This window comes from Triticum urartu, chromosome 3 (assembly GCF_003073215.2).
Source record: "Triticum urartu cultivar G1812 chromosome 3, Tu2.1, whole genome shotgun sequence".
NCBI classification, from domain to species: Eukaryota; Viridiplantae; Streptophyta; class Magnoliopsida; order Poales; family Poaceae; genus Triticum; species Triticum urartu.
The window spans coordinates 7,273,152-7,393,403 of NC_053024.1; the positions used below are offsets into that span (position 1 = coordinate 7,273,152).

Below are 120,252 nucleotides of genomic sequence, written 5' to 3' on the forward strand. Positions count from 1 at the left end.
TTACATATTGTTTATGATTGTTCTTTAACACTATCCTCTTTATAGCGAATGGCTATAGCACATGATATGAGTCAGGCAAATCTTATTACACCAGGGAAATATCCGGACGTAAGTAAGTGGCCTATCAAGGAGTATGACATACCCCAGCAAGAGGATGGGTGAGTTAATAGGACATCATGCACAATCAAACAACAACACACATGTTCGTATTGCCCACCGCTAATGTTTGCATATGTACCAGGAACTCTTGTGGCCTTTTTGTCACAGAATGTCTAGAACATTGGGACGGGGACCGAATCACCCGCGATTTTACACAGGTATGCTATTATTTACGTTTGTATACTAGCTACTATGGTGGTGTAGCAACTTCGGTTCATGTAACCTTTATGTCATTTTTTGCAGGCCACCGTTGACGCAAGGAGAAGACGTTTCGTCGCAGAGTTGATTATGTCACCTTCGAACTCGATGGAGTGTGTGAAGAATTTTGCGAAATCGCAAGGAAAAGGCGCGCCTGAAGAATTCATGCGGCATGCAAGATTGAAGTTTTAGTGGTTTGGATTTAGTCCGTTCGAAGGTTTCGATGGCATGATTAGCTTAGGGGTTCTATCATTTTTATGTAATAAACAGGGCAGCTCGAATATTGTGACACATGCATGTGTATGTGTCTGTCAGACAATTCACTCGTACAAGACAATTCGGTCATAAAATTCGCTCGGAGAAGACAATTTGGTCGTACCAATAAAGTTTTGGCTTCACTTATCAATTGTTCTTGCTTAATATTTATCTCGTTTCCAATTTTTTATAATTGTATTTTTCACGGCTTCACTTATCAAGTGTTCTTGCTTAATATTTTTCTCGTTCTCCATTTTTTTATAATAGTCTATTTTTCTCTTCAACCGCTCTCGTAAGTTTCATATTAAAATTTTCACAATCTTAACTATTTTTAAAACTCTACCAAGCTTAGCCTTCTGCCTTAGCTATCTGCATGTCATCATCTTGCATAATATCCTAGTAATTCCCCCTCATCACATGATTATGAAAAGTAGTCATGGTAGATAAGTAAATATATCGAGCCAAAATGTAATATTACACTGATCAAAATTAGTCATGTCAGCTCGTTGGCTCTATCGCGTGTTATCAGGCATCATGTTTTTCTATTTTGTTTTACAAACCCGTCGTTTTTTTATTATATGTATAATTAACTTTTTCTGTACTCACCATAATGCCAGGCACGGCCCATCTAACCACGTGAGGGGCCCCAAAGGCGGGCTATCTTCCCGGCAGCGCTACACCAGCCCATTTTGCCAGGTTCACATCAATCTTTCCCCTTTTCTCGTTTCCCTTTCCAAATCCCTAGCCCTCCCTCTCTATTTGCGCCTCCAAATCTCGACGGCGAAAGCATGACAGCGAGCTGGGCGTCGGGCGGCGGCTGCGGTGAGAAGAGCGGTGGCGACCGCAAGTTAGGTCGAACCCTGGGTCTTGCAAGCAGGTGGGCGGATTCAGTGGCACAGGAGGTAGCGGCGGCGGATCTAGTGGAACAGGGGACGGGGGTTTCATGGGCGGCGACGGGCCGGGAGAACCCACTGCTAGGGTTTCTTCAATGCTACACTTTGGTGGCAAAAAGGTAAGTTCTTTACCGTTGTTCTTTACATCCCAGCATTATCGCCCATAATTCATCACATGTGGCCATGACAAGCTCCATCTATGTGGTCATCAGGAAACTCCTAGTGGCCGTGTCTGCGTAGATGCAGACAATTTTAGCAGCGCACTCGGGGGATGTGTGTTTGAGGTTAGTCTACCGAGCATGATCTTCAAACTAGTACTGCTATTGCGGTCAAGCTGCAAAAAAGTTCAGTGTTTAACGCTTGCAGCGACAAGTTCAGTTATAAAATGACTTGAATTGCTCATGATTTATTTAGGATGATATCACTTCTGAGTATGATGAATGGGTTGATGGGGAGTGGGATAGCAAAGCAAAGTCAGTCATTAAGTATCTTGCCATGAAGAACAAGAAACTGGAGACTAAGATTACAGAATATGAAGCTGAAATTAAAAGGAATGAGAAAGAAAAGAGGGCCATGGTTAAGATGCACAAGGAGATATTGCTCTATAGGGATAGGATTTTAGGATTTGGAGGTCTTCTGTATCTTGGCCTGCTTGCCATTATGATTGCTGTCATAGTTAGCAAGTAGATTGTTCATAAAGTTATTGACATCATTGTAATTGACATGATGAAATGCTGCTGAATTATTTGCTATCCAGTTTATGGGAAAAGTGTAACAGAGAATGCAGCATAAATAACATGGGGCCATCATGATTGGTAGACAATGCACTTTTGGCATGTTCTATATTTGGCAGACAATGCACTTTTGGCATGTCCTATATTTGATAGACAATGCACTTTTGGCATGTTCTATATTTGGTATGTGATGCACATGGGCACATCACCTAGCAACACTACTGATTTATGCAGCAGCCCAGTTCATTGTCTTGTTGCAACATAGGAGCAACATCTAGCAGCTTCCATGCAACACTGAAGCAAAGCAACAGTACATATTCAATATTCAGAAATTTAACTGAACTTGGCACTTAGGGTGAGCAGTAGATATTCAGTTCTTCAGCCACAAAGAACCCGATCAAACTGTACCGATTGCATAACTTATATGCTTACATATAAAAGCATACCTAACCAACATCAAACCCAAAATAATGTTAACTTCTATGCTGAAACATATAACAGCATACCTAACTTAAGATAACCAGCAGCTTCCTCCTCCTTCAGCAACTGTGCCCATCTTCACTTCTTCAGAAATTTGAGGCGGCGTCAGCGGCGCACCACACACGGAGAAGCCTTCTTCTTGACCACCGTTCTGTTCGACAGCTGCGCCACCTGATCCTAAGCCACCTCCTCTTCTTCCACCTTCACTATGTCAGGGAGGAGGGGAAGGAGCTCGACGTCGATGGGCATTGTCTTGCCACCCTCGACCACGACCGGTGCTACCATCTGCATAGCGTCCTCCTCGCCCTTCTCATGGTCATCAGGGATGACCAGTACCTCCTCCACGTCGTCCTCCACGACGTCAGAGCCCAACGGCAGCACTGGCTTCGACACGTGGCGGACCTGGTAGTCCGGGCTGACGGGCGCAGGGAGAGCGAGCTCGACGTCGACGCGGTCCACCCTCGACGCGACGCATGCTGAATCTGGCCGCAGCGTCATGGTGGTGGAGCGGTACATCCACCACCTTGCGCGCTGAACAGGGGAGTCGCTCAGCGTGGCCTCTCGCATTGCCCACACGAGTAGGACAGCCGGCGGGACGCCACGGCCGTAGGGGAAGGCGCGCTTCCTCTCGGCGTCGGTGAGAACTTTGACGAGGCCACGCGCGTGGTTGACCAACATCTCCGTGCTAGGGAACCAGCCGCACACCTCCGTCAACTGCGTGCGCCACCCCTCGTCATCGCCGGCGAGGTCCATCATCGCTCTCTGCCAGCCGAGGCTTCTCTCCATGGAGGCGGCTGTAGCGGTCGCCGGCGAGGGTATTCTCGATCTACTATAGGTGGGGGGATAAGAGGGGAGTTCGAACCGGCGCCCGTGGGAGGTGGGTGAGTGTGGGGAGGAGAGTGGTACAGTTACTTATTTAATGGCATTTAGGACGTGGGCAGGGGAAATGTACAATATTCTTTCTACCTCCCGCCCCAGTCATTACACAGAAAAGAATTTTTTGGATTTTTGTTTAGAGGGAAACATCTTACTTTATTTAAACAAAGACTGCGATCTCGTCTGCTAATACACTAAGGATACAATTAGGGGGCGAAAGCCTCCAAACCAAAGAAACACAAGCGCCTACAGCTACCTTAGCCAAAGTATGAGCCGGCCGATTAACACAGTAAATAATTGAAGCAAGTGTTCTACTCTTGTTCCTTCTCCACTTATCTGCACATGATAGAAGACAAGCTAAGTTAATGAATGATACAAAATTTAATAATCCACAATGCATACAAACACTTACTTCTAATTTAGTTTGCATTTCTTGCTATGTCTAGTATGTCCTACCAATTTGCAAGCGCCGCACCGGGTTTTCAACTCATCAAAAGAGAGTGGTCTACCATTTTTCGAGACAGGGCGGCTCTCATCTACCTTTGTTGCACCTTTGCTTGACACTTTCATAGGATCTTTAACCTCAATCATGTTGCCTTCACCATCGTCCACGTATTCAACTGCACACTTACTGATGTCATTTGTTTGCTTCAACAAATTTTCTTGTAGCAGATCATACTCATGATTCTTAGCTATCACAGCCTTCAAACTCTCCTGTAACTGATCCCACAAAGCAGGGTGTTTGCATGCCGCATGCATAGCTTCAGACGCTAACACACTGACCTGGCTATATTTCATTCTTTCCCCGGCCCTAGTCCAACCAAATCCCAACAGATCGCTTGTGCGCCTCGCGGGCAGTCCCAACCTTGCTTCTTTCGTGAACCGAATAAGAACTAAACACTTTGGTATTTCAGATATGTTCAAGTGCTTTAGTACATGGAATATGTGCTTGCAAGGTAGACCCTTTCGAATCATTCTTCTGCAGCTGCATCTTATAGTTTCTGCGGAATTTACTGGTGTATACTCCACCCAAAAACGGCGCTTCCGGTTATTCTTCCAGGCCACGATGTACTGCTGTGATCCGTCTTCCAGCTTAATTTCTACAATCTCCATGCCGTCAATTTTTCTAAGATCATCTTGCAACATATAGAAGTTTGCTGGAGTGAAGACGTGAGAAGCAGCTATCTCAAGTTTCCTCGAGCTAGTAACTGGCACCGGTAAACTCTGTGAGGCCGTGCAGTCATCTCGCGCCTCGTTTTCATGGATACGCACAACGGCGTTCTCATAGTGCAAAATCATATCCACCAAGGTCATTTCACCGTCTAGGTGGAGGTGAAGGCATGAGTTCAGGCTTTCACTCTGCTGGTTGCTTTTCATGCCAAGACAAAACCCCTCTATTAGATATGCCGCGGCCCACAGTCTCCTCTTCTTATACATCCGCCTCAACCATGTTATAGTTTTTTCCGACTGCCATCGTTTGGAAAATGCGTGCCATCTCTCCTCAAACGTTGCCGTGGACGTGATGTAGTACAGAAGAGTTCGGAACTCCTTTAAGGACTTGTGACTGAGGTGAATCTTTATATTTTTCTCTATGTGCCACGTACATATACAGTGCCACACGTCTGGCAAGACTTCGCGAATTGCTTTGATCATCGCAGTGTCGGCGTCTGTGATAACACTCTTAGGCATCTTTTGACACATGGACCTCAAAAAAGTCTGCAGAAGCCACACGTATGTCTCCTCGGCCTCGTCCGAAACTATGGCACAACCAAAAACAGTGGTCTTCCGGTGATTCTTAAGACCAACAAAAGGTATGAATGGCATACCATAGCGGTTCATCTTGTACGTGTTGTCAAATACAAGCAAGTCGCCGAAGTCCTCATAGTCATGACGAGACTGGGAGTCGCACCAGAACATCCTATTCAAATGTCCTTCCTTATCTAGCCTGTACTCGAAAAAGAAGCTAGGATCCCTCTGTTTCCTACTGGCCATGATGCCTATGGCTGTGGCAGCATCACCTTTTGAAAGCAGCTTCCTCTTGTCCTTGGCGCAAAGGTTGTATATTTCACGCCTGGTAAACCAACACCGCCGTACCATACATGTTTGCTGATGAAGCAATCCATCATGTCGTGAATTCTAATCCCTGCAGCTCCCATGGACATTATCTCATGCTTCTGGTACTCTTTGATTTTTCTGTGGGACCAAAGAAAAGGTACCTCATCCGGTCCTGCCAACATATGGCTATGCTTGTCCTCAAAACTTTCAACATACCAAACCCCACGCTTTTGGTCAAGCTTGACGGTCAGGTGCGCTTCGCAAAAGCAGCGTGTCTCGGCTCTGAGCCTACGGCCGTGTCCTTCCTCGGTTAGCAACTTGCTGTCACGTTTCCCTTGTCTTGAACAAACAAACCGCCTATAACACATATGACGTGACTCTGTTTTGCTATACCTGACCTTATTCTTTCTAATGCTGAAACCATTATCTCTAGCATAGCTGTTGTAGAAATCATACGCAGCATCGTGAGACGTAAAGGTCATTTCCATTATCTGCATGAACATATCCCTCTTATCATCTGCACTGGCAGTATCTTGGACATTCTTTGCCCCATCATCTTGTGTCACCTACACAATCAAACCACAGCCATGAAAACAGATTTCTATGGTTTAACATTACTTACTTCCATAGAACATTGATTACACACATACCTCACTCATGATGACCGACGACTTGGACTCCCCAGAAGCAGGTGCATCTAATGATTCGTCGTTAAGGCCTATCTCCGCGTCGGATTCACCGTAATAGTCATATGCATTATGACATTCGGAAATGAACTGAAAAATACAACACAAATACATAATTACTTATCATATAATATTCCAGAAGAAATTCAATTTGCATGCCAACAAATTTTTTCACTTACATACCTGACTAATGTAATCTTCATTCGAGAGCTCCGAGTTGTTTTCCTGATCATCATCAAGATCATCGATCTATAAATTTTCAACACAAAGATTTAATGTTGTCGGATGCCACCAAAAAATTACAACATGACAATGCCACTCACATTAAGATCGTCCCATTCGTTCCCATTCTCTGACCGATCTTCACGATCTGAATTTTCATCATCTGACCAATCTTCTATCCAGTCTTTCATCAGTTCTCCAAACTCCATGTGTACCATGATATCAATTAACTCCTCGTCCGCCATTTCCTACAACCAATAATATGTATCATCACATGTGCAAACATTATCAATGATGAAATATAAAACACATAGGACACGATCACGGATGTTAGGTAAACAACCGCAACCGAGGTCGTTCAGATCTGCCAAACTTAGTAAGGAAGATGGCCACGGCACCCGTCGTGATCACTTTCAATCGCGAGGAACTGCACGATCTCAAAACCTAGCTAGATCTATGATTACCTCTGCCGCCGGATACCTAGGTTAGCCGCCACATCAAATAACGATACTGGTGGTGCGCACAGCCGACGGCAACCGACGCTACGTGAACCCAGATTACGAGGAGCAGCACTACCGGAACAAGATCCACAATCGCATGCGTCGCCGCGTAGCTAGGTTACCCGCTCTGCTAGGTTAACCACTGCCACTGGCGCGGCGGCAGTTCGTTCGATGTTGCCGCGAGCGAGACTAGAGGGGGGACGCGGGATGCGGTACCTGTGCGCGATCGTTGGAGATTCACAACGTTGTCACGCCCGTTGTCCGACGAGATCGCCGGCAACGAGATAGCCGCCGGTGGAGATCTACTACGTGACTTATGGAGTTGCGTCAATGCTCGCGTGGTTGATGGAGCTGCTCGCGTGAATGATTGGATTCGGCAGGTCTTACGTGGACGTGGGTTCGTGTGATGTTTTTTTCGGACCAGGGTACTGTACGTATACGGTCTGGGTTATACAGGGCTAGACAGAGCTTGGATCTGGGCTGCGGCGGGCCAGGAAAAAAACAAATTCACGAGGACAAAAATACCCCTCCGAAATTAGGTTAGGGGGGAGCAGCGGAGCAGGGCTCGCACGCATGGCCCCGCCTTCCTTCTGGGCGATACAGTCAGGTCACCCATGTCGCTCGCGTTAGACCGGTACATGCATCCACTTCTCATTTTCTAATAATTACTACTTTTCTATTATTTTTGTGAAAATGACCAGATCTATTGTGAACATTCACCGGAGGTACAAAGCACCTCAAACATAATAAAAAATACATCGAGGTCCATGGACCATTGAACAACCATTGCCGCCGACGCGCCGCTCCCATACCAGTGACGGCCTGACCTTGTCGATGACAGCTGACAAATCTTCATGCACATGACCTTAAGGACCAGCACCCAGGAGCCATAGTCATCACCATTGAATTCTTGAATCGGTCTGAAGAACCTGACATCAAATATCATCGCATGATGAGAAACCCTAACCTCGCCATCCCAAGGAACCAGCAGGAATCTACGCCAGAGATTCGTCTAATCTGTCCCTACGGATGAACTTGAGGAGGATCTGAGCCCGGAAGACTGTCTCGAAGGAGCGCCGCCATACATCCAAAAACACTGCCCCTGTGAGGACTAAAATCCTACCTATCTACTAGCGGGAGTCGAGTCACTAGGATTCTTCTTCCCGCCACCGGCCACCGGAGCGACAATCAGAGGGGAGGCGAATCCACGGGCTCACAGGCGTAGATCGAGGTTACGAAGGCTTTTCCCAAGTCGCCTTCCGAGAGAGAAAAGAAAAGCCCTGTTTTTCTCTCGATAGTATTTACAAATGTTCTAAATACTACTCCTCCGTCCCAAATTATTTGTCACAGAAATGGATGTACTTAGAACTAAAAATACGTCTAGATACATCAATTTCTCCTAACGTAATTTGGGACGGACGAAGTATTTTTTTTACTAAAAATATTTCTCTTATACTAACTGTATCATAGGTTTCTTGATTTGTATTTTAAAAAGTGTTCCTCATGCCTTCTAAAAAGTGTCCGAGAATACGAAAAATGTTCATGAATTTGAAAATTGTCCATGAACTCAAAATTTGCAAAAACGTTCATGAATTTAAAAAATATTTATGAACACGAAAACTATTCACAAAATAAAAATGTTTACAGATTTGAAAAATTGCTCATGAACACACAAAATGTTCAAACATTTCAATTGTGTTCGATAAATAAAAAAATTCTGAATTTAAAACATAGATACAAATTTTAAACAATGTTTTTGAATTTTAAACAATGTTTTAAAATTTGTAAAATGCTCACAAATTTTACAAAAATATCCACAAGTTTGAAAAAGGTTTACAAACTTTGAAAATATCACGGACTGAAAAAAGCTCATGTATTTAAACAGTGTTCATGGATCCAAAAATTATTGAAAATTTAAAAAAGATAACCACAAGTTTGAAAAATGTTCATGAACCTAAAACATATTTACAAATTAAAAATATGTTCGCAAACTCGAAAGATGTTTAACATGCATTTAAAAAGTTTACCCTATATTGAAAAATACTCACTGCAAATTCAATAATATAGATCACATCACATACATCACATACCCTACTAAGGCTTCAGCATAAGTGGGTTCATTCGCCTGAAATCTGACTTGATCCAGGGAAGCGATTTGACAAGGTTTTGATTCGTTCTTAGCAAAAATCTAACGTCGCAATACCAGAGTTCTTTCTTTACTTTCAAGAACATAGATTCCTTATTCAACCCAGGTCATGACAAATAGTGGATATCTCACTCGCATATCTAGAGTCCAGCATCTCCTACTCAGCCCAATACTGAACTTTAGCATTAAAGACCGTGTCCTTCTTTTCAGTCAACTTCTATTTGGCGCTTCAGGCGCGACTTAGAAGAGGTTTTACAAATGGCGCATACTCTCCGAGATCACCTACGTAGGAAATGGGCCAGCCCATTTAACTTTTCTTCTTCTTGTTCGGACCGCGTGCATAGCGCCCGTGCAGCCTTCGCATGCCGTTTGTGTTCTACTATTTTGGAAGCTTCTAGATCTTTCCTAGACTGCTTTTCATATGTTTTTTTTTGGTTTTTCCATTTCTCTTCTTGTTTTCTTTTGTCATGTGTTTATCCCACTCGTCAAAATTTTCAACTTTTTCATATTTGAAAAACTAATGAACTTTTTCATTTCTCTTCTTGTTTTCTTTTGTCAGATTACGATTGTTAGATCGTTGAACTTTTTTCATATTTGAAAAACAAAATGAAATTCATAATTTATTTTAAATTTCACGAAGTTTTTTTAAAATTGATATTCTTTTTCAATAATTTCAAATTCTTGAATATTTTAGTAATTTATGGACTTTCTCAAATTTTTGATTTTTTGAACAAACTGATGAACTTTTTTGAAATTCGTGAACTCTTTAAAATTTTCCAATATTATTTCAAATTCATAAACTTTTCCTAATGCATGAACGTTTTCAAATTCATGAATTTTTAATGTGACCTTTTCAAATTCTCATGAACAATTCTCAAATCTGATAATTTGTTTGAAACCCATGAATTTTTTCCCAATTCATGTACTTTTCCAAATTTATGAACTTTTTCAAATTCAAAATCTATTACAAATTTATGCACTTGTTTTAAAATTTGCCAAGTTTTTCAAATTATGCAACTTTTTTTCAAATCCTTGAACCCTTTTTGAAATTTGTGAAATTGTTTACTATAATACATCTAGCTATTTTTTTTAACAATAGAGCAACTCCTGAAAAACAATAGGCCGAGCGAACGCACACGTGGTATCTTTTATCAAACCCACTGGAAAACTCTGGCCAATTTTTCTATTAGTGCATGACCGGCTTGAAAAAGAAAAAAAGTAGTACCAAGCGATGGAATGACGAGCGTGTAATCAACGACTATTACAGGACTACGGCCCACCTCTATACCGCGCGAGCACCACTGAGGGAGTCCTGGATTAGGGGGTGTTCGGGTAGCCGGACTATACCTTCAGCCGGACTCCTAGACTGTGAAGATACAAGGTTGAAGACTTCGTCCCGTGTCCGGATGGGACTTTCCTTGGCGTGGAAGGCAAGCTTGGCGGTGCGGATATTCAAGATCTCCTACCATTGTAACTGACTCTATGTAACCATAACCCTATCCGGTGTCTATATAAACCGGAGGGTTGTAGTCCGTAGGGAATCAACTCCATACACAACAATCATACCATAGGCTAGCTTCTAGGGTTTAGCCTCCTCGATCTCGTGGTAGATCTACTCTTGTACTACCCATATCATCAATATTAATCAAGCAGGACGTAGGGTTTTACCTCCATCGAGAGGGCCCGAACCTGGGTAAAACATCGTGTTCCCTGCCTCCTGTTACCATCCGACCTAGACGCACAGTTCGGGACCCCCTACCCGAGATCCGCTGGTTTTGACACCGACATTGGTGCTTTCATTGAGAGTTCCTCTGTGCCGTCGCAATCAGGAAGGATGCCTCCTCCCGTCTTTAAAGACGGCGCCGTTGCTAAGGGAGCCTTGGCTGTCAGCCAAACCCTCCGGTTAGGTGGTTTCCTCATGACCGCGGCTGTTGCACTGACGGTGACCTCTCGGGTCATCAAAAGCAACCTACACGTCAGCTCGGAGCTCGTCGAGCAGCTAGATCCAATGAAGCTCTCTTCCGTAAACGAGCTCTTGGATCGCATCGCCGCACTGGGGGTCGCTATGGATTACGACCAGGTTGGGCTTAAACCCGATCTAAGAGAAATTAACTCTCCCCAAGTCACCCACTGAAGGAAATATGCCCTAGAGGCAATAATAAAGTTATTATTTATTTCCTTATATCATGATAAAGGTTTATTATTCATGCTAGAATTGTATTAACCGGAAACATAATACATGTGTGAATACATAGAACAGAGTGTCACTAGTATGCCTCTACTTGACTAGCTCGTTAATCAAAGATGGTTATGTTTCCTAACCATGGACAAAGAGTTGTCATTTGATTAACGGGATCACATCATTAGTTGAATGATCTGATTGACATGACCCATTCCATTAGCTTAGCACCCGATCGTTTAGTATGTTGCTATTGCTTTCTTCATGACTTATACATGTTCCTATAACTATGAGATTATGTAACTCCCGTGTGCCGGAGGAACACTTTGTGTGCTACCAAACGTCACAACGTAACTGGGTGATTATAAAGGTGCTCTACAGGTGTCTCCAAAGGTACATGTTGGGTTGACGTATTTCGAGATTAGGATTTGTCACTCCGATCGTCGGAGAGGTATCTCTGGGCCCTCTCGGTAATGCACATCACTTAAGCCTTGCAAGCATTGCAACTAATGAGTTAGTTGCGGGATGATGTATTACGGAACGAGTAAAGAGACTTTCCGGTAACAAGATTGAACTAGGTATTGGATACCGACGATCGAATCTCGGGCAAGTAACATACCGATGACAAAGGGAACAACGTATGTTGTTATGCGGTCTGACCGATAAAGATCTTCGCAGAATATGTAGGAGCCAATATGGGCATCCAGGTCCCGCTATTGGTTATTGACCGGAGACGTGTCTCGGTCATGTCTACATTGTTCTCGAACCCGTAGGGTCCGCACGCTTAAGGTTTCGATGACAGTTATATTATGAGTTTATACGTTTTGATGTACCGAAGGTTGTTCTGAGTCCCGGATGTGATCACGGACATGACGAGGAGTCTCGAAATGGTCGAGACATAAAGATTGATATATTGGAAGCCTATGTTTGGATATCAGAAGCGTTCCGGGTGAAATCGGGATTTTACCGGGTACCGGGAGGTTACCGGAACCCCCCGGGAGATATATGGGCCTTAGTGGGCCTTAGTGGAAAAGAGAAGAGGCAGCCAGAGATGGGCCGCGTGCCCCTCCCCTCCCTTGGTCCGAATAGGACAAGGAGAGGGGGCCGGCCCCCTTTCCTCTTTTCCCCCCTCTGCGAATCCTATTCCAACTAGGATTGGGGGGAATCCTACTCCCGGAGGGAGTAGGACTCCTCCTGGCGCGCCTCTCCTAGGCCGGCCGCACCCCCCTTGAGCCTTTATATACGGAGGCAGGGGCACCCCAGAGGAACACAAGTTGATCCACGTGATCATGTTCTTAGCCGTGTGCGGCGCCCCCTGCCACCATAGTCCTCGATAATATTGTAGCGGTGCTTAGGCGAAGCCCTGCGACAGTAGTACATCAAGATCATCACCACGCCGTCGTGCTGACGGAACTCTTCCCCGACACTTTGCTAGATCGGAGTCCGGGGATCGTCATCGAGCTGAACGTGTGCTAGAACTCGGAGGTGCCATAGTTTCGGTGCTTGATCGGTCGGGCCGTGGAGACGTACGACTACATCAACCAAACGCTTCCGTTGTTGATCTACAAGGGTACGTAGATCACACTCTCCCCTCTCGTTGCTATGCATCACCATGATCTTGCGTGTGCGTAGGAAATTTTTTGAAATTACTATGTTCCCCAACACCCACCACGTTGCCGTGGTAGAGGCGCAGTGCGGCGACCCTTCATCTATTTTAAGGACTAGCTACGTCCGAATTCCCGACCCTCCAAGCCGGACACCCGCGGAGGGGCGGATGTAACTCAAGACCTGAGCTTAGGATCAGGCAACGGGCCAGATTCATTGGACAACACCCAAGAATCCGAACTTCAGAGTTCGGAAACTCTTCGGCCTCCGAATCTTGGATTGGGTGAGGTTTCAGATTCAACGACACCCGCCCACCCGATCATAAGCGATCTCTCCCAAATCAAGCAGAGGCCCGAGGAAACAGTACATCATTACTGGGCCAGATTCCTCCTGGTTATGAACAGGATAAAGGATTGCCGCGAGGGAGACGCAATCTCAATTTTCTGCAGTAATTGCACGGACAAGGGAATCCTCAACGCCGTAAGTCGTCGTGATATTACACGCTTCGCTGACTTGGCGTCCATAGTACAAAAATACTGTGCGATGGAAAGCGCCTGGAAAACCGAAATAAAATTTTGGGATAATCCAGCCTTGAATAGTAATCCCGTCCGAACTAAGAGGGTGCATCATCATAGGACACCCGAGATAAACACCAAAAAGCCAAAACCCTCTACAGGGCATGGAACCGTACTGGAAAGATGGCTTGATGGACCCTGTAGAATTCACAGTACAGAGGACGCCACACCAACTCACAGCCTTAGAGCATGTTGGATACTCCGAAAGGTGGCCAAAATCGGCGAGGACCTCTTAATTCCGGAGGCCGCAGAAAGCCAGTCCAAGGACACCAGTACCGTTCTCACAGTTTTTGAGACTTTCGCATCAAACAATGTGCGAAAAAGAACACTCCGCAGCCTCGCCGAAGTCTATCAAGTTGCAACAATAAATCCATGGAGCGACACTGCCATTACCTTCAACGCAAGTGATGAACCTAGATTCCGAACAGCCCGAGCACCAGCCGCATTGGTCCTCAGTCCCATAGTGGACGGCTTTCGCCTCACCAAGGTGCTCATGGATGGAGGCAGCGGACTGAACCTCATTTATGAGGAAACCCTTCAAAAAATGGAAATAGACTGGAACCGCGTCGAGCGAAGCAGCACAACCTTTAGAGGAATAATCCCCAGTCGGGAAGCGCGCTGCACAGGAAAAATCACACTAGATGTGGTGTTCGGCACGCCGGATAATTACAGATCCGAAGAACTCACGTTTCAGGTGGCCCCGTTTAAGAGTGGATATCACGCTTTACTAGGGCGGGAAGCATTCACAATCTTCCAAGCAATACCCCATTACGGGTACATGAAGCTTAAGATGCCCGGGCCGAACGGAATTATCACTCTAGCTAGTGATCCGGACATAGCACTCCGCGCCGAAAACAAGACGGCCGCATTAGCCCTTGAGGCGCTATCCGAAGCCTTAGCGGCCGAGGAACTGACTGCGCTGTGCTCCACGGTTAATAGGGATGATGTGATACTCGATAAGAGATCCAAATCCACATCCTTCAAGCCAGCTGACGAAATAGTCAAATTCCAGGTCCATCCAACGGACCCCAATAAAACAGCTTCCATCGGGGCACGACTGAACCCTGATGCAGACGCCGCACTGCGAGAGTTCCTACGAGAGAACTGGGACATCTTCGCCTGGAACCCTTCAGACATGCCAGGGATCCCACACAGGCTAGCCGAACACAGCTTAAATATCCTAAAAGGATTTAAACCTTTCAAACAAGCCCTTCGGCGTTTTTCCGAGCCCAAGAGACAGGCTATGGGAGAGGAGCTAGCCAAGCTATTGGAGGCCAGATTCATCAGAGACATAAAACATCCGGACTGGCTAGCAAACCTGGTGATGGTACCAAAGAAGGACAAATCCTGGCGCCTGTGTGTCGATTTTAAAGACCTTAACAAGGCTTGCCCAAAGGATCCCTTCCCCCTCCTCCATATCGATCAAATTATCGATGCCACCGCAGGACACGATTTGTTGTGTTTCCTCGACGCATACTCCGGTTACCATCAAATCAAGATGGCAGAATCAGACCAAGCTGCAACAGCATTCATCACACCATACGGCCCATTCTGCTTCAACACAATGCCCTTCGGGCTGAAAAACGCCGGCACAACATATCAGCACATGATCCAGACATGTCTGGCAAACCAGATCGGCAAAACAGTGGAGGCGTATGTGGATGATGTGGTCGTCAAATCAAGACATGCCGAATCCCTAGTAGACGACTTGAGGCTTACATTCGATAACCTCCGAAAATACGACATCAAGCTCAACCCAGAAAAATGCGTCTTCGGCGTTCCAGCCGGAAAGCTCTTGGGCTTCATTGTATCCGGTAGAGGAATTGAAGCAAACCCAGCCAAGATCCGAGCTTTGTCACAATTGGATGTCCCAAAGGACCTTAAACAAATACAAAAATTAACCGGATGCGTGGCGGCTTTAAGCCGCTTCATCTCCCGCTTGGGAGAAAAGGCACTACCCCTTTATCGCCTCCTTCGGCGCACCGAACACTTCGAGTGGACGGATGCCGCCACGGCCGGACTTGATAAAATAAAAGCCATATTGGCAACAAACCCAGTCCTGGCCGCGCCAAACACCGGCGAACCAATGTTATTGTACATTGCAGCAACACACCAAGTTGTCAGCGCAGTGCTCGTTGTCGAGCGGGAAACGGACGGACACAAATTCCCCCTTCAAAGGCCGGTCTACTACGTATCCACTGTCCTCACTCCATGCAAATCACGGTACCCGCATTATCAGAAGATTGCATACGCGGTATTCATGGCATCCCGGAAGCTACGACACTACTTTCAAGAGTGTTCCATAACAGTAGCCTCGGAAGTGCCACTAAACGATATTATCAACAACCGCGATGCAACGGGCCGGATTGCAAAATGGGCCATCGAGCTTCTCCCGTTCGATATAACCTATAAGCCACGGCGAGCTATTAAATCGCAAGTTTTGGCCGACTTCGTCGCAGAATGGACGGAGGCCGAGCTCCCTAAAGAGTACGACACATATTCAAACTGGATTATGCATTTCGACGGCTCCAAAATGTTGGCCGGACTGGGGGCCGGCATCGTCCTGACGTCCCCCATAGGAGACACAGTCCAATATGTGCTCCAGATCATGTACACGGATTCCAACAATGCAGCCGAATATGAGGCCCTCCTACATGGCCTCCGGATAGCAGTATCCATGGGTATCCAGCGCCTAGAGGTACGCGGGGATTCAAACCTCGCGATATCCCAAATAAACGGAGACTTCGACTCCAAGGACCCAAAAATGGCAGCTTACCGCAACGCCATCCTAAAAATGTCAGCTCGGTTCGAAGGGCTGGAGTTTCACCATATAGCCCGAGAAAACAATCAAGCGGCGGACGTCCTAGCACGCATCGGAGCAAAACGCGATGCAGTCCCCCCCCCCCCCAACATCTTTTTGGAAAGATTGTTCAAGCCATCCGTAGCATGGGAGGGGGAACCCGCAAATAACAGCCCGAACCCAGCCGCACCACCCGACGCCGAACAATCTGACACAATTGGAGGCTCTGCCAACGAAATTACACCTTCAGCCCACGTACTAATGGCGGCTATCACCCCGTGGACAGAACCATTCCTAGCCTACCTTACTAGGCAGGAACTCCCGGAGGACCAAAACGAGGCCCGCTGCATCGTGCGGCGATCTAAAGCCTATAGAGTCCATGAGGGAGAGCTTTATAAGAAAAGCACTATCGGAGTCCTTCAAAGGTGCATCTCCGAAGAGGAAGGGCGGAACCTTCTGGCTGAAATTCATGCCGGACTCGGTGGTCACCACGCCGCTGCTCGGTCCCTTGTTAGCAAGGCTTTCCGTACTGGTTTTTATTGGCCGACGGCCCGGGCAGACGCTCAGGACCTAGTCCAACGATGCGCTGGTTGCCAACTTTTTGCCAACCAAAGCCATATGCCACCCACCGCACTCCAAACTATACCCATCACCTGGCCTTTTGCGGTCTGGGGGCTTGACATGGTCGGACCCCTTGAAGGTGGGACCCATAGAAAAAAATACTTACTGGTCATGGTGGATAAGTTCACCAAATGGATAGAAGCCAAGCCTGTTAAAACGGCCGAATCCGGACCTGTGATAGACTTCATATCCGGGGTTGTACACCGTTATGGCGTCCCCCACAGCATCATAACCGACAACGGTACAAACTTTACCGCCGACGAGGTAAAACTCTGGTGCAAAAACATGGGCATCAAGCTCGATTATGCTTCCGTCTATCACCCACAAACCAACGGCCAGGTCGAACGTGCAAATGGTCTTATCATGAGCGGCATTAAACCCAGACTGGTGCGGTCCCTCAAGGAATCTAACACGCACTGGGTAGAGGAGCTCGACTCCGTGCTATGGGGGCTGCGGACCACGCCAAATCGCACCACCGGATACACACCATTTTTTATGGTGTACGGCGCAGAAGCAGTTCTGCCCTGCGACATAATTCATGACTTACCTAGAGTGCGCATGTACGAAGAAAGAGAAGCCGAGCTCGATCGGCAGGACAACTTGGACGCCTTGGAGGAGGAGCGTGACGTGGCAAAAGCCCGTTCCACATTTTATCAACAGCAGGCCCGAAGATATCAAAGCAGAGAAGTACGGGCCAAAAATTACAATGTTGGCGAACTAGTTCTACGCCTGCCGGATAAGAAAAAGGACAAACTCAAGCCCAAGTGGGAAGGTCCATTCATAATCGACCAAGTCCTGACTGGTGGGGCGTACCGCCTGCGAGATGCGTCGAACAACCGACTCGAGCCGAACCCGTGGAACGCCACCCGTCTCCGAAGATTCTATGCCTAGCGCCGGACTCTGTGTTCATCTCCTTCCTCTGTCCATTCTTTTTTGCATTTTTCTGTCTTACATTTCTCTCCTTCCCATTTTTTCTTTTATAGCCCTTAAAGGCTCATATAGTGACGTGCCACTCACGCTCATTAAACCTGGGGGCTTCTTTAACAGAAGCTTATTTATACGGGCTTCACGCCCAACACATGCGTCAAACTTCCGCATGTACCTTTTTCTTCACCATTATATGCATCGATATGACTTAAGTTTTGGCCAAGCTGGGTTGCCTAGCTCCTGTGCTTACCCCTACATTCCCGATTGTTCGGCTAGGCGGTAAAGGGAGCACCTCTGCGATTGTTACTGTCGGGTCAGCCGGATGTGTACCTCAGACTGGGTGAAGCCGAAAGCTAGCGTTCTTAAGGGAATATTCGGTCGGTGAAATAAAAGATGATCTTTTTACTTATTTTATGCGCCCCCAGATGCTTTTTTTTTCTGCGTCTCTTCACGCAGTCCGGACATGCACCTTAGGGCATGCCTCCCAGCGAAAGGAACCCTTAACGAAACTATTCTATCTGGAAGATGTTTCTTACTAACCATGTAATATAACATAACTAGTTGGGCACTTGTCTGATAAAGCACTGATGACCCCTACGCCTGGTCTCCATGCATACCCCGGTTCTTATATAACCGCTAGGGTATTCGGACACACTCCGGACCGTCAGGTCCCGAGGTTGAAGCGAAAAGGTCGGCAACAACAAACGATCTACAATCCGGCTAGAAGGCATTACACATGTCAATTCAAAATTACACAGTCATTCTGACTGATTGTATTCCTCTTCTATACCATCTAACAGGCTGTCTAATTTATAGTCCTGCTGGGAATATTTCGCGGCCAACTCTACTTGGCCGTATACTAAGCTTACAGGGATCTCCTTCCCGTCAGGCCCCACTGGTCCGACCTCGGCCATGTGGTTTGGGTCAGACTTCGTAAAACGGGTCTTCACCATGGCCCAGGCCTCCCTAGCGCCTTGCCGGCAGGCCGATATCTTCCACAGCCGGAAGCGCCGCCGAGCTCCCTTCAGCTTCTCCGCAAGCTCTCCAAGGCCCTCGGGCACGGAGTGGGCAGGCCATAAGGCTTGGGCAATACCTCGCATCGCCTGCCGAATTCGCTCGTGCAGCTACAAGAGTTCGGGAAGAAGGTCGCCCGTTGAACCGGGCATCTCCTCTGCAGGACGACCTGTGAGCATACCTACAGACATTACTCTGTTAGTCGACTTCCTCGCTGAACTTTTTTTTTCAAAGTTCGTTCAAGCACTTCTAAATATGCCGCGTCGAAGCCGTTGATTCTCCTTCGTGGAGTCCGACAGCTGGCCACGAACATCTTTAAGTTCGACGTCCAGCTTGGTGTTGGCATCCTGAAGATCATTCTTCTCCCGCCTCGCCTTTGTCAACACACTCTCACCGGCCTTTAGCCGGCGTAGGAGTTGTTTCTTGTCCGGATCGAGTCCGGCGCCATCTACAATATGATCTGTCAGATTTGCACGCACACCGCACAATACTAATCTTTCGAAGTGTATCTTACCTGAGGGGGTCTCTTTGGGCTCCCCTGCTGCGGCTAGTGCGGCCTCTAGTTGGGCCTTGCACTTTTCCAGCTTGGGACAGTACGGTATTCTTCTCTGTAAGAACCTGCATATTAAATGATCCTTAAATCAGTTACTCTAACTGCTTCAAGTCTCGGGGGCTACTGGCATATATTTATATATTTAACCAAAATTTTCTTACTCGTATGTCTTTTACATACTGCTCCGTGGCTCTGGCTAAACCATTTTGAGCGGCACGGAGGTATGCATCTCCCGAATTAAAGGCATCTAAAGCCTCTTGGGAGAAACAAGCTTCGCGTAGAATTGTCCGGCGACGCCTGTGGTTCATGGCACTCTCCACTTCAGAATTTGTGGCAGACAGCCTGTCCGCATCCTCTGTCGGAGGAGCGTCCGGTGCGCGCCTTGTGCTCGCCTCCGCTTCCTGGCCAGACGTTGGAGCCTGGCTGGTGGAGGCGCGATTGGCAACCTCTCCGGATGTAGTCCGGCGAGGTCTCTTCGTTCTGAAGATAGCACGAACATTAATATGCCCTGACAGAATAACTCCAGGGAAACAAAGGGTGCACTATACCTTTGCACCGGCATCTCAGTCCGGACTTCATTCCTTTTTGCCCCACGAGGCCCGGCGGCCCCTCGTTGGCTAGCCGCCGCAGGTTCGGCCTCCCGCCTCGGAAATCTCCCCTGCAAAACACGTTGTCGTCAGAAACACCGGGATACATGAGGGTGGAATCTCTTTCAAGGGAATAAGACCCCGGTTTCTGTCACCTGGGAGGCCGGGATTAACCCCGGGTAATCCTCGTAATGGCTACCAAGGTATTGTCCTTGCTTAGCTGATGGAACACCCCGTCGATAAGCTCCACCGATATGTCCGGATCCTCTTCGGAGTCCGGATTGAGGGACCGTTCTGGGTCCTCGGGCTGTGGAGGGCGGCTGTTTATATCCTTTACCTCCTGTCGCAGTTCCTGCATTGAAGTCGTTAGACTACCTATCTAACCATGGGAGTATAAAACAAACGGGCAAGCGCAATTGTTCACTTACCCAACTTGGAGGATTGTACATACTGAATCCGGCCCGCGGGTTGACGCGGAGGAATTACTCCTTTTCTCCCTTGTACAAAGAGGATAAGATCTTTACTAAGGCGGCGGCTGAGGCCGGCCCCTTACGACCGTAACGTGTGGCGTCATCCTCCCCGTTGAAATCCCACATGGGGTGGCCTCTATATTGAAGCGGCTGCACCCCCCGCATAATGCATGCGGCCATGACTCCAATCATGGTTAGTCCGGAATGAGCCAACAGTCTTATCCGGCCCATCAGGTAAAGGACGTCTCAGTCGCTTTCTCTCTGAGAGCTCCGTGGACGCCAGCTCAAGCGTTTCTTCAATGGGGCATTGTTGAACTCAGAGAGACCGAACCGGATAGGGTCCGGTAGCGGGACGTCATCTATGTAAAACCATTCCGAAGGCCAGTCCTCGGACGCCTTCTTTGGGGTTCCGGATAGGTATCCGGTCCTGGCGATGCGCCATACTTCGGCTCCGCCCACTTGGTATATAGACCCCTCTTGAGAACGGGGCACCAGGCAGAATAACCTCTTCCACAGCGCGAAATGAGCCTCAACGCCTAAAAATAGCTCGCAAAGGGCGACGAAACCCGCAATATGTAATACGGAGGCGGGCGTGAGATTGTGCAGCTAGAGGCCGTAGAACTCCAGAAGCCCGCGGAGGAATGGATGAATTGGAAATCCCAGTCCCCTTACACCCGCTCTCCTTTAGAAGGATTGGGAGTGCTCTCCGCTTGTTTTCCGCCATTGTAGGTGGCGATACCGGCTCGGACCGGGACCATGTATGCCTGAGGGAGAAATCCCTTGGCCTGAAGCGACACTAACTCGCTATGCGGGATGGTGCAACTCTCCCAGTCCCCGGGTTTGGGACCGGAGGGGCGAGGGGAGGAGATGCGACGGCTGGTCATGTTGGAATGGACCTTTGCTGGAAGCGCTCTGATGATAACTCGCGGAGAGGAGAAGATGTGGTTTGGACCTAAATCCCCATCCCGTTAAATAGGCGGCTCGTTTATACGGCTAGGGGTGTGGATGTAAAAACGCCCCGGCTTTTCGCATTCGTTTGACACGTGGAAGACGGCCATTATTGGGCGTGGAAGCCAAGGAGCATTACATTACAAAAATCGGACATTATTCCTACAGGTACACAGGATTGGGAAAAAAACCCGCCTTGCAATGCCGAACAATCTGCGCGCCGGACTTATCGTCATTGAAGCCTAGTTCGGGGGCTACTGAGCGAGTCCTGGATTAGGGGGTGTTCGGGTAGCCGGACTATACCTTCAGCTGGACTCCTGGACTATGAAGATACAAGGTTGAAGACTTCGTCCCATGTCCAGATGGGACTTTCCTTGGCGTGGAAGGCAAGCTTGGTGGTGCGGATATTCAAGATCTCCTACCATTGTAACCGACTCTATTTAACCCTAACTCTATCCGGTGTCTATATAAACCGGAGGGTTGTAGTCCGTAGGGAATCAACTCCATACACAACAATCATACCATAGGCTAGCTTCTAGGGTTTAGCCTCCTCGATCTCGTGGTAGATCTACTCTTGTACTACCCATATCATCAATATTAATCAAGCAGGACGTAGGGTTTTACCTCCATCGAGAGGGCCCGAACCTGGGTAAAACATCGTGTTCCCTGCCTCCTATTACCATCCGACCTAGACGCACAGTTCGGGACCCCCTACCCGAGATCCGCCGATTTTGACACCGACAACCACCTTCAGTGGGAGCGCGTGAAGCACTGAAGAGGTGTTCTATTCTTTTCATGAATAACCAGGAAGAAGAAAATCTCGAATTTAGAATTGAATGCCGTTCTATTTCCTAAAGAAAGAGATTTCCGATATACGTGAATCACCAAAGAACCAATGGTGGGAAGGCATAAAGAATCATTTACAGGGCTGGCTCCCGTGCAAAATACATGTGGAAGAGCAATGGTATCGATTTTACCTTTTTAGGGGAAATGCTATCCATTTTACTCCCATCTGTTTCTAAGATGGTCGAATGGCGCATCGACGTCGAGGCATGGGCTAGGCCCATTTACTGGATTCAGGCACAGATTTGGTGTGTCTTTTATGATGCTTTTTACGGTATGTGTGTTCTTTTGATTTTTCTTAACTTTTGTTGGGTTTTTTTGGAATCTTTTTAATATTTTTTCTCTGTTCTTTTAAATTCGTGGATAAATTCGGAAACTAGGAACATTTTAAATCCGAATTTTTTTTCGAAGTTTTGTTAACATTTCTAAATTTATGCACATTTTTAAAATTTAGGATTCTTAAAAATACACAAATTCATGGATATTTTTAATGCAATAACATTTTAAAGTTTGTGAATTTGTTGTTTATTTTTAAAATTTCTTATGAATTTCATACAGTTTCTAAATTCGAAGAAACGTTTTTCAAGATATTGATTATTTTTTATAAGAAAATATAAATATATTTTAAAATCATAATGTTTTCCCATTTCTTTAACTTTCTAAAATTCAGTTGATTTTATTATTTTGAGAATTTTTTTAAAAATGTACTTATTTTTAAATATTGTTGTAATTGTAAAACCAATACAAGAAAAGAAAAACACTAGGTAGTGTAACGACCCCAAGATGTCAACGTGGCCAGCGCACTTGCATGCATCATCTGCATTTCCCCTCCAATTTGACGCAGCAAGCGCGTATACATCGTTCAGTGGTGGGAGTTGTTGTGCTTGTCGCCTACAGCACCCCATCATGGGCTGGCAAACGGATCACGGTAATGGGGGCTTTCCATTGTTTGACAGCTCTTCTATTGCTTTGTTGTTTTATCTATTTTTGTTTAACTAGGACAATGCCCGTGCGTTTCAATTGGATATGAATATTTTAGTATGTTAGATTCTAAGTTATCTATCCGTATTAATGCAATTTATATAAATACATGTTTATTAAATTATGCCCATGATTTACCTTAATAGTTTGATGAGAAGCTTGGTAAGTAAATTAAGCTGAAATTGGTTCGAAATGTAAGTACAAAAAAAATTGAGTTGGAATTGTTGCGTGTTTATTAAAAAATGGCAAACTCCGAGGGTACCTTGGAGTCGATATACTTCGGTGGCACCTGGAACCAGGTCTTACGTAGAGATTTTTTTTTCTCCAACTTTCCTTCTTATATATATATATATATATATATATATATATATATATATATATATATATATAGTTTTAAAATATTGCCAGAATGTCAGAAATTTGTTTTTTATAAAAAAATATTTAGGGTTAAAACATAGTTCATACACTCCCTCCATCCCAAAATATAAGGCGTTTTTTTCACACTATGATAGTATGGGAAAACCTCTTAGATTTTGAGACGGAGGGAGTAATTTTTTTAAAAATATTCACAGTGCAATAAAAATGTTCAACATTATTTAAATAAAATGCTTATATAATGAAAAAACAAGGAAAAGGTAAAGAAACAAAAAAAAGAAGGAATGTAAAGTGTGAACGCGCGGTTTGAAAAAGTGTGGCCATATGATCAATGTTTCAGAACAACAAGCATATATTCAGAATCCACAGCAGAGCCACCGAGACGGTAACATTATGGAAGAAAAAGTGTAGTAGAAGGCAACTAGCCAACAGCTGGCATGTTTGGATTGAGCCCAAATTTGTCATACAAAAATATACGCAACCATCCAAACAGTGACCCAATTTTTGGTCATTGCCAACAAAACGTTATCGTATATTTTGGCTGCAACCCAAACTCAGCATAGCTCAACAAGCGAAAATGCCCTGGTAGATCAGAAGCGAGTAAACCACTAAATCCAACAATAAAACTATGTATCGAAGGAAAAGAGACATACATGCACCAAGCACCAGCCCTACAGCCATACAGTAAATTGGCACTAGCTAACAGCAGCGTAAACAGACCTCACCAGCCTGAAACAAATATGCTGAGCACATATGATAAAGATAGCACACCTTGAAACCTATTCCAAGCAAAAAAGAGAATCAAATCCTGGACACACAGCCAAGCTCTTTTCTCAGAAATGGCGAGAACCAATGAGAGTATGAAACAAAGTACTTGCCAACTTTTTTCAACAATAGCTGTATTGAAGTGGTAATCTGACACCCAAGACGTTGGCAGTAATCAAATAACTTGTCAGTTGTCGCTGTAGTACCAATCAGACACTAGACGTTGCAAAGCACCGAATCACAGCTAGCTTCCCAAATGATGCAGAATTAGCATTCAAAACTGAAACCATGGCTTTCGTGCTTTTCAGCAATGCAAAACTGAAAGTAAACGGGGGAGAACAGTAGAACAGTTTTGACTCACAGAAGCTCCATTCTTCATAACATGAACATGGTGTTCAAGATAGCATAACAAGCATAAGCGCTACTTCCGCCATCGAAATTGTTCGGTTTTACTACGAAATAGGAAGAAGAAAGAACAAAAGACATTGCTCATTTGGGTTAGATGTGCAACGAGAGGACATGTGCAGCTCCTCATTTTGAGTAAAACTGACAAAGAACAGCTTAACACCGGAGCCACGCCAGAAGTAAATCGATAAACCCACAGACAATAAAAGGGAAACAAGACAGCCATATTACAGTAAAACAAGACTAGCCAATGGCAGCATAAATAGATAATCACCAGCCTTCCAACAGACCACAGCATGATGGTTAAGATAGCACATCTTGTAACCTATTTCTACAAAAAATACCAAATCCTGGACATAAAAATAGCAGCCAAGCTCTTTTATCCAAAATGGTGAAAGCCAGTGCAACAAAGTTCTTGCTAACTTTTTCAACAATAGCTGTAGTGAAGTAGCAATCAGACACATGACGGTGGTAGTGACCAAATTACTTGTCTCTGTCGTAAACAATCAAACACAAAATTACGCTGAGCACCAAACCACTGATAGCTTCCAGAATTTTGTGCTTTTCGACAATGGAGAAGGAGAACTGAAAGTAAACAGGGGAGGGAATAGTAGAAGTGTAGAACAGTTCATAACATATATACATTATATTGAAGATAGCATAACAAGTACCAAATATTGATAGCACAAGCGCCACTTCCTCAGTCCTAATAGTTCAGTTGTACTACGACATAGTAAGAACAAGTAGCAAAAGACATGGCCCATATATGGGATAAGACACTCCAGCGGCACAGCAAGCAAGGAGTCCAAAGTATTATAGATAGAGCACGGCATCTTATAGAAGTATGGTGAACGGAGGCTCCTCGTTCACAGCATCTTCTTGTCGTTTCTCAAACAATGGAAGTGAAATCATGCTCTCCTGGAGGCGATGCCTAGTGAGTGTCAAACGTTTTGCAAACTGACTCAAACTGTTTTCATGGTCATTGCTTTCCACATTTCCTAAAAACACACCATCAATGCCACAATGCAATAGACGGTAAGGACCATGCTGGATCAACAGCTCACGGCCATTGATCGCAGCCATCATAGGGTCATGCTTCACACTCAAATTAAGCGGCGGTGATGCCTCCATCACCCGCAAGTCAATCCGGTATCGAAATGCCCACGTCTCGGCATCATAGTCCTGCAGCACCCAAAGGTCCAGAGTGACGTATTCAGCGGACGTGCGGCGCAAAGCAAGGTCACCACCAAGATCGAACAATAACACCATGTCACCCGGCAACTGTGCCGGGTGGCTCATCTGCCGGAATGTCTCGGTCACGGTGTCGAACACCGTTATGCCGAGGCCCAGTGCCCAGTGCAGGCCACCACGATGGTGTACTGGTGGGCAATCCGAGGACCAGGTAGCGGGAAAATTCCTTAGATCTATCGGCCATTGCACACATCTCGGCTGGTCAGATCCCACCGGGAGGACGAAGTAAGCAGGCGGCTTGACCGTGGCGCCCCTCGCCATGGGTGCCGAGTATAACGCCCAGAGCACGCGATGCTCTTCGGACAATTGGTGCCGGTAGAAGGCGACGACGGTGGCGGCGCTGAATCCTGGCCGCAGTGGAGGATGTGACAAGGAAGCGCACTTGCGGGTGGCCGGGTTGCAGATGTAGAAGCTGGACCCCCGCGACAGGATGAGGAGGCCATCGCAGGCGGCGTGGTGTATGACGGAGATATCGGAAACAGTATGGCAGGTGTACCGGATGACGGGCCAGATCTTGTGATCCCCGGCGGCGGCGAAACGGGAGAGTCCCGCTTTGTGTCGCTGGATGATGGGGAGCGACGGCTGGCGACGGTGGTTGTCGAGGATGAACTTGTCGGTGGAAGTGACGGCGCGCCACGACTGTTGGACGGCGCGGCAGCGGAGCACGTCCTTGGGCGGCAGCCGGACCAGGATCTCGTCGGCGATGAGACACTCGGGGAGGTCGTCCAGCACGGTGGCGCCGCTGCTGTCTGGCATGCTGGCTGCTCGCTGCGTTGGTAAGAGAATAAAAAAGAAAAAGAAGTATTAGTACGGATTTGGCGCAAGAAGATGAAGCAAAACATTAGCGTCGGCGATAACATAGTAGAAAAAGAAAACGAAAATAGGAGATGGGGCGAGCAGCGACGACGAATTGAGAGCAAGAAAGAATTGCTTGGGCGATCTGCAAATCGAGACAAGAGGATTTACCTTGTGGCGGACGGTCGGCCGGCTGATTTTCCAGCGGGGAAGAAGGGCTCCGGCAAGCTCTTTGCAGGGGGCAAGCGAAGCCGGTAGAGTTGAGCGGCGCCTCGTGTCGTGTTTTGACCCTTTTTATTGAAGTTTATCCAGATCTGACCTTGTTCAATTTTTTTTTAAATCTGACCATTTTTCCTAGTGTCAAAGGGCTCAGCGGTAGGATTACACAGCATACCGCCATGACCTTCGGCGGTAGGAGACTAATCCACATCAGCAGCGTAAACGGCCGCCGTCCCACCCTACCGCCGTTGGTCCTAGCGGTAGCCTGTCTGATCCTCCGCCAAGGACCCTGGCGGTAGGGTGTAGGCAGTTATAAACCGCGGGCTGCCCGCCCACCCCCCCCTCCCCCCCCCAGCCGCCCCCAAGAACAGAGGGTTCTTTCTCTCGCCCCCCCTCTCTCATCTCCTCCACTCCCCTCTTCGGATCTTCTTCGTTTCTTTACCTTTTTTGCGGATCGAGATGGCCTCGAAACAAGAAAAGTAAGCTCCTCCGACCCATCCAATTAGTTTTAGTCAAATAGCTTTCGATTAGTCACATTATTTGATTCAAATCACCCATATTTTTAAACTAGATTTAAATCTTTTGTATCCTAGGATTGTTTTTGGTTGATTCTAGATGCTCTATTGTGTGGACAGTTATAAGCCAAGGGTATGATCCATATACTTGTGTGCCCAACCGAGCACATTATTCACAGTAAAGAATATTGTTCTATACATAGAGTGCATAGATGTTGTGTGGACTGAGCAAATCATAGCAAATGATTAAACTAAAGAACAGATCGATGATGATTTTAAGAATGGCAGACAATAATTTACCAACAAGCGTGGTTTGCCAAGAACACATACAACTTATTAGCAAGAAATGTCTTTGTTATTATCGTTCTTCTCACACAATTAGCCGGTGCACCCTTGTCCATCGTCTGCGTTCACCTCACTGTGTCGGTCTCTGCTCGCGTCCCTCAGCGTGCTATGCTCGCCATTAGGCACCGTGATGCGCTCTGCTCGCGTCCCTCCACGCGCTCGGCTTGTGGATGACTTTTTCCTGCGTGTTCAACTATATGCATATGGTTGCTCGCCATTGAGGCGACCACAGAGCCCTCTGCTCGCGCTCTGCCAACAGTTGGGGCCGGCGCACGATCACATTGGGGGCCCCATATGCATGCGGTTGCGCCACATGCATCGCCTCGATGCGGTTATGTGCGGCAGATGGAGTTACACGCTGCAAAAGCTGCCATCCGGCGTGCCGATATTCCAGGCCGTCCGGCTTCCCCGTTAATTCCTAGGGCCATTATAATCTTAGTCTCTTCAACCTTTCGATTGCGCCTCACAACGCAATAAGCACACCCGCGATGACACATACAGAGAGGATATCTAGCGGCGCTACAATGGAGTTCGGAGTGCATCAAGTGGAGACCCATGCGAGGGAGGCGGATTTCTCAGTGGTGTACACCATCGACCCAACCGTGGTGGAGGACTATATCAACAACCGTGGAGCACTTGCTTGCTCGGGACAAGTACAAAGTGGTCGGCATCGACTCCAGTACACCAGCGGTCCTTCCCGGATATATCAGAAGGTTGTCGTCGCCCAGTTGTGCGTGCGCCATCATGTCCTCATCTACCACTACTGCATGGCCACAAAGCCTTGTGACTGTTTCGCCAGGTTTATCAACAACACCGACTACAAATTCGCTACGATAGAAACCACCAATGATGTAAAAGCGCTCAAGGTTACGGGTTTGGCCTCCAAGAACCTTGTCGAAATTCGTGGACACTACAAGGTCTGGGGTAGCACGAAGAAGGACTCCCTAGTTGAACTCGCCTCGACCATCATCGACCCCTACTACGAAAAGATGAAGGGGGATGCCAAGAGAAATCTCGTATCCTGGCACAGGGCCTGGATGCGGAAACTGGATGAAGCTCATCTCAAGTTCGCGGCAGGTGGATCATTGACATGAGGAAGTGCCTCCTTCCCTTAATCGACGAGGCGTCGAGCCACCAGCTGAGCAGTGGCGGCAAGCGTCACAAGAAGAAGTAGATGATGATCAGACGATCATTTATGCTAATTAATTATGCATGTACTAGTCTACTTTGGTGTGTGCACATGTCATGTGTGTACTAGCCACCTATGTAATTGGAGTTTAATTTGGTTATGTAGTCATGTACTTATAAATATATATGTTGTTGTTCTGTATGCAAACACATTCGCATACGGACCGTACTAGGGAAACCGTCGGTGATGAATTCATCAATCGCTGACAATTGTATACCAGTAAGCGTTCGCCCACAACACACATGGCTTATTAATAGTGATCGTCTTTGTTATTATCGATCTTCACACATATTTATGATTATGGACCTATTTGCCACGTATCACACGCATCTTGTTAAGTTGAACCTTGCGTCAACGCAAATAGTTCATCGAGGTGAATTGTATGCCCTCTATCGCACACATTTAGATCTGGCTGACCATTTTGATCTGTCGTGTTGCCTAATCACAAACAGTTTATCCGAGTAAATTGTATGCCGTATATCGCACACACCTTCATCTGGCCGGCCGTTTCTATTGTCATGCTCATCACAAACAGTTCATTCGAGTGAAATATATGCCACGTATCGCACACGCAACTATAATCTGAATCGTGTTTGATGTCCCCGGCATCGCAGACAGTTTGTATCATTTTTGACGGTTTCTTACAACACCATTTACGATTAATGCATCACACGCAGTTTCGTCGAAAAGTCTCTGATTGTAGTGTGGCGTTTGTACCATCCTATAGTAGTATTTTGTGGCTTCAGAACCTTACGCACGGCCCGATGGCTGCAGCGTGCAGGCCGAGTGCCATCCTACAAGCTGGGCCTATGGCATATGCACATGTGCATGTGGTCTAACTTCTGCTCAAAGAGGAAATAAAGTTTAGACATAAAAATGACGAAAATACAAACAAGAAAGGGGTGGAATAGATCCCAATGCTTGCATGTGGCCGAGATAGCACTCTCTGCTAAGAAACACATTTGCCATGATTTTCCCTATATATATAGAAGTATGACTCATATTTGTAATCATGCATGTAACTTCAACAATGAACATGATCATGTCAAGTGTGATGGTGTCTTAAGGGTGTTTAATTTCAAATCCAAAGTCGTGTTGCCAGTTATCACGTCATATCATGCCATCCTACGTATTCTTATGCTATCCATGTGAACTGTCTAATTACGTAATCATGTTGATGGTTGTCACGTATCAATTTGTACAGATGACATTTACATATATTTTTAAGAATTGGTAAAAAGAAAAGAAGCGAGACTGGCACTATTATACCCCCTCAATCCAATAGTGAATTGTTCTTATCGACCCCTCTTACAAACGAGTCCCCCCCCCAAATTTTTCTCCCACTCCCTCTCCCCTGGCCGCCACCCTCGTCATCCTCCCGATGGCTGCCTCGCCGGATTCGTCATGTACCTCGGATTCTGGAGGTTCCTCGTCGCCATCGCCGATGCGGACATTCCCTCCATCGTCGTTGTGTGATACTGACATGGTAGGCGAGGCGTCGATGTAGAGGCATGCATCACGCGGCGGAGGCACAAATTGAGCTGCGGCTCGCCATCACCGACCTCCTCTTCATGTACCGTGCGGATATGGATTTAGCTAACATCCAACTCACAATGGATTACTCCTTCACGGTATGTGCGAACTCCGGAGGAGGGTGAGGTTGCGTGGCTGCAAGGAATGAGAGGCGGCGGGGATGGGACAGTGGTCGTAGACCCGGATGAGCCAAGATATGGACGAGAGTGCGTATCCGGGCCACCGGGATCGGATCTGGAGGGGTACCGGTGGGCCTAAGGAGTTGGGAGGGGATGTAGCTCCCAGAGCGTGTCGGAGATGAAGATGCACTAGGGTGGACATCCAACCAAGGCACCCATAGTGTGGTGGTTGTGTGAATACGTCGAGGAGCCAATGAGTCAAGGGAGATGGAATGAGCGCAGCTCCTGGGGCTGGCCGGGTCCAAAGCCACACTAGCCGACACTGAATGTAAAAATGGGACGTAGGTCCATGCCCGCCGAGCCATAACCGCCCCTGGGGGGTGGGGGTGGGTGGTATTGAAGGGGTCTCGTGCGCGGCCAAACTACCAACCGGCGCGGTGTAAGAGGTAACCACCGTCGGGTACAACCACAACCAGCCGCCTCTCGAAGAGGCCGACCCAAAGATCGGGCAGAGGGGTGGGGGTCGAGGGGCAGGAGCCGCAGCTAACAAGCCGGACGACCAAAAGTTCCGCAACTAGATGGAAAGGCCATGCAAATCGTGTCCAAGCTGGACGGGAGCCAACGAGGGGTAGTTGCGGCCGAGGCAGGCCACCTGCGCCGCCGACGAGTAGGGGAAGCCAGGGTAGGCCGTTGCTGCCGCCACCAAACTAGACCTGAGGTGGGTTGGGGCGGAAGAAGGAAGAAGGAAACATGGCACTAGTAGAAAACAGGGCTTTGATTCTGGCCAGACCAGAGCAACAGTCCCGATCGACTTACGAACCGGGACTAATGCATGCCTCAGTCCCGTTTCGAGCGGCCAGGACGCCGTCCTGGCCTCAGTAGGCACCAGTCCCAGTTCAGCTGGGACCTTTAGTCCCTGTTCCAGACACCAACTGGGACTAAAGGGCCTCGCTCCTGGCTCAACCCCTTCGGTCCCGGTTGGTGTCTGGAACTGGGACTAAAGGTCGGTCTTCAGTCCCGGTTCTAGACACCAACCTAGACTAAAAAATGCATATATATACCCCGCCCCTGCCCGCCCTCTCCTCTTTTTTTGGTCGGCCAGTGTGTGGGAGGTGTGTGCTACTCTGTTCTCACCTCCTATGCACACGAGGTGTTCGATGAAATGCCCGAGCCACACTTAAGCTTTCTCCTCTTCAAGCTCGACCTCCAAGCTCCATTTTCCCTAAGATTTTTCTAGGTTTCACGGTGCACCAACTATCCAAGTGTTCTAAAAGGTTAGCAACTTCATCCTTTTATCTCTCACTGCTAGTTTAGCTCATTTAAAATACTCTAGAAGTAGAGTGGTTTGTGGGTTTTAGTGGCGGAGTGTATGTGGGAGTTCTTTCGATTTAGATGCACAATTTGAGCTTAAATTAACTTCTTAGAGTTTGCACATGTGTAGGCTGTTGTCCCGTCCCCGTCCTCACCGTCGTCGATTGCCCACGCCGATCTCGTCGCCGACACCACCGTGGTGAGCCTCTTGTTCTTATCTTCTTTTTAAACAAAAAAAAATTCTTACTTGTATGATTTATATAGCTACTTGTATAATTTTCATACTTGTATTATTGTTGGTTATCATATAGTGTCATGGTTTTGGTATCCGCCCCTATCGGCTCTCGTCCGGTCTATGATTCGGATGTGGTATATTATCTTTTATAATTATTTGTTTCATTTGGTGTTTATGACAATTATGCCAACCAAGGTGACATAGATGTTTTTATCTAGGAGGTATGTGAATTGGATATTCCAACCGACCCTCTTGTAGGTGGCGGTCGGCTATGCCTTACCTCATGGACATGATGGAACTTTCCATTGCTCTCCGATTCCAGATGGCTTTGCTGTTGTCGGGTGGATGAAGTTATGAACAGATTTGAGGAGCTGGAGCTTGAGTACCCTACAGGTGAAGGGGAGACTCATTTGAGAGATGCCATAAGGGCAACCATTCTATGGAGAAAGGAACACATCGTGCTTCCACACTGGCCACCATGTCAGCAGACGCAGCCGAAGGAGGCCCCTCAGCAGACTCCTCACAGTCGAGCTCTACCTCCGCTGCCTCAGTTGTCTCCGTTGCGTCAGCACACTCCGCCGCCTCAGATGTCTCTGCCGCGTCAGCGGACTCCGCCGGAGGAGGCCCCTCAGCAGAATCTTCCGCCGCCTCAGCTGCCTTCGCCATGTTAGCGGACTCCGTCAGAGGAGGCCCCTCAGCAGAATCCGCCACGTCAGCTGACTCCGCCTCCTCCGCCGCCTCTGCACCGGCGGAAGAGAGCCGCCGCCGCTCCAGCGGCTAGTAGTACAACAACGAAGAAATCCAGAACAGGTACAAGCGTCAAGAAGGCTCCTGCCAAGTTACCATACAACATGACCGAGAAGGAAAACAATGAGATTGTGGCTGGCAATGTGAAACGCCAGCTTGCACCGAAACATCCAGATCCAAAGGAGAAAATTGATCCGATAAAAGTGAACCGTTGTCTGGATAACCTTACGCGACCACCACCGCCTCCGCCGCTATCACACTATGACCGATGTATTGTAAAGACATTTGATCAAGTGAAGCGGTCGGGAAGTAGCAGTGGTGCAAGAAGTGGGAAAACAATTCCCTAGCTCGATGAACAGGAAAAACAATCATGCCCTCCACTCAAGGTGTTTACCAATATCGCTAATGATCCGGGGATAACGGCCGCTCATCCTGGTTACACTCTTGATGATTACTTAGGCGATGAGATACAGTTCGAAATGGCCGAGTTAGACTTTAGATTCGAGCACGGGAAGCCTCTCGTCAGACCTAAGGAGCTCCCGAATCTAACAACACAAATGCTAAAATTGCATCAGTGGTACATGAAAGCCTGCAAGGATGGGAGCAACAGTATCTTCGTGGGAAATAAATATGAACATTTTTTTTCAATGGAGTCGAGTCGTTGTACATTGAATTTGATGAATTCTTTCAATTATTCAATCAAGACGCCCTCGACAAAACTATCGTCAGTTGCTATTGTCTGTAAGTATTATTTCTGTAATTAAGTATCTAGCTCAGCTCGTTCATTGCATGTATAATTATCCTTACTATATTATTCAGATTGAAAATCCTCAAATGCAAAAGAGGACAAATCTATGACATTGGGTTCATTAACCCAAATACGATAAATGAATATACAGTAAAACACATGGCCGAGGATATAGAGAAATACTTGCTAAAGGCGTTAATTCAACAACAAACCAGAAGGGAAATAATATTTCCTTACAACTTTAGGTGAGTGTTACTGTCTTGTGCACATTCTGTTTTGCTTACTCGAGGTTAACTGTAATTGATGAGTTATGCGTGCGCGGGTTCCACTTTATTCTGCTAGTCATTCAGCTTGACGCTGGACTAGTAATTGTCTTGGACTCGAGACGTAAAGAGTCTAAGGAGTGGGCGGACATGACTGAAATGCGCAATAAGTAAGTTCAATTAATCATTATCGCATCATATTGGCAACTTTCGTTCATTTCCTGATATCAAGTAATCATTTTTTTTTGCCGTGCAGGGTTTGGAAATAGTTCACAAAGAAGCTAGGGGTGAATCGAAAAAGGAGCTGCGATTTTCACACCCCAAAGTAAGTAGTACTAGCTAGTTCCGCGCATCTCTCATTGATTCTAGTTTCAATACCATTATCATGCTTGATTATTATTTTGATTGAACTCTATTCTCGTAAAGTGCTTGAGGCAGGCACCTGGGAACAATTTATGTGGATACTATGTTTGCGAGTTCATTCACCAGATGACCTATGGCCAGGGCAAATCTTTTCGACAACTTGAAGTACGTAAACAATATTCACAATTTTATTTTACTACCATCAATTGTGTTGAGTTTCATTCATATATATATTGACCCCCCCCCCTCCCCAATTCTTTAAATTAGATCCTACAAAAGCAGGACGAACTCCTACCACATGATCGCATACGAGCAATTCAAAAGGAATTGGCGGGATTCTTTGTTGAAGAGGTCATACCTACACACGGAGAATACCATCGGGATATGAAATTCGATTTTGGTAATTAGATATTAGCTAGCTAGGGATCGTAAGAGATGTTATATTGTACTTATGCATGAACGTGTACTATATGTAGTAGCGTCGAAATAGATATATGAAAACTTGTTGTTCGACCAAGCACGAAGAAAGAGAGGTCACTTCTCTCTATATTCATGACGACGTTGGTGTAATGGTTGCTTTATTGCTATGTGTAGTAGCTAGCTAGCGTCAAGTTGAATGGAAAACATAAAATAAAAATGAAAACCCTACATGTAAAAGAATTGAATGGTAAACACAAAAGAATAGAAGGGAACACAAAATGAAACCCCTAAGCCCCTCCTTTCAAAAACAAACCCAGTGCTTTGCAGGTGTTGACGCGTGGCTGCCTTTTTTTCTGGTCAGTGTTACCAAACAGGACTAAAGGTCCTCATGCATGCCTGGGTTCCCCACGGCGACCACGTGAAGCTCATTTAGTCTCGGTTTGTAACACAACCGGGACTAAAAATGGGGGCCTTTAGTCCCGATTGCTTAGTCCCGGTCATTGTTGAAGAAATCGTTAACTGGTAACTGCTCGGTTGGCTGGAGAGTAGGGAATTAATAGGCTAATCGGCAAGTTAGTCGACCATTTAATCAATTAATCAGACGATTTATCAGTTTGTCGGCTACTCGGTGACCCTATGAGTAGGGATTAATCGGCAAATTAACTGGTTAATCGGATGAATTCTTGAACAGGGGTCCCGGTTGCAGAACCTTTCTAGCAGTGGCCACGCGGGGGTAGGCGGAGGGTGGGTGCCGGCGGTGACTATGGTTTCCCCTAGTCACCCAGCTCGGGCGACGCGGTGGTTGGACCTGGCATCTACAACCTGTTCCACCAGAGAACTTAACATAATTCAGTCTTGAGATTTGGTTAGGTGAACCACTCATGTCCTAAGATGAAGAATTATACGCCTTGTCGCGTTTTTCTGCATAAGAAATACATTGGATGTAAAGCTGTTTATTTAAGCATATAGTGATTTTCTTCATTGGGTTTTCGCTCAAAATGACTTGGAAATGAAGCAAGTGTGTGACAGGAAAGACGTCGGCTACCTAACATTCATTCATGCACGCACTAAGACTATTTTCAAAGGTAATGGGACACAGCCTTTAAAATTGTCCATAATTTTCACCTCAAAACATCATCTATAGCTAGCAGGTGTGTTTTTAAACCTCATCGAGCTCCGGGGTAGGTCCTTGTCATGTCGATCGTGGTAAATAATTTTACTACACATACTACCCCACTTCCCATGTTATAGCTTAACATGGTTTTATAGGTAAAAATGTGATGTGGCACCATATTTAATGGGGAAAAAGAACGCAATTGAGACTGCTCATAATTTTTCTCTCACAAAAGACGTTAAATGAGATTGTTTTATATACAACACTAAGATATAGTCCACTGAGACTACTATATCTAAACATCTATTCCATGCCATCAGAATATCATCCTCCCTTACACGTCTCCTTGGAATAGAGAGAGAGTCATCGACATACTGAACGACGATGAAATCAGCTAACAGTGATTGGTTTCTTGATGGCCACTTAATTATTCTCGTTTGGCATCACCAACGTACCTGAGCTTGGAGTATGAAAAGAGCACAACCACTAGCAGCTTAATTGGGCACTATCTTTACAATGCTAGCTAGCGAGTTGCCGATCACATATAACAAAACTTGTCGCCTCTAATGTAGTATCTGATAGACGTTGTGACCCAAGATGCATCATTATACAACAACTATATATCTTGCAAATGGTACCACCAAAGTTGGGCGGCATGTGATAGGGATGTCTAGCAAATATTGTGTTATTCTAGACCAAGTGTGTAGTGGTCTAGTCACGAGGCTTGTTCATCTGAAAAACGATCTATTGAAGGTGAGGCACATCTTCACCGCGCCACTTGTTTTGTAGCGGTATCATATAAGGAGTGAGTATATGTTAGTGCTTTTTTCCTGCGCATGTATGTCCTCAATTTTGCGGTGGGGCTTTGATGACAATATAGTTGACATACAAAATTAGCAAAACATACAATCCATGGTTCTTTACCGTCCATAAGAGAAAAACTGGACATGAGTGTTTTTTCTCCATTGTCTCTTGTGCATAAAAACATCTAAGGAAAGCAATCCAAGGGTCGGGTCAGGTAGGTGGTCGCTTTCATTGTCCTCATCATATATATATATAAGCAAGGTGTGTTTCGCTGATTTTTTTCATCCGTTCATCCATATAATATTTTAAAAAATATATCCGAGGTGGTACTATTTTTGTGAACGAAACAGCCCATATTTTAGAAAAAGAGATGGCCAGTATGTTTTTTTAGCCGCAGCCACGCCAGCACAATGGCGGCCCACTTAAGGGGTATAGGCCGGGGCAAAAATATATTTTGCAAGTGCATGGAGTCGAACTCACAATCTCTAAGTTGTCTAGCTATTGTACTACCAACTAAACTAGCTAAGTGTTTTGCATAGAATGGAAATTTAACTTATAAATAGTCCCACGTCGCTGCCTCACGTCCAAACCTCCCAGTTTATATATGTTTTTTTACTTTTCTGGGTATAAGGAGCAATATCAAAAATCAATAAGTGAAGGGTGAAACCGAGTTTCCAATTTAGAAACGATTTCAACGTTGCAACATGCAACTGACGTGTGGAGAGAGGAATATGGATGGAAAGGAATTGGGACATAGAGGAATATGGATGGAAAGGAATTGGGACATAGAGGAATATGGATGGAAAGGAATTGGGACATGAGAAATATGGAAGGAAAAGGAAATATAAGGAAAAGGGCCTACTAATTTGACGGAATATAGAAGTAAAGGAATTACGACAGGGAAATATAAGGAAAGAAATCCAGGCCTGCTAATTTGACGGAATTTGGAAGGAAATGAATTGTGACAGGGAAATATAAGGAAAGCCGTCTACGGCTTGCTAATTTGATGGAATGTATATATATGGAAGGAAAGGAATTTAAAAAGGGAAAAATAAGGAAAGAAGAAATTTGGGACAAGGAAAAATTAGGAAAGGAATCAACGACTTCTTAATTTAACAAAATATATGAAAGGAAAGGAGACAGGGGAGGGAGGATTGATGCGTGCGGCCCCCGTCTTAAGTCGCCTTTCTTGCCAGCTTCATTCTCCCCATCGGTTCCATCTTCTTAGACACCAACTGCTGTCACGTCACAAAGTGTAGTTCTAGCATCGCTGCCGTCGACGACGAGCACCTCGCGCTACCTACTGTGCTTGCACTCTTCGCGTCTCCATGCTGTTCCTCCAAAATTAGTTCATGTGGTGCGACCAGGGCCCTCAGCATGAAAGTTGTTCGTGCCTGCTGCTCTCCTGCGTGGAGAAGATATGAGTTAAACAACTCCTGTATGTTTTCGAATCGGCTATCTTGATTTTGGATCTGCATGTATCAGCCAGCTGGTAATAAGCACATCTTGTCCAAGTTCCCTTGAATAAGCACACTCCTTTCCGAGCTTCCATGTAATATTGCAGTTACTAATTGTCTATGCACTGTAGCATGGAGCGTATAATATTGACGGTGTACATCGTCAGCATATAATTGTTCTATCGTCATTATCAACATGTGACTACCTTTAAAAGAGATGCAGGTGAAACTTTATACGATTTCTCAACCTGATGGGCAACTAACAACTCATCGTAGCAATGTAATGCATATAGGGTCAGAGCTTCTGAGAAATTTCAACTTAACTAAAAGTAATTACATCCTTTCTATATTTTTTGTCAACTATGTACCTAAAAAGTTAATCTTAAGGATTCATTCATGGCCCGAATTATCACATGTTTTACTAATATACATGTCCCCCAACATTAAGAAGTACATATTGTCTTTGATATAAAATGTTTTCATTGGAATTTGGAGATTGAAATTGTTAGATTTTTTCTGTTTTCAATAATGTTTTCTAACGATTCTATTGCACTATATTGGTATTGGAATAATCCCTTTAATGAAACCTCTTTCAAAGGTAACATACTCTGCATAGTATGTAACATTGAAACCTCTTTCAAAGGTAACGATTCTATTACATACTATGCAGACTATGTTTCATTATACATCAAAGGGTAACCAATAATATTAAACATTGATGGCGTGTCTTTGTACGTAATTAGCCTGCATAGTATGTAAATTCTAATTAGTGACAATATAGATGAGTCCCTAGGGTCATCATAGATGGACCGCCAGGGGCATGCGAGGATTTGTCTTTCCCATTGCAACACACGTGCACAGTGCATACTTACTGTTTTTTAAGAAAAATTAGGAGTGTTGGAGTGCGATGAATGTTTATCCATTTGTAACACATACGACATTGATGTAATTTTCATTACTTCGGCTGTTCATTATACCGCCATGATGTTTGATAAATAGACTGAAAGGTTTTCAATAAAAAATATTGTCAATCAGATTAGTTTACTCAGAATTCGTACCACATGTCCTAACATTCACGCCGTGATCCACCATGATACATCTTTTTTTAGTCATCGGTGACCGTTACACGGACATAGTTCCTCAACTCAGACAATCATACTTCATAAAAACTGGTATTTTCTCCCGTTGCAACGCACGGGCATTTTTTAAGTTATATATATATAAAGCAAGGTACGTTTCGTCAATTTTTTCATCCGTTCATCACCGAAAATATTTGGTTTTCTACCCGAGGTGGTACTAAATTCTTATGCGTTTGTGCTCGAAAAAAATTCATACATGGACCGCGCTCTGTGGCCCAGCGAAGCCAGCCCACTAATTTTTTCTGCCCATGCAGCTGGGAAATTCTATTTTCTGCTCTGGGCGACAAATAGTCAGAGTTTCGTACATGACAACAAGTAATGGGCTGGCCCTTTTCAATTTTTTCCGTGTTTTACCTCTATTTTCATTTTCCTTTTCCTATCTCTTTTTCCCTTCCAAGTTTATTTTTCTTTTAGAATTTATTTTATAAATTAAAAATTCACTTGGAAAATGATAAGAATTCCAAAATTTTGTTGCTATTTTAAATAATATTTGGAACTTGCAGAAAGTTGCCATTTTTTGAAAACATTATTGTTTTTCAAAATTGTTCAGGATTTCTAAAAAATAAAAATCCATTTAAAAATGCTCCAAATTTTTGAAAAATATTCATGTTTTAGCGAAATTTTCTAAATAAAAAATAATGTTCGTGTATAAAAGAAACACATTTTCTAAAAATCTTATGAATTTTGAAAACATGTTCCCGTTTTAAAAAATGTTCACAAATTCAAATAACGTTCATGTTTTTATTAAAAAGTTGGTGTTTTCAGAAAGTGTTTGTGAATTTTAAAACATATTCTCTTTCATATTTTGTTCGCATTTTTTTCCGAATGTGTACATAATTTTAAAAAAAATTCAGGATTTAATAAATTGTTCATATTTCTTAGAATATTCAGAAACTTCATACCTTAAAATCCCCTCCATTGAAAGGATTGAAAGGAAGAGTAGATTGAATAACTCATGGGCCTTCTTTGACGTACGATGACGTAGCAAAACTCTTAAATGCCCTTGATCAATGAATGGAAAAATGCGAATTGATTTCTTCACACGCGTGAAACCGACAAGCTAAATGTTTCTTTTTCATGTGCGGACAAGGTTTTGCTTGCACATATAATTCCCACTAACTTTAAATGCACACTATTTTATCTCTCGTTGCAACGCATGGGCCTATTTGCTAGTTCTATATATATTGAAATAGTTTATCTGTATTCACTATAATTCTCTCATTGTGCAGCTGTCAATTCACCATTGCCACTATACATGGGAAAAGACTCACCTTGACATGCTCCATGCATGCCACTCATATTAATACATAAAATGCAATTATACAATAATAAAATGGAATGAACTATATGTATTTTAGTTCCAGTTCTCATATTCTAAATCGAAATACTAATGTTTCATTCAACCAAATCCCGTTGAAACAATTGCAACCATGTTGCACAGAAAAAGTAGGTGGACCGGCCGACAGCACAGGCGAGTGTGCGCCAAGTTACAAAATGCACTATAACAGGTGCCTGAAGCGGCACATAGAAAATGCCTAATTTGACTGTCATGATGCAAGCCCGTCGACAAGGCAGGGCTAAGAGGTCGCTCACACGGGGCCCACAAAAAGGGCCCCAATTTCACTAGGTAGGTAGATTATGCTAGGAAAAAAATAGAGGCACAGCAAAATAAGCTCATACATACAGTGGTTAAATCATCCATACATCGCTCGATCGCAGACTGCCGGCCTGTTTCGATGTTTCCTATTCGTCATTCTGTACAACAAGTTGCCGCCGCACACGCACATGGGTATTACGACTAGCACCGCACCGCCGAGGCACATCTTGTCGCCGAGCATGCTGACTTTGTGGTTGTCGCCCACCCGCGGGCAGTTGCGGAGCACCGCACTGCCGAGGCGTACACTACTGGAAAAAGGCCTAGCAGTGGCAGGCGCAAAATGGCCTTCAGTGACGGGCTATGGGCCCAGGCAAGCCCCCCCCCCCCCCCCCCCCCCCCCCCCCCCCCCCCCCCCCCCCCCCCCCCCCCCCCCCCCCCAATTGACCTCCTACCACTGCTATAGATTTACATAGGATTGCATACATATCATCAATGTTCTAAATCGACAAGAAAGAAAATAGGAAGAATGCAAGGGCTGAATAGAGTAGACGTTGCACCTCCTATAGTAGCCTTCTGCTCAACCATTCTTTCCGCGATTGGATCTCACCTGCAAAAGAAAAAAATAAGAAGCCACAAATCCATGAATACATGAACTGGAGCAAAAATGAGCATCAATTGGTGAGAATGATGAATATTACATAACATGGGTGGCATGTTTATATCTAACAAAGAATGAATATAACTTGTTTATCTTGTTCATTCTGGAGTAACTTTATAGGAGATGTATACATCTAATTGAAGTATATAAACTATATATATAATTATAAACATGCCAGTAGAGCAAGGGACAATAGTTAAAGCAATAAACTAGAGGGCTATTGATATGACTTAGCAATGTATATGCAAAAGCACCATGAGCAGTACAGGAGATACCAGTACAGGAACTATGAACCCGAGGATTTGGGGAAACCCAAATTTGAAAGCATTACATGACCAGAGCATAACCACAAGTGCCAACAGATCATGGACAACATCAATTCCATCCAGACCAGTCCATAAGCTAATGCTATATTTAGAGTGCCAAACGGTGGCCAAATACCCCAATGGGAACAACAGTGCAATATTTCTAAATCTAGCATCGAACTAACTAAATGAGCACATTCCAAAATGTAGCCATGGCACCATAGCCACAAACCACCTAGCATACCACAAGGAAATCCTCTGAGGAGATGGACCTCACCGAGCACGAGCGGGGTGGTAGTTGAAGCACAATGCAACCACTCGACGGTCTTGTTGTGGTCAACCAAAATGGAGAATGGAGATCCACCTGTCGCCAACTTCTGACTTGCGCACACGCATGTTGTCTCCAATCGGTTGTGTGCGTGCCTTCATTACTTTTCTCTATTCTTTGATATTGAGCCTTCCATCTTTCAATGAAATAGAGTATGCACTTTGGTAAGCCGTCGGTGGAAAGGGTCGTAAGCTAACCATGTACATACTCCCCTCGGTAAGCATCATGTGAGGCACAACCTCGCTTGGGAGCTTCTGTTGAACAACATAGTAACATATATAGTTAGCAATGTAGTTTACTTAAGAAGAATGTATGCAATGAAGTTACCATCATTAACAAAATCATACCAAGTTTTTGGCAACGAAGTTACCATCATGCAACTGATGGACTAGTGGCACATATCCAATATAATTTGGGTTGATAAAGTGATTGGTCTTAAAAGTGTCAAGATCATCTATAAATGAGACAAGATATCCGTTCTCCTCACAATTAAGTTCGGAGCCACAGCTCTAGTACGTCTTGTCCATAGCTTTCTGAATATTTCTTGAAGATAAGAAATAAGCTGACAATTAAAAATAAACAAGTTAGTAGCGATGAACACCAAATATTTTTAAATAAAAAATATAAATTACTTACCAAATTAGTTTGACAAACTTACATTTAGGCAAAACAGGAGGCATATCCACATTGACCCAAATGTCAATATTATCTTCAATATCTTCATCTTCGGGATGAATATCAAAGGTTATTTGGATATTCTCCGCAAATCCATAGGCCTTGCAGAGAGCTTGCAATTTGAGCAACCAAAATGGGAGTGATTAAGCGCATTGTAGAGCTTAACTTGAAAAACATAACTATGTTTAATCCTAAGGTGAGCTCTCCTCGTCACCATATTCTCAAAGTCTTGGAAACCACATAAGGTCTTGCATGCGAGGGGATGTACTACTCGAATTGAAAAAAAAACCCTGGGAATTACATGTTGAAACAAAGAATCACAAGTCATGATTAATTATGAAGAAATACTTGTCGTCGCTGCGTATCGTACAAACATCGAAGGTCTCTTCCAGCTTGATGGTGAAGAACCTACCATTTTGCAGGTGAGGCATCATGTCGCACATACCCCAGTCATTGTAGCAGTATTCGCACTCCGGGATCCTATCATCATCAGACATTTCCTGTGTTCAAAATTCAACGATTATAAATTGACAGCAATTACCAGGGACTCAACACAACAATCACTATTCACCATGGGTTGACTTTCAGTCTGTTGAGACTTTCCTTGAAAACTCTCATCTCACATGATGTATATGGTGGGCACTTCCTCTCTGATGTATTCGACCATCGGTGATGGTCACTCCTCCCTTTGTTCCCGAGTGCATTACACCAAAATGTCTAGCACATGGGAACTAAGGAGAAGCGACCCCCACGACAATAGTTGGGATTCTTCCTCTCTGACACTTGCGAATGTCGGTGATGGTCGCTCCTTCGTTCATTCGAAAGTGCATTACAGCAAAATGTATAGCACCTTCGAATGAAGAAGAAGTGACCCCCACGACAACAGTCGGGATTCTTCCTCTCTCATATTTCGACATTATATGGTGGACACTCCCTCACAGATATTTCGACCATCGATGATGGTCACTTCCCCTCCTCTTGTGCATTACCAAGGTATATCACGAGAAGAAGGAAGAGAAGCGACCCCCACGACAACAGTCGGCATCCTTCCTTCAAGAACAGACTGGAAGTCACACAAGGAGCCCCGACAGAATAACAGTCAACCCATTACATATATCGAGTAATGACATTAAAAAATTTAACTATGGTTTGCTGGAATGTCATTTAATTCCTGTTCCAGCAAATCACGGGCACTCGACATTTCCTACTTTATAGCATAAGTCATGCTAGAATTCACGGAAAAATCCGGCATGACCTTCACTAAAATAGGAAAAATCTGGAATGTCATTTAAAAAATGTTAATGCATTTGTAAATTGTCCATGAACTCAACAAATGTTTGTAAATTTGAACAAACATTCGTGAATTCAAAAAATATTCATGAACCCTAACTTTTTTCATGAAATAATTTTTTTGCAAATTTTGGAAAATGCCTGTGAACTCTCAAGATGTTCAAACGTTTCAAAAATGTTTTCGGATTTTAATAAATATCCACAAGTTTGAGAAATGTTCGTGAACCTAAAAAATACTTATGGATTAACAATATTTTCACAAACTCGAATATGTTCAACATGCATTTAAAAAAATTACCCTGCTCACAGCACATTCAATAATATACATCACAAACATAAAAAAATGTTCATATATTTTAAAAAAGTAACAAAAAGGAAATAAAGAAAAATAGCATCACAAAAGGGAAATAGCAAAAGGGGAAAGTGAGAAAGAGAAAACAGTATAAGAGTGAAATAAGGAAATAAAAAATGTAAATAAGCCGCAAACAGATTTTTTTTAAAAGAATCACAAAAAGGATACAATAATAGAAACAATGAAACAAGGAAGCTGAAAGGAAAAAAAAGGTGATCTAGTCGCTAGACCAGTCCAAGATCAACAGTGCCAAAATGCTAGCTTATGTTCGTTAGGGGACTTCGCTTACGTTTCGTTAGGCGAGAGGGAGGCAAAACCAGCAATCCAGCATGTATGTAAAATGCAAAACTAACCGTTGATTGGTATGTTCAAACAACTCTTCTCACCTTTCCGCCGGCATTTACTAAGGCTTCAGGTTAATCCGCCCCAAATCTGACTCGATCCATGGAGCCTTATCATAACGGGCTTCGACATGGGGTTTGATTCGTTCTTTGAGCAAAAATATCTAAGGTCAGAATACCAAAGTTATTTCTTTGCTTTCAAGACCCCCAGACTTCTTCTTCAACCCAGGTCATGACCAAGGACAGGTATCACACTCGCAGATCTGGAGTCCAGCATCTCTCGTTTGGCCCACTACTAAACTTTAGCATTAAGGCCAGTGTCAAGGAAGAAGAGAATCCCTAAGATAGAATTGGATGCCATCCTATTTCCTAAAGAAAGAGATTTCCAATATACGTGAATCATGAAAGAACCAATATTGGGAGGGAGTAAAAAAATCACTTACAAATTTTAAAAATGTTTTTAAAATTTTAAAATGCTTGCAACTTTCAAAAAATATCCACGAGTTTGAAAAGGGTTTACGAAAATATAAAAAATTTCACAGACTGTAAAATGTTCATGAATATAGAAAGTGTTCACGAATCCGAAAAATGTTGATGGATTTGTAAAACAAATATCCACAAGGTTGAATTTTTTGTGAACCTAAAAATATTTACATATTGAAAATATCACGAAGTCGAATATGTTCAACATGCTTCTAAAAAACTAACCTGGTATAGAAAATAACTCACAACATATTAAAATAATACACATCACATACATAAAAAAATGTTCATGTATTTTAAAAAGAAACCAAAAGGGAAAAGAGGATAGCAGCATTAGAAAAGGGAAATAGAAAAAGGAGGATGGGATAAAGAGAAAGCATGAAAAGGGTGAAATAAGAAAATAAAAAAAGGAACAAAAAAATAAGTAAATAAACCAAAAACAGAAAAAACAGAAGGAAATTAAAAAGAGCCACAAAATGGATAAAAGATAATAAAAACAATGAAAACATGAGACTAAAAGGAAAAAAGGTGATCTAGTCGCTAGACTAGTCGAGGAACAGCAATGGAAGGTAAAACCAGCTTATGTTCGTTTGGCGAACCAGCTTACATTTGTTAGGCGAGAGGGAGGCAAAACCAGCATGTACGTGCTGGAATTTTGTTTATTTTGGGCCTAGCTCAATAGCAGTTTCAGAAATTCCTAATAAATCTTAAAGGCCCACACAGCCCATTTGTGCAAGGCAAGAGGTGGAACAAAAGTTTAGTCTCACATTGCTAGTTTAGAGGGAGTTGGACCTCTTTATAAGGGAGGTTCTTTCCCCACATGTATGAGCATGAGAACAAGAGGGACATCCACGCGCGTTCCTCCTCTGCCGCCCGCCTTGCCACGACGCGCCGCGGGTTGCGGGAATGAGCCGAGCCGGCGCGCCTCTTCGGCCGCTGCCTGTTCGCTTCGTCTCCCTTCGTTGCTTTACCTCCCGCCGCAGCCTCTTCGCGTCCTTCTCCTGTGCCTACATAAGAGAGGTCGCTCCTCTTCCGCATCTTTTTGAGTCCTGTACGGGAGAAGGGTGATAAGATTTTTGGGGAGCGCTCAGCGCGACTACTGGCTGCTTCAAACCGGACGATCCGGTCGCCAACGACTACTTCCCCGACGTCCACAACCTCCTTGACGACATGGCAGGCGAGGACACCGACCCCAAGTCCAGCGCTTCTGCTGCTGCTGTCCCGTACGTGTTCTTGTCTTTCCTGTTAAAGGTTCTGCCGCAGTTCCTTGTTCTAGTCTTTGTCCTACACATGATATGTTCTACTTTATATATGCAACTAGTTCTACTGTCTGCTATAGATATGCTAGGCTACGGTTCATATATGCAGAAACTATTTACCTTCTCTCTGTCAGAACATATGATTTATTTTATCTCTATTATATTACTCATGCTTTATCTAGTATTTCTGTTAATAAAATCATTTGGTAAATTGCTCATATTTCCAACAGTACGTACACCCCACAACTAATCATTGTTTAGTAGGTTCGCTCAGCTCTTCTCACCTTTCCGTCGACATCTACTAATGATTCAGCGTAAGTGGGTTCATCAGTCCGAAATCTGACTCGGTCCAGGAAGCTTATCATAAAGGGAGTCGACAAGTGGTTTGATTCCTTTTTCAAGCAAAAATCTAGGGTCAGAATAACAGAGTTCTTTCTTTGCTTTCAAGAAAATAGATTCATTTCTCAACCCAGGCTGGCCGACGACGGGTATCTCTAGAGTGCAATATTTCTCGCTCGGCCCAGTACTAAACTTTCGCAATAAAACCAGAGTCCTTCTTTTCAGTTAAGTCCTATTTGGCGCTTCAGGCCCCACTTAGAGATGGTTCTACAAATGGCGGGTACCCGCTGACATCACCTACGTAGGAACTGGCCCGGCCCATTTAAATTCTCTTCCTCTTGTTTACATAAGGTGTGTGCAGGTTTAGATGCCGCTGGTGTTTTCTGATCTTGGAAGCTTCTAGATGTTTCCCATACTGGTTTTCTTCTAGGATTTTTGTTTTTTGTTGTCCTTCCGGGTTTTAAAATTTGGAGAATTTTATTAAAAAAACTGGAACATATTTTTAAATCCTGTTGTAGTCGTAAAACCAATAAAAGAAAAGAAAAACTAGGTAGTGTAACCACCCCGATTTGTCAACTTGGTCGGCGCACTTCCACGCACCTTCCGGCTTTCGACTCCAGTTTGATGCAATAAGCTTCAAATAGCCGGTCCCAAGCGTTTAGTGGTGGGAGCTGTTGTGTTTGTCACCTACAGAACCCCGTCATGGGCTGGCGCAAACATCGCGGTAGTGGGGTTTTCCTGTTGTTTATTTTTTTCCAGTTTCCTTTCTTTTATTATATTTTAAAATATTTTCAGAAATTTTTCTATATTTAGGGATAGAAACATAGTTCATATATTTTTAAAAATATTCACCGTGATTAAAAATGATCAACATTATTTGAATAAAATGCTCATATAATAAAAAGGAAAAACAAGATAAAGGTAAAGAAAAAAAAGGAATGGAAAGAGGGGACATATATTTCAGAACAACAAAATATATGAACGGTTACAAAATATATGCACGGTTACAAAAAAGTGTGGGCGTATGTTTCAGAATAACAAGCACAGATTCAGAATCCATGGCAGAGCCACCTAGACGCATTATGGACGAAAAAGTGTAGTAGAAGGCAACTAGCCAACAGCTATAAGCATTCCAGTCACACTGCCCAGGAGAGTTGCCCCTGGCATATTAGGATTGAGCCCAAATTTGTCATACAAAAATATTGCCATCCATCCAAACAGTGACCCAATTTTTGGTCATTGCCAGCAAATCGTTATCGTAAATTTTGGGTGCAACCCAAACACCCAGGCAGCATAGCTCAACAAGCGAAAATGCACTAGTAGATCAGAAGCAAGTAAATCAGTATATCCAACAATAAACCAATAGAAGGAAAAGAGAAATCAAGCACCGGTTCTCCAGCCGTACGGTATAATGGCACTAGCTAACAGCAGCACACTATCACACCTTGAAACATATTCCAACCCAAAAAGAAAAACAAATCCTGGACACAAAAGCAACAGCCAAGCTCTTTCCTCCGAAATTGTTAGAGCCAATGAAACAAAGTACTCCCTCTGTAATCTATATCTATATCTATATCTATATCTATACCTACTAATAAAGTAAGGTGCGTTTCGTCAATTTTTTCATCCGTTCAGCATAAAAAGAATATTTTTTCTATCCGAGGTGATACTAATTTTTTATGCGTTTGTCTGCTAGAAAAAGAATTTTCGTACGTACACCACCCTCTGTGGCCCAGCGAAGCAAGCCCCCTTATTTTTCTGCCCACGCAGCTGGCAAAATTCTATTTTCCGCACTGGGCCATAAATAATCGGAGTTCCGCACAAGACAACCTATAATGGGCTGGCGCATTTTTTGTTATTTTTGCGTTTTACTTCTATTTGTATTCTCCTTTCCCTATCTCTTTTTCCCTTCCAATTTAATTTTATTTTACAAATTATTTTCTAAATAAAAATTTTCAATAAACATTCATAATTAAAGAAAACAAATATTGGAAAATGTTCAGAATTCCCCCAAAATTTACTATTTTGAAAAATATTTGAAACTTGCAAAAAGTTTCTCATTTTTTCAAGAAAATATTATTCGAGATTTCTCAAAAATAAAATGGCATTTCAAAAAATGCTATAGATTCAAAAAATATTCCTGTTTTAGTGAGATTTTCACATTTACAAATAATGTTCCTGCATAATATATACACATTTTCTAAAAATCTTACGAATTTTTGATACATGTTCCGGGTTATAAAAATGTTAACAAATTCAAATAATGATCATGTTTTTATTAAAAAATGGTGTTTTCAGAAAATGTTCGTGAATTTTATAAGATGTTCCCTTTCATAATTTATTCGAATTTTTTCATCCGTTCACCGCCGAAAAGTTTTCCACTATCCGAGATGGTACTAAATTTTTGTGTGTCCATTTGCTAGAAAAGAAAAAAAAATAATTTTCATACATGGGCCATGCATGTTGTGGCCCGTCGAACTAAGTCCACTTATTTCCCTGCGCACACAGCTGGGAAAACCCTATTTACCTAACCATCGCACATGGCTGAAGGCTGTGCCAGCCCATTTTCTTTTTTCTGTGTTTTATTTTTAGTTCCTTCTCCATGTATTTTTTATTTTTTTCCCTACAAACTTTCCAATTTTTTTACCTTTTTATTAAATAAAAAATAAAAAAATCAGAGTTTCGATTTGTGTTTTCAATTTAGAGAAAATAATTTGGAATTCCAAAATTTTGTTCCTGTTTTAAAGAAGTTCGGAACTCGATTTGTTTTCTGATTCCAAATTTTTTCAAACTTTCAAAAATGTATTTTTTTTAATGTTTGTGTTTTCCCAAAAAATTGAGATATTCAAAATAAAATTGCATTTTAGAAAATGTTCCATTTTTTCTAAAAAAGTTGTGTTCTCCAAAAAAAAATTGGGATTTTCAAAGTAGAATTAGATTTTAAAATATGTTCTAGATTCTATGTATTCAATAAATGTTTGTGAATTTTAAGAAATCTCCCTATTTCGAATGTGGTTGTTCTTTTTCCAAAATGAAAGAAATTTTAGAAAAATTTTCAGGATTTCAAAAATTGTTCATGTTTTAAAAATATTTTTCAGTTCATAAATATTAATTTATGTTTGGAAAATTTCAAGAAAAACAAAAAAAGGTTTTGAATATGATGATGCAGCATGTTCTTAAACGTCCGTGCTGGTCATTTGTAAGCAGGACCTGTTTATTCGATTGTCCAGTAGCCCGTGGTCGAGTTTTTAGGTCGTGAGTTCGATACTTCAACTTATCGTTTTATTTATTTATACTCATGCCTTACAAACACAGGTCCTTTTGGTGCCTGTTAGTGGGCTGGCCTAGACGCGAACTATTGTGTGTCCCATGCGCTATTTGACGATAAAAGAGTATGCTTTTTGGCTATAATTGAAAGAAATTATGGGCACAAGTCAATAAAAGAGAATATGCTGAATTGGCTCTAATGAATAGAACTGTAGGCACGTGACCGCTAAAATAATCAAAGAGAATAAACCCTGATAAAGAAGAGACCGCCTGGTGATGCACAGATTATACTAATGAAACTTGATTTATGCACTGCAATTAGTAATCCATCCAGTCACATCATAGTCGGAGAGAGTGGCGAAGCAACCATGCCCTGAAGGTCGCCGCGCAGCCACCAAATGAGGAGGGAGACACAAGCCCGACACGAGGGCGAACCCAAAGGAAAAAAAGGCGCGAGTTGGTTGGTCGTCGCCATGCCGACTAACCTCACCACTATCAAGATCTCGCAAGCCAAACATGATCCGAGAGAAGAACACAGCTCCTCGTGTTGTCGCCCCATTGCAGTGCAGACCATTTTTGATGCACACATCAATTATCTCTCCCGTTGCTTTTCAAAAAAATATTTCTACCATTGCAACGGACGGGCATATGTCCTAGTCTAATATAAGACGTTTTAGATCACCACTTTTAGTGATCTAAAATGACTTATATTAGTTTATAGAGGTAGTACTTGTCAATGTTTTCACCAATAGCTGTATTGAAGTGGTAATCATACACCAAGACATTGGTAGTAATGAAATTACTTGTCACTGTAGTACCAATCAAACATGAAAGTATGTTGAGCACCAAATCAGCTAGCTTCCCAAATGATGCAGAATTAGCATTTCAAACTGAAACCATGTCTTTCGTGCTTTTTAGCAATGCAAAACTGAAAGTAAACAAGGGAGAAAAGTAGAACAGTTCTTAAGCTTAGAAGCTCCATTCTTCATAATATTAACATGGAGTTCAAGATAGCAGAACAAGCATAAGCGCTACTTCCGCAATCGAAATTGTTTGGTTTTACTACCAAATAGGAAGAAGAAAGAACAAAAGACATGGCTCATTTGGGTTTAGATGCTGCAACGATAGGACATGTCCAGCTCCTCATTTTGAGTAAAACTGACAAAGGACAGCTTAACAGCCAAGCGCCAGCAGTAAATCGATAAACCCAGACAATAAAAAGCAAAACAGACAGCCATATTACAATAAAATGACACTAGCTAATGGCAGCATAAATAGACAATCACCAGCCTTCGAACATACTACAGCATGATGGTTAAGTTAGCACATCTTGTGACCTATTCCTACAAAAATCTCCAAATCCTTGACATAAAAGTAGCAGCCAAGCTCTTTTAACTGAAATGGTGAAAGCCAGTGCAACAAAGTTCTTGCCAAAGAAAAGTTATTGCTAACTTTTTCAACAATAGCTGTATTGAAGTACTCCCTCCGTAAACTAATAAAAGAGCGTTTAGATCACTATTTTAGTTATCTAAATACTCTTATATTTCTTTACAAAGGGAGTAGCAATCAGACACACGAGAGTGGTAGTGACTAAATTACTTGCCGCTGTAGCAAACAAACAAACACAACACTACGCTGGGCACCAAATCACAGCTATCTTCCCAGACGATGATAGCAGAATGTCGTGCTTTTGAACAATGGAAAAATGAAAGTAAACAGGGGAGGAAACAACAGAACAGTTCTAAAGCATATAAGCTCCATTTGTTCATAACATAAACATGATGTTCAAGACAACATAACAAGCACCAAATGTTGATAGCACAAGCGCTACTTCCTCCGTCCAAATTGTTCAGTTCTACTAGTAGTAGTGCGAAATGGCAACAAAGAACAAAAGACGCGTCTCATATGGGATAGGATAGTCCAGGGGCACAACATCAATCAAACCAGGAGTCCAAAGCAGTAAGATGGAGCGCCGCATCTTACAGAACTATGGTGAACGGAAGCTCCTTGTTCACGGCATCTTCTTCTTGCATCTCAAACAACGGAAGCGAAATCATGCTCTCTTGGAGGCGATGCATAGTGAGTGACAAACTGTTTGCAAACCGATTCAAGCTGCTTTCATGGTCTTGGCTTTCCACATTTCCTAAAAACAGACCCTCGATGTCACAATGCAACAGGCGGTCAGCGCCATGCTGATCAACAGCTCACGCTCGTTGATCACAGCCATCATAGGGGCGAAATAAGCGTCTGCGAAATCAAGCGGAAGCGGCGGCGACACCTCCATCGCTCGCAGGTCAATCCGGTGTCGAAATGCCCACATCTCGGCGTCATAGTCCTGTAGCACCCAAACGTCCTGAGTGAGGCAGTCACCGGACGTGTGGCGCAAAGCAAGGTCGCCACCAAGATGGAACAGTGAAAAAACGCCGCCGTGCAGCTGTGCTGGGTAGCTCATGTGCCGGAATGTCTCGGTTACGGTGTCCAACACCGTTATGCCGAGGCTCAGTTCCCAGTGCAGGGCACCACGATGGTGGACTGGTGGGAGGTCACAGGAAGCGGGATAACTCTGTAAAACTGTTGGCCACTGGATGCATCTTGGCTGGTCCGATCCCACCGGGAGGATGAAGTAACGAGGCGGCTCGTACGTGGTGCGCCTCGCCATGTGTGCCGAGAAAACCCAGAGCACCCGGTACTCTCGGGGCGATGCGTCGTGCCGGTAGAAGGCGACGACGTTGGGGGCCCTGAATCCTGGCCGCAGCGGAGGACAAGGCAGGAGAGCGCACTTGCGGGTGGCCGGGTTGCAGATGTAGAAGCTGGACTGCCGCGACAGGATGAGGAGGCCATCACAGAAAGCGATGTTGGAAACTGGATCAGGACTGTACCGGACGACGAGCCGTAGTATCTTCTGAGCTCCGGCGGCGGCGAGGCAGTAGATGCCCTCGTCGTGTTCGATGATGGGGAGCAACGGCTGGCGGCGGTGGTGGTCGAGGATGAACCTGTCGGTGGAAGTGGCGACGCGCCACGACTTGCGGACGGCGCGGCAGCGGAGCACGTCCTTGGGCGGCAGCCAGACGAGGATCTCGTCGACGACGAGCCACTCCGGCAGGTCCTCCAGCATGGTGTCCGGCATGCTGGCTGCACCTTGCGCGGAAAAGATGCAGAGAATCAAACATGACTACTACTACAACCGCATGATGATTCAATAATAAAAGAAAAGACAATAGCAGCAGATCGGGCGACTAGCGACGGATTGGGCGCAAGAAAGAAGTGCCTCGGCGATCTATAAACCGGATTAAAAGGAGAGAAATGAATGGATCTGAAAGCGGGGAAGAACTCGGCCGGAGGATTTACCTTGGAGCGGGGCGGACTCCGGAGGAAGGTCCGCTGTCCGGCACCGTCCGGTTGGGATAAAACGGACAAAAAAAGCAGCCCAGCGCGCGACGGCCCGGACCCACCTTGTCCGTTTTGTGTCCGGGCCGAACCATTTCGAGCGCAAACTTGCGCCGGGTTTGGGTCGCGGCGGACATCAAACAGACGCGCGCTCGTCCGCGTCGGGGCCGCGTGGCAGGCGGCCACCTACCTCCCACCCGCCCACATCAATGCGCACGAGCGGGCGGCCCCACCTGTCATCCGCACGTCGAGCGGTCGCCGTCCTTCTTTAAGTGGGAAGCGTGGATGGGTCGTCGTCCACACTGCCTCACGCCACCCCGCGGCCTCCTCGAAACCGACAGCGGCGACCACGTCCCAAAACCCTAGCCTAGACGTCGCCGGCTGACCGCCCGCAGCCATGGGCCTCTGAAACTACGGCCACAAAGGCAAGCACGTCCACGAGGCCGGCTCCTCGTCGGGACGCCGTCGCGGCTCGGTGAAGAAGGAGGAGCCCGCCTCGCCATCGCCACCACGCCGGGCCCCCGCGCCGCCCGCCTTCTCCATCGCGCTCACGTCCGCCGGTGAGCGCAACCGGCATTACGTCCGGGCGTCCGTCTGCCACCGTTATTGGGAGACGAGGACGCCGCTCCCCTGGAGCGACGCCCATCTCCCCAATGACTGGCACCTCTCCGCCGACCGGGTCCCCATCCCGCCGGTCCCGAAGAGCGGCCTTGCGCGCGCCGAGGAGATCGAGCGCCGCCGCCGCCTCCTCCCCGACGACCTTTACTATGACGCCAGGTACGCCCCCGACACCCCGCTGTGGGACACCTGGTTTCTTGACGAGCACAACACCAGGCGCGCCTCCTTCTTCGCCGGCACCTCGACGGGGCCGCGGCGGCCACGGGAGCGCGCCCAGGAGCGCGGGCGTAGGCGGGTCCGCGGCGTCACGCCCACACCATCGCCGTCTCCGTCGCCCCCTCCACCTCCTCGCATGACAGACGAGGAGGAGGCCCGTCTCCTGCAGCGTGTCATGGACGACTCCATGTACACGCACGACGAGCGGCAGTGGGACGGCCTGGAGGAGGCCATGGCCCTCTCTGCCGCCGGGGACGTCGCCTTCCCCGTCGAGGAGGAGAGGAGGGACGACCCGCCGGCCGCGTTCCAGCAGTTGCTGGGCCAGGAGTGGGGCTGGTCCTGCACTGCTCCGGAGATGGCCGCCGGCGTGGGCGTGAACTGGTGCCCCACTCCGCCGCGGTCACCGGAGCGGGAGGCCTCGCCACGGGAGGTGGTGCAGGCACCTCCGGCCGTCCAGCCGGCCCCCGTCCACCACGCACCTCCGGCCCACCTCTGGACGCCGCCGGACTACGTCGACCTCGTCAGCGACGACGACGACACCGGCGGCCAGTGAAGACGGCGACGGCCACGGCACCGACGGGCGCGGCAGGAGTTTTTTTTCTTATTATGTTAATTGTGAATCTGGGCCTTTTATGTGGCCGTTGAAATTGGGCCGTTTTGTGGCCAACCCATATATATGTTTTATGTTTTTTTAAAATGCGTTTATTTGCTTTTTTAGTTATTTAATTTATTATTTTTAATCCCACCCACCCTGGACACGATTTGGGGTGCGGCCGCGCGGTGGACGCACGCACAACCCAATGGACACTGCCAGACACGGGTGTACCCATCGGCGCTCCAAAGGGACAGATTCGGACCAATCCGGACGTTCGTTTGGGGTCGCGCGATGGAGTTGGCCGAAGGGAAGGCGCTCTTGGCGAAGCTGGGAAGAAGGAGCCTTGCAATGGTGGTGTCTCGTCTCTCGCGCGCAGTAAAGGAGGAGGAGGATGGGCGGCACGCTGTGTTGCAGGCTTGCAGCGGTCGATTGGACTGGACGACGAGCTGCGTAGCCTTTTCAGGTGCGCAGCCTAGCTAGGTTGGAACCCATGGAGCTGCACTTTGACTGAACTTAATAAAAACTCTCCCACCTCCATACCAAAATACTAAGTTTAGCCTAAAAAATCCTTACAACATGGTTAATAATATAGCCAGCGGTTGGCTATAAGGCAGTGCTATGTCATCTATAACCCATCTTATAGTCAACGTGTACAATAGTAAATCAAAAGAGTGTACTATTTTTTTGTTATATGGTCCACCTTTCATTCTTATAAAGTGCCTAAGAGCATGTGCTAGAGTTGGCTCTTCACGAAGACTCCGCTTACCTTCTCTCTCCTTTTCTTTTTTCTCCAACTAAACATAAATATACTAGTTTATTCCTTATAGTCCGCTCACTCAGCTCTATTGTACTTGCTCTTATATGTAGACACTCAAGTAGTAGTATGTATTTCTTTTGATCCATACCAAGTGTCTCAGTATTAAACTAAAATTAAACTAATCTTACTTCAACGAGGTCATGCCACAATTTTTTTATAAAGGGCAACTTATTATCTCAAAATGTAACATCAAGCAGATACAAAACATTTATGAGTAACACCTGGTCTCTACATAACTATAACGCACACAGCTAAATCGAGAAGTCTAACAAAAATTCATGAAATAAAAAACAACAAATCAGCAACGGTAGAGTCCTATAGACCGACACTATGCCTATGTCGAAGGGGGTGGTGGATCGATCCGTATGTTATGCTGTCACCCATGTTGAGAGAAAACCTCCGTAGTCACCTGCTCCAATCGCGTACACACCGCCATGAACCATGATCGGTTCTTCGGCCATTGTAGCATAGACCACGTACATAGCGAGTGTGTATATCAAAAAATAACCTGCAGAGGAGAAGCATATTTTTCATTAAAACCAAATCATTTCTACATAACCAAATCGACCAAATTAAGGCATACGCTTCCACTCTTATTAGCGTTTTGAACCTATTTGTAATACCGTCCAACCAATGACCAAAACTATTAACAACACTTGTGGACGGATACAATTTTGATGCTATTTGAATGGCTAGCCACGTAAAACGTGCGAATTTGCATTGAAAAAAGAGGTGTTTGATTGTCTCGTTGTGGGTACAAAAAGAACATTTCTTACTTCCTCGCCAGTTGCGTCGTGTGAGGTTGTCTTTGGTTAACACAACTCCCCTATGAAGATACCACATGAAGATTTTCACTTTTAGTGAAATCTTAGACTTCCAAATTTTCTTATTATTACTCATTCGTATCTCAAAGTGCGTGAATGCACGGTAGATAGAGTCTACCGTCAAAGACCCTAATGTAGTAAGGTTCCAGTGAAACACATCACGGCCTTGTGTCAGGTTAATCGATTCTAGCCGGGATAAAAGGTTATGCCATGACACAAGTCGGGGGGCCAATCAAATCCCGCCTCAACGAAATATTCGGCAGGGAAGAACTGAGCACGTGCATAATAGTATTATTCTTATCGCGAGCAATGTTATATAAGGCTGGATATTGCTCTCTGAGACTGACATTGCCTACCCAGATGTCTTCCGAGAAACGAATCTTTGACCCGTCCTTTATCGCGCAAGACCCAAAGCGAAAGAGATGTTTCTTTGCCGCCATTAGGTCAACCCAAAAGTGTGAGTCACCAGGTTTCCAATATGCTTGAGATACCGCCTTTGGGCCTAGATACTTGTTGCGCAACATGGTTTGCCAAACACCATCCTCGATAAGAAGTTTAAATAATTATTTACTGAGAAGGGCCTCATTCTTGACCTGTAGGTCATGAATTCCAAGGCCACCTTTGCCTTTAGGCCTACAAACCACGCTTCAATTGGCCAACCTGTATTTTTTTCTTTTCACGTCTCCTTGACAAAAGAATCTGGATCTAAAATAGTGCAATCTTTGCAGGACCCCTTTTGGCAGTTGGAAGAAAGAAAGTATATAGAGAATCATGTTTGTCAGGGCGGAGTTAATCAAAACCAGCCAACCTCCAACTGAGAGCAGTTTTCCTTTCCAACTGCTCAACCATTTATCTAGACGCTCCTCCACATGCTTCCACTCTGCAATGGTGAGACGCTGATAATGAACCAGTATTCCTAGATATTTAATCAGGAATTGGACTAGTGCACAACCAAAGAGGCCAACATAATCGGCCGCCGCCTCAACGGCTTCTCCAAAGCAGAATAGTTCGCTTTTATGAAAGTTAATTTTGAGGCCCAACATTTCCTCAAACGCTGAAAGCAAGAGCTTCAAATTTCGAGCTTTGTCCAGGTCATGTTCCATAAAAAGAATTGCGTCATCGGCATGTTGCAAAATAGAGAGGCCACCATCCACCAGTTGTGGCACTACTCCCGCAATCGGTCCATCCTGCTTGGCGCGCTCAATCAGAATATCCAACATGTCAGCAACAATGTTAAATAACATTGGGGACATGGGGTCACCCTGTTGTAGTTCATTTTTTTGTCTGAAAGTAATGACCTACATCGTCATTGATTTTGATGGCCACACTACCTCCAGTTACAAAATTTTGGATCCACTGGCACCATTTATCGGAGAAACCTTTCATCCTTAGGGCCTGTTGGAGAAAAGACCACTTGACCTTGTCATAGGATATTTCAAAGTCAATTTTTGAATACCACTCCACTCATGTTTTTTCGGTGCATCTCGTGGACGGTCTCATGAAGGATTACTACGCCATCTAGCATATTCCTTCCTTGCATGAAGGTCGTTTGAGATGGCCGGACAACATGGTCAGCTATCGAGTTTAACCTATTCGTAGCCACTTTGGTGAAAATCTTCTGAAATTAAGGAGGCATATGGGTCTGAACTGTTGGATCCGTTCAGCCTCCTTAATTTTCGCAACAAAACAATCTCACCAAAATTACCCTGAATAGGTCAAGTCGATCGGCATGAAGACACTTAAACAACTCCAAAAGGTCAGTCTTGATGATACCCCAAAAATTCTGATAGAATTCCGCGGGGAAACCACCAGGGCCTGGAGCTTTGTTGTGTTCCATTTGAAACACCGTCGCTCTCACCTCCTCTTCCGAGAAAGTTCTCGTGAGGATACCGTTCTCTTCCGCCATGATTTTCCGTTCATCTGGCGCCCCGAATAGAGATTTGTAGTAGCTGGTAATATACTTTTTGAGCTCCTGTTGACCTTTGATCTGCCCTTCATCCTATTGGAGACTATGAATACATTTCTTCCTATGTCGACCATTGGCAACCAATTGGAAGTATCTTGTATTACTATCTCCCATTAGGATGAAGTCAGCTTTGGACCTCTGGTAGTATTTGATCTCCTCTTCACGCAATATACGTGCAACCTTCTCATTACATTGATTTTTCAATTCAATCTCTTGTTGAGATAAGGTGCGTGTCTCAACAATTTTATCGAGGTCATCAATGATGGTACAGAGGCGATACTTTTCTTTTTTGTACAATCCGTTGGAGTGTTTCGCACATCCAGAGAGGTGTTGCCTCATGGCCCTTATTTTATAGTTCCATCTCTAGATCGGTGCACGACCAACGATGGGCCTCTCCCAAAGGTTCTTGATTATGTCTACAAAACCATCCCGATGAAGCCATGCCAATTCAAATTTGAAAGGACGACGGGCAGAATGGCTCGTTGAATTAGAATCAAGAATGATTGGCGCATGATCCGATAATGCCTCGATTCGCTCTAGGGCTTGCACGGTTACCATAGGAAATTTTAACTCCCATTCGTATCCATGAGTACACTATCGAGCTCCTCGTATGTCGGCACAGAACAGTTAATATCATGCAATGAATTTGAATATGGTCAAGTGCAGCTATTGCTCAATGGTCACAATGAACAGGTTTACATGACTTTTTAATGTATGGAAAAACAAAGTTGCCTTGTCAAAACATTGGTTAGCTAAAATTTTGGTTAGCCAATGAAAAAATAAATTAGGGTTGACAACCATCCAAACAAAAACCTAATTTTCTGGCCATTGGCCAAAGCTTTAAGGACACCTTGGGATTTAAAATTAGATAAATTACCTAAAGTTCATCATAGTTCATTGTATTTAAAAAATATAGGAAGATAAAAGTCATACAAAGAAATCCAAGAAAAAAATACTACATAATTTAATCGTATGAATCAAACAATTAACATAAGAAAATTCCTAAGGATTCTAATCCTTCAAATTTTGTATATAAATCTTTTGAGTCAAAGGAGCCCTAAACTTTCCTTCATTCGATCCGAAGAGGGCCTAAACTTAATTTGTCTCAGATTGGGGTTGGGTTGAGGAGAAGAAATTTGAGTGATTTACACACAGGGCATTGGCACGATCCTGATGATGACAAACACCTGATACTACAGGTAGTGATTTGAAGAGCCTTGACATTGTGTGTCCTGGATACATATGATAACCTATTTGGATGGGAATTGGAAGAGGCTCGGACTTGGGATACTATGGCCCTGATCTGCCAAGGTCCTTCTGTCGCATTTTCGCCTTGACCGTCAGGAGTAGAACATATGCTTCACTCTGTAGAGGAGAGCCTACTGCTGGAGACAGTGCTGTAACATATATGCTAGAGGCATGATGATGACGAAGTTGGATATGGATGCCCAATCTTGCTTGTTGCAGTTGAATATCAGACGATGAAGCCCATGCTACATCTGAATATATTTGTACATCTGTACCTACAAAAGGAATAGCGTGTTCTAGCATTTCATGTTGTTGTCGGCACAACCGCTGATCGTCAGTTGGCCGCTGGGCCTGCAAGATCGCATCAAGGATCTGAAAATGCTGCAATAAAGCTAAGAAGATAGCAAACACCTTTTTTGGATGTATGTTAGCACGGTCAAAATGAGTATCATCTCTTGCTTTCCAAATGCACCAAAGCATAGTGTAAAGAGTATTAACTGACATGAAGGGATGATTATAATTTAGCAAGAAATTAAGGATGTCAGGTTGTTGTTGTTGTTGTTGTTGTTGTTGTCGTTGTCGTTGTCGTTGTCGTTGTCGTTGTTGTTGTCGTTGTCGTTGTTGTTGTTGTCGTTGTCGTTGTCGTTATCGTTGTCGTTGTCGTTGTCGTTGTCGTTGTCGTTGTCGTTGTCGTTGTTGTTGTTGTTGTTGTTGTTGTTGTTGTTGTCGTCGTTGTTGTTGTCGTTGTTGTTGTTGTCGTTGTTGTCGTCATCGTTGTTGTTGTTGTTGTTGTCGTTGTTGTTGTTGTCGTTGTTGTTGTTGTCGTCGTTGTTGTTGTTGTCGTCGTCGTCGTCGTCGTTGTTGTTGTTGTTGTTGTTGTTGTTGTTGTCGTCGTTGTCGTTGTCGTTGTCGTTGTCGTTGTTTGTTGTTGTTGTTGTTGTTGTTGTTGTTGTTGTTGTCGTTGTCGTTGTTGTTGTTATCCAATTTGGGCCTCAAAGGGAACATAAATGATTTAAGATTTGAAGGATGACTTCAGCTTCCTGCTTTGTTGTTGTACCACACATCAATAGGTCATCTTCAAACATCAAGGAGTGTATAGGAGGGCATTGGGGACTCAAAGAGATACCTGAAAGCCTGTTATTATCTATGGCATCTTGAAGAGCCAAGGATAGTTCATTAACAACCAAGATAGAAAGAGAGTGGGAGAGAGGACACCCTTGTCTTATACCTCTGGAAATCTTAAATTTACCAAAAGACTGCCCATTGATAATAACTGGAGAAGTAGGAGTAGCTCTGCAAGCATGGATCAACTTAATGAAAATGGGCATTTAAACCTTTATGAGCTAAAGCAGCAGAAATAGAATCCCATTCAAGTCTGTCAAAAAGCTTTCGCAAATCAACTTTTAGCATGAAGAACATTTGTTTGAAAGAATTTAAACTAAAAGAGTGAGCAATCTCCTGGTCAACAATGATGTTATCACTAATCCTCCTACCCTCTATGAAAGCCTTTTGAGAAGGATGGATATAATCAGCTAAAAGAGGCTTCAGTCTGTTGGCCAAAGACTTAGGAGATGGTTTCGTAAACAACGTTACATAAACTAATTGGTCTGAAGTCAGAGGGTACGTGGCAAACAAGTTTTTTGTTGGAATAAGTGCTATATGAGTTTCATTAAGCTTTGGTGGCATAGTACCTATTTCATAGAAGGTCCTGGCCAACTGAGTTATACCTTCAGCTATCTAACTCCATGCATTCCTATAGAAACCAACATTAAATCCATCCCCTCCTTGATTGTCCATGAGAGACGAGGCGCAACTACAGAGAACGACGTTGCAAAGGAGGAGCTCAACAGAGCTCGTTTTTCAAAAAAATGAAAGTTTCAAAAAACATAAAAAATCTACAAATATGTATGCATATTCTTCAAGTGTGTATGAAATTTCATCAAGTAATTGATCATTTACACTCTACACAAAAAAGACAAATATCTGACCCAAATACCACAAAGAAAAAGCCCATTCTAATATATGTATTTGTCTTTTTTGTGTACATCACATTTGAATATGTATGTTTTTGAAATTTTATACACATATACTACAAATATATTTCTACATGTATACTTTTTCCAGATTTTTTTAGGTGCGGAAAAAGTATTTCTACTGAGAAAAAGATAAAGAGCTTAATGGAGCTCGGTGTCTACAGACACTTTTCGCACAACTACACTAGAAATAGCCAGAGCTAGAACAAATATATTAAAAGATATTATTCCTTTTTTGGCAGGGAAAAGATAATATCGTTTGCTTGGAGTTATATACTCCCTCCATATCAATTAAATGTTGCACTTGTTTTCCGTGAATAAATTTGATTATCACTTTCATCAATGATATATTAAGTATATGTTATAAAATTATGCAATATTTAGAAACATATGGGGTACATTTTAATATGAATTAAATGGCATTCTCTTTGTCTGGATTTTTAGTTCCCTCATATTTTGGATGAAAATTCGACCATACTTTGAGTAGTCAAATATAAATGATATGCCATAAAAATTATATTGTCGGGTTAATATTAAAAACATTTCAAAACAATATTATTTTCTTTACACATAACTCGTATATTTTGAACAAAATTTACTTTGACTCAAAATACAACGAAGACTAATAAATTTGGATGAAGGAATTATAATTTTATGCATGTAACACACATTTTATTGGTCAATGCTAGACTTTGAAGTAAGTGTATGTCATGTAAATATTGGGTGGGAGTAGCTCAATGATTGACCCAAAATATCTCAAGGTTCTTTGCACTCATCTAAGCGAGATATACCCAGACTAGAAATTTCCTAGTTCACCTTCGTTGTTCCAACTCTTTTGATGGTAAATATCTTCTTGCAGAAAATTATATGGTTCCCTAATCCTATACGAGTAAAGAGGATATATAATATTAAATAGGTATTTGTTTCTTTTTTTGTGTTTTGTTAATCCTGTGAATCAAAGTGGGACTTTGATATAAATTTAGGCAGTTTAAAACCCTAAGGTGATGATTACATGGTTCGGACCCCTAGATTCATGTAGTGTAAGGCCAACTTCAACGTGGACCATCAAAACACATGTATATGTCCGGACAGCGACGTAGTTGTCCGGGCATAACTTGTCATCCAGTGTGATATATGTGGACAAATATGGCTATCCGAAATCCCATCAATTGGATGCAAACCAGGGGCTTTGGCAGGCATCCAAAATACCTGAGATAAGAATGTTGGGGGTTAAACATTAATCCCATATCTTTCATTGTGTCTGGTGAAAGTTGTTTGTTCTAAAAATATGCTCCCGAGTGTTAACAATCATCTAAATGATAGTTGAGTATATGAAGTTCGCCAAACCAGAATTATTACGTAGACTATTTTGAAAAATAAGGATGAACTGTGATTGCTTGATGACTAATAACATAGTTTGTTGGGTTATAATCAGCCTTAACATGTGAGTAGATCATTATATGTAATCAGGCCTTTGTAAGCCTCCAAAATATCTGAGTCCATGGCCAATACCCCTTGTTAATGAGAATTTTTATGCGAGGAAGTTATTGTTTATAATACATAATGATGTTAGTAAATGTGATGTTGTCATATTCGTACTCTTTATTATCAACACCTCTCTCCATAACTTGTGGTCATGTTTATTGAGTTCGGTATTCGTTTAGGGACGAACGGAGTCTACGTTTCGGGGGGCTGGTACATCCATTCAGCATCATTACTTCCTATTATAATTTATCCTATTTCAATGATATATTTCATATTATGATGTAATTTTAATGTATTTTCTCTCTTAAATTGCAAGATAAACGAAGAAAGGAAAATTATCAGACAACTAGAATTTTCCAGAGCACCAAAAGCAGCGGGGATTTTACTGAATTATTTAAAATATGAAGCCATGAGCCAGATGATGGGCCAAAGCATACCCACCAGGGTGCCACGCATCCTAGATACGCGCTACCTGGACGCGTTGGCCCCTACTGGCTCCTCTCCTGACGCCCTTTTGCCATAAATTCCCATAACCTAGAAAAAATCACAAAAAGTTATTGGAACTTTCCGCCGCCACCTGTGAGGCACAGCCTAGGGCGCACTTTTGCTGTCCGGCAAAGCGATTGTCTGGGGGAAACTTCACTCCGGGACGGGCAAATTAAATCCATTGTCCTCACCAATGCTCCGTTCATCGTCATGATCATCACGTTCATCAACACCGTCTCATCTTAAAACCCTAGTTCATCCTATTTGTTCAATCTTTGTATCAAACCTCAGATTGATAATTGGGAGTACTTGTATGTGTCTATTACACTTTGTAGTTGATGCATATGGGATTTATCAGCGAAAGATTGTTGTGTCTAGATTGTTCATCAAATATTTATACCCATTGATCTTAATTCATATGAGTGTTGTGAGTAGATCCATTACTTCTCGAGGACATGATAGAAGTTTTGTTGCTATTAATCATGTGAAGTTGACTACCGTTTAATGCTTTGATGATATATTATGTTGTTCTCCCCCGGGTGGTGTTATATGAATGTTGATTACATGATACTTCATCATCTTTGGGCCTAAGGGAAGACATTGTGAATTTAGTTTGTAAATGATGGGTTGCGGGAGTGATAGAAACCCAAACCCCAGTTTATCAATTGTTCCGTAAGAGGCTTTCCCGGATCATATGGTTTAATGCTATGGTTAAATTTATCTTAATTATTTCTCTTGTATTTGTGGAGGCTTTTATGCTCATAAGTAGGCATTTGTGGAAGTAAGGACAATATCTTAGCTCCGGTCCAACCACACAACACTTATTGAATTAATAAACGGTAACTTAATGAATCGTGGTGAAAGTAACTTGACGAGATTCCGGAGTGTCTTCAAAAGCATTTTAGCTTAGTATATATAAAGATTGGGTCACTTGTTGCACTCTATTACTTAATTATTATTTATCTTGTTACAAATTATCTTGCTATCAAATTATCTATGGAACTATCATCACAGTGAAAACCTAGCTAAAAACTACTTGTCAATTTCTTTTGCTCCTCATTGTGTTCGACACTCTTACTTGTCGAAAATACTATGATAGATCCCATATACTTGCTGGTCACTTGCAAATGGCGGTTGCATCTGTCGGTCCTGGTGGAGGGAGCTGCCTGACCATTACCTCGTTGAAAGCGGTGCAGTTCATCTGGTGCCCCACGCTGGGGCGACGGCACAACCCCTCTGGTGGCGCATCTTCCCCATGGTGCTAGGATCCGAGTCAGAGGTAATCGGCGACATGCATGGTCCTGGCCCATGCGCTAATATGGAGCGGCGTGCCCGCCGTGCTAGGCTGCTACAACTCTCGTGGCCGAAGCCATGGAGGCGAAGCCGCTATGGGTGACTGGCACCCCGGCATCGCATCCAAGTCCATGGAGGTGTCAGGCTCTGCCCACGAGGTGTGTATCGTGGACCTCACCTCGACCGACGACGTCAATGCCACGACCGAGAGACGAGCGGCGCCATGTGTCCCATGTCCTACTCTACTCACCGGCAATTGGGCCTTCACTTTCGCGGGTCTCATGGTCGTCGGACATGGGGCACACGGTAAAGAACAACAAGGACAGATGTTGGCGAAGATTAGACGGTTTAACGTTGCACGTATTTGCATAAATTTAAGAATTTACTAATGAGATATTTGGTTTTGGAATATGACATTTGAGGGTACTTGTCTGTCGCTATGCGCGAACGCGCCATCAACGGATACGACTCTTTGCTGAGCGAAACTGCTCCATGCACGACATAAACGGACGATCTATGCACGATAAATCAATCCAGCGGTGAGTCCAGCTGCAGATGCTTGTAAAGCAAACCAGTATACGAACTCAATCAGTCAAGGCTAGATAAGATGGTTTTGTAAAACAAGAAAAACATTGCCCGCCAAACTGTAAAGATTCAGTCAAAGGAAGGAGTCTCAAAGGAGTGCAGCCTCTCTCTCTCCATCATCAATTCCAGCCCACGCTCCACGGCTGAAAAGGCTACGAACGCAGCAGCAGCTCGTCCAGTCCCATCCCATCGACCCGCCGCAGCAGAGGCAGAGCGTGCACGTCGTCTCAGGCCAACTCCACCGCGCGACCCCAAACGGACGTCCGTTTTGTCCGGTTTTTATTCCTTTGGGTAGGGATTTGGAGTCCTGTCCGGGTCTGTCCTGGGATGTGGCGGCCATGCGCCCAGCGCGCGGACGCATCCTTTTGCCCCATCCTGTCCGCGTCTAGTTTTAAAAAAATGGACGTTTCAAATGCCAAGCCCCAGTTCACGATCCCAGTTCATCACGCCGGCAACAAAACCAGCGGCCTACACGACCATCGCCGGCAACACAGCCAGCGGCCGGCAACACAGCCAGCCTCCAAAATGAATAGTTGTCTTCGCCGGCAACACAGCCAGCGGCCGGCAACACAGCCGGCCTCCAAAATGAATGTTTTTTCGCCGGCACCCATGCGAGCGGCCCAGCGGGCGGGCGGCACCCATGCCAGCCTCTAAAAAGAACGGCCACGCCGATCGGACGACATAGTTCGGGCCTTCGGCGTCGAGCATCTCCTTCTGCTTGGCCTCGAACCAGGCCCTCGTCTTGTCGCTCATCTTCGACAAGTCCACGCTCATGATCGCTAGGGCCACCTCATTTGCTTTGGTGGCGGCATTGGTGGCCTCGATGTCGAGCTGCCTCTGCCTGGTCTTGACGTTGTCGGCATCGATGTCGAGCTGCCTTTGCCGGGCGGCCTCTTCCATGTCGAGCTGCCTTTGCCAGGCGGCCTCTTCCATGTCGAGCTGCCTTTGCCGGGCCGTCTTCTTCATGTCTATCTTCCTTTTCTTGGCCGCCTCCTTCATCTCAAGCTTCTGTCTTTGGAGATCTAGGTATTGCTTCATTTGCTCGTCCTTGCTTTACCGCTTCTTCTCGTCCCTCACATCCTTATGTGACATCATGCCATGCAAAGTCTCATGCAAGGCCATGGATGAGGCGTCATGGATGTCGTCCACCTTGGAGTTGGTCTTGCCCCTCGGCCTCTTCAATGCCTCGCCATCCCCACCTCCGGCGAACTTGGCCGTCTTCTTGCCTCTTTTCCTTTGAAGTTCACGGTATTGATCCTTGAACTTAGGGCAATTGTTGATGATCGTCCAACAATGCGTAAGAGTGAATGGCTTGTCATTGTGCCGGGCCTTGAATGCCTCCAAAGATTGAAATGCCTACCACATGATCAACAACAAGTGAACATGCAAACATATACACGGCCGAAGTCTCATCGCCGTAGCAAGGGCTAGAAAGAGAAGAGCATACCATGTCTCCAACGCCGAGACCACTCACGGGCCGTGCTTCAACGCTCTCAAATGCGGCGCAATATTTGTTGCACTCTTGTTGGATGAACAACCATCTTTTTTGAATCGAACCGATGCCACGGTTGCTTGTAATTTGGTAGGGCTCAAACATCTTCCTTTCATGGAATGTTTTGTGGACTCTCGTCCAAAAAACAATGCCCTTTTGTTGCGCGCCGGTCCTTGGATCTTGGCTAATCTCCATCCAAGATTGGCAAATCAACTTGTCCTCATCTTGTGTATATGACCCGGTGCGAATGCTCTTCCGCTTCTTTTGTGCTTCCGCTCTTTGGGTGAGCTCGTCTATGAACAATGGAGCGCCACTAATATCAACATCATTGGTTTCATCTTCATCTTCACCTTCGACATAGATGTCATCGTCTTCATGCCATGAATCACCATGGTCGTAGTCAGCACGGTCGTCGGCCTCTTCATCGGGCACGTACTGGGCGCGGCCATCCTGACTTTGGGTCTCATCGGGGTCGTAAGCACGTTCATGCCCACCCTGGAAGATCACGTCCTCCATGTACTGGTTGTAGAAGGGGTCGTCCACCGTCGGCGTTGAGGTTGGCATTTCGTCAAACAACACGCGGGGGGCCGGCATGGTGCCCGTGAACGGTGCACGCGCCTGCTTTCTTTGCATCTCGACGGAAGGCCGCCCGCCGCTGCTGGACCCAGGCGTCACGTTGAGGTCGATGACGGCCGCGGGGCGTGGTGTGGACGGCGCGAACAAGCCCACGTCCGGCGACGCCGAGAAACGGGTCTGGCCGTCGTGCCTGGGCGGAGGAAAGCCGGGCGACATGGGCGCGGCGCGCGACGTCGGCGACTGGCAGTGCGTAGGCCGGGCGACCGACGAGCCTGTGCTTGCCGGGCCGACGGCCGCTGCATGGAACCCCGCCGGACGGCCCATGCCAAGCATGAGGATGGCGTGCGCTTTGTTGACGAGGTCCTCCTTCTCGTCGGCAGCGGCCTTGCGCCGCGCGGCCTCCAGCTCCTCGCGCTGGGCGGTGAACTTGGCCGCGGCGGCATTCATCTTGACGGTCGCTCTCCGTTCCCTCCTCTTCGCCGATTTCGCGTCCAACTTGGCGATCTCCTCCGACGTGTACTCCGACCGCGGCTTCTTTGCCGCCTTCTTCCTCACCTTTGCGGTCGGGTCGACGGCCAGGCCGCCGGAACTCGGCCGGGCATCGGCCATGGACGGGGGAGAGGGGGGGCGGGAGGGACGTGGGAAGGTTTGGCGGAAATGGCGCCAAATGGCCGTCGGGGGGTTTTTGGTTTCTCCCACCGACAGGCGGGCCAGGGGAGGACAAGCGCGCGCGTCCCGCCCGTCCGCGCGCTGTCCGTTTCACCCCAAAACCGGCGCAAGTTTGGGCCGGGGATGGGTCAAAAGCGGACACAAAACGGACAAAAGTCCGTTTGCTCCCGCGCGCTGGGCCACCTTTTTTGTCTCTTTTACCCCAAACGGACGGGGCGGACAGGATAGGGTCGCGCGGTGAAGTTGGCCTCACACCGCCCATCCTCCTCCTTTACTGTGCACGACAGACGAGGCAGCAGCTTCGCCAAAGCGTTCTCCCTCGCATCAGTTCTCAACTTCTCAGGCCTCTTTAGGATTTTTTCCTTTAGAGCCCTTTGGTTCATAAGAATGGATTTCTATTCCTACATAGAATCAGTTCCTATCCTTTACATTTCATAGGAAAATAAAAAAAAGCATAGACTCAATGGAAAAATTCTTTGGTGTCAATCAAATGACATCTTGTTTTCTATTTCTACTCATAGGATTTAAGATACATGTCATTTCATTTCCTACAAAATTCCTATTCCTACGATAATCCTATCCTATGAACCAAAAAAAGGCTCATCCGGATTTTCGCTCCCGGGTCCCAAGAATTAGCACGGCCACGGCTCAACCACAACCAGGCGACGCCGCTGGAAATCGCGGCTCTCACTCAGACCATCCTCCGGCGTCCGCTCCGACGTACGTAAATCCTCTCGGCTCTGCCTGTCCATCGTATCCTTCAAGCCGATCTGTGTGTAGATCGCCGAAGCACTTCTTTTCTTGCGCCCAATCCGTCGTACTACTGCTAATGTTTTCTTCTTCCATTTTCTTATACAAGAACAGCACGCCGGACAGCAGCGGCGCGACCGTGCTGGACGACCTGCCGGAGTGGCTCGTCGTCGAAGAGATCCTGGTCCGGCTGCCGACCAAGGACGTGCTCCGCTGCCGCGCCGTCCAAAAGTCGTGGCGCGCTGCCACCTCCACCGACAAGTTCATCCTCGACCACCACCGCCGCCAGCCGTTGCTCCCCATCATAGAACAACTCGACGAGGGCTTATACTGCCTTGCCTCTGCCGGAGACCAGAAGATACGGCCCGTCCTCCGGTACACTCCCGATCCAGTTTCCAGCATCGCCGTCATTGCCGCCTGCGATGGCCTCCTCATCCTGTCGGGGCACTCCAGCTTCTACATCTGCAACCCGGCCACCCGCAAGTGCGCACCCCTGCCGCATCCTCCGCTACGGCCAGGCTTCAGCGGCGCCACCGTCGTCGCCTTCTACCGGCACCACGCATCCGGAGAGCATCGGGTGCTCTGGTCCATATTCTCGGCACCCGTGGCGAGGGTCGCCACGGTCGAGCGGTCTGCTTACTTCGTCCTCCCGGTGGGATCGGACCAGCCAAGATGCGTCCAATGGCCGACAGTTAAACGGTATTTTCCCGCTACCCGGTCCCGGGATTGCCCACCAGTAGACCATCGTGGTGGCCTGCACTGGGCATTGGGCCTCGGCATAACGGTATTCGACACCGTAACTGAGACATTCCGGCAGATGAGCCGCCCAGCACAGTTGCCGCCGGGCGGCTGGGTGTCATTATGCGATATGGGCGGCGGCCGCCGACCGTGTCACTCTAGACGTTTGGATGCTGCAGGACTATGATGCCGAGACGTGGGCCTTTCGGTACCGGATTGACTTGCGGGCGATGGAGGCATCCCCGCCGCTTAATCTGATGGTCACTTATCTCGTCCCTGACATGGCTGTGATCAACGAGGCCGAGCTGTTGATTCAGCATTGCCCTGACCGTCTGTTGCATTGTGACATTGACGGTGTGTTTTTAGGTGATGTGGAAATCGGAGAGCATGGAAGCGTTTCGAGTCCATTTGCAAGCAGTTTGACACTTACTCGGCATCACCTCCAGGAGAGCATGATTTCACTTTCGTTGTTTGAGATGCAACAAGAAGATGCCGTGGACAAGGAGCCTCCGTTCGACATAGTTCTGTAAGATGCCGCGCTAGCTCCATCTGTGATACTTTGGACTCCTTGCTTGCTGTTCTCACTATTTCGTAGTAGAACTGAGGTATTAGGATTTTGGATAGAGGAAGTAGCGATCATATTATCATCATGCGGTGCTCGTTATGCTATCTTGAACACCATGTTAATGTTCTGAACAATAGAATATCCGTGCTACTGAACTGTTGCAGTTTACTTTCAGTTCTATTGTTCTTCCATGTTAACTTTCAGTTTGTAATGTTGAAAAGCATGAAAGGCGGTTGCAGTCTAAAATGCTAATTTATCCATGACAAGTTATGGTGTTTTGGTTGTTGAAATGGTTAGTTCTGATATTCTCTTGTGTAGTGTAGCGCAATATTTTGATGTTTCATGTTCAGTACACACCTTGTTCCTATTGCTGAAATGTAAACTTCTTTCTATCAAAAACTGGCAAACAGTACTTCTTGTTCCATTGGCTTTCACCATGTTGGCCAACAGAGCGTGGCTGAAGGTTTTGTGTCCAGGATTCGAGCCTTTTTTTGGGGGTAGGAATAGGTTACAAGATGTGCAATCTTAATCATCATGTGTTGGTCTGATGGAAGGCTGTTTTTTTTTAGCATCAGTACAGACACAAGCGCTCATATGTACGCGCATACACTCACTCGTCGTCGACGGGAACATCTCCTCCCACTGAAAGCGCATCGCCGGAAATCCTGAAATAAATCCAGGAATAATGCGAGCACCAGGATTTGAACCCTGATGGGTTGGGGATACCACTGTCCACCTAACCAACTCAACCACAGGTTGATTCGCCCGATGAAAGGCTGGTGATAGTCTGTTTACAATTCTGTTAGCTAGTTTTCGTTTACTGCTGGCGCTCAGCTCCGCTGTTAGGTTGTTCTTTGTCAGTTTTACCCAAATCAGTCATGTTGTCCGTTCATTTTTTTTCTTTTTTGAGAAACATGTCATCTGTTCTTTGTTCTTACTACTTTTAGTACTGCATACATCAGTTCATGCTTGTTATGCTGTCCTGAACCTCATGTTGATAATATGAAGAGTGGAGTATCTATGCTACAAATTTTTCCTACTGTTATGCCCGTTGTCAATTTTGCTTAACATTTTTAAGCAGCATGAATTGCATTACCTCGGTTCAATAGAATTTCCTTCCTGAGAAGTTATGGCACATATTAAATGTTGGAGTGCTACAAAGGCACCTAATGAAATTCGTGTCAAGTTAGATGGACCTGGTCAAAATAGTGGTATGGAAGCAAAATATTGATGCAACCCCCGCCTGTTGATGCTCTAATCTCGATTGGCATCATGATCACCGAAGGCAAGTTATGCTGTATCGAGGGAACCGAAGCAACTAGTGATGATCAGCTATGCTGCCTGGATGCTTGGGTGAAGCCAAAATGTACCATAACGATTTGTTGGCCATTACAAAAAATATCAGCCTTTGTTTGAATGGATGTCAATATTTTGGCATTGACAGTGTTTTTTTTATCCACTTTACTGTTTCTAATCACAATCAACATTGGCTAACGCATGTGCAAATAAAATCTTGACCAAAACTTTGGTTAGAAAAATATTTGAAATGCCAGACATTGTATGGAAATTGGACCTCCTGTCAAAATGTTTAGTCCGTTCTTTCAAACATATGAAATGAACTGACATGGCTGCCATGTACACATTCCATAGCTGCGCATGGAATAAAAAATGATTCATTTGTGAAGTAATTTGACTTCATTCGTGAAGTAATTGGACAGCCGAAAATTTAAATCAAACATATAGATGGTACATGAAAATTTCAGACTGGCCGCTTCTTCTGTGCTGTACTGATAGACTAACAGAAAAAAAATGAAGGGACTGCGGATCTTCAACTCGATTTGCTGCCGTTCGCGGGATATGACGAATGACAATCCATCATGGGGATGGCGACGGTTGGACCCACAGAAGCCCCAGTCCGGATACAGGAGTTGGGCATAGTTAAGCTAAACCTTCCCACATCAGAATGAAGAACATGTCGAATTGTATATATGCTAAAATTCATCTCCCAGAAAGAAAATTGCAAGTCTGCAAGTGCGCATACCATATATATGCTAAGGTTGTTCCAAGAAATATCAAGTCGACATTAGCAGTTCTTTGCATGCGCCAATGTTTAACTCCATGGTCTTTCAGTACGATGATGCAGATAGTAGATAGAATTGCAACCAACATACCGAGTCGCTCGCTCACTCTTTACTTCTTTAGCCATCGTCACTGCATCGGCTGGAGCAACGGGATTTCCGGTGGAATCTGGAACTGGGCCGATCGGCTCCACCGCTCTGGGCTGCAGCAAGCCATACTAAATGAAACGGGCCAGCAAAATCCAAGAGATAGTGCTGGCAGATATTGTATGGAACATAGTAACAGATGCATATATATGATAAGAACACACTAAAGGAAAAACATGGAATTTTTCTTCTTACAAGTTACAACTACCGGATTTGGAACAGGAAAAGCAAGAATCCCAAAACTGATGATCAGTTACCTAGCTAATTGGATTCACTACAATTTTGCATTGGAAACCTGCATTTCGGTCAAGTTGCTTCACATTAGCACACTTCATGGTGGAAAGGGTACACAATATTAGCACATTTTGGAGGAGAGTAAGGAAGATCAGCTTGGCATGCCCTGGTAAGCCTGGTAATGAGAGTACACCAGGTAATGAAGAGAACTAAAATTCTAGATTCTTTCCCTTGATAAAAATAAATTATGTCCTCTCGAATGGGAAATTCGAAGGAAGCATTGAGTGAAAAAGGAGCAGAGAATGACGAAATTCACCACCAGCTTCCTTCTGCATCCAACAGAATGACTGCAAAAGCTGGAAAAACTAACAAAACCGCTGGCCATCATGAGTTCCTCTGATGGCACAAGTTCATGATTATTAACAGGCCTTGTTAATTCGTCATTACCGGACCAACAGTCTGGAAGTCAGTTTCATCTTAGCTTTCTCTCCAACTGAATGCTAGCACTAAGCATCCAGTTGTATGTTCATCAACCTAGTATTACCTATTACCACAAAAGTAATCACCTGGAAATAAAATTTTCCTTGGTGTTCAAACAAAAATGAAATCAAAGGGCTATCTGGTTAAAATATGATGCTGAACGTTCAGGTAATGTTTACTCTGAAAATGGATACACACGGACAAAACAATAAGAGATAAACAGTAAAGGTACTGAAAGCTCAGAAAAGCAAATAATTTAGAGAACTAGATAAGCAAGTGTAGGTTCATACATATGAAGAGGCAACCAGTACTTCAGTACATCTTGCAAGACCAACTCATCTCCTCCAAAAGAACTCATTCATGACAGGTGGCCAGTCATCCAGAAGAGCACACAAAATATTTGCAAGCTTTGTCAAACATACCTTTTAAGACAGTTCCACCCAGAGATCTCTAAAAATTAAAGGATAAGAAACTAGTTCATTTCAGGTGGCCACATGTCAACTGAACTAACTCAAGATTAGCACATTAAATTTTGCGAGACTTGGTAGCCCTCTCAAAGACATCAAACATGAGAGCAGGACAAGATATTTTGAGGTGCGCATACCCTTGGCTTGCCACCACATCATCCATTCTGTTTGAAGAGAGGATGAATTCAACACAGGCATCTTTCAGCTTGCTGCAGTGATGCTGATCAGCTAGCGCCAATGTTGTCGCCACAGTTTGAACATCAAGGCTCTTGCAGAGAATACCTTGGCATAACATCTTCATCCTGTCCATGGCATACCTATCGGCGGCCACCAGCAGGTGCTTAACCATCTCTTGGTTCTCACCATCATCAAGGTCATCCATAGCAGCAGGCAGCGAATCTGTGTAGACGAAGTGAAGAAACGCCTTGAAAACAGGAGGCTCCATGTCTTCGACGATTATGTTGTCACTCGCAGGATCGCTCAGGGGTCCATAGAGTTGAGCATCAAAGACCGGCGATCGCGTGGCGAGCATAATCTTGTGAGCAGGGAAAACCTCGCCTTTAACCTCAAAAGTCACATCTGCCCCTCTCCTCCCATCCAGCAATTTCTTGAGATGATTCGGCAGGTCCGACGGCGGCACCTCAATATGTGCGGCGACGGAGACGGTCTCCTCCTCCTTCACCTGCGGCTGCTTGATAACCTTGACTTCACACTCAATCACCAGGCGGTCGTCCCGCAGGTACGATGCTAGCTCACTCTGTTTCATGAACTTGTTAGCTCCATAGCCATCGGGATCTTCATCTGGGTCGACGGGGGTGTACTTGCTGGTAAACCTGCGGACCACCGACGGCAGAGCGCTGGTCGAGTCGATGAGCCTGAACACGTAGTCCGCCCTGACCTCGGCGTCCCTGGTGAGGAGCTCGAGGTAGACCGAGACATAGCCCCTGCAGTCCCGGGATATGTCCCCATCGGGGTAGTAGCGGACGCACCAGTCGTAGCCGCCGACGGCGAAGGTGGCGGACCGTATGGACTCACCGGCGCCCATACCCTTGTGCAGATGGTAGCCGGCGATGTTGAACACGTGCTTGCCCCTCGCCGTCTCGGAGGTGCACGTAGACACGGTCGTTGGCAGCGGTGGTTCCATTGCTGCTAGCCAGTTTGTGCGGCGGCGGCGATGGCGGCGGCGCAGGTGGGGATATTTTCAGAGGGAATGGGGAATGCGAGGGCGCAGAAGAGCTACAAGAAGCAAGCACAGGCGGAGGCCCATCAACCGGAGAGCTTGGCCCACTTGCTACAACATCTCCATCAGTGCACATAACCAGCAGTAATTTTTTTCTCAAAAAAACAAAACCAGCAGTACATTTTGCTAAAAGAACCACCTCTACATTTCCCTAAAGAAAACCAGCTTGTCAACGCCTGGAAATTATGGAGTATCTTTTTTTATTTACTATGTATATTAAAAGCTAAATCCCTTCCTCCTGACACATCTTCATTTGCGGAAGTAATCATCCAATATCGGAAGTGAGAATGGCTCGCTCTCCTTCCCCTCCCCCCCTCCCCCTCGGGCGAAGCAACCTTGACGCCATTAAGGCACCCCAACCCCCAGCTTCCCACCCACCCTCACATCTCACCGAGCTCTCCCCGCCGCCAATCCCCATCCCAGAGCAACCATGGCTGGGGCGCGTCGCCGCGGTGTGCGGGTTCGCCGGCTAGCGCCGGTGGCGAGGGTAGCGGAACCGCGGGCGCTTCCGCCACCTGCGGCGGTGCCGCTGCCCGAGATCGACCCGCACTCGCCGGAGGCTCGCCGCGAGATGCGTCGGGTGGTGATGGAGCGCTTCCCCGACCGGGACGAGTGGGGGGAGATCCACCTCCACATCCTCCGCCATGCGAGCTTCGTCGAGCGCGCGCTTCATCGGAGACGACGGCTGCGAAGATCTGGAGCTCCTCTTCTGGGCGATCCAGGAGGCGGAGTCGGCGGATCCACGTCAGGCTGCGCGGTGGGAGAACTTCAGGACGGCGAACCCATCTAGGCTCAACATCAGGCCGCCATCGTGGGAGGGCATCGCCAACATCCCGCCGGAATTCCTCCCGCCGGGCATCGTTTGGCCGCAGCGCCGCCAGTAGATCGTCTGCCCCGACCGATTCAAAACTCTGCGACGTCCCATCGAACCCCCACCTTGGCCTGGAGAGATAGGTATGAATCTCATTCGTGTTGATTTATCGCTGAAATCACGTTTGAGGGAGTTTCGTTTGCGTCAGAGGAGGATTACAGTCCCATGTGGTTCTATGGATAGGTCACTGGGTAGGGAATTGGTAGTGGAATCGGGGGTTCTCCCTCGCCGGTCGGTGAATTTCAATGAGCGAGTCGCTGTTTGTGCAGCTGGCGAGGCCTCGCCGGAGTTGGGTTCCGGCGAGGTGCTTAACCATGGAGACAACATGGTTCCTATTCCGGGGGGGGGGCAGCTCTCTGCCGGTCCCCCTGTTCAAATCCAGCAGTGTCAGGGCCCGCCTTCAGAGTGTGCCTTCGCGGTGAGAAAGCGGGAAGTGAAGGTAGATTACGTAAAGTGGAAAACCTAGAAAGTGTGGAGGAGTACTTTGGCCAGCTATGGCTCATACCTTCCCCTCCGCGCCGCTGCAACCATAAATCCCACTCCCCCCCAGCCTCGTGTCAAAACCAAATCCGGGTTCGTCTGCTGGATCCGGAAAGATCTAGTTGATAGTAACTCGTTCATAGCCGCTGATTGCTTCCCTGCTTCGATTCGACCTTTTGATCCACCGCCAAAGAACAACAAGGTTACGAGAGAGGGGATTGGGCCTGGATCTCTGCGTTTGCGGAGGTAGTGAAGCGTGGTGCTAGAATGGCTGATCACCGAGCTGGGAGTAGTGGTAACCTTGGCGTTGGTCAATCTAAGGCGCCTGTGCAGAAGGCTACCTCGTTTGCGGGGCGCAAGCAGCCATCTGCTCCGCCTGCAAAAGAGCAAGCCCCTGCGCCAAAACCTGCCAGATCTACAACGTCGACTGCGGGTTCCGCCCAGGTACAGTCATCTCAATCTGGTGAAGTAGAACTAGAGCAGGTCTTGGACCCGAGGTACAAAGATATGATTTGTTTCAACTGTGGGGGGCCGGGTCACTATGTGGGGGATTGTGTGAAACCAAAGGCATGTTTTATCTGCCAACAAAATCACAACGTCAACAACTGTGCTGCTTGGTCGAAAGTTCAGCCCACTGCTACTTTCTTTGGCAGTGGGGCTCGAGGGCTTGGTTTCTACCATGTGGATGTACCTATAGCCAATGAATCGAAGTGGTTAAATTTTCAAAACTGTGTTGTGGTGAACATTCTGAAAGGTGATGTGGATTGTCCCAAGTTGATGGAACTCCTGACTGCAACTTTCTGCAAAACTAGGCAATGGCCATGGCAAATCAGAGGGTTATCCAGCAAAACCTTTTTGGTTAGATTTCCCCCTTGGAAGAAAGTGGAAGATCTCATTGAGTTGCAGGGTTCTCTCTACCTCAAGATGTAAATGTCACCTTGACTGAATGGAAGGGTGGATGTGATCCTTTTGGGGAATTAATTGAAGCTTGGGTGCTAATTGAGGGCATTCCTCCCAAATGGTGCACATGGAAAGTATTTGCTCAAATTGCTTTCCTTTTTGGGGTGTTGACTGATGTTGATTGGAATGGTATGTTCAGGACTTTCTTTGAAAATGTCAGGATTAAGATTGCTTGCAGAGACCCAACTAAGATACCATTTGAGAGACAGATTGAGATGAAGAAGAAACTCTTCCTGCTAGGCTTTACTGTTGAGGGATTTGAACAAGTGGGTGGAGTAGATTCTGTCATTGATATTGAGGAGGATGAGGATGGTGATGAGGAAGCAGAGAAAGCTGAAGAGGATCAAACAGGAAATGGCAGGGGGACTCAGGATGAACATAACTCTGATGGATCAGAGGATGGGGGTTTGGCCATTGATGAGCTAGACAAAGCCAACTTCTCATCCAAACATGGTTCTGCCAACAAACATGTGACACAGAAGCTGGTGTTCTCACCAATGGAACCTTTCATTGATTATGACCAGGAAAACTTTGTCCTGGCATGTGCTTTATCTAAAGCTGGCAAAACTACTACATCTTCTGATGGTGATGGAAAACAGAGCAACCAGAACAAGCAACTGCAGATGGAGATAAACTGCGATGATGTGGGTAAAGGTGAGGATGATGCAGTTGTGGGAGAGAGCCTGACCCAGAAAACTCCTGTCTCTATTTGGAAAAGAAAGGAGGTACCAACAGATGTGGAGAGGTCTGGCAGTATGGATTACTGTGAGGAGCTACTCAAGGCGGTAGACATGTCAGATTCTGAGAATGAGGGAAATGTGGAGGAAAAGTTGGGGGTTCTCCCCCCTGAGGCCGTTCATATCCTACAAAGTGATACATTAAAGAGATTTTTGCTTGATTCACTCAACCATGCTCAGGTGAAGGGAGTTGTCCCAGGGAAGGGATCTAAGTGGGGACCTGTTCTTGCTCAAAAACCTAACACTAGGGGGCGTGGGAACATTAACATTATGGAGAAAGCTGCTGCATACAAGAGGAAGAAAAATCTGGAGATTCCTAAAACCTTTAAAGATAAATCCTTCTCTACTAATGATAAATCTATTCTTGCTGATCAATTGGAACAAATGAATTTGGTTATTGGGGGTGATGAATCTTACAAATATGATGTCATTGATGATATGGTAGTTGGGGAAAGAGAGAGATGCCTGGTTTTTGCTAGTAATAACCCTGATATAGTTCTCCCTGAGAATCTGGATCTTGAGGTTAATGATTTAGTTAGCACACCTGTGAGTGATTCTTCTTGTAAGCCAGTGGGCACTGCTGATGCTTGCAGAAGAACACCCATTGTCCTGACTAAGGCCAAGCCTTGTGGCTTATCTCACCCTTTTAAAATTGCTTAGTTATGATAGGTCTAATTTGGAATATTAGGGGCCTTGGACAACCTGGAAAAACTCAGTGCCTGTGTGATACTATTGCCAAATCTAACCCTGATTTTATTGGGTTCCAAGAAACTAAAAGAGAAGTTATTGTTGAGGGTTTCCTCAAAACTATTGACAGGTTCAGTGAATATGCTTGGCACTTCTTACCTGCTGATAATACTGCTGGTGGGATCCTTTTGGGTTTTAAAGAAAATGTTTTTGAGATTATTGGTTTCATTAACCAAAGATTCTCTATTGTGGCCACTATTAAAAATAAGTCTGATGGTTTTATTTGGCAATTGGTGTTGGTTTATGGTTCTGCTTATTTAGAATTCAAGATGGATTTTGTAGCTGAGTTGCATGATACCTTGAATGTTGCTTCTTATCCTATTATGGTGTGTGGGGATTTCAATTTAGTTAGAAATGAATCTGAGAAAAGCAGTGGGCATATTAACCAACAAACTACTTTCCTCTTTAATGACTGGGTTAATAGATGGGCCCTGTTGGAAATTTCTATTTCTAATAGAGTCTTTACCTGGTCTAATAATCAGAGTGCTCCTGTTTTTGCCGTCCTTGACAGAGTGTTCACTTCTGTGGACTGGGATGCTCATTTTCCCTTTTCTACGTTGATTGCTCTTCCCAGGGTTGGGAGTGATCACACACCTTTAGTCCTTGATACTGGTGCTAGGGCTCCAACTAATCCCAAACCATTTAGGTTTGAGAAATGGTGGTTAGCCCAACCTGGGTTCCATCAGGTGGTCGCAGAGGCTTGGAATTCTGTGACCTCCACTAAGTCCTCTGCTGACAATTGGATGATTAAAGCTAGAGTGCTTAGGAAAAAAAAATCAAAGGTTGGCACATTAACAGGGAAGCTACTTTGAAAAAAGAAAGAAAAAGGCACTCCTTATGGAGTTTGATGCTCTTGATGTTCTCTCTGAATCTCAACAGCTTTCTGCTGATGATTTCGAGAGGATGAAAAATGTCAAACAAGAGCTGGATGATATTTGGAAAAAAGAAGAGACTGGCTTATGGCAGAGATCAAGGGATAGGAAAATCTTAGAGGGGGATAGGAACAATGCCTATTTTCAGGCTCTTGCTAACCATAGACACAGGAAAAACCATATTGATGAGCTGAACAGCCCAAGGGGAGTGGTTACCTCCACCAGAGATATGCTTGATGTGGCTACTTACTTTTATAAGGAATTGTTTGCTTTTGAACCCAGACCTGACATTCATTTAGATGCTGATTTCTGGGGGGTGGATGAAATGGTTTGTAATGAGGAAAGAGAAGCCCTAGAGAGATCTTTTTCTGAAGATGAAATCAAACAAGCTATTATGAGTTCTTTTGCCAGTGGTGCTCCTGGCCCTGATGGCCTTTCTTTTTTATTCTACCAAACGTTCTGGGATTTAATTAAAGATGATTTTATGTGGATGGTTAGAGACTTTGAAAATGGTGTTCTAGATATGTATAAATTGAACCATGCCATCATTACCCTCATTCCTAAAGTTCCTATGGCTAGAGATATGAAAAACTTTAGACCTATTAGTTTAAGCAATTGTGGTGTTAAAATTTTCTCCAAGGCCATGACCACTAGGGTCCCCCCTTTGTGTAACAAACTTATTTCATCTAACCAAACTACCTTTATTAAAGGTAGGTTCATTTTGGAAAGCGTGGTTATGGCCCACGAGGTCATTCATGAGATTCATAGGTCTGGTTCCAGTGGTTTGATCCTTAAGCTAGACTATGAGAAAGCATATGATAGAGTGAGTTGGGATTTTCTGAAGGAAATGCTTCTTTCTAGAGGTTTTGGCAGTAAATGGGTGGGGTGGGTGATGTCTACTATTCACCAGGGGACATTCCAGGTCAGAATCAATGACACCAATGGTCCCCAATTTGCTGGTGGTAAAGGTTTAAAACAAGGTGACCCCCATTCACCCCGGTTGTTTAATTTAGTGGCTGATTTCTTTTCTAAGATGCTGCAGAAAGCTGTTAATAATAACTTGATATGTGGGCTTCTGCCTAATGCAATTCCTGGGGGAGTGGTCAGCCTGCAATATGCTGACGATACTATCCTGTTTCTTGATAATTCTATTGAATGTGCCAAGAACCTGAAGTGGATATTAACTTGCTTTGAGAAACTTTCTGGTTTGAGAATTAACTTTCACAAGAGTGACCTGCATACTATCAATATAACTGATCAAATGGCTAAGGAATTTGCTCAGGTGTTTTGTTGTCAATTGGGGGTTTTTCCCTTTAAGTACTTAGGTGTGCCTCTGCACTTTAAAAAACTTAGAAAAGAAGACTTACAACCCATTATAGACAGGATTATCAAGAACATAGCTGGGTGGCTGGGGAGATTTCTCTCCTATAGAGGAAAATTGATTCTGCTTACTACTTGCATTGCTAGTATCCCTACCTATCTGATGTCTATTGTTAAATTCCCTAAATGGGCCATTGACATGATTACTTCTCAGATGTCCCATTTTTTCTGGGGGAATGTGGGAGATACTCATAAATATCATCTTGCTAGCTGGGGACTGATTTCCAGGAGGAAGGAGTATGGTGGTTTGGGGGTATGGCCCTCTTGGCTTCCTGGGGAAAAAGATTTTTTGATAATAGAGCTAGTGACTGGAAAAAGATTTTGGCTTACAAATACAATATTGATAACCCAAACCTTTTTAGTACTAGAACTACCATGGGATCCCCATTCATGAAAAGCCTAGCCTGGGCTTTGGCTGCAGCTAAGAACTTTTATAGGTGGATCCCTGGAGATGGTAAAACTATTGCCTTTTGGCATGACACATGGCTCGGGGATTGTTCCCTGAAAACTGCCTTTTGGGACTTGTTTGAAATCTGTCAACAACAAGAAGCTACTCTGGCTCAAGTATGGGTTGGGGGTGAACTCCAACTAACCTTTAGGAGATGTGTGAATGAAAAAAATCTATCCAGATGGAGTGATCTCATTAATCTAATGAAACAAGTTGTTCTATCTGATTCACCAGATCAGCCTGTGTGGCGGCTGGAACCATCTGGTAGTTATTCGGTCAAGTCTTTTTACAAACTAATTAACTTTGGAGGGATCACTTCTGAGATCAGAGACGATATATGGAAAATTAAAGTCCCCCCTAATCTTCATGTCTTCCTTTGGTTGATTTATTACAATAAGAGCCTGACCAGAGACAACTTAGCCAAACGTAGACATGTAGAGGATAAGACTTGTGTCTTTTGTGAGGAATTAGAAACTACCCAACATCTGTTTTTTGAATGCATTGTTGCCAGACAGGTTTGGGAACTGTTAGCTGATTGCTTTAAGATTAATGTACCTGATTCTTTTACTGTGTTATCCTCCTTCTGGAGGAAAAGAAAACAATGTGAAGCTCTGAATATATCCACTACTGCTACCTTGTGGAGCTTATGGCGTTTGCGAAATGACTTTGTTTTTCAGGGGCGAAGATGGCGAAATATACGTTGTGTTTTGAATCTGTTGGGGGAACGATCAGGCAGTGGAAGATCTTGTGCTCAGAAAATCAGGGTGTGCTTCTCCTCCGCTGTTTAAAGCTGCTCGACTACCGAAGAGGGGAACTGCTTAGGATCGCCTGGCGCTGATTGAAAATAAAAAGAGCACCCTGGACCCTTAGCTAGGGCATGTATGGCTAGTTGTCTACGACTAGTGTATATGTTTTTACTGGCTTTGCGTCCATTCATGAGACTTGTGTGCTGGTAAAGCACCAACTGTAATAGGGTTAGTTGTTTGAACCCTGCTCATGTTTCAGTCTGTGATAGCTACTCTTTGGCTGTTGCCGAGCGCTGCTTAACAGTCTGTGTGTGTTGGTTTGCCTTGGCTTTAATAAAAAGTTGGGGCGGGAGAAAACCCCTTTCATTTCAAAAAAAAGCTAAATCTTATAGGGGGGAGCCGATCAGTTTAATTCTTTGATCTAATTATATTTTCGGTTTTCACAAAATAAGGTCTTCTAAAATTTGGTCTTTGTGGATGAGAAGTCGGAAGAAGAGTGAGGGTATGTCACTGCGCTGGCGCTAGCGTCGAGCATCCAGTGGCTGGTTAGCATATGCTTGATCTCACGATGCCTCATGCAGGAGAGAAGGTGAGCCGTGAAGGGCTAAGAGCATCTACAGCCGGGTGCTCTATATGTCTGTCTCAAACGTCCGGGTAGGCCGTTCGGTCACTGAACGGTCACCAAAAACTGACCCAATCAGAGCTCTCAAACGCCCGAATTGATCGGTACCCCTTATATTCGTCCCAAATGTTGGACGGATATGAGGCGGTGTGCCCCTCACGTCAGCCCACCCCGACCCCACAAAATCTCCCGTCCGGAAGAAACCCTAGCTCACTCTGCTCCGCTCCGCTCCCCAACGCTCCCATTTCCCAATCCGTCCAATCCTTAGCGCCGTCGAGCATGTCCAACACCGGCGGCCACTCCAACGGTAGCTCCGGAGACGAGGAGGAGCTAGCGCTCCGTATCTCGCTCGAGCGCTCATGGGGCGATACGGGCAGCAGCTCCAAGCCCGGTGCGACGCCACCTGTCACCCGTCGCCGCAACACCGGCCCTTCCCGCCCCGCACACGGATCAGTGAGGCCTGCCCGATTTGCTACTCCCGCCCGACAGCCTCATCCACCTCCGGCCGCTGCCCAACGCGGGGGCAGCGATGGGTCTAGTGCCCACTCCGCTGACACTGCAGATGCGGACTCCGGAGTCGGAGGCACGTGCCGCCCACGGCGAGGGGCAGAGGGCAAGGGAGATGGGGGGGGTCCCACGCGGCTACGCAGTGCGCCTGCTGCCGCCCCGTGATGCTGGTGCCTGACGATGAGGACCGTCTCTTCGAGTGGGTGTGCCGTCGGTCACTTTCCGAGGCGGAGATGAAGGCCCAACGGCTCCGGTGGATCAACGCCAAGCAGCTCCGGCTCAGCATTGAGCAATCAAAGCGGGAGGTGACGGAGGCAGCGGCAGAGATGGCGAGGGTGGCCAAGCTGAAGTGCAAGCTAGACCACACCGTCCGGCGCTTGCAAGGCTACATCATCATCTCTGATTCCTCCTCCGATGACGGGTCCGACGGCTCCAATGTGGACCCACCTCTTGCCATGGACTCCTATAGCCGCGCCGGCGACCGGAAGGGCAAAGGGCCGGCGAGGAAGTAGTGAATCTCGCCTTCTCCTGTTTATAATCTAGTTCTAGTTCTAGTATGTAGTCACAATACTAGCAAGATGCTCATGCATTGCACAGAACATCAAGATGCATTTTTTTACAAAACACCTATTGTGATTGACCCATGCGGGAGCAATCCCATGTGTAGAAACTAATGATATCTCAAGAAAGAAAAGAAATAAGGTGTGGAGGAGTGAGGCGTGGTGATGATTGGTGGTTGGACTGTAATAGCTTCTAGAGTGGTTGCTGGTGACCAACTTTATATGAAATGAAGATTATTCTCTCGTAGTGTATAACTTTATTATGTCTCCATTGTCATCAAAGTATGTCAATATCTACATCACAACAATGAAACAATGATCTTTCCACATCTTACAGTAGTTAGTGATTAGTGTGCAAGTTGAAGTTTTAGTGACATATGTCTAATACAACAAACTTAATGACCATCATAAATAGTCAACCATGCATGGCATTTAATTAAGTAAATCCAAAGTACTACCTTCTTTCCGGTTTATAGGGCTCAATTCAAAAATCTCATCAACCAAGGTAGATTATGAGTGGTGGAATAATTTTTGTAGTTTGCAAAAGCACTCAATTAGTATGCCCATTTTCTTCACAAATTTGTGTTTCCAATGCATTAATTGCGATGCATGTATGAATAAAGTACATGCATTGGTCAACTTTCTCTTAATCCTCGCATGCAATAATTTAATACACCTTAAAATCTGAACATGTGATGGAAAGCAACCAAATTGAGACTTATAAAATGGGAAATCTAAAATTTTAAGATAAGCCCTATAAACCAGAAAGGAGGGAGTATAATTAACTCCACTCAATTTTGTCTCTGTAAAGAAACCACAAATCTATGTAATTTGCAAGAAGAAGAAATCAAACATGGCTAAAAACGGTTTTAAGATGACGAAGGGAACTTTTTTTTTGCGGGGAGACGAAGGGAACTTTTTAGAAGTGGAGAATGAAGAAATGTTTGCAATAATGGAATATAGGTCAACTCCTATCATATTTCTCAATCTCTGCCAATCCCAAGAGGCTCTAACGAGTGGCAAGGAAAATATGTTTACTCCACTCAGGCACCAGTAAATATACACACACCTACAAAAGTATGCGAGCATGCGCGGGGCAGGGGCAATTAGTGACTTCGTTGAGCTGGAGAAGGAAACATGGTATCGATCAAAATCCGAACAAATCTTATTAGGCATCTTTGGTTTAGTAAATTTACATGTGGCCCATCTGAAAATAAAAACATGCAATCCGATAATCTTGCACTTGCCTAGCACCGTGCAACATTTGTTGTTAAAAAAACAAAGAACCACACTCTAAGAACACTAGCATTTTTTCCTCCTAATCCTTCTACAAGTAATTGGGTCGCACTCTGCACATGATGCATCAAGAAATGTATTTTTCGATCTATCTATAGTGAATGATGGAAATCGATGTGCCCGCATGAACCACAATAGGGTCGGGTCTTTTTATGAATCGATCAATCCTTAGATACATGCATCATTCTGTTTTTTCGTTGCATTGCATACTTACTCTCATGATACCACACCTACTACTGTCATCAAGGAGTATATATTACTATTCAGTAATACACCAACTCGACTTGAATGAAATCAATACGACATCCATGACTCTCATCAATGTGTAGTGGGAGCTGTGCAGTGAGTACTACCCCCGCGCGAAGGTTACTAGTCCTACAAATACTAGTGAGCAAAGTAGAGCGCCACAGGTTACTTACTCCATATAATTTTCCCATCCCATTGCTCATACCATATTGCTTAGCACCGGCCTCTCTTGCAAATCCATAGCGAAGAAAGATGTGGATTTAGCCTTAATGTAGATCAGAGTAAACTATGGTAGAGTATGAATGGATGGCATCGGAAAACATATGTTTAGAACATGTGAAACACATCATGGAAATATACTTGTTCTTGCTGCTATTCTACCTTGAACAGCACAACAGTGGTAACTCTGTTGTCAAAGGGCGACGGGAAGCAAATCTTCAACTCAATGATCTGGTGCAGTTGGCGACATTTGCACGGAGAGAAGGCCAATCTGGATGTATGACTTTGGAATAATATCCTCTATATCCTTCCGACATCAGAGTGACCAACATGTATAAAATTCATCCATTTGGATGCAGGAAATTTACTTAATGGATTTGGAATGTGTGGAAGCAAGAATACTAGAACAGATAACAGACTGGTTATCTAGCTAATTGGATTTGCAAAAAAAAATTGCATTGGAAGCATGTACTTCTGTCAAGTTGCTTCACATTAGCACACTTCACATCAGTGCATAATTAAGAAAATCAACTATCCCGTGTTGAAATCCCACGCCAGCTTAATATGCTTACCTTCTACATCTTACAACGAGCCTGCATAAGCTAGATAAACCAATAAAACCATTGGCCATCATGAGGTTCCTCTGAACACTTTCATGATTATTAACTGCCCTTTTTTCATTCCTTCACTACTGAGTTAATTGCATAAAACCACCACATTTCGGGTTTCTTCTGCAGAAATCCACCTGCTCCCTAATCATTTGCAAAAATCACCACACATCGACATCGCCCGCTCATCGACATCGACATCGATAGAAGGAACACCATGGTCGACATCGACATCGCCCGCTCATGGTCGAGGTCGCCCGCTCATGGTCACCTGGGACACCATGGTCGTCTCCCCATGCCGGCGCCGGCCACGTGACTTGGACGGCGAGCAAAGGGGGCCGCAGCCTGCTAGTCACACGTGCACATGCCCAGGCGACTCCGACCCAGGTGGTGTAGCGGTCGGCCTTGGCTGGCCAGTCCCGCGGCACGCACCTTGCCGCCGAGCTCCTGGTCGCCGGCCGCGCGCTCACCCCGCCGTCGATGACGAGGGACAAAGCTCCTGTCCTGGTCGAGGTCGGGACGAACTCCAGGTGGTGGGGTCTGCGTGCGCGGAGGAGGGGTTGATTGCTTTTCTATTTGAGATCCAGGGGTGTGTGTGTAAAGTTTTTGTTGTTGCTTTTTTTAAGATCCAAGGAGGTATATGTCAGTTTGTTGCCAAATCAGCTCCTTACATTCCGGCCCCACTTGTAAGAAAGTGATTAAACGGGCTAAATCATGCTTTTTGCAAAAAATTTACTGAATGCGCGATGATTTTTGCAAATGATTAGGGACCAGGTGGTTTCCTGCAGAAGAAGCCCGAAATGTGGTGGTTTTATGCAATTAACTCTTCACTGCTGGATCAACTCTCGGGAACAAAAGCAAAGCCTGCTGTAAAAAAAACCAACCCTAGCCCGTGCGTCGTCCCCGCGGGTGACTCTCGGGCGGCGATGCCGACTCCTTCCTCCCTCACCTCTGCTCCCTCTCTTCGCCACAGCCGCCGGCTTGAGCCACCTGTGCAAATACCCTCATGGTGGGCGGCGGGGCCCTATTCCCTCTTGTTCGTGGGTGGCTGACAGGGGGCAGCCTGGCTAGGCATAGGCATTGAGTTCGCGTGGTTCTCAGCGGAACAGCAACAAGAGTTCGGGTTACCACCCCGGCGAGCGACAAGGCGTCGGGTGTTGGTGTTTTGCTTCGGCCATCTGGGTGGCAAGGCGTGCTAGGTTATCCTGGAGAGGCTATCGGCGGCGGCAACAACCAAGCCTAGATTCGGATCTTGAGTCCCTAGTGTGCCTCGTCGGATAGGTTGTGCGACATGTCCCTTCAACGTGGCTAGTAGGGGAGGTCGAGCGAAAGCTCTGCACCTCGGTGTCGGTGGCGATGATGCCTGTTGGGTCATTGTTCTCTCGGGGCACCGCCTTCACCCTCTCCTTACCCTCTGACACTCGGGGTGAGAACCTTTTTCCACTTTGGCTGGCACGCTTCACGTTATGTCCCTCCTGGGAGATGAGGATGAGTGCGGTGATCCCTCAGGCGTGACGACATGTCTTGTGTGCTCATCCTCGGTAGCACGCTACAGGCGTTTCACGTTTGTGCATTTTTACCGTTCTCAGCTTGCTTTGTATTTTATTTTTTTCCTTTGTCAGCTCTTGAGGATTTCCTCAATAACTTGTATCATTTGGTCGTGTGGCTTTATTAATATAATAAAGCAGGGTGAATGTTGTTTCAACATCAACTTGTTGGAAGCCAATTTCATCTTATCTTTCTCTATAACTGAATTCTAGCATTTTACATTGAATTGTATGTTCATCAGCCTGGTAGCACCTATTATCACAAACTAGCTACATGGAAATAAAAATTTCCTCGGTGTTCCAATATCCTCAAGTTGGATTTTTTTTCTCTTTTATAGTCCTTGCCATTGCGATCAAATGAAAAGAATTCGTATTGTTTTCACCTTCAAAACATGTCTAATCTCAGCACATTGGGCCCATTTGATCTCTTCCTCACACATTAGTTTGGCCATGACTTCGTGCCGGCATGTTTTGCGGCAGAAAAAGGGAGCATTTCCGCTTTAGCATCTAAATCATCAACAATGGCAAGCAACTATTTCCTCTTTTACACACCACTTGGAACTCTTAGCCCTGCCTCATAGCAATTTTTTGAGGTGACTGATTTTAAAATGCCACCTCCCAACATTAGTATCTCCTCTGATCTTATTATACCATTCTTAAGCCACCATGTCAGTAAAACCTCCCCGTTTGAACCATGACACTTGTTCGTGAGTGGCTGACAGGGGGAAGCCTGGCTAGGCAGAGGCATTGAGCTCGCGTGGTGCTCAGCGGAATGACAACAAGAGTTCGAGTTAGCACCCCTGTGAGCGACAAGGCATTGGGTGTTGGTGGTTTGCTTCGGCCATGTGGGTGGCAAGGCGTGCTATAGCGGGTTATCCTAGAGAGGCTGTCGACGGCGGCATCAACCAAGCCTAGATTCGGATCTTGAGTCCCTAGTTTGCCCCGTCGGATATGTTGTGCGATATGTCCCTTCAACATGGCTAGTAGGGGAGGTCGAGCGAAAGCTCTGCACCTCGGTGTCGGTGGCGATGATGCCTGTTGGGTTGTTGTTCCTTCGGGGCACCACCTTGACGCTCTCCTTACCCTCTGACACTCGGGGTGAGAACCTTTGTCCACTTTGGTTGGCACGCTTCACGTTGTGTCCCTCCTGGGGGATGGGGATGAGTGTGGTGATCCCTCAGGTGTGACGGCATGTCTTGTGTGCTTATCCTCGGTAGCGCACTACAGGCGTTTCACGTTTGTGCATTTTTACCATTCTCGGCTTGCTTTGTATTTTATTTTTCCTTTGTCAGCTCTTGAGGATTTCCTTAATAACTTGTATCATTTGGTTGTGTGGCTTTATATTAATATAATAAAGCAGGGTGAATGTTGTTTCAACATCAACTTGTTGGAAGCCAATTTCATCTTATCTTTCTCAATAACTGAATTCTTGCATTTTGCATTGAATTGTATGTTCATCAGCCTGGTAGCACCTATTATCACAAAACTAGCTACATGGAAATAAAAATTTCCTCGGTGTTCCAATATCCTCAAGTTGGAATTTTTTTCCTTTTATAGTCCTTGCCATTGCGATCAAATGAAAAGAATTCGTATTGTTTTCACCCTCAAAACATGTCTAATCTCAGCACGTTGGGCCCATTTGATCTCTTCCTCACACATTAGTTTGGCCATTACTTCGTGCCAGCATGTTTTGCGGCAGAAAAAGGGAGCATTTCCGCTTTAGCATCTAAATCATCAACGATGGCAAGCAACCGTTTCCTCTTTTACACACCACTCGGAACTCTTAGCCCTGCCTCATAGCAATTTTATGAGGTGACTGATTTTAAAATGCCACCTCCCAACATTAGTGTCTCCTCTGATCTTCTTACACCATTCTTAAGCCACCATGTCAGTAAAACCTCCCCGTTTGAACCATGACACTTTGACAGAAAAAAGAACCCGGCCTAAGGGAGTATATATTACTACTATTTAATAGTACACTAACTTGAATGAAATCAATACGACACCTACTACTCTCATCAATGTGTAATTGGAGCTACATAATGTGTACTACTCAACACTAAGGTTACTAGTGCTACATATACTAGTGAGCAAAGTAGAGTGCCCACAGGTTACTACTCCATGTACTTCGTCCAGGTCATTGCTCACACCATATTGCATAGCACTGGACTCTCTTGCATATCTATAGTGAAGAAAGATGGGGATTTAGCTTTGATGCTGATCGGAGTAGAAGATGGTAGATTATGAATGGATGGCACCAGGAAACATATGTTTAGGACGCATGAACCATGTTGAGGACATTTCCTTGTTGTCGTTGCTTTTTGACCATCCACATCACTGATCGAGTGCATGTGTTTAGCTACTTTTCATTTCTTTTCCTTTTTCGCCCTGATGAAATGATATCTGGATGGTGTCCACATGTAAGCATCATGCTAGCTCACTACTTGTAGGCACGAAACAAGGAAATGTGCTAACGACCCTTCCTTGTAGCCGTGGAACTTTGTAATTCTAAATGATTGTCCTACTCAAATGATTCTCGCGGGGAAGGAAGGTTTCTCTTTATCATCATGTGATCTATTGGGTCATGGAAAGCCCCATTTCATATTTTTACTATACAATTCTGTAATCTTGCAGGCTTAAATCTTTTTGTTGTAGCCTTGCCGTAAATTATCAGAGTGCTACTATTTGCAAAGATTTTGAAAATAATTTTGAGTATCTAGCAAATCATAGTCACTGATGATGAACAACATATATATCCTTGATACAAATTGCAAGAGTGATAATACAATTACCCTTATTTTGTTATTGAATTGGCTACTACACTAGTAACAATCAGCAGTACCAAATAAGTTACAATAGACAACATAACATACATGTGTGGAAGTATAGTCAAAACTATTACAATAAAATTGGTAATGAATGGTGTCCTGATGTAAGCATCCCAAACTACTAGCCACAAACTTTGTAATTCTGAAGTGTTTGAATTACTGGTATGAATTTCGCCCTGATGGAAAGCCCAGCCAAGACCATCAGCGAAGAAAGAAAACGGGACCAGCGAAGAAAGAAAACGGGATCTGCAGGATATGCTCTAAGGCCACACCGCATGGAAGCAGAATTTCAAAGCACAACACTCAAATGCAAAAGGATTCGGACAACAGTACTTCCAACTAATCCCTGCATAAAACGCAAATGGTTCGTGCGATATTTTAGAAAGGGTAGGAGTGCCCTGCTTTGATGTTTCCAGAAAAGAAAAATCTTTTGCAAGCATGATGCACTGCCGCGTGGCATCTCTGTTCTGCAACAATCAACACTTAAACAGCGTGATCGTTTAGTATTTCGTTTCCTGAATAGATCATAACAGCTGCAACTTTAGTGCTGCACGGAAGTTGTAACACAGTATTGCAACTTCTAACTGAAGATAGTTTAGATCCAATCGTGTGAACCGAAGTCTAGCACATCGATGAAGCCTGGCTTGCAAGCTTGCCGCCCTGCTCCTTTGGTATTCCACAGCCAAGATATGTAGTTTATTCTGGACCCACTGTGTTGCCAGTACAAAGGGCACAAATGTTTCTTCTCTGCACTCTTGCCTCAAGGAATCCAGTGATGCAGCTTAACGAGCATATATCACTTCAATGGTTTTTGGACGTAGCTCACATAGCCTTTAACTGGATAAGTAGGTTGGCTACAAAACAGATATCAACACAATCAGCCCACGCTGGATAAGGTGGTTTTGTAAAACCAGAAAAACATGGACTTTTACTTTGTTCTGGCATGCATATCAGAGAATTAGTTCCCAGTTTCTCACCCTGGCTGCTAAATCTGGATCTGCTAGGCTAACATATACGATTACAGGGAGTAACAGTAATCATCTAAATAATACGTCAACCCTGGCTGCTAAATCATACCTTGAACACTGAACTCAGTTAATCTTTCAAGCTTGGTATGAGTGGCATAATATGGTTCTTAGTATCACACCATGTTGACTTATTATTTGGATGAGTAAACGGAATTTCCATAGCAAGAAAAAACAGATCATAACTTAGTAGTTAAATCCTCCTAGTCAAGCAACCTTGAGTGCTCACCTTACTGTGCTGTGTACCAACCAAAGAACGAGGCCATGGCATGATGTAGGGATAGGAAGCCCCATGAATGATACGACCAAGGTTGTTCAGCACCGCTGTTTCCATGCAGAAGGATAGTAGCCAGCGAGTTGAATGATGATGCTGCCACCTCCCACAATAAGCAGACAAGTACACAAAGCCACCGATGATCGCCTTGACACTCACTTCAATTCTTTTAACATCATCTCTGAAATCACACCGAACAATCCCAAGTATCTCCTGCAACGGAAGCGACTTGTCCTGCATCCATCTCTCGACACCATTGTCATCATCGGCTCTCCATGTCCAAACAACGAGCGCGGATTTGGAATTCAGTGCTACATTAGGTGCGAAGACCACACAAAGCCTTCCATCCTTGGTCTCGCCGGCCGTCAACATTTCATTAACTCTGCTGCTCGGCGGCATATCCATCCGAGAGAATTGCATCGTAGCTGTGTTAAGCACACGGGCATCTGTTGGCATTCCAATGGTCCAATAGATGCGACCATTCACCAGCTTACCACGCTGAGGCCAGAGCCCGTCGATGTCTGTCCATGGGAAGACCTGCCACTTCTTGGTGTCCGATGATAAGACGTCAGCACGCGCCCCGCGTTCGCCATGCCATACGCAGACGACACGGTACGGTGACCGGTAGTCTTCTTCTGCGGCAAGGATGTGGTAATCAAAATGCAAGCCCTCGCAGTCGTCCCCGTGGGGCGGCAGGGGAAAGAGGTCCATGGTCCGCCTGAGCGGGTTGTAGACGGCCACCTGCCGGGTGCTCCAGTTGTCGAGAACAACGAACCCGTCGCGGCAGGCGCCGATTGACCACTCAAAGACGGCATCCTCGTCGTCTTCATCTTCAGAGACGGAGACAACATCCTCGTCGTCGTCTTCAGAGACGGGGACAGGGATGGAGTCGGCTTCCTCGTCTTCGGGGACAGGGACGGTAACAGAGACGCCATCGTCTTCGGGGTTGGGGACGGGGACGGAGACGGCATCCTTCTTGTCGTCTTCGGGGACGGGGCCGGGGCCGGCATCCTCTTTGTCGTCGTCCTCGGAGACGGGGAGGTGGGTGAGGAAGAAATCGGCGCCGCGGACGGCGGCCGCGGTGTCCGGATCGGAGCGGCGGAGGAGAGGCACGAAGGTAGGACTTACGGTGTCTTGGATGCCGAGAAAGAGGCCCAGGGGCGGGGGTGGGTGGAGCGCGCGGAACTGGCGGCGGAAAGCGTGGGACGAACGGACGGCGTCGAGGAAGGCGCGGCAGCTGAGGGCGGCGCGGACGAGGCTCGGGAGGGAGGGGAGGCGGAGGAAGATCTCGCGCAGGGTGTCGTCGTCGAGGGTGGTTATCGTGGTTGGGTGGAGCTGCGAGGGTTTCTTCGCCGGCGACGGCGGCGGCGACGCCATGGCGCACAGGATTGAGATTTGAGAAGCTATTGACTGCTTTGATTTGATGAGGAAGAATACCACGATGATCCTGGTTTGAGACTACCATCCAGTTCTCCATAAAAGATGCTTCTGATGCTTTCCTAGCCATTGGATGAACTAACTAAAAATATAGAGAGAACGAGAGACGCAGATACGTGGATTGATGTCTAGTCCTTGATCCAGCACATTGCAATGTTACGTGGGCAAGGGTAGGAAGTTTGATTCACAAGAACGATGCAGAGGGTGCCATGCAAATCACACTAACCGAAAGGTTTGCACATTGAAGTGGGCCATGTTCACTACTCCCTCCGTTCCTAAATATAAGTCTTTTTAAAGATTTCACTACAAACTACATACGGATGTATATTGATATATTTTAGAGTGTAGATTCACTCATTTTGTTCCGTATGTAGTCCATAGTGCAATCTCTAAAAAGATATATTTAGGGACGGAGGGAGTACATTCAGTTTGGTTGGTTATCCGAAGATTAAGTTTTCATGTTCACTACACTCAGCTAGATCGCAGATATCTATCGCCGGCTGTGAAGGAGGTTACATCCTCACTGGTGGCAGAAAATTTGCACATCGACTAAGCGAGCGCTAGATTATAAGCAGCTCCTTGTTGCAGAGCTGTCGATAGGCACTTTTGGAAGTGCGAACTCCGAAGAATTAATCATCATATCATCAAACACTTCACGATATCAGTCCAAGACCAAAAAGCGGGAAATCACAATACCAGAGCTCAATGAAACCATCATTTGACCAATCCAAAATTCAGACCGACGCGCGACCTGGGTTTAGATTATACTTCAGCAATCTTTGTACCATGGCATAAGAGAACCAGCGACCATCACTTCATGCACAACTAAATTTATGTTGCAACAAAGCTATGCACAACCAAAAGATTAATAAAGTCTACACTTCTGCTGATGGCGAATTATATATCCCGTAATATTATAAGTGCAGTGTGTCATTCTTGGCTTCAGGGATCTCCCATCGCCACCCACGCCCGCCGCATTTCTTCGGCAGCATGTATTGTGCCCACTGGGGGGATCTTGTACTTGTCAAATGCGCCTTCTTCATCAAGGCCCTAGACATCAAGCAAGGAAGTCGAATCTATTAATCAATAGACATCTGGGGATTACAAATACCATACAACACAGGTATATATATTCCCTTACCCTCAACATGAGTCTTATCCTAACCTCCTCAGCTGCAGCTGCATCCAACTATACACAACACACAGTTAGCAATGGAACAACGAGGGACAGAAGAAACATTAAAACGCTAGTATACCATGGAATAATAAGTTAATCAATCATACGTCATCGTCGTCGCCTCCAGGGTATGCCATCGGAGGCAAGCTCTGTACCCCAAATCGTGTTCCACGAGGCGATTTAGGTGCCCCATATGGCAAAAATGCATCCTTCACGTGGCTATAAGCAAATAGAAAAACTTGGTTCGGGTGCTTCATATGCTCGCCGCTTCCATTATTTTGACAACCATGGCAGGTACCTTGCAATGAAAAACGAAAAGACATTTAATAGGTAAAAACACCGTGTGTACATGAACTAGTTTAAGTTTGAGATATTAAGAACTTCATTCAAGGTAAGAGTATATTTTATTTACCACTGTCAGTAGGTTGAAGCATGAGTAAACAGTTGGGCACCAACTGCTCATGCTCTCCCTTAATAGATGTGAGTTCAGCAAAAAAGAGCTTGGCCACGCCATGGTCAACTCCATGTGCCATTGCAGTGAAATTGATGTGATAGTACAAACTAAGGACGTCACCCTCGCAAATTGCTTGGCAGCGCATGACTTCTTTGAGTTGATATGCAAAATCCTAAAGTGAGAAGCATAAACCCGGTCAGAAGTAATGATTAGATAGGACAGTGTTAGAAGGGAGGGATATATAGAGGGGTAACCCCCACAAGATTGTGATCATCATTATACTTGTCTACCAGAGCTTGAGCCAACTGGTGTGTCCAATCACGGAATATATCCATTGGATGGGATTTAGAAGCCACCTTCCTACTGCCGTCAGGCCAGTAAAGAAGACGTTGTACACCCATCTCCACAAGAGAAGGCCCAGGCTTAAACCTAGTTTAGAACAGAGCATTTTATATGATTAGTAGACATTTAATTTCTCAGAAACGGACTGGTGGGCAATCTAGAGCTTAAGTTGAGAGCCTTACATTTTGGGGTGCTGGCGGTCATGAAGATAGCGATCAATAGCATTGTGAGTTTCTTGGAGGCTCTGAAACAGCCCACCCACATGAGGATTTGTATGGAAAGATCCATCCTGATGTAAAACGCGATGCCCCAGTCACAGGGTCGCACAACCCAAATGGTTTCAGGGCGACACACTGATGGCGGTGGGGCATCAGTGGTGTCATGACTCATGAGCTCCCTTTCCAATGTAGTAGTTTGGAGCAACTCCTCCTGGGACGAGACACTCGATTCTTCAAGCGTTTGCTCAGATGCGCCAGCCATATCGGACTCCTGCTGCTCTAATCTGGAGGAGTCCAATGGTCCACTGTGCAATAAATAGCCAAGTTGATTTATTAGTCTTGCTAGAAGAAAAATGCTAATTCCCTTCAAAAAAGAAGAAAAATGATAATGGATTATAGGAATCTAAAGTGAAATACAGACCTTCATCCTCAACTTTGGACTTGCCAAAAATTAAAAATTAAATGAACGACAAAGTGGGAACGGGTAGTTCTTATTTTATGCGGTATTTCTTGTGTAACAAAGTCAAACCTTATTTGAATTATCTAACAAAACATACGTCCTGTCCTTTTCGAAAAAAAACATACGTCTTGTAATTTTTTTCTATGTACTAGATTGCAACGGATAGCAGCGCATCCAAACAAAAAATTGTATATATTTATACTTTAACCAAACAAAGGGAAAAAAACTTGAAGATCCTCCAAAAACTTGTGTCTAATTCTCGATACCCAAACAACCACTTCAGATAGAAAAAAAATCAACGACATATGGTTGTTGATCCTCTCTCGTGCAGAACGCCTTTGTGCTTAAAGTTCAAACTTTCAGTGATAACAAAATAACATATTGTTCGGTGGAAATTCAACTCACACACATATATATACCTTTGTGCATTCTACAGTTCTTTTATCATTACATTGTAAAGAGTGATAGATGATGTCCCGTCGATAGCGAGACGTCTATGATGATATCCTCTATTTCAAGATTTGCCGGCTCAATCATTGAGAGGTGCCCATAGGGATAAGGTGTCCATGGGTGTGTTCATACTTCATAGCGATGAATGTATGCACATACGGGTGAAAGGGATACAACTTTTTTAGGAGATGCCCTGAGTTATACTTTGAAGGAAACGCGCTGAACCCTAGCTAACCTTAACCTCACACAACGCGTTCACGGGTCGACTTGACTACGTACAGAAGTACTCCCTCCGGTTCTTTTTAGTCTGCATATAAGGATTGTCTAAAGCCAAACTTCATAAAGTTTAACTATATTTATATGAAAAATATTAACATCTACAATGTTAAATTTATATAATATGAAAAGTAAAGTCAGGACGCATCTAACGTTGTTGATTTCACATTTTGAATGTTTATTTTTTTTATAAATTTGATCAAAGTTTACAAGGTTTGATTTTAGACAAATCTTATATGCGAACTAAAAAGGACTGGAGGGAGCAACGTAAGAAGATTGATTAGAGATCATTAGGGGCATGCACGCACTTACGTGTCTTGATAATTCTCCATGCTAGCTAGTCGCCGGGGTCTCTCCAGGCTAATTAGGCGGCGATCAAGGCTCCGTTGCCTTTGGATTATATTATACGTATATATAGCGAGAGGCAGAAAGGGCCAAGGATCGGTCACGAGGCTGGGAAAGATTTGGGATACGAGAGGAGAAGATTTAGATATGAGAGTTTGGGAATGGAAAGAACAACAGAGGAGAGTTGTAGCAAGTCCAAGAAGTCTACGTTTCGCTCCACACTTGGTTCCAATCCCAAATCCTCCCCGAGCCAGCAAGAGACCGGATCGGATCGGATCGCCTCTTCCCCCGCTTGCTTCAGTAAGGAGATGCGATTTTCCAATCGATTTCTGGAAGGTCCTGCTTAGTGGTGGTGGTGGCGGTGGTGGCTATGGATAGCCCTGCTGGCGGTCCGGTGGTGAGTCCGGTGGTCTGCGAGCTTGGAGGCGAGTGGAGCACTCTGCGTGGGAGGACCAACTTGTTCGGCGCTCGGGGTACCCTAGGAAATGCTCGGATTTGATGTGGCATAGGGTCTGTCTTTTTTTAGACACAAGGACTCTAGCAGGTCGGCAAGACTAACACATACAAAAACACGTCGGCAAAAATAGCAAAGTCATATAAGACCAAAGCTACTATGCCTAAATGCAAAAAAGAAAAGAAAACCCAAAATGATCAAGACAGTGACGACAACCTACAACAATGACCTTATTGTTGGGGAACGCTGCATGGAAAACAAAAAAAAATTACGCACAAGCAAGATTTGTCCATGAAGATGCATAGCAAGGAGAGGGGAGAGTGTGTCTATGTACCCTCGTAGACCGTAAGCGGAAACGTTGATTAACGTGGTTGATGTAGTCAAACTTCTTCACGATCCGATCGATCAAGTACCGAACATACAACAACTCCGCGTCCAGCACACGTTCAGCTCAGTGACATCCTCGCCTTCTTGGTCCAGCAAGATGGGCGAAGTAGTAAATGAGTTACGGCAGCACGACGACGTGGTGACGATGATGGTGATGCTATCTCCGCAGGGCTTCGCCTAAGTACTACGAAAATATGACTGAGGGACAAAACTATGGAGAGGGGCGCCGCACACGGCTAGAATAATGTCGTGGGTGTGTGGCGCCCCCTCCCTCATGTATATATAGGTGGGAGGGAGGAGGGAGGCAGCCTAGGGCACCCCCAAGGGGGCCGGCGGCCAGCGTTGGCCCCTGTCTTGCTGCCCCCCCCCCCCTCATCCTATGCACACGGGAGGAAGGCAGGGGGAGGTGGCGCTCCCCCTTTCCTTTTTATCATGAGGAGGGAAAGGCAGGAGGGGCCGCCCCTCCCCCTTTCCTTCCCCTAGGGCTAGCGGCCAGGGAGAGAGGCGCACCAGCCCCTTGTGGGCTGGTGTTTTCCCTCTTTGGTCTATTAAGCCCATATAGCCTCCCGGGGCTTCCCGAAACCCCTTCCGGTGATCCGATGATTATTCGGTAACCCCCGAAACTCTTCCGGTGTCCAAATATTATCGATCTTTACCTCCGGACCATTCCGGAGCTCCTCTTCATGTCCGTGATCTCACCCGGGACTCCAAACAACATTCGGTCACCAAATCATATAACTCATATAACACTATATCATCAACGAACGTTTAAGCGTGCGGACCCTACAGGTTCAAGAACTATATAGACATGACCGAGACACCTCTCCGGTCAATAACCAATAGCGGAACCTGGATGCCCATGTTGGTTCCTACATATTCTACGAAGATCTTTATCGGTCAAACTATTATGACAACATACGTAATTCTCTTTGTCTATCGGTATGTTACTTGCCCGATATTCGAACGTTGGTATCTTCATACCTAGTTCAATCTCGTTACCGGCAAGTCTCTTTACTTGTTCCGTAATACATCATCTCATAACTAACTTCTTAGTCACTCTGCTTGCAAGCTTCTTCTGATGCTGTATTACTGAGAGGGCCCAGAGATACCTCTCCGATACTCAGAGTGACAGATCCCAATCTCGATCCGTGCCAACCCAACAAATACCTTCGAAGATACATGTAGAGCATCTTTATAATCACCTAGTTACGTTGTGACATTTGATGGCACGCAAGGTATTCCTCCGGTATCCGGGAGTTGCGTGATCTCATAGTCGAAGGAATATGTATTTGACGTTAAGAAAGCAATAGCAATAAACTAAACGATCATATGCTAAGCTAATGGATGGGTCTTGTCCATCACATCATTCTCCTAATGATGTGATCCCGTTATCAAATGACAACTCATGTCTATGGTTAGGAAACCTTAACTATCTTTGATCAACGAGCTAGTCTAGTAGAGGCTCACTAGGGATACTGTATTTGTTTATTTATCCACACATGTATTTAAGTTTCTGGTCAATACAATTCTAGCATGAACAATAAACCTTTTGTCATGATTAAGGAAATATAATAATAACCATTTTATTATTGCCTCTAGGGCATATTTCCATCACTTATCCACACAAGCTATCTCAAGACCCCATAAGGACGACGAGGTTCTTCAACAGCAACATCTTCTGGAAGGGAGCAACGCTTAAGCACCAACGTCATCGAATCCAACTACCAAAGATTAGACTCTAGCTAGGTTTTCACCCTGAAAACCCAATCTGAGCATATTCAAGCAATGCCTTCAACAAGGTGACGACACAAAAAGCATCGTCATTGCCAGGTATAACCAACTTGGGCCAGACCTAGGTTTTCACCCCGGAGCTTCAAATCAGGTGCTAGCAACACCATCGAAGTCACTCATGTGTTGTCGCCACCACTTTTCCTCCATCCGAGCAGCTATATGCAATGCCACCGCTTCACAACTATAACCGTTGCGTCAAGCCATCGTTCATAGATTGCATCTCACCGTCGAAGCCAAGCACCAGATCTAAAGAAAGAAATCGTCACGAAGACCTTCCAATGGCTATCACAATCTGCAGTGGGGCTGCCATCACAGGACACCACCGCCGACTGCCACCTCGCCGAAGAGAGCCATGCCCAGTACCGTCGGCCGAAGGGCCGACATGGCCGGATTTGGATCTCAAAAGCCATATCTGTTTGTCATGGGGAAGATGACAAGGGGAGACCTCCACCCCTGGTTGCTATTTCGGCCAGATGTGGGCAAGAGGCCTGCATACATGGCCACCGGTTCCAGCCACGGTAGCAGCCGCCAGTAGGACGAAAGGAACTGCCCCTGTCAGATGGGCCAGCCATCACCGAACGCCCCGGCACGAGACCCGCTGGCAGCGGTGAGGGCAGGCGTGCAAGAGCTTAGCCGCTATGGTGGCGAGATCGAGAACTGCTCGAGCCGCCCTGAGAGGAGCAACCACCAATCGCTCACGTGGCGCTCATAGACTGATTGCAGTGATGTAGCACCTATGACATGATCTAAGCGTTTGGGTCAGGGATTAAACCTTGTCAAAAGTAGTGAGGTCTGCCATGAGGTGATCATAGGCACACGAGGTCAACAATGATGTAGCACCTAGGACATGATGTAAGCGCTTAGGTGAGCATCTCAAATAGGCTGGTTTGCACTCCTTGTAACACAAGCTATTCAAGCGATCAGTTTCAAAAGCAAATTAGTACCACTACTCCGTTTCAAGTGTGTGTGGCTGGAGTTTGGTTAGTCTTTCTACAAGAGAGCTAGCTAGAAAATACACCATCTGTCCCATATAATGTAAGACATTTTTTAGCATTACATTAGTGCCGAGTCTGCCACGACAAAGAGAAGCATCGGACGGCCATAGAAACACGGCGCGGTGGTTGGTGCGGCGCGGCGCGACCATGGGCATGGCACGGCGAGTCGGGTGCGGTTCGACCAGGTCCTGCTCTTTTGCAAATAAACCAGCCGAGTCCGCCTGAAAAAACACAGAGATTGCTAAACCGCCAGCATGGCACCTCCAGTGATACAACCACGCGTAATTTAAATTCAGAGATGGTCGTGGTTTCGACTGGAGCTGATATGGAGCGATGTATATCAAAATACCCACAGTTAAGTTCGAATATGAGCAACCACTAGTAGATAGATGCATGCATGCTGAAGCGTTTCAAGCGATGTGCATCAGGAGAGAAGAGAAGCCTGCTCAGGTTAAGATGATAATTGCTTCGGTGTTAGACTGTCATGCATCAAGAGGAAACGAAGGAAAATAATACATTAGTTATTTTGGTAAGCTACGTTCAGGAGGCGGCACCAAGGAGTCCAGCGTAAGAATCAAAAGAAGAAGAATATTATTCTTTCTTTTCCTGCCAATCAAGGAAGCCATGTACGTGAGGAGGCCATTTATTTGGGGGTTTTTGAGCTTGAAGGATATTGGTTGGGGCCCACCCAGATTGACCCAACGCATGCACAAACCAGCTCATGCACGAAAGCTAGTACTAGTTTTATTTTGTTTCAATCTTTCAAGTCGGTTTAGATATGCTTACGTGTTACCTTCTGTTTTAAGTACGTAGCAAGTCTTGCTTTCCAAGATAGTTAGGCTGCGGCTATTATATAAAGCCAAACTAGCTCTTTGTAAAATTCAGGTTATATTTTGATAATAAACACGATGTGTTTCTAGGATAGACACCCGTATTGAGTTTTGGGGGGAAGCTGTCTAAAAATCCCTAAGTTTTGAAGAAAGCTTTAGAAAACCTCTTTGTTGCGATTCCTGCGAGGAAATTGTTTTGCACGTGAGTACCGTCGTCGAGATTGGTTTTCTCATGCTGGACCGTAAGGTTGGATCCCTCTATTTCGCGTACATCCGTGCGCGGGCGAGAGTTTACTGCTGCTATTGGTGGTGGAGTGTCGTGAAAGATCGGCCGCAACAACAGATTGGATCTCAGGATCGAGGTTTGGTCTACATCATCCAGTCAGCATCCAAATGGGAGGAAAACACTAAATGGGATAAAATGTGGCACATGTTTGCTTAAATGGGTTATAAATTGAGAAATTTCGCTAAATAGGATAATATCTGTCACAAACGTGAAACTTGGGGGGCTAAACAGTGGAGTTAACTCAATATAAAAAGACGTCTTCCAACATGCAACAGCGAATGGATGTACATGGCACATGATATCAGTTTCCTATATGTCCTGGAAACAGAAGCTTCACAGGGTGCTCAGGTCATCCCTATGTTTCGAATGGTTACGCATCCAATTTTGATTGATGCAACTAGTTACATCTATATCTATACCAATATAAAAAAACCCAGAGGGGCAGATTCAACTGATCTCGGCCATCGAACTAAGTCAATCCAACGACTTAGACTGCTCCAATGATGAACGTGTAATTAATATCATATCAAATATTGCACTAATCACAGGATTAACACACAAATAATATCATACCTAATATCCGCGTGCAATTAATATATTGACTAAATATTAACGTGCGTAGCGCTTGCACCTTTGCTAGTTACATTAAAAGGACGGAGCTCTGGAGGTGGTGCGTGACTGAGTGTCTTCAAAGACTTGCACATCTTCGAGCTTCTCGGGCTTGAGGCAAGGAGGGATGTACGCAGTGTAAATGGCGCTCATGTTGGGCGTCTCTTTCAGCTGCTGACTTGCCACCTCGAGAGGGGTTTTGGCGAATGCAGGATAGAAGCGTGCATGGCATGTGCGGGCGAAGATTAAGCTTATCACCAGGAGTGGTGTGAGGATTGTAGAATAGTAGAATTTTTTCAGGCTGATGATACCAATCATGGTAGCCTGATAGATCATGAGAGCTGCAATGATCCTTGTGTGCATGTGTGGCCACATTCGCCCGTTGCTCTCATAACTCGGAACATAAACTCTCAAAACCTGCATTTAGCAACAAGGAGGAACGTAAGGTAATTAAGTCACTTCTGAAATCTGTTCTCTTCAAGAAGCCATGCATGCCTATTTGCAAAAAAGAAAAAAAAAGAAAAACATGCCCAGGTTGGTCAGTCCAGCTGTTCGACATGCATGCATACATTGAAGTAATTATAAAATCTCGCTCACCTGGTTTTTTGCTATAAGCCAACCCAGAGCAAAGTAAGCAACACCGAATGGCAAAATCAAAGGCGTGATGACGGAGTAGCACAGCACAATTGTCACGATGAGCATGTCGTTGGGAACCCTGGTGTTATACCTCAGGTTCCCTGGAACCCATGCCGCTCTCACCTCGTCCTCTGTCTTGCATATGTACTTCCTTTTCAGGTGGAAAATGATGAGAGGGACCAAACGAGAGAGCTCAAGCCCATAACCAACAAAGCATCTGTCGAAAACAACAATCAATCGGTATATTCTACGGCTGGGTGAAATTCAGAAATGTGTACGTATACTGGACTGGGACTGGAAGAAGCTCAGGACAGCAACTTAAAGTGCATAAATGAGCGAGACACAGTCATTAATTACCTGAGTGCAACGAACGTGAAGAAGAAAGTTGCAGTTCCGGGAAGCCTGGTGGCAAGCGTCATAAAAATCCCAGTAGGGTTCTTGATAACTTTTTCCAAAGCGCTGAACAATGAGGAACCAATTGCGTAGCCAATGAAGACATTGAAGACGATGAAGTAGAAATATTTTCCCGATGCCGCCCTCACCACATGGCTCTGTGAAGGAATCCCTTCGGACTTTGACAGGAACACAAGAAGAGTTGGCAGCACGGCGAGGAAAACAATAAGCGCGATCTGCGGCAGGTAAGCCTGTAAGACCGTCTTAACAAACGGCTGGTCCACAACCACCTTCAGAAAGGGCAGCTTCTCCCTCAGTTTTTCAAGCGTTGTAACGGCAGAGATGGCAGTGATGGGAATCATGTAGAAGGCAACGGTAACGAAGACAATGAGATAGACCACCGTCTGTCTGGTGTGCCTGTCATATATTTTCCTTGGAAGATTGGCCCATATTACCTCACGTGGTTCAGGAGCTTCTGTAACAGTCCATTCATCAAACATCTGGGCATGGAGAGTCTGAGATGCTGAGGCCGCAGCAGCTCTACTATTGAAGAAGACGAAGGCAGCCCGTTGCTGTTTCTCACTGAGGGCGCTCTTCCGTTCATCCTCTAGTTTGGGCAGCAATTCCTTTATCTGTTCATTACAATACTCAATCGTGTCGACCTTTTTACCGATAAGGCCACGGAATCCCGTCTTATGAGTAGGCCTCGTGCCCTCAGGTCTGTTTGCTGTTTTTGATTCTGCATAGACAGCTTCAGCATGAGCAATTTTGTGTTTGTGACCTTCAATCTCTTGGAAAATTTTATCAACCTGCATATATGCGGTAATTATTATTATTATTATTATCTTGTATTGGCAGGAAATAAGACACATGTCACGAATAATAAACAACTCCCCTAAAGAAAAGAAAACTTGTGAGTTACAGTACCTTGGTGATGTCTGTCACAACCATTGCTTTGTAGAATGTGTCAGGATGAAGTGCTCGGAAATACGAGTCCACCGAGTCCTTTATAGTTTGATTAGGAGGTGGAATGGGAACATCTCTCACCAACATGGCAAACTCCTGTGGTTTAACCTCTGATGTTGATCTTGCAGCTGCTCTCAGATTCGAAACATGCTTGTAGGATCTCCATAGTATGAAATAGGTGACAAAGGAGACCCAATAGACTGCTGATATGAATGCCCACAGCCTCATACTTCGGTCCTGGAGAAAATATCAAGAAGTACACTGCTGAGTTTGGTTGTGACGTATCAAGGACAGGTGATTAGGCTCAAATAAGAGAATTACTTACTTCAATATTGGCCAATGACAATATTTCGAAATGTGTGACGTTGGACGGCATTCTGCCAGTAGAATCCTCCAGGGCATTATCAGTTCCAGCAATTGGCAACAGAACTGGAAGCAACACAATCCCGGCAAAAGCAAGGATTGCAAACACTGGAACACAAGAGAATAAAAGATCTGATAATTGGTGAAAAAAGTGCATGCTATATATCTTTAATTCGAGCAACTACTCTGCATGATATACTAGTTATATCTACCTACCTATATTTGACCGAAAACGCATGCATCCTAGCCTTTTCAACGGCCTTTTTGCACTACAGACTAAGCAATTTAATAGGTTAAATTTCATATTTCCAGCAATCCTCCATGCATGATACTCGTTTTTGGCTGGTTCGAGGTGCGTGCTCGCATGGCTGGTTTGAGGTGCTGGTTGTGGATAGGGAAGGAAAGCTTGACGAGCGAGAGAACGGAGAGAAGCTGGTGCTGGCTCCTCGGGCGCAGATACTTGCACCCGTCGGCGGCCGTACTTGTGGCAACGCCGGCAGCAGACGTGGAGTACGGGCCGGAGGCCGCACGGTGGTGCTCTCTGGCCGAAAAGAATAGAGAAAGAAACGAATGGACAGGAAGAAACGAGAAAAGGACATAAGGTTTCGTCCGGAAGAGAAAAGGTGATTGGGAAGAAGGGATAAGGCAGTTGGACGTGGGCCCCCAAGTTCCATGCAGCACGCGCGCGAGCGGGTGGCCGATTTTAATCGTTTCCTTAAAAGTAAACTGATACTACTCCTTAAATTGGTACATAAAGGTAAAACAAGCTGCCCAGTCTTTATATCGGTACTCCCTCCGTTCCTAAATATAAATATAAGTCTTTGTAGAGATTTCACTACGGACTACATACGGAGCAAAATGAATAAATCTACACTCTCAAATGCATCTATATACATCCGTATGTAGTTTATAGTGGAATCTCTACAAAGACTTATATTTAAGAACGGAGGGAGTACATGAAAATAAAACAATCAAACATGAAACTTCCTTTCTAGTACAAAACCACATCATTTTTTTAGAAATTACTGTATATTCCCTCCGTTCATGTTCACAAGTATAAGATGTTTCAACTCTTTCTTGATTTGGATGTGTAGGCGTATTTTAGGGTGTTTGTTCAATCATTTCAGTCAGTATATACTCCATATTTCATCGAGAAAAAGGGCCTCGCGTCTCTCGTCATGTTGGTTTCTTGGGAGATTTGGAACGAGCGGAATGCCAGAGTATTTAGGATGGTGTCCTCCATGCCAAATGTAATCACGTCTAGAATCAAGGCGGAGGTCAGACTTTGGGGGTTGGCAGGGGCCAAACGTCTAAGTTCTTTTATGCCGCGAGAGTAGGCTTATCGGTTTCGGGGCGTCTATGGCGGTCGGTCATGTAATTCAAAACTATTCTTAATTAATGAGATGAGGCAAATCTTTCGCCTCCGTTTTGAAAAAAATATTTCATCGAGAACATCTTATATTTGTGAACAGAGTGAGTACATATTTGTTTAGAGCAGAATACAGCATGCTTGAAACCAGTTTACGACAGCAGATTCATCATAAAAATCGCAGTCGACGACAGCAGGACTAAATTTTATATTTTGTGCATGAACTCCTAATTGGCGAAGCACAAAAAGAAAACATGGAAACGCAAAACAGATTTTGTAAGTAGTAAACGAATCAACCTAGTAGGAACTAGAAACCAAACAAGCAACTCAACAAAAGCATGGGTAAACAAATGAAGTGAAGAGCGTGGTTTGCTTGGCCGTACTGGACGAGAGGAAGACGAGGTAGACGGCGGCGTCGACTCCGCCGGCGGCGACGACGTCGGGCTCGGACGCCGTGAACGCCTGGCGGATCCAGCCCACCGGGCTGCGCGTGCCCCGCCCGCGCCCCTCCCACGGGTCGAGCCCCCGCAGCAGCAAGCTCGGGTAGTACACCGTCGCGTTCCCCGGCCGCCGCGACAGCCACGTGAACACCAGGACCAGCACCACGAAGACGGCCAAGGACGTCAGAATCGACGTCACGAACGACGGGATGTCCATCTCGCCGCCGCCGCCGCTCCTCCGGGAGGGTTGTGAGGGGGTTAGTGGTGGAGGGTAGTAATGGGTGGAAAGGGGTGAGCATTGGATGCTTTGGTGTGCCCTGGCGTGGACGCGTGGTGGGGACTGGGGAGTTCATGACTCATGCGCTGTGGAGGTTGCCGACCACCCTGCTTCAAGAAAAGTAAAAGGAGGTTGCCGACTTCCCTTCAGCAAAATGTCTGAAATGCCCCTTGCCTCGGTGTCTGTTCTAACTTTGTCTCTGTCCCTTTTTTCCTCTTTTGTTTCTGAATGATTCGAATCGTCTCGCTTTTAGTCCCTCCATCCGGGTCCAGTAGGACCGCTCGTATTTAGGGTCAAACTTTAATCGTAAATTTAATTAATAGGATATAAATTATATGTCATAAAAATATATATGATACGAACCCTCTTTTAAATATAAATCCAATGATATTGTTTTTATGCCGTATAAATCATATTTTGTTAGCTATACAGGTAGTCAAAATTTGACTTAAAATACAAGAGGGGCTAATAACTACGGACGGGGTAGTACCCCTTTGGTGGATTGACGAGCTATGAGGCTTATAAGCAGGATTGAGATCACGTGACATGCCTTCAGACAGTCAGGCTGTAACATGCGGCTGTACATCTACAATCCAAACAAGATCCAACGCCTCACAATGGCCCAAGTGAAAAAACGGTTCAGACTTTGCTTTTTCTGTCATTCGACAGTAGCTGGGGCAAACAACAGCAATCGTGGAGGTCAACAGTCCTGTGCGTTGTACCAATATGTATATATTCATGTTCAAGAAAAGTATGATTTTTGTCTCTCAAGTTCCTCAACATTACAGACTTGGTCCCTTAAAAAAACTGGTAGACATTTGGTCCTTAAAGTCTCAAAATCGGATAAGTTTTGTCTAAAACCAGATTTTGACCGTGTTGACCGGCTTTGACAGATGAAATGTAAATTAAAAAAAACAGCAAACAAATTTTAAAAAACTATAATTTTGTGTCAACCAAGATGATTGGGTGTGAAAGGGAAATTTTGTGTGGTGTTTCGACATTCGTGAAGCTCGTGGCAAAAAAACAATTTTTGGCTAAAAAAACCAAAAAAAAAATTTTGTTTGAGATCCTTGGAAGTTATTTGACCACAAAAATTTACATGCACCTCGCGCACCCAAGAATTTTGGTTCTCATATAATTCCATATTTTTTGGAATTTCTTTGCTTTTTTTTTGAATTTACTGTTCATCAGTCAATCTAGTCAACATGGTCAAATCCTGTCAAACCTGGTCAACGTGGTCAAAATCTGGTTTTGAATGAAACTTATCCGGTTTTGAGACCTGAAGGACCAAATGTCTATCAAAAAATTTTGAAGGATCAAGTCTATACTTTTTGGGACTTGAGGGACAAAAAACATAATTTTCTCAAAAACAAAAACGGATCTGGATGTATTTTTTATTATTTCTGGTATTCGTTGTACTATCATAATCGACGATGAATAGATTGAAAGTTTTACCACAAAAAAGTCTGTAAATGTATGTGGTTCTAGTACTTGTGTTGCATTTTACATCATTTGGAGCAGGTTATGTAATTTTTTTTACATCTGTTAAAGGTGCGTTTTAGGGCCTCACGGGTGTAAAAATTAATTATTTTTGCATCTACAATTTTCTATTGAAGATGCTCTTACATACAAGCACGTAGTATCAGCAAAGATAGCATGAGTACAAGTCTTTACTAGTTCGTACTCTATCTATTCCTAAATATAAGTCTTTTTAGAGGTTTTGATATGAACTATACACATGGTTGTATATAGACATATTTTAGAATGTAGTTCACTTATTTTGCTCCATATATGGTCCATATTGAAAGGTAAACGTTTAGAGCCGGAGCGCTGTCGGAATGCACGAGCCGGTCACGCGCAAGCCAAGCGATCCGGGCCCATCATACGTCTCTGCTCACCTCCTGCCCCACCTTATTTTCTTCCTCCTCCAGATCCCCTTCTCTCTCTCTCTCTCTCTCTCTCTCTCTCTCTCTCTCTCTCTCTCTCTCTCTCTCTCTCTCTCTCTCTCTCTCTCTCTCTCAGCCGCACCCACGCATGCTGGCGGCCAGCCCCTCGTCTTTCTCCTTCAGATCCCGCTGGCGGCTAGCTCCTATCCCGCGCAGATCCCTACCTCCAACCTCAGCTCATTCCAACTCCCTCCGCTGCCCCTGGCTGCAGGTTCCTTCCGCCCCGGCGAGACAGAGTTGAAACTCGCCATGGATACACCGTCCGCGAACTGCTGCTCATAGTTCCTTGTGCTGGAACCGTCCGCCGGAGATGCTACAGCCACGTCGGAGCGACCTCCTCCCCCACCGCTGCAACCACCGTCTCCCGAAACGAACTTGAAAGCATTTTTTGCTCCTCCACCCAATGCTGCAATCGATGATGCAAAAAGCGACAACCGTTTGATTCAAAAGCTTCAACCCGCGGTATATTAAGCTTCAACCGGATACCGCGCACAGAAAAAAGCTACACTCGTCCAGATGAAAGCTTCAACTGTAGTTTGAAAAAGTTTCAACCAGCGACGGCTGGAGCTGGAAGAAGATGACAAAACGCTGCAGTTTTGCTACATGCTTCAACCGGCATAGATTTTGCTACAACCGGCATAGATTTTGCTACAACTAGGGTCACGTTTTGCTACAACACACTGTTGGAAATATGCCCTAGAGGCAATAATAAAAGCATTATTATTATATTTCCTTGTTCATGATAATTGTCTTTATTCATGCTATAATTGTGTTATCCGGAAATCGTAATACATGTGTGAATATTAGACACCAACATGTCCCTAGTGAGCCTCTAGTTGACTATCTCGTTGATCAACAGATAGTCATGGTTTCCTGACTATGGACATTGGATGTCATTGATAACGAGATCACATCACTAGGAGAATGATGTGATGGACAAGACCCAATCCTAAACATAGCACAAGATCGTATAGTTCGTTTGCTAGAGTTTTTCAATGTCAAGTATCTTTTCCTTAGACCATGAGATCATGTAACTCCCGGATACCGTAGGAGTGCTTTGGGTATACCAAACGTCACAACGTAACTGGGTGACTATAAAGGTAGACTACGGGTATCTCCGAAAGTGTCTGTTGGGTTGACATGGATCAAGACTGGGATTTGTCACTCCGTATGACGGAGAGGTATCACCGGGCCCACTCGGTAATGCATCATCATAATGAGCTCAAAGTGACCAAGTGTCTGGTCACGGGATCATGCATTACGGTACGAGTAAAGTGACTTGCCGGTAACGAGATTGAACGAGGTATTGGGATACCAACGATCGAATCTCGGGCAAGTAACATATCGATTGACAAAGGGAATTGCATACGGGGTTGATTGAATCCTCGACATCGTGGTTCATCCGATGAGATCATCGTGGAGCATGTGGGAGCCAACATGGGTATCCAGATCCCGCTGTTGGTTATTGACCGGAGAGTCGTCTCGGTCATGTCTGCTTGTCTCCCGAACCCGTAGGGTCTACACACTTAAGGTTCGGTGACGCTAGGGTTATGAAGATATGTATATGCAGAAACCCGAATGTTGTTCGGAGTCCCGGATGAGATCCCGGACGTCACGAGGAGTTCCGGAATGGTCCGGAGGTAAAGAATTATATATAGGAAATGCTGTTTCGGCCATCGGGACAAGTTTCGGGGTTATCGGTATTGTACCGGGACCACCGGAGGGGTCCCGGGGGCCCACCGGGTGGGGCCACCTGTCCCGGGGGGCCACATGGGCTGTAGGGGGTGCGCCTTGGCCTACATGGGCCAAGGGCACCAGCCCCACTAGGCCCATGCGCCTAGGGTTTTCATGGGAGGAGTCCAAGTGGTGGAAGGCACCTCTAGGTGCCTTGGGGGGGGAGGGAATCCTCCCCTTGGCCGCCGCACCTAGGAGATTAGATCTCCTAGGCTGCGCACCACCCCCCTTGGCCCTCCTATATATAGTGGGGGAGAGGAGGGACTTGACATACCAGCCCCTGGCACCTCCCTCTCTCCCCGTTACGTCTTTCTCGTGCAGTATAGGCGAAGCCCAGCTACTGTGACACCCTGCATCCACCACCACGCCGTCGTGCTGCTGGATCTTCATCAACCTCTCCTTCCCCCTTGCTGGATCAAGAAAGAGGAGACGTTTCCCGTCCCGTACGTGTGTTGAACGCGGAGGTGCCGTCCGTTCGGCGCTGGTCATCGGTGATTTGGATCACGTCGTGTACGACTACATCGTCACCGTTCTTGAACGCTTCCGCACGCGATCTACAAAGGTATGTAGATGCATATGATGACTCGTTGTTAGATGAATTCCTAGATGATCTTGGTGAAACGAGTAGGAAAATTTTTGTTTTCTGCAACGTTCCCCAACACACACAGCCGGCGTTGTGGTTTTGCTACAACTAGCATCACTTTTTGCTACAACTGGCATAATGTATTGCTACATCCAGCACGGCCGAGCTGTGACCCGCGGCGGCGACGACGACTTTTTGTTGCAACCATCGTAGGTATTTGCTACGTCTAGCAACGGGTTTTGTTACATCCGTTCATTATGCAAATGTTGCTACCTGCAACGGCGAGCTACAACCAGTGAAAACGGCGACGTTTCTTTTTTGCTGCAACCGTGTCTTCATTTTGCTACGACAAACAATGAAAAATGCTACAACAGGCAATTCTATTTGCTAGAACCAGTCAATCACCAGCGAGGTGGAGCTGCATCCATGGCGTGCGCGACGGCGAGGGCGGGATCCATCCATGGCGAGCGTGGGCGGTGAAGCTGCATCCATGGCAAGCGCGGACGACAGAGCTGCATCCATGGTGAGCGCAGATCTCTGACGAGTGCGGGCGGCGAAGCTGCATCCATGGCGAGCGCGGATCTCGGGCAAGCGCGGACGGCCGGCAAGGGCGCCCACCGACGATGAGGAACGCCGCGGTGGTGCTTCAAGCTCGGTTGTTTTCTTGCGGAGATATGACGTGGTGTCGACGGCGCTCGGGTCGTTGCAATTTTTTTTGGAAAAAGAAAATGACTCATGAGAAGGACGAAGCGAGGGACAGATCTGACGGTCATTAATCGCTGCATCGGGCGGCTAGGGCTGGACCTGCCCAACTGTTGGGTCGGTGCGCCGGCGCCTAGTGTCGCCCATATTGAAATGCCTAAAAGACTTATATTTAGGAACAAAGAGAGTAGTAGCTACCAAAGGATTTACACAACAAAATACATCAACGATGGGACAACAACACGGTGACAGTCGGAGTCGGAGAGGATATATAGCCCTATCCGGATCGAAATATATACCCACGCCTACACGGACAGGGTTGATGTGATCGTGTGAATATATGTAGCTCCCGCCGGTATACATCGCTACAACCTATTACCTGCGATCGACTATGATGATCGACGACGCCTCCACCTCGACCCTAACCACCACGGTGACCACCGGCAGCCATGTCCTCAGAATTAACGGCTATACGGAGACAAAGCTCCTCGGCAACGGCGTGGCGGCCCCGTCCGGCGAGTTCGAGGCAGCCGGCCACCGCTGGCGGATCCACTACTACCCCAACGGAGGATCGTGGAACAACGCCGACGGCATCTCTCTCGCCCTCAGCATCGCCGACAAGTACGTCCTCAGCCATGTCAACGCAAACGTCCGGTTCTCTCTCGTCCCTCACGACGGCAAGAAGCCGGCGCCGGCCAAGCTCAAGCACTACCGTTCCAGTTTCGGGGGCGTCTTCAAGTTCAACGGCCATGTCATCGGCGAACGGTCTAGGTTCATGGGAAGAGACCAGCTAGAGAAGTCGGGTTACGTCGTGGACGACTGCTTCATCGTCAGGTGCGACATCGATGTCGTCGTCACGTCGGCGGCTAGAGTGTTTGGCAGCACGGCCACGGATGCTTGTGATGATCTCGAGGAGGCGGAGCTCCCCTGCAGCAGCATGGTTCAGGAGGACATGTGCAAGCACGAGGACAACGTCGTTGGCGGCCACGCAACGGATACGGAAGACCCTTCCGATATCGGGTTGGCGAAGCTGCACCGCTCGGGACCAAGGCAACCCAAGATGATGATGCATCCGATGGCCGCCGCTGTTTTCTCTTCTGTCTTCTCATGTTTTGCAGATTTTTTCTAGACATATATTGACCTTTTTAGATTGTAATTTGTAGTCATTATTATATCATTTACCATATGGAAACTAGTAGCTCATCCAATGCAGCCTCTCTATAAATTTTGATTTGACGAGGCAATTATTTTCTGCCTTCTACATCATTTTATACATTTATTAATTTGCGAACCAATTTGTGGTTGGACGGTTAGAGGGCTGTGCTATCCTAGGCCCACCAGGGTTTAAATCCTGGTGCTCACATTTATTTTTGAATTTATTTCAGAATTTCCGGCGATGCGTATTCGGTTGAAGAAGACGTTCCCGTCGACGACGAGGTGCCTACAGTTACTTGGTAAATTTTAAGATGATATGCCGACTTGTGTGAATATGAGCATTTGCGTTTGTACTGTGTTTAAGAAAACACCTGCTATTCATGATACCTAGTATTTTGGAACGGAGAGAGTAGCAGATAGTACAAGGTAAGTGTACAGAAGGCCGTGGTGGTTTCAGAAAATTTCACATGACACACTTATACGTCACAAAATTCTATTGCTAGATTGCAATCCGAATTGGATGAACAGCACGAACTTCATATCCATGTGGCCAGCTCATAGTAACACATCCGAGGCTCGTGAATGTTTTCTCTCTAGTTTTCTCATGATTTGTTGATTTTTTTCTGGACAGTGATATATTTATGTTTTTTCTTTCACCTCTTGCAAGGCGACTAGAGGAAAGCCTTCCCCCCCCCCCCCCCCCCCCCCCCCCCCCCCCCCATCTCGGCACATCTCTGCCGATGATCCGTCTCCTCTCTGTCCGTTGTTCCGACAGCCGGTAGCGGGGAGGAAAATCCTGGTTCTTAGGTCCGGCTAGTAGGTAGGTACGTTTTATTCCTTGTAGGGGCGACGTTCGGACGAATGGCGGTGCTTCTTTCTCCAGTTAGTCTTTCGAGCTCCAATCGTCCTCAAGTTCGTCTATTGGGACAGATTAAATGGAGCTCTGGTGTTGATTCCTTCTAGCTCCCCGGGTCGGAGAGGTTAGGATTTCTCGTTGTGCGTACACAATGGCAAGATTTGGTGTCAGATTTTTCAGATCGATTCACGGATTCAACGGCGATGGCTGCTGCTCTGGGGCGCTAATTCTTGCATGAAGGCTTTTCGGCTATTATCGACAAGGTTAAGCCAACTCCGACATAGGAGCAGCGAAAGCAACTGTCGGTGGCTCATTCTTGTGGCGACTGTGGTCGTTTGGTGGTCATGGACCTTAATGCATTTATTTTATGTTTGAGGTGCTTTGTGCTTTTGGTACTTTTTATTTATAGATCTGATCATTTGGATTGATTATTTTATTTCACTACCTTAATAATTATTAGTTTCTAATTTGGATCAATTATTATATTTCACTACCTTGTGAATAAAATATAGCAGCTCGTGTGCAACCACTTTCTATAAATTCTCAATCATCTTTGTTATGAAGTTTTAAACATCCTCTAATCCTTAGCAGATGCAAAGTAAGTACGCCATAAGCCATGTCGATCAGGAAAAAAAATGTTCACATGGCACACTTATACGTCACAAATTCTATTGCTAGACCATCATCCAAAGTTATTGCACCAAAGTGCCACATGACCTGTAAGAAGTTTGAAACTCCTACTAAACCAAAATCATCACGTCAATTTCAAATATCTCAATTTGGCAAATGGGCACAGAAACTTCAAATTGTTCCACCTTCGTCGCAAAAACTATATTAATATAATCTCCAAGTGAGTGCACCCAAGTGGAACATGACATGTAAGAAGTTTGAAACTCCAACCTTGTTAAAACCGAAATCATTACGACAATTTCAGATATCCCAATTTGGCAAATGGGCACGGAAACTTTAAATTTTTTCACCTTCGTCACAAAAACCATATTTTTACTCTCATGTGAGTTGTGTTAAGCTCAGTTATCATTAGTTAAATGTACCTTCCTACTATTCGCAAAAAAATGTACCTTCCTACTATTCGCAAAAAAATGTACCTTCCTACAAAGGTACCAAGTGCATCTGTATATGTGATGATGCCAGATACATCTTTAGGATACATAGGCAAGCCTTGAGCCCTTGACTATAGCAGATGCACCTGTACTAAACAAGCTTACCACAGTATACATACAAACGAAAAAAATATAGTAGTATATGTTTACCTACACATACAACACATCATCGATGCTAACGTTGGATGCTGAGAATCTGACCTAAACCACATGTTGTGCGCCAATTTTCAGAGTTGACAGCGCAAAATGGGTTTTGGATTGGGGAGATGAAGGTTCAAGTAGATTGAATCCTTAACTCTGCTATTTATCTATCTTCTCATTTTCCATCCAGTAATTAATACAAATTCATGACTTATACTTTAATATGTCTGATGTGTGGAGGATCACGTTGAGTCTTCGGTACTAGCAAAGACTTTCAGCCAGAAGCTCCATACAAATGCATAACACCATAGTGCCTGCTTCATATCGGTGATAGATTTCAAGACTACATCTTTTTGGAAGAGCAATTAGTACAACAAAGATAATCGAATAAATGTAATTTTCTTCTTCTTTTGTCGAATTCATTACAGACAAACAATGTATGCCATCTTCTTCTTGTGTAGAATTCATTACAGAAGAGCAATGTATGCTAGCTGAAAGGATGACACATAGAAGAATGATAGAGATAGACACAAAGCTTTAGGGTGTGTTTGGTTCTGGTCACCGGATGGAATGTAACGGGTCCATCCCGTGCCTGCCCCACGTTCCTATGTTCGGTAGTAGCGAAGCGCCAGAACCAACCCATTCGCCCGGGCGGAATATTCCCCTAAGATCCGGAATACACTCGTACCTCCGATTTGGAGGAATCACAAGGAACGGCTCGGCCTCGCGTCTCTCACCTCTGCCCGCGACTCCCGCAACCATGAACTCTGTCCCATCGCCGCGCCGCCACCGCTCCCTCTTCTATCTCTCCCACTAGTGCGCCGCCTCTCCTCCTCCATCCCTCTCGAGCGAGGTATCTCCCTCTCCGGCGATGCATCTCCATCACCTATCAGCTCCGCGTCTGGTCGCTGCGGATCTCCGTGTCGGGCTGCTGCGGATCTTTGGTGATGCTCCATGTCGGGTTGCTGCGGATCTCCGTGAGCTTAAACTGGATCGCGATGAGGCGGCTACATCTCGCAAGCAAGCTATGTGCTGGTGAACTCGTTGCCGTCCCTCAGTGGCGACTTTGTGGTGCCGGCCATTGACTGCCAGCTCCGGCTGCAGTGCTAATCCCTTATCTATGTGCCACACCTGGGCAAGCAGCGACAATCAGCTGCTGAATCGATTCAGGAATACGTACTATTGTGTTCTGAAACTTGGTAGATTTTCCTAATCACAGCAGCATGATTTTGCGTAAATGGCTAGTATTTTAACATCTATATGGATGGATACCTCGTATTTTGGCATGAATATGAATGCATGACTTGTATTTTGACAGTTTTTAGGCTAGCGTTTTGACAGATTGTTGACATGTATATGAGTGAATAACTAGTATGCTTCTGGCATTTTCTTATTATGTGTTAAAAATACAAAGACTAGTGACAATTATGCATATATGTGACATCAAATGCCTTCCATTACGTTATTTCCAACCAAACACTGAAATGGAACCGTTCCATTACACCTACTTGCCCAACCAAACGTAGGAACGGAACCAACCCATTCTAGTGGAATGGAATGTCACGGAACCATGACATTCCATTCCACTTCGTTCTCCAACCAAACACACCCTTAAGCAACAGAAGTAACTAACCACCTTGGGATCCAATTGAGTCATCTAATTCAATAATAATGTATGAGCTGCAAACTCGATGATACCTAGTTCATTGGCAGCACACCGTAAAATTCAATAATTCAAATAATCAATGACTCCATAGTAATACTCAAACGTTAAATAAAAAGGTGTGCTGTGCACCGCGACCAAGCAAAAAGATAGCAGTACTACCAGTCCAGTACATTCTTTGGCCATCATGCGCCCATCCTCGTCGACAGCAGTTGATCACTAAATGTGGACTTTGGAAACTTCCTCAATATATAGCTAGTTACATGTTGCTATATTTTATTACACAAGGGGGTTTGCGAGCAAGTTTGGGAATAAGCTCCTTCATAATAGACGGGCAACTTCTTGCTAGATGCTCAAAGTCAGAACTCCGTGTGATCAGATCCAGCATGCTATTGTTACAGGACTCAAGGAATCTGAAGCATTCCTCCTTGAGTGCAGGACAAGCATGTTGCTCGGCGAGTGCCACTGTAGTGGCCACTGTGCTAGTGTTGATGTAACCGCATAGTTTCTCTTCGCAGGTCAACTTCAGTCTCTTGAGGCCGTACCTGTCCGCGGCAACAAGCAAATGCTGGATCATCCCTAGTGCATCAGCATCGTCAATCTCAGGCGCCGAATCGGTGTAGATAAAATAAAGCAATGCCTGGAATACTTTTGGCTCCATGTCCTCTATCTGCACGCACATTGATGTGCTCTCCTTCATTGGACCCAGAAGCTGCGCCCTGAAGACAGAGGAACGAGCACCAAGGACACACCTGTGTGCGGCGAACATCTCACCGCCGACCTCGAACATGACATCCGCCCCTTCACCGGAGGAGAGGAGCTGACCGAGATCATGGAGGATATCCGACGGCGGCACTAGCATGCGATCATGGTTCCGTCCAGGAACGTACTCGGTGGAAATCTCCTTGGACACAATGATGTCGAATTGGACACTGAAACCACCGTTCTCCCGTGACACGTGACCTAATCTCTCCAGATCAGCCCTGGTGATGAACCGAGAGTAACCCCACGGCCCTTCATTGCTGGAGAAGGTGCAGCACCTCCACCCACCTCTGCAGCCGTAGGACGGCACCGGCTTCCCGTGCGCGTCGAGTAGGCTGATCTTGACCTGCGTCGTGACGACCTCGAAGGCGCCGGCCGGGACGAGGAAGAGGAAGACGGATATCCAGCCGGCGTCCTGCGGGCCCTGGCCGTCGGGGTAGAACTCGACGTACCAGCGGCGGCCTCCGGCGAGGAAGGTCTCCGATTTGACGCACTTGCCGTTGCCGAGCCCTTGGTATGTCGGGTACACGTTGATGTATAGAAGTAGAACATGCGAGCCTGACCTGGGTGAGACGGTCTGAGGCTTGACGGCGGCAGCGGCGGTGGCGGAGGGAGTTGGGGTGGAGGAGCTGGACATGACACAACCCATGGCGGCTAACGATTTTGTTGAGTGCACAAGATCATGCGTGCCTGGCCTCCATTGATGAGTTTAGAAGGAAGGTAGGCAGTTGGGATTTCACCCGAGACGCAAGGATAGAGGTTAGAGTTTGTTACCATTACGGCTGGATCTCGGTCATGGTCTCATGGATGGCTACTCTCGCTGTATGGATCTCGGTCATAGTCTATGGGCTTCCGTGGTTGGTGTGTGGCCAGCAAATATACTAGCTTATTCAATTCTTCAAAATCGGACTTATCCAAACTAAAAAATCATTAATTTGCTCGATTTTTTCCTGAAATTTTGAAAAAAATTCAAGGGTGAGTGAAATTTTCTTGGTTTCGAAAGTGGAAACTTTGCTCCTGACAAACCCCTCCGTAAGCTAAGGGCATCTCTAGCCGATCACCTAGATCCGATTAGAGAAATAAAAAATCTAGTTTACTCTTTTAAACCGGACTTAGCCGATCTCCTAAAACCCATAGAGGACTATAAATTCTACTCCGAGCAACAAACGAGGAGTAAATATACTCGCTCGCTCGGCCGAGGAATAAAACTTTTCCCTTCTCTCTCCCTTCTAGGCGCCACTCAATTCTCCGCCGCCGCCACCGAATCCACGCCTCGGCCGCAACCCGCCGCCCATCCACTCACCCCGCGGGCGACATGGGTGGATCCGGAGGCCGCCGCCGGTCCCCACCTACGGTCCACAACGCGTTGCCGGCAGATCAACGCTGCAGCTCCGCCTCCTCCTCTTGCATCAGTGGCAGCTCCTCCTCCAGCGGCATCCCCTGAGATCGCACCGCCCCTGCCGTAGGTGCCGAGATACCACAGCGTGCGGCAACTCCAGTGGGGCACTTGGGTCGCAGAAATATACAACCGCGACACCGGGAAGACCCACTAGTTAGGCTCCTTCTACTTAGCGCAGGGAGCGGCCCGACCATACCACATTAAGTCGGTGCCTCGGCCGACGTAATTTCCCCGATGGATATTTGCCGCCTACGGAGCCGACGGTGGACAACTGGGTGGCCAGCGCAAGGGAGAGGCGGGAGGACCAGGTGGCCCGCGAGTGCTCATAGTGGAGGCCGGCAGCAAGTCATACATGGCCGAGCTCCGCCGCCGTTTCTTGGAGCTAGGCCGAACGATGATTGTACGCGAAGTACGCGATGGGAAGGACCAATGTGATGGACCTATGCAAAGATAAAGAATGCAACATGTTAGAATAAATCTGAGGCCAACATCGATCATCTGAAAACCAAACAATCACACGAGTATGACACCGAGATTTGTTAACGAGGTTCATCGATATGACTACATTCTCGGGGCCTGACTATGAGTGCTCCTCCCCATGATACCGCTACAACACCACACCCGGTCGCCTTGGACGCCAGCACAAGCTGTCGGCTTCCCCTGCGTTCCTGTGCTATTATGTTGGCATATGTTACATCATGTGTCTACTCTCGCTATATATGAGAGGCATAGTGTGACGCCGCAAGACCAGCGCTCCAGATGTCTTCCATGTTTTCCAAGTTTCGTCGTGTGTTTTGTTTTGCTTGTTGCATTCATCATTGCATATTTTGCATTGCATCATGTCATCATGCCATCATGTCTTTAATCTCTGCAACTCAACTAAATAAATTGCATGGATCTTCGGTCCATTTAAACCGAGGGGACTCACATGGTGATTGCTCTTTATAACATATCCTCCCA

The 120,252-nt window shown here is 45.5% G+C and overlaps 4 protein-coding genes and 2 pseudogenes across 4 annotated transcripts; 1 reads left to right on the forward strand and 5 right to left on the reverse strand.

Moving 5' to 3' along the window:
• Positions 1–24,148: 24,148 nt before the first annotated feature.
• Positions 24,149–27,206, reverse strand: LOC125547559. The gene is made up of 2 exons (XM_048711383.1): positions 27,070–27,206; positions 24,149–26,871 (listed from the first exon to the last, which is right to left on the reverse strand). Exon 2 carries the CDS (start codon positions 26,857–26,859, stop codon positions 25,687–25,689), a length of 1,173 nt encoding a protein of 390 aa, XP_048567340.1. The 5' UTR covers positions 26,860–26,871; positions 27,070–27,206; the 3' UTR covers positions 24,149–25,686.
• A 24,765-nt stretch (positions 27,207–51,971) lies between these two features.
• Positions 51,972–53,640, reverse strand: LOC125547560 (annotated as a pseudogene).
• A 15,792-nt stretch (positions 53,641–69,432) lies between these two features.
• On the forward strand, positions 69,433–70,806 carry LOC125546453 (annotated as a pseudogene).
• A 3,128-nt stretch (positions 70,807–73,934) lies between these two features.
• Positions 73,935–75,250, reverse strand: LOC125547562 (BTB/POZ and MATH domain-containing protein 1-like). The gene has a single exon (XM_048711384.1). The coding sequence runs from the start codon at positions 75,204–75,206 to the stop codon at positions 74,121–74,123; it is 1,086 nt and encodes a 361-aa protein (XP_048567341.1). The 5' UTR covers positions 75,207–75,250; the 3' UTR covers positions 73,935–74,120.
• Positions 75,251–102,678: 27,428 nt separating this feature from the next.
• Positions 102,679–107,291, reverse strand: LOC125542328 (CSC1-like protein ERD4). The gene is made up of 6 exons (XM_048705314.1): positions 106,897–107,291; positions 105,107–105,252; positions 104,743–105,018; positions 103,780–104,624; positions 103,384–103,639; positions 102,679–103,203 (listed from the first exon to the last, which is right to left on the reverse strand). The coding sequence occupies exons 1-6, from the start codon at positions 107,168–107,170 to the stop codon at positions 102,823–102,825; spliced, it is 2,178 nt and encodes a 725-aa protein (XP_048561271.1). The 5' UTR covers positions 107,171–107,291; the 3' UTR covers positions 102,679–102,822.
• A 10,099-nt stretch (positions 107,292–117,390) lies between these two features.
• Positions 117,391–118,542, reverse strand: LOC125549620 (BTB/POZ and MATH domain-containing protein 1-like). The gene is made up of 2 exons (XM_048712973.1): positions 118,444–118,542; positions 117,391–118,386 (listed from the first exon to the last, which is right to left on the reverse strand). Exons 1-2 carry the CDS (start codon positions 118,540–118,542, stop codon positions 117,391–117,393), a joined length of 1,095 nt encoding a protein of 364 aa, XP_048568930.1.
• Positions 118,543–120,252: the final 1,710 nt, after the last annotated feature.

What these genes read in the sequence shown, in the direction of transcription:
- LOC125547559 (XM_048711383.1), bottom strand. Translation starts at nt 26,859, where the DNA reads ATGCCAGACAGCAGCGGCGCCACCGTGCTGGACGACCTCCCCGAGTGT.
- LOC125549620 (XM_048712973.1), bottom strand. Translation starts at nt 118,542, where the DNA reads ATGGGTTGTGTCATGTCCAGCTCCTCCACCCCAACTCCCTCCGCCACC. An exon ending in CACCCAGGTCAGGCTCGCAT is followed by an intron (nt 118,387 to 118,443) that starts GTTCTACTTCTA and finishes GGCAACGGCAAG; the next exon opens with TGCGTCAAATCGGAGACCTT.
- LOC125542328 (XM_048705314.1), bottom strand. Translation starts at nt 107,170, where the DNA reads ATGGACATCCCGTCGTTCGTGACGTCGATTCTGACGTCCTTGGCCGTC. An exon ending in TGTCATTGGCCAATATTGAA is followed by an intron (nt 105,019 to 105,106) that starts GTAAGTAATTCT and finishes TATTTTCTCCAG; the next exon opens with GACCGAAGTATGAGGCTGTG. An exon ending in TTCACGTTCGTTGCACTCAG is followed by an intron (nt 103,640 to 103,779) that starts GTAATTAATGAC and finishes TGTTTTCGACAG; the next exon opens with ATGCTTTGTTGGTTATGGGC.
- LOC125547562 (XM_048711384.1), bottom strand. Translation starts at nt 75,206, where the DNA reads ATGGAACCACCGCTGCCAACGACCGTGTCTACGTGCACCTCCGAGACG.